This window comes from Prosopis cineraria, unplaced genomic scaffold (assembly GCF_029017545.1).
Source record: "Prosopis cineraria cultivar Desert tree isolate PC_DT_omini unplaced genomic scaffold, ASM2901754v1 PC1, whole genome shotgun sequence".
In the NCBI taxonomy this organism is placed as follows: Eukaryota; Viridiplantae; Streptophyta; class Magnoliopsida; order Fabales; family Fabaceae; genus Prosopis; species Prosopis cineraria.
Genome location: NW_026555332.1, coordinates 12,577,276 through 12,721,454, shown reverse-complemented (window position 1 = coordinate 12,721,454; position 144,179 = coordinate 12,577,276). Strand labels below are relative to the sequence as shown.

The window sequence follows — 144,179 nt, the reverse complement described above, 5'->3', positions numbered from 1 at the left end:
CCTAGGACTTGAACTTGAGATTATAATATAATTAAGCTAATTCAACTCGCCGTCAATAAAATACAGTAAAAATTTTCCCAAAAAAGAAAATGAACTTGGTCTCTCTATATAACTTTTTTATCTGAAAAGTAACAACACCACCATATATAATTGCATAATAAATGTAATATATTTTATATATTGTAACTACTAGCAGGGAAATGTCACCAACAATTGAAGAAAAAGGACATTTGAATCATTATAATTTTTCAGTGTAATTATAATTTGTGAGATCTTTTATATTACATATTTTTGCCTGGTTTTGGCCATTTTGTATATGTTTTTTTACTTCCTAAAATATATTTGAATTGTGTCGGTGTTTGGACTCGTGATCGCTTATGTAGTAGGTGGTGACTGTTTTAAAAAATAAAATAAAATAAAATAAACCGGTGATTGATTCGGTTGAAGCCCTATTTTAAGTATTTGTAAAAACAAAAAAAAAAACTGATTAAGGAAGAAGTGTTGATTTGCATGTAATCATTTTAAATCTGCATAATGAAAATTGAAGTTTTTAGGAAATTTCAAGGCAATTTGTCGACTCATGTTTTGCATAAATGCTCAAGATGAATCTTATACTATATTCATGACAATAAAAATAAAAAATATCAAAATTTAATTTCTGATAATGGGAAAAAAACATATAGAAGACTAGAAGAGAAAAAGAATTTAAACTCTTGATAAATTAGAGAGAGAGAGAGATCAGAGAAAGAGACTGAGCCGAATGTATATTGTATTCTTTATCATTTTATGAATATTGTTATTTTAAAGATGTTTTATAGATAAAATGAATACGTAGATGATTACGTTTATTTTGAAAAACTTTATGCAATAGTATTCTTCTAAAATATAATAGTTTCTGAAAACTTCAGACAATGTATATAGATATAATATGATAAATATTATTATTACTCTATTATTTATGTATATTTTCATACTTTTTAAATATAATAAACACTCAAATTAATATAATGGATAAAGTAGATTGATTATTTACCATACATATGTACCTAAATGAGAATAAATTAGCTCTTAAATCAATTTATTTTTTTTATCAATATAGTCTATTACACAGTATTTTGTCCTGCTTTTTAAATTTTCAAGTCTGTTTTTTCCAAATCTAAACAATTACACTTTTTTTATTAATTTATATAGATACCATTAATTTTTTATTATCCATGTTAATAAAATTTAACAGTGTTACATTATATTTAAATAATAAGAACTAAATTGATAACATAGATAAACATACATAAAGGACAAAATTAATAAAAAATAAACTTAAGGGACTAAATAAGTGAGATAAACTTGATGAGTCACTAATAATTTCATTATCCCTTTCAAAAACTACGTAAATTCCATGCATGCAACCTATACAATTTACATCACAAGAAAAGCTTCCCGTGAATTATCTTCTCAATTCATGCATATATATCCTTCACGTTGCATGCAACTAAAGTGAACATGTCACGTGCAACATTAAAAGGTGACATTATTTACACAACTGTCTAATAACAAAAATAGTACAATTATATTCAATGAGAAAGATGAAAAATTGAGTGAGATACTTAACATTTAAAGCAAAAGGCCATAAATAATTTATCATCAATCGATAAACTCTGTCATATATATTGAATGCTTTGAAAAGTTCAACTTTGTGCGACATGAATTAGGTAAATAACAGTTTGATATTTCTTCTTCATCGCATCGTCTCAAAGATAATTTTTGAATCTTGTTGCAGAGCTAAGTTAGGGTTACTACATATAGCCTCTCTGACCAATTACATGTTCTTTGGTTTTCAGTATCGTTGAAAAATGAGGGAAACTCTTTGGACAAGAGTTCGGTATTTCTTGGAGTCATATATGAGATATTTTTATTGGGTGACATCGATAAATCGTATGTATGAAGATATTTTTTGAATGTACTACGTATTATATTATATTTTTCATTTAAGATTATTGTGTACAGATTAAGAAATGCAATAAATATGACATATTTTTGTCAAATTTTCCCCTCATTACTTTAATATGACTCTAGAATTATGTAGGCAGTATTAGAATATTGCTCTAAGGATAGAACAGGAAAAATGTCATTAAGCATTATATTGCTTTCAAAGTTTTGAAATGATATGTAAATGTGAAACAATTTTTTCCAACAAATAGGATGAGAGGAAGGGAGTATAAGTCACCTTTTAGTATAAATTCACGGTCCTCTTTATAAGTCAATATTGTATGAAAAGATGGATTTATTAGTAATTTTCTTCAATTTTACCCTTTTACAATTTTGAGAAGGGTAAACAATTGAATATGAGGGAAAAAAAAGGTGCTTCTAAAGATTAAATATATTTAATAAGGATAAATTAAAAAATTCTCTTTTTTAGACAAATATCAATGATTTAATTACCGTACATTTCATCAATTCTGGTGAGTGAGTTAGAAATCTCATTTATATGCCATAATATTTGTATTTATATTGATGATGGGAGTGTTGGTGGGGTTACAGGGTAAGAGGAAAGGGAGGAGTTTGGATCATTCATCAAGAGTTTGAACTTGGCAAGAGAGAGATTAAGGGTAAAGATGCGGTAAAATGTGAGAAGAAATGAGGGAAGAACCCAATTCTTTTGGATCTACCCAAGAAATCCAATTCTATCAGATTTGAAGGAACCCAATTCCCTAAAGAACCTAGTTCATGCAAATCAAACACTTAAATTTATGGGTTTCACTTTCACTTTCACTTCTCTCCCTCCAATTCCTTGCTACCAAATAAATCATAAGTCACTATTAACTGTCTATTAATATGCTTATTCTCTTAATGTTGTTGAAAATATATATATATATATATAAGGGAATTTATAAAGGCATTCAGTTGATAAATTGTACTGTATAATTATGGAGTGATGATTGGTTCTGTATTAAACTAAGGAAAAAAAACGTGCATCGATAATATAGTCATACACCCACATGTGTTTTGAAGTTGTGTTAATTACTCCATTTGGTTGGGAAAGTCACACAGATCGGTGAGTTTAAGGAAAGGAAGCAGCACAGGACTTATATATCAATATTATTGCGAGTATTAACTAGAAATTGTGTGTAAAAAATTGTATATCTACGTACTTATCTTTTTAATATTTAAATCATAACAAAACATGTGCAAAAATATTATAATAACAACAAACTTTATCTTATTAGGTGGAATTGGTTACCTGTATTTATATCAAAGCATGTGTGTGCCTCTAATTAATGTACAGAAAGCCACGATCATACATCATTAATCATCATCTAGTAGGTGTGGCACAAATGAAAATAATTTGAAACTCTTTAGCGTTATTGTAGAGTTATATTTCTAGATGTGTGTATAGAAAACATTGTTTGAAAGAAGATAACTTCTTAAATAATGCTCAGATTTCTTGAAAGATTATCCATATAATACACAAGCCTCAAATCCATTATCCATTTACACCCCCCCACACACACACACATGATCCATGAACTCTTTAATACACATATGCAGATATTAATAAGTATACGTGTTACGAGCCTCGTAAAGGATATGAAAAACATGTGCACACTACCTCCCTAATAAAAGTAGCATCAATAAATTCACTGAAAAAATGACAACCAAGTAACATACTTAACATTTAAAGCAAAAGTTCTACTTCATGCAACAACAGTTAGGTATTAGCCTCATATGATCAAAGATATTTTTTAAATGTCTTGCTGCAACCCTAGCTTCACAACACACACGCACATTCACAAACATCGATTACATATATACTTTAGCTTTTGGTGGTGTTGCAAAATAAGGGAACTTTTGTGAGACAAGAGTTAGGCATGCACTTAAATTCAAGTTTGGTATTTCTTGGAACCATATGAAGAAGATATTTTTGAATCCTTGAAACAGCTTATAGCGTTGCTATAGTCTGTAATATTATCGAAAATCAAGCACGTGTATATACTTCGGTTTTTAGTGTTTTTTGCGAAACAAGGGAATTTTTGTGCGACACGAGTTTGGTAGTAACAGTAGTGCATGGTATCTCTTCTCATGATCATGAAGATATTTTTTCTTTTGAATCTAGAAATAAATAATATGTGGTTATTATTTACCTACGTGAGCTTCGTCTGTTAATGTTGTTGCAGATTGTTAGAGAATTTTGGGCGACATGAGTTAGGCACCAACAGTGTATATGTGTGTGTGGTATTTATTCTCATCGATCTCTCATATGTTAAGAGAGAGAGAGATATATATATATATATATATTTATAGCTTCACTATATGTTGACAAATACGTATAATATAGTATGATTTTGGAGAGTTAGGTTAGTATTAAACTAATGCTTTTCCATTTTAAGAAAAAAGTTTTCCTAGTCTAAAAGAGATATATCTATATTTGTACTTGTGTGTATGTGTTTTGTGTCATAAAAAATGTGCTTAAGGTTCATCCCATATTGTTTTCTGGTTGATTGGTTGGTAAAAGCCCCACGCAGGTGAGCAGATCATCAGTGAGAGAATTAGGGTGCATATTTAAAGTTTGGCAAAATTACTTACAAGTCCCAAACAACACTCTTAATTATTCCTTCAGTCTTAAATTATATGACAATTTAAAAGAAGATTGCGAATACTAATGAAGCTCAATAATAATACTTTACAAACTTATTATTCAAAATAAAAATATAAATTTTTAAAAATATCCTTCATTTAATATACTTTAAATCTACAATTATTTTAATTCCCTCTCTATTTGAAAGATAATATTAAAAAAATATCATTAATGAAGTCTTATTTTTGTCAAATTATCCTATATTTTGGCATAATGAAATATCTTCAAAATTTTCATATAATTTGAGATATATGTAGTACCATAGGTCCCTTGAAATCATAAAAATGCGGTGAAGTTTCATATTCTTTAATTGTAAATAAGTTTTGGTGCATATTTATCAAAATGCTTTTATAAAATTCCTGGAGACCATAGTAGGAGGGGTTTTTTTAATTTTTTTAAATTAAGGGTATTTTGATAAACATGAAAAAACTTATTTACAATTAAAGGTCATGGAACTTCACTGTATTCTTATATTGTCAATGGATTTTATGGTATTTTAGATTATTGTCTGGGATATTAGGCATTGATTTCGCACATTAGTAATTTGAATGTGAGCCACGTTATTCACATGGATTTTGTCATATGGAGATGACTTGCAATTCACACATGCATGCTTAAAAATAGCGCAACTCATTTTATAAACTGTTTCAGAACTGACATTGATTTTTTTTTTAAATAACATATATAATTAAAAATGTTTCATAAAAAAGTCAATATAATAAATAACGAATAAAGATTGATAAATGGTTGGCTTTTGTATTGACTTTATAAAAATAAATAGTATGTGAATAGTAATATATCACTTTAGTTTTACATATTTAGTCAGGGAGGATTCATAATTTTTCATTAAAATTATAGAAAAAAGAGTGTTTTTTCAATTTTTGTATAAAAATTTTGTTTCATTAATTTTTTGACACATATTTAGTTGATTAATTGAATAATAATTAATTTTTATCGTTTTTTTAATTTATCCTTTTGTATTTGTTTTCCTAGTTAATATTCTAACAAATTTTAAATTTATTTCACATTTCATGATTATCTTTTACACTAATAATTCTCGTTGGGTAAGAAAAAGCAATATATGCAAGTGTGTGTGTGTGTTTTTTTTTTTTTTTTGAAAATAAGCTTATGTATTATCATTGTCCTTCGTTTCACCATATTAATTTGCTTGTTAATTTATTAAAGATAATTTCAAATATAATTTAATACAGACAAGAGAATCGCTTTTCATCGAGTGGAATTTATGGTGGATGAACCTTTCAGACGTCCACTCATAATCAAAGAACGTGTCTGGTCTATTATTGACTTTAGTCACAAAAATAATATTAATTAATATTAGCGCATTTGACAAAATACAGAATATATATTAGAAAAAAGAGCACTTGCTAATTCAAAGGTAAAACATAAAGCAACCTATTATTGTAAGCCAGTTTTGGGAAAGCAAACTAAGTGACGTCGCTTCCACCATTAATTATTAATTGATTAGCAAATTTGGAAGCGTTCAATGTACTGACATAATTGACGTGCAAATCAACATATAATAATATCTTTTTGGTTGAAGGAACATTGATAATATTTACATATATCCTCCCTATACCTTAATTTTGGGCCAATACTTCTGTTGATTAATCTGATTTTTGACTTAGACTAAAAGATTATTCTTATGCGAATGAATCATTAACAATAATGTATTAATAGAATTTATTCTGAGTTACTCCTTTCTATTTGTATTATAGGACACTTTCAGCCATTTTACACATCTTAAAAAAAAGTTAGTTTTTTTTTGATATTAAAAAAAAGTAATATATACTTTATTTTAACTTTTGATTTTAAATAATAATATAACTATATTAAATATTTTTACACTACTCAAGAATAGATAAAATTTAAAAAATAATTTAATTATTATAAAGTTTTATATATTTTGAACTTTAAAAGATATCTTATAAATAAGATTGAGGGAGTATTTATTTATAGTATATTAAAAAAAGACCTAGATTTTTAAATTCATAGACTAATTCAAACCCATTGAGCCCTATATAGTACAAGTCGGTAGACGTCAATGGACTTGTTAATGTATATAGTACAACTCTCCCAAGGCACTTTAGTTTATTTTTTAAAAACAGTTTTTGGACGACTCCAATGTCAGTTTCGATTGAGTTATTTCTTAACTTACTTTTATAATTTGTTAATTCATGAGAAGAAAATTTACATTGTTCATAAATTACAAGCACAAAAAGAAAAACGTTTTTATCATGTATATTTCTCTTTTGGGTAGCTGTTCAATTGTTGATATAGATAAAAAAAGCATTATAAAAATAATGATTTCAAATTTCTTTTTTTACATATAATTAATTATTAAAAATACAATTGTGTCTAAAATTTTGAAAATATTTTTGGGTCATTATTGAATAATATATTTGTACAATTTGACCCTCAAAATAGTAAAATTATAAAAAAAATAAAATACTTAATATTCTATTTAAATCTTAAACTGATATTACCTGATTAGATATTCAAGCCTTTTAAACCTAATAAGAGATAGTTCTCATATCGTTATTTTTTTTCACTTACAATAATTTTTGAATTACAATAATTTTTGAATCAAATCATTTTTACTCTCAATTCAACCATTAATGTTAATAACAGTATCATCTCACTACTGCTCGCTGATACGAAACAACAGACAAACCTAATCCAAAGCAACAGGCTAGGTCTTTCCATCGATCTCTAAGTTGCTAGGGGACATCATGAACACATCCTTGACTTAGATATGCAAACAAGTAGTGTGCATATGATATGTCAACTAAAAAAGATATGTCAACTGAAAAAGAGATAACATTTTGAGAAAAAAAGGCCAATAATTTTGTGACACGAGTTAGTCAGAATATAACGGTTAGGTATTTCTTGGAATCATATGTAAGAGTAAGATATTTTTTAATCGTATTACATGCATGCCAGCTTTGCTACGCACGCACACGCTTCAACTTAAAATATTGTTGCAAAATATATAAGGGATAATAAGATATAGATGGATGTATACATATATACACGTTTACAATTTGCGTGTTGACAAATGTATGTGATAAATAACTTTGTAGAATGACTGGTTCGTATATTAGACTAATTAGTGGCAGAGCAAGGACCTGTGTCAAGGGATACAAATTAATTTTAAAAATAATTATTTAATATTAAATAATCATATATTTTATAACTATTCTCTACTAATTATTGTCAAATGCTATTAAAAATATTTCCTTCCGATCACTAATCTATGATATTGTTTATATATAAAAAAAATTATAAATATATAATCATTACGCAGAAACTTAAAAAATAAAATAAATAAGTATATTCTTTTCTAAAAATTATATTAGAGTTTTTTATTTAGTGGATTTAAAATTGGGTTTAAGTTAAAATATTCACAAAAAAGGTTTAGATTTTAAAGGGTGCAAAATTTTGGGGCTAAAGAGGATTAAATAGCAAACTCCATATACCATTTATTTGTAATTTCTTCTAAATTGAGGGGGTATATGTGGTTTCACCACTCAGACTAATTATGTTCCTCTTAATAAACAAGGTTTTTTTTTTCTTCAAAGAATTAAGATAATAATATATCTATATTTATACTTGTCTGCGTTTTGTGTCCCCAAACATTTGTTTAATTAATGATCATTACTTGTTTCATTTGGTTGGGAAAAGTCCCACATCCATCGGTTGGTTAAATGTGACAATTGGGATGGTGAAAGCTTTAGTCTCTCAAATTTGTTTCAGTTACCGATTTGACCTCTCTCAAGTTTAATTTTTATCGATATGATCTTTTAAATTTTTTCAGTTATCAATTTAGTCTTGTTGTTCAAAGAAGAGGTAATAATGTTAATCTCTTGTCACAGATAATGAAATATTGATAACAACCATATAGATTAATGAAAATAAGTGTAATTATTTATGTAGGAAAAAAAGACTCCAAAATTTTAAAAAATAAAAGAACAAAATGTAGCATAAGGAACTAGATTGAAAAAAAATTTAAATTAATTTGAGAGCTAATTTATTTTCATTTAGCTGCATATACATGACAAGTCATCAATATACTTATATATTATATTAATTTAAGAGTCGGTCTGCATTTTATTAAAACTTAAAGGACTAACATAATAAGGTTTGAAAATGTAAGAAACCAAATCAATAAAAATTAAAGTTGAAAGATTAAATCAATAACGTATACAAATTTAAAGGACTAAAAGTTTTTTTATTCTTATATATAATGCATAAATTGATCACAAAGTAACTTCCACTAAAAAAAGATAGTAGGGAGATGTTCTGTGTAGTTTAGGAGATAATGAAACTTTTCATCCTAAAATTAATCTCTATCAATTTAATTTTTTATATTTTTTAAAATTGTTATATATGTTATACTCCCCTCGGCTTTGAAACACGAATTTGCTATATATATAAATTAATTTGATGTATAGAACATATTGATGATTTGATACATGTAACTAAATGAGAACTAAGCTGGCCTTTTATATATATATATTCTTCTCTTTGTCTTTCCCACAAAAGTCAACATTTGATTTTCTCTCTTTCTAATCAATGACACGGCATGTTCATTTGTGTACATTCTTTTTTTGGATTGTCCAAATAATTAAATTTCTTTTCATTATTATGTATGACTACCAACTTAATATTCTATTATCCATGTCTTCAAATAATAAATATTTTTTATTTATTTTAATAAAATATAAGGGATTGAATTGATAAAAATTAAGCTTTAAAGATCAAATTGACAATTGAGACCAAAAGTTTCATTTTTCCTAATATTTTTTTAAAATAAAACTAATTGTCATGTGGTCAGGCAATGCAAAATAATAACCTAAAATTGTTTGAAATATATAGTTAAACCCTATCAAAAGATGTGAAAAAAAAAATTAAAGGAATGAAAGAAGTTTTGTGGAGTTTAATAAATATACAAAAATATTGAAAATAAAATAAACTTACATAAAGCTTTAAAAAATCACACTATTCATAATTTTTGAATAGTGCAATTTGTGATCATTTGTATAGGTTATATGGATATATAACTCAAATGGTGGTTCTTTTCAATCCAGTATAGTATTATGAATATGTATTAGGCGGTGTGCTTCCTATTCATAAAAAATATTGACATATAACTCCCAAAAAAAACCATGTTTTTGTATTTAAAAAAAATCAATTTAAAGAATAATAATACACAGTAGTGTTAAATGATTAATTTTATAATGACGTTATATTAATGAATAATGAATAAAATTAAAGTTGATAGATAATTCTAGTCTTGATTACGTTCAATGGGATAGGAGCAAGCATAGTTCTTACCATACATAATTAATTTATTAAAATTAAAATTAAAATTAACTTAATTAATATTTTTATAAGGAGCTATGCACAAGGCACTAGTAGTTTAGAGTGCAACTTCTCTCAAATTTCAACCAAATATACGATTACTCTATTCCCTATTAATATAATTTACTGCAGAATAATCCTCAACAAGAAACAATTAGAGAAACAATTTATTAGATATTTCAAAAGTATTACACTATTTATATTTTAACTAGACACACTTTCATATACATAAATAATAAATGAAATTTGAAGAATAAGGTGTATTTATTCATAACTTATGAACAAAGCATTTTAATTTGCTGAAGACTTTATTTTTGATATATGATAGATTGATAGAAGTAATTCGAACGGATAACTTTTACGTCTATGTATATATTATTTCTTTTTATCAACATATGTTTCTTTTCTTCCTTCCACAAATAGATTAGTGTTATTAAAAAGAGTAGTAATTTCTAAAATTTATAATGGATATTCCTTTATTTCGTCCAATATTTATTAAAAACTTTGTGAGATTTATAATAAATTAATCTGCAGCAGTCTCAACTTTAAACATGAAAATAATATTAATTAATATTCCTATATATGCTTGACATAAAGAGAATTAAAAAAAAAACCTGACCAGTTGTTCAAAGGTGGTATATATGCAAATGGTATCAAATCTGAAAATAAAATCACTCAACACAAAGAATCACATTAGCATTTGCTAATTAATTTTAATTTGGAAAAGCAAACAAGTGAACCATAATGAATGATGACGGACTTAACTTCTCTTCATTTCTCTCTCTCTTTATTTTCTCTTTACTTTTCATCTTAACCATTGAATCCATTTTTGAATAGTTAAGATTTAATGTTTTATAAAATTATTAGTTTAATTTTACAAAACATTAATTTTATGAAACATTAAATTTCAGCCACTTAAAAATGAATCTAATAGTTAAGATAGGAAGTGGAGAGGAAACAGAGAAAGGGAGAAATGGAGAGAAGCCAAATATCTATCACCATTAACAACTAATAACTAGTCAGCAAATTGGCCACATATACGATCAAGGGTAACTCGCAAAATTGGTCAAGTACTCATACTACCACAAGGTCCCAAGACACAATACCCAACAATCACATACTAACCCACAAATTAACCTTGAGCAGTGATTAGGATAAATGAGGCTAAATTATGAATGCAGAATAAATTAAGGTGGATAAGTAACTCAGGATTATCATTGTACTTATTGAACTCTTTGGTAGGTTTGAAATTAGATCAAGGAGTGAATTGGGTCACTTGAGCTGGAAAAGTGAAGACCATAATTGGATTTGAGTTATTTGTGTCATCAATGCATAGCACAATTTGCCATGATAAATAATGGTTAAAATCTGATACAATCAGATTTGCAATAACAATCAAAAAAGAAAAGAAAAAAAGGAAGAACATAAGAGACATGGCTGAGCTCTGCTAGGGCAAAATGAATTTGACATTTGGAGGCTATTTGGGGTTCAATATCATTAAGGTACGCTTTTTATCAAATTTTCCTACCCTTCTAGCTAGATTTTCTGTAGGTTTTCATAGATTTTGAAGTGGATTTCAAAATATGAGGAGTTTGGACTGATTAATCTGAGTTTAAATGAAATGTGTGAAGTTTAAAAGAGTTCACAATGGATTGGCTAGGGTTTACATGGATTGCTATGAGTGGCAATGATTTTCACACAAATCCTAAGTGGAAAATTTTAGTAAAATACTAATATGTATCTACTCAAGGACAATTTCAGGATTTATGGAAGTTTATTTAAACTAAGAGATAGTGAAAATAAGTTTAATTGTGAGAGAATTGGAAGAAAACGAGTTCAAAGAATTTTGGGTTGTTGCAATAATTAGAAATTTATAATAATGGGTTGTTCTTGATGAAGAAAATTCACTACTACAAAAAAAACTTTTCATGATGCTTTTTTAGGACATTTCACCTCCCTTTCATGAGAGACGTAGATCCAGACAAAATAAAAAATTAACTTATCCACGTCACTTTTATGAGGGATGTGGTTTCTCTAAAAATCACATCTCTTTTTACAAAAAAGTGACATGGTTTCTCTTGAGATAAATATTAAAATAATTAAAATTTAAATATCTATTATTCTCATTTCATCATTTCAGCTAGCTATGGATTTCACAAACCTAAAATAAAAAAAAAATAAAACCATACCAAAATTAATTAAGTAACTAAAGATAATGGAAAAGGTTCAAGCAAATGTCAGAAATATTTAAAAAGAAAAAGGATTTGTGGGTGAAAGTAACACTAACCAAATATTACTCACTCAGGGAAAAGAGGAGGAGAAATCATGGATCTTAACCATAGTGGGTCTTGAAACTGTTCGTCGAATAGGGGAAAGAGGAGGAGATGAGGATAAGAGAGAGTTGTTTGTCGAATGGTCGCCGTTAAATGCTAGCCTTATGTCTCTATTTAGTCTATCAACTATAGATCTCGATGCTGTGGGTCTCGATGTAGTGGGAATGAGAAGAGAGAATTATTATGTGGAGGTGAGGAGAAATCTGCAATGGGAAAGAAAAGAGAGACATGCTGCCCTTAAAGAGAACGAGAGAGAAAAGTTAGGTTTCAAAATACAAAATGATGGAGCAAGGGAGGAGTTCAATTTGATTTAAAAAAGTTGACTAAAATCCACGTCGTTTTTTTTAAATGACGTGAAAAATATCTAAAATTTAATAATTTAAAATAATTTATTTTCTACAATCCATGTCTCCTTTTTTTAAATAAAGCAATCTAGATAACTTACCACGTCGTGTGAAAAATGTCTAGAAATTAATAATTTAAAAATAATATATTTTTTACAATCCATATTTCTTTTTAAAAAAACGACGTGGTAAGTTATTCATGTCACTTTTTTTTTAAAAAAGCGACGTAAAAAATATCCAAATTTTAATAATTTAAAATGATTTATTTTTTTCAATTCACGTCGCTTTTTTTAAAAAAGCGATGTGGTTTATCAAAAAAGTAACATGAAAAATATCTAAAATTTAATAATTTAAAGTAATTTATTCTCTACAATCTATGTTGCTTTTTTTTTAAAAAAAAACAACATGGTAAGTTATCTACATTGCTTTTTTAAAAAAAGTGACGTAAATTATAAAAAATAAATTATTTTAAATTAATAATTTTTAAACATTTTCTGCATCGCATTTTTAAAAAAGTGACATTGATAGTCTTATATATTCCACACTTATTTACAAAATTGTTATTGCCTTTATTTTTTATGTCACTTTTACAAAAAGTAACATAAATTAAGGGATGTAAAATGTATATTTTATAGTAATGATTATATTAGATTGCAGAGTAACATTGTATTAGAAACTTTTGAGGGAGAGGAGGCTCAAGCTTAGCAGTTGTGAAAAAGTTTGGAAAGGGTTAAGATAATCAAAAGTAAATGCTTTTACATTTCTTGTTTGTTTAGTGTTCATGAGTTACTTTGAAAATGAGTATGATCGTTAAAATGGAAATAACATGTTTGTTATTTTGCATTCTCTCTGTTCCAAATTATAAAATAATTTGAGACAAGATTATGTATACCAATAAAATATATTAATGATGCTTTACAAATTTATTTATTTTAAAACAAAACTATAAACTTTTAAAAATGCTCCTACATACTTAATCATTAAGTTAGAATATCATTTTAACTCTCTCTTTACTTGAAGGGTAATGTTGAAAAAAGTATTACCAAGGGAAAAATAATCATCGGTCCTTATAGTTTTAATTTAGTTATAATTCAATTCCTAAACTTTGGCTCATTATAATTCAATTTATAAAATTTTGACTCAATTGTAACTCAATTTCTAAATTTTAACTCTTGCAATTCAGTCTCTATAGTTTTAACTACTTAAAAATTGGTCCCTATATCTAAAAAATAAAATTATAAATATTAAAATTATGTTAAAATTTATTACTAATATTTTACATTACTAAACTCTTTTAATCTTTATAAATATTAAAAGTTTAAAATATATTTAATCTTTATAATTTTTTTCACATATGGACTAATATTTAAGTAATTGAAAGTTTAAGAACTGAATTATAATAGTTTTAGAATGCTTTAGACCCTTTTATGCCATAATGTCTCTTGTGAGGGAGAGGGACCTCTCCCTTTTTTTAGCTCATTTTCCCTCAACTTCTCTCATCTCAATCATTCATATTATTTTATTAAATAAATTTTTTAAAATTATAAAATTAATAAATGATTGAGATGAGAAAAGTGAAGGAAAAAGAAGATAAAGAAATGGAGAGACCTTCCACCCGTCTTGTAAAATTCAAGAGACCAAATTGTAAGGTCTCCCTTACTAAATCAAGTTTAACTCTAAATTATAGCAATTTAGGGTTTAACTCTCAAAGGATTGTCAAATTGTAAAATTTTATAATTTCTCGAATTCTTTCAAAGGAATCTCAATTTTAACAATTCAAATCTCAAACATTATTTAATAAGTTCATACCAAAGTTTTGAAAGTAATGTGGAAGCTTGGAAATCAATTGGAACCCAAAACCATGAGTTTTAAAATTCAAAATAAATTTTGTGTAGAAATTGACACGTGCGCTGCGGCTTACGGCATATACGTTGCGGTTTGTTTTCTCTGTGCCATACGTCACGGTGTGAGGCGCCACCCACCGTGGCACATTGCACGAATTTGGCAATATCAGTGCTGTCATTTGACAGCAAGGGAGCGAACTTCTTAAGTGTCCCAAATCTCTATTCGATATTTGATTGAGATGGTTTCGGTATCTACATGAATTATTCTCCTAGTTATAGCTAATGGCACCGGTTTTTCACTCAAACTAATTTTCTATAAAAAGTTGGACACTAAAACCCATTTTGATTACTTTTTCACAAAATTTTACAAATGGGTATCCCAACTCATCTACTCATGCCAATAGCTCACACCAACCATCTGACTACTCTCAATAGACTCTCGCGGACCCGTCTAACGCACCATACACAATCAAAAACACTTATATCACAAAATTACTACTCAACCCCATTTTTCTTAAAAGCACAAAAGGGGAGAAAATGTTACACAAAATCATCAGTTTCATCTCAAATCTTTCAAAATACAAATGTTTCTATTTGCACAAGTATTTTGGCCTTATCCATGGGTTTACAACTAAAATTTACTAACATAGGACATAAAATATACTACTTATACACAAAATCATGCAAGTAATGCATAAATCATGTCAAATGATTCTAATTGAAAATTACATCAACAAATACACATGAAAGTAACAAAAAGAGGCATAAAGAGGATTACTCCACAATCCTAAGCCTCTATGTATTTTCCCCTATTCAGATCCGATGAGCTATGTCCTAAAAATATTGAGAATTGAGGGGTGAGTACAACCACTCAATAACCAAGTTTCACCTAACCCATACAGTTGCATATCAATTGTAAATAGATACAAATAGGCAAATAAGTATAGATATATCGAATAAACACTTGGCCATGGTTCACAAAACTAAAAACCATGTAATCGGGCTTACCACAACACACTTTATCATGATTTTCACAAAGAACAATATGGGATCGCAAAAATAACAACCATGTGCCCTTAACACATGTCGGACTACAAAACTAATAACTATGTAGCCAGACTTATGTACATGATCATATTCCAACCTTATATCCTCTTGTTACCTTCAATGTGAAATCGGTGGCTATCTTGTGGCTACGTCCTTCACAGACTATCCCAACTTTCCACTTGTGAGGAGCTATTGGACCAGGGTGAACTCATTCACTTATGTAATCTAGTTTTTCCTAATACTAACAACCATGGGGTGTTGTATCCCTAAAATCTAGCCTTCTCATGAACTGGTAGAGACTAGTTAGGTTTAATTTCCTTGTAGAACAAGTGAGACAATCCCAAATCAACCATGGGATAAGAGTTACCTCTTGATTTTAACGGTCGGTGCCAAGACTAGTTCTCGATTCCAACGGTCACTACCAGTACCATGTGGATTTAAACCAATCTACTCCTCTCCTTTGGCAAACTCTCATCAATGATTATATTATGAACATTTCTCACATATTACGCATTTCAAACAATAAATTCATGCCAAACAATCTCACACGCTCATATTTAATCACTCCACACATTCAACATATCACATATCACAATCTTCACTTTTGCAACCACATGCCACATGTAAATTTATAAATCACAAGTAGGTGGCATAATTTTTCACAATCAAATACATTGCCGATATGCATCATTGATTTAAATTATCAAATACATTTCACAAACACAATTAACATTTAACTATAAAAATTAAGTTTTTCCTGGTTACCTCAAACCTTTGAGAGGTCAAAGGCTTACCCCTTACTATGCCAACTTTCCAAAGCTTCAACAATCTCGAATGGTGACAAAATGAACCACACTACAATTATACCACAAAATATCATCATTGTCTTAATCTAAAAAATTTATCAACATATAACTCTACATACTCTATTATATCAACCCATAGTAACTATCCATTCATACTAATAAGCTCATTAGGTTCCATTAATATATATTATCATTAATAACACCTCAAACCATCATTAATGCACATAAACCTTTCCCAACTACCTCATAAATATCAATTTTCGGATATTAAATGCTCCCATGGACCAACCACTTTCAAAATCATCAATGTGGCGTTCCAATATCTTAAACAACTCCCATTATACTTATTTTAACCAATAGAATCGGATCTATAATCTTATGGATAAAAAATCTATCTTTTAACTCAAAATCTACCATAAATCATCATAAACGAGGGAGAGAAAGGAAGAAAAAAGGCTTAAATTACCTACTTTGAGTGTTTGGGAGATTCAAAACGTCAACAATCGAAGCTAATGTCGTGCCCTAGCAGAGCTTAAGTCGAGCTCTTTGTTTTCCTTTCTTCGTCTTCTTCTGTTTTCGCACACAAAACAAACAAGATATATTTAATTTTTGCTCGTGCGCCGTGGTACACGATGCCCTCCACCGCTGCGCATGGCACAGAGAAGCCCGTTGCATTCAAATCTATCTCTATGCACTACGACAGATTGAACACGCACCGCTGCATATGGCATTCTTCACTTTTCTTTCTCTTTCCTTGCTCTGGTGGCCCGCCATCGATTTGGATCCACTTCTAGGGCTAAAATCACAACAATTATGCCAAGTCAAGCCCCTCTAGCCACACACCTTATTAACTCACTAATTACCCTTATTAGGTTAATGTACTAGGATTAAATTTTTCCTGAATGTTACCCGTCTTGTGTAGAGCTAATAATAAGAGTTAACCCATAGTGAGTCATAAATTTGGTGCGGCAGGTTAGCACGGCACACATTCTGTGTGAGCCGAATTCTGCCAACTTGTAGTTGGTTGGTGAGTTAGCAAGCTAACTCACAAGTAAAAAAGTATTTTTTTTTATAATTTCTAAAATTTACAAAATTTTAAATTTACTTCTTTTTATTATTTTTTTCATGGTAAGAAAATCATATATTCCTCTAAAAATTAACTATCCAAATGAAAATAAAAGTCTTTTTAATTAAGACACGCTTATATCACTACTTAAATATAAACTAATTTAATTTTATGATCCTTTCGTTATCCATTTTTTTACATGACTGATTAATATTATACATATATATAAATTCATAGAAATGCTCTATCTATCCCCTTTTCTCTTCATCCTATTTTGGCATTTTTGCTCCAAAAATTGATGCCCCAATTTAAAATACCAATTCTTTTTTTTTACAAAGAAAATAATGATGATTTAAACTCTGACTATTCAATTATTACTCATGATACATACAGTTCATATCACTTAAACGTTCTAATATCTCTGTATTCATTTTTTTCCTTTTATGTTCAAATTAAGATGATAATATAATACTCCATCCGTTAAAAAATGTAAGGCATTTTTAACAGAATCTTACCCTTCAATAAAGTAATTACCTACTTTCAAACTAATTTTATCTTTTCATATTTACCTTTATTAAACATCCTAGAATAAATATAAAGTTATTATCAATAGGGGCACTTTAAAAAAAAAGGCACTAATTACACCTCAAAAGACTAAAAATGTCTTGCATTTTTTAATATCCAACTTCTTAAAAAATGCTCTATATTTTTTAATGGAGGGAGTATATGATTAACACTTCATAAATATGTTTAATTTTTTAAATAAAAGGGGCAACTAAACTTTTTTTTATTTGCTAGCTTGGGTAGCACTAATTTTACAAAAAAAAATAATTTAAATAAACTATTATATGAATGAAGCAGAGTATAATAAAATATTTTATTCAATTTTATCTTGATCACATTTAGATTATATTACATTACTATTTAAATATATGAGCAATGTGTTTTTATTTGTTTTTTTGTCATAATTTAAATTTGAAATAAATAAATGTATAAAAGTATTAATTATTTAGATCACAATTCCTTACATGTGTATTTTGAATGTTTTATTTTAAACTCAATCTCATTTATTTATTTATTTTTTTAAAAAATATAAATCAGTTAATTAATAAACCTTCAAGTTAGCTTGATGTGAGTTTAAGTTATATGAGGTGAGTCAAAAACACCACATATATAATTAAATTTATTTTAAAAATTTAACTCAACTCATAAAATTTTGTACAGGTTAACAGGTTGAGTCCTTGTATCAGCAGCTCTGGTCTGGTGGAGGCTGAGTGATGTGCTGCCAAAAAGCTAACCGTGCCTTTTTCTTTATAATATATAATCCCTGCGTCACTTCGAAGGAGTATTAATCAATATTTAATATAACTAAAAATATAATAATAGAAAGGTGGGCAAAGGCATCAAGTTATGGCAGAGCACGCACCGAGATCAGCACAACGTCGACGAAGTCGAACATATGCCATGGACTTATGGAGGGCCAGCTTGCCCATCGTGCCACTACCTGTCGACACGTGGCCTTCTTAGTGGCTCAGAAGGATCCGCCAGCTTCACTGTCAGCCTCACAAATATCTGGTGGAACACCCTCAAGATATTTTCTTTTACTTTTATCTTTTTTGTATATAACTTTATATTGCTGTCTCCTTTATAATTAGTTGTACAATCATCGGTATCTTTAATTTTATCAGTAAAATAAATAATTCATAAAAAAATAAAAAATCATTAATAATGTAATTTTTTTAGTTTAAAAACCCTGTATTCTCATATTATTATTATTATTATTATTATTATTATATAATTAATATATAAAGTTCAATACTTTTGGGTTAAGCAATGAGGACCGAGTCAACTCCGAATCGACCCGGTACGCGTGGCCCAATCATGTGAAAGCTTCTGATCCATTGAGATCCAAATCTGCCCGAAACGTTCTGACTCCGCTCGTCTGCTTACGTCATCATATGCGGGTCCTACGCGCTTATCATATTGCATGCCCATGCCATGCCCATGCATGCATGCAAGCAAGCCACATCATAGCCTTCTTTACTTGTTGCTTTGTGATTGGTCTAGTAAAAGAATTCAAGAGGCCAAGTTTGTTAAGCGCGACTAGATTGCGACCAAGTTTATTTGAGTTAATTCATATAAGAGAGAACTTCATTAAAGGACAGGGATGCAACATTATTATAAATGAGGTTAAAATAAATTTGAAATTTTATTGCAGAAATTTGAGGCTGAACTAAAATTAAGATGTAAAGCCAAATGGCCAAAATAACCTTTTTAAATTAAAATCTTTATTTTACATTTTACTTCCTTATAGTAATTTGTTAAAAATCTTTACTTTATGTGTTAATTCCTAAAGCTACTTGTTAAAAACTTTACTTCACATGTCAATTCCTTGACATTACTTGATAACTTATTAACTCAATTACCGCACATATTAAATGAGTAATATTACTTGTTAATTTTGTATACTTAGTTGTTAGAACATTTACTTTACATGTTAACTCTCTAACATTACTTGATAACTTATTAACATGTAAAGTAAATTAATAAATATCATCATACATTTAACAAGTATGATAATTGAGTTATTAACTAATGTCCAGAAATTAACATATAAGAATAAATATTTTAATAAGTAACTATGGGAAATTAACAGTAAAGTAATAATTTTAACAAGTAACTACAGGAAATTAACATGTAAAGATTTTAACTCAAGAAAGATGTTTTTGTCATTTTTCCTTACACTTAATTTCAGTTCATACCTAAATTTTTTCAATGAAATTTCATATTTATTTGGGTCTCTAGTAATAATATCACATCTTTGATCCTTTAATGAAATCCTTCCATAATATACTTCTGTACTTTTTAGGGTCATATTTATGATTTTTTAAACAAACATATCACACTTATACTCTTTTAGTTTTGAAAGATTGTCAAAAATATAAAACATCATCATTTAAACTTTAATATATCAAAATGATTTTTATTTTATATAAAAGCCAAAAAAAATGACATGGAAAAATTAAGACATTACAAATTAAAGGACATTAAAAAAAAGTACATTAAATGCTCCTAGCCCAAAATCTAGAAAGTGGGCTTGATTCTCAGTCTTGATTTGAAGCAGTTGAGGAGGTTTGGCAACAAGAATGGGAGATTGTAACAAAAAAAAGAAAAAAGAATGGGAGATGAAGGCAATTGTGTATTTGACGCATTTTTTTGTTTGATTTGAATTTGAATCTAACATTTCTTTTAATTATATGGCTTACCAAACGTCATTTTTAAAATGGGAGAACTGCACTGCAAGCTCCTCAAACTAAGATGTTTGCATTAAAAGCCCCATAAAATCTGAAATATTTGCAGTAAACCCCTTTTTGAATGGTTAGGATTTAACCCTTTATAAAATTATTTTTTATTTTTTAATTACAATTCTAAGTCTTGGCTTATAGTTTAGATCAAATTTGTTATATTTTAATTTTATTTATTTATTTTTCATAAATTTCACATTTTAATATTAATTTTATGAAGCATTAAGTTCTAACCATTCAAAAATTGATTAAAAAGTTGAGATGAGAGGGGGAGAGAAGTCAAATATGAACTTCCTATATTAGTTATAAAGGCAATTGATGTAGAAAAAATTTCTGAACCAATGTAAAAGTTAGGGTTTCTACATTGGCTTAGCAATCATTGTAGAAAGTATTTTAGATTTTTTAAAATTTAAAAAATTTAGTGCTTTCTTTATCAGTTTTAATGATAACTAATGTAGAAAGTACAACCTGGTTTTAATTTCTGAAACTTGCCTTCTTCCTCACATATACGCCTCTTCATAGATACTCCTTTTTCATTCCCCTCCTCTTCTCGATTAAACCCATCATCCATTTCTCCAACAATCCTCCTCCTCCTCCTCCTCCAACATTTTCTCTGTTTTTGTCTTGGCTATCAAGGGCTCGTGGGTTTGGTGTTCTTCAAGTACTTGTGGGTATTCAAGACCTTTTATATTGTTTGCCCTAGGTATTTTTCCTCACTTTTCTATTTTATTTTACTTTTAATTTTTAATTTATATGTGTGTGAGAGAGAGAGAGAGAATAGTTTTAGAAATTATTTATTTTCAATTATAATTTTTATCTTGTTTATTAGTTTCACGCACAGTTAAATTTTAGTTTAAATTTAGTTTAATTATTGATGTTATAATAATTTGCAAATAGTTTTTGTTATTTTATAATGTCTTTTAGGGTTAAGATGTAATTTTACTCTTAATGTATTCTTGGAGGAGCAATGTTCCTCTTAAATTATTCATCACAATAATGTTGCCCTTGAATTAATCAAATCGAAGCAATGTTACCCTCACCATTAAAACGTCATAAAATTAAATAAAAATAAAATTATAATGATATTAAATAAAATAATATTAAATGTATATATAAAAATAAAATTATAATAATATTAAATAAAAATAATATTAAATGTATATATAAAATAAATGTAAGAAAAAAATATAAATTATAATTTTATAACTTGTTAAATATAAGTGGATATTGATTAAATTAGATATGGATAGACTTAAAAGTATTTACATTTACTCCTATAACTATTAACTAAAGCTATCATTAATGACTCAATTTGGACAAATTTTTTTTTTCATAATTGAGCTAGATTGAACAAGAGTTAAGCTGTTATTAAGCAAGAAATCGAAGTTAAAGTGGGAACCAGAGTGGTTCTTAGAAAACCAGACAGTTTACTTTTGAGTTTACTCATATCTAATTTAATTAAAATCTACTTATATTTGACAAATTATAAAATTATAATTTATAATATTATTAATTTATGACATTTTATTAACATACTATAAATTTTTTTCTTATATTTATTTTATATATACATTTAATATTATTTTTATTTAATATTATTATAATTTTATTTTTATTTAATTTTATAATTTTTAAACTGTGAGGGCAACATTGCTCCTTTGAAAATAGTTTAAGGGCAAAATTACACCTTAACTCATAAAAAGTGGGCCCCACTAGCTACAATAAGGGACATTTTAATAGCAGAAGCAACATTGCTCCGATTTGATTAGTTTAGGGGCAATATTGTTACAATGAATAGTTTAGAGATAACATTGCTCCTCCGAAAATAGTTTAAGGGCAAAATTACATCTTAACCCTTTCTTTTAATTTATTATTATATAATTGCTTTCTAGGGAGTGATGATGGCTATCTAAGGCATTAGGTTATTATATGTGATCAAATTGTTGTTGTTGTTGTTATTGATTAGGTGTAAAATTGTGAATTTTCAATTGTATATTTCTTTGGAGGTCTGCCTTTTAGAAAAGACTACCAAAATTTTTTCAACTTCATTCTTTCCCCTAATTTGCTTCAAATCTTTGGTGCATTAGGCATTTAGATTTTTTAAATAGTTTCAAGGTGATAACCCATTAGCTCTATTCTTTTATAGATAGTGAAATATGGATTGTAGTTGGATAAATGTTATATGAATAAGCGATGAGTATGATAATGGGGTGAAGGAATTTCTAGAATTTTCTAAAAAAAAATGTAGTGAGAGGTTTTATTAATCTTGTGTAAATTGTTTGATGAGAGGTGACTAGATGTTGTCAAGATAAGAGAGCACTTGACTTGCGATAGGATTTGCAAGAATTATATAGTATGGATATGGCTTGGTGAATGAATGAGAAATCCTAATTTGTCTTAATATGTGGAAGTTAATAATATTGATGAAGCAAATATAGATAAAGATCAGTTAGAAGTCATGATCTGTGATGTTGGGTGTAACACTTACCCTGAGTGTTATTCAAAAATCACACAATTCAAATAAACTAAGTGTGGTTAAGGAGTTAATCCTAAAACTAACTTAGGAAATAAATCATTTGAATCACTAAGTAGATACACGATTGCAAAATAAACATTTAAAACCTTTTTTTTAAATAATTTATAGATTTTACCTATAGCGCACGCAAGCAAGCTAGGTGAAAGCGGGGTAAAAAGATGCTGTCATAATAGCAATATGTCATGGCAACCCTCCTAGGCCAACTTCTGGGAGGTGCCATTCTGTCATTCAGTCCCCAATCAAAATAATTTTAAAGCTCATACATCACATTCAAAGGGTACTATAAGTGTACTAAATTTCAAAAAGATCCAATGGTTGGATTAAAAATTGGACATGTTATAAGTTTAGTCATTTTTGCTGTCATGATAGCACCTCTAGACTAACTTCCGGAGTGCACCATTTCATTATCCAACCTCCGATCGGAGTGATTCTAAAGCTTACATGTCACTTTTAAAGAGTACTATTAGAATATCAAATTTTGAAAAGTCTAATGGATGGATTGAATTTCGTGCATGTTGCAACATCATTACTGTTGCTGTCATGATAGCACTTTTGCTATCATGACAGCTCCTCCGAACCAAATTTTAGAGTGCACCATTTTTTCATCCGATGTCTGATCGTCATGATTCCAAAGCCCACACAAAACTTATAAAAGGTTTTACTTGTGACCCAAATTTTAGAGAAATCAAACGATCGAATTAAGATTTAGACACTTTGTAGTTTTTTTGATAAAAACCATTTTCAAAATTGTTCAAATCTCATCTTAATGATTATAAACCTGTGAAAATACTTTGGACACATCAAATAGGCCTAAAAACACCTGATAGAACATTTAAATGATAGAAAAAACCTTTATTCCAAAATTTGACCACCCGGGTGTCATTTCCCAAAATGGACCATAAACCCCCAGAGTGCACAAATCACACAAAAGTGGCAAAAAATTATTCCAAATATCATATATACATATGAATATATATGCTAAATATTTTCACTTGGCTTAAAGATCTTTGTGGGGCCCACGCACCCACTCTCTTTATCCAAGGTGTATGTTTGCCTATAGCACACCATTTGCAATGCAACCACTTTGCATTTGCTTATGTAATTACATATATACCAAAATAAATATTTTCTTGTAGTGAAAACTTAGTCTAATAAATAAATCCATCAAAACTACACACCATAGCCAAGTTTCCTAGCCACAACTCTACAAGCAAACAAAAATTCATATACAAGCCATATAATCCACACATACTCATACGCATATACATAATCACATCCTACTGGCACCCTAATTCTAAATATATTACATTAGATTTGCTCAAAAGAAAGGGGTTGCAGTTCTTTACAATTCATAAACAACTCTTGGCTCTGCTCCTTTTCCCATCCTCCACTGGTTCCTTCACCTGGACCCGAAAATATTGAAAAGAAAGGTGAGACAACCATAGTCTTAGTAACAGAGAAATCTACATTGATTATTACAAAGTAAGCCATAATCGAATAAACGAATAATAAATTCAACATAGCATATAATATAGTCATTTAAAATGCATGAATGCATGACATAGTCGGTATAGCCTTTCATGACCAACAGAATGCCCCCTGGCACTCTTTAACTCGCAGGTAAATCATATACTCACTTATACCTCTATAGGCACAAAACATAATCTAAGGCATGATTTAATTCACCGAACAGCCTATGCCCCTTCGACGTGAATCCTGAGCAATCGAAGCTAACTCCTTCCCAAAGCTAGTCTAACTTACTCTCCATGTGAGGGCTACCTTGGCCTAGGCACTCAACCTTACACTTCATATGTCGAATTTCCTCCCCTATTGGTAGGTGTCGAACACTCAACACACTAACCATTTTAGTGCACTGAGCCCATAATACATAAGGTAACACTAAGTACTGATAGTGTGCCATAGAATATCCACCTTCTCATTGGTGAACTCCCACCAAGATCATGCCTTTTACTTGTGTCTACCTTTCTCGAGTATTGACCACTTCAACATTCTAAGGTAGTATAACATTTATAAATCTCCCTTAAACGGTTCCTTAGCCTATCTAAGGTACCTTACTTAGTTACATTTCCTTAAGTACAACTTCTATTTTTTATGATTACAATACATGCAAACAAATCTCGTTTCCATAAAAATATTGTTGTTAAACGATTAGAAAATATATTTATACTATAATCAAAGTAGTACCCCATAACCCCTTATAAAGCACATTTAATCTTTTAAAACATGTAATGCATGATAACTAGTAATATTTATTCAAAAATAACTAAAACAAACTAATAAGAAATGTAAATTCTCCTGTTACCTCAACCCTTTGATACTAAAAGGGTTCCTCTTGTACATAGGACTTAGCTTGTTCCTTAACTTCTCAATAAGTTCCACTAATAATTCCCTATAATATATAAGTGATCCACATCACTTATCATGAAAAATAGCATTAATGAAGACTATAGTTCATATCACATAACTTGGGTTAATGAGTCATAATCTATCCCAATGGTCCATATATTAAACCAACCATTCACATAATATCATTTAACCACCAAAACCATTTATTAGCCATCACTTGGCTAATTTTCAATTTATATAATTTTTAATCAATTAAAACTTTCACTTAGTGTCACCAACTTTTATCATTAGCCCTTAAATAAAAATTAAACCTTAATTTAAATCTTATTAGGCTCAAATATTATGATTATAACTAAATCAATAGACTTAAACCATTGAAGAGCAAAACTCAACCTTTTGGGGTTTGTCTTTTGCCTTAAAACTCTATTTTTCATCCAATTACTCTCTCAAAACATTAGGACATTATGTAGAAACTCAAAACAACCTCCCAAAAAACCAAGAAAACTAAAGCTTACAAGCATAAAGCCTTTTAGATCAAAATTAAGAAATTTCCTCTTCCAAAAATTGAAGAAAATCAAGAGGAAGGAAAGATGATTGAAGTAGGGAGTTTATCTATCGTGTAGCCGACCTCGCAATGGCCACATAGCCTTCTAAATCCAAGCTTTAACTCTCTCTCTTCCTTCCTCTCTCACTTTCTTATCCGTTCTCTCTCTCATGCACTTTGTTCTTTTCCTTGTTTCATTTCTACATTTCTGAGTTCAGTTTTCCCTTTAAAATACTAATCTAATACTTTAGAGAAAATTACAAGAAAGGGCCCAACATTTTTTATTATAGTACAAAAGCTCGGTCAACTTTGATAATTTTTCCATAGTCAAAAATAAAATAAAACTAAACTTTTGTAAAAAAAAATTCAAACTCTGGACCTTTATCAAATTATTCTTAATTTTAATTTAATTATAAATATTTTATTTTATTTTTAAAATAAATTCGAGTCTTAAAATTTTGAGATGTTACATTGGGGAAGAAGCCTTTAAGGGAGCATATGTATATGAGCTATACCCAAGATGAAACAATTACAAATTGTTGTCAGTAGTATTGAAATTGGTTACCTTAAAAGCAAGAGATAGGTAGAGTGACAAGAGTTTTACAAAGTTGTTAGAGTTACTCAAAGACATGCTTCCATAAGGTAATCAACTGTTAAATTGTTACCATGATGCCAAGAAGATCTTGTGTCCAATTGATATAAAATGTAAAAAGTACATGCATGCTCTTATGATTACGTGTTATACAAAAAAGAGTTTGAAGGGGAGGAGAAGTGTCCAAAGTATGAGGCACCATAATATAAAAGACGGGGGATCTTTTAAAGTTCATTAATATTTTTTCAATAAGTATAAGGAGCAGGTTCCACTAACAATAGAGAATATTCTCGTGAAGTACTGAAAGCAATGGGTGAAGTAAGGCAATGCAAAGTTAGGATTAGTATTTTGCACTAGACAAGTCTTAGTAAGTTTGGCAGAGTGTTAAGGATCCTTTAATTATGCGCTCGTTGCCTATTTATAGGAAAATAGAAACAAAGCACTCCTTTAAATTTGAATTTCGGTGGCAAAGGAACAAATAGTTAGAATATAGGTAACGATTACCCCCGCACATTCTTGAAGCCATTTCCCTAAGTGCTCTACTTGCTTAGGGTTCTAGAGCCACATTTAAACCTCTGGCTTCCCTTCTCTTTACCTTTACCCATCTCTTCAAATTTGTTATCTTCTGGTGATTTTCTCTTGAACCTTTTTAACCTTCCAAGTCACAATAACTTTATCTTCTTTCATTACTGCTAACAAGCCAAGAAAGCTAAGTTTGTCTTCCTTTTTATAGTCTTAAGGTTCAAGCCTCCTCTTTATTTTGAGCTTCTACTTAACTTTAGGTTGTTCTTGATGCCTTCTAGGGTTTGTGTACTCTATTCTTGTAATATCCAAAGTTTTTAATATGGATTTTTATTACTATTTAAATGATAAATTAGTTAAAAAATAATTAATTAAGTTAATTATATTTTTGAGTTGTTAATAGGCATTTTGAGTCATATATGACTCTAATTGGGCTAAGATGGAAGTTGGATTGGGGGAGCAAAAGTGAGTTTTTGCTCTCTGCACCGTATGCCACGACATGTATGTCTTGCGCTGTGGTGCACAACACAGCCATAATAGCTTAAGTTGCAAAAATCATTAGAAAAGGGCAGATTTGGTTGAGAAAAGCATAGAACTCGAAAGAGACAAATTTGACCTCTATTATGGCTTTAATTTGGGTGAATTTGGAAGCTAATTTGGACCTTCAAACTCTTGAGTAAGTTTTTCACTTCTCTCTTCTACCTCTACATCTCATTTTTCATGGAATTTGAAAGTGGGCAAATTTACTCTGAATTGATTAAGTTATGGGTATATGTTTTTAAAGAATTCAAGTGACTCTAAAGTTGATTTAAGTTTCCTAAATTTAGATAAGCGTTATCTTTGTTGTTGTTTGAAATGAGTTGGCTCAACCCTTAGTTAAATTATAGGGTTTTAAAGTGTGATAAGTTAAGATATCAAGTGATATATTGTGATAGAGTTAGAAGGAAGCTTGAGGGAATTGTGTAAACTAGTTGTAACTTGACTAGCTTCTTTGTTGACAATATGAGTGAGAAGAGGGAGAATTAGGGTGATATAGGTAGTTAATAGTGCTTGTGTTAATTAAATATTAAAATATAGTACTTATTATTATAGATTGAGGTATGGAAAACCTTACTATAACCCAAGAGGAGATTTAGTACCACAAGTAACCCTTTTAGTAACAAATGGGTTGAGATAATTGGATAATTTATAATATTTATTATCTTATAAAAGTTATTTGCAAGTTGATTTTGTATGATTAGTTATATATACATATATACATATATATACATATATATATATGTATGTATGTATGTATGTATGTATGTATGTATTGTAAAAGTTAAGTATTTTAAAAAATGTGTAGAGTATTGATTTGTGGACTTTCATATTTTTAAAATAAGTGGTAAGATCCATTATACTTGTTTAGAAAGTTTTTATGCATGGTTAAGTAAAGATATGTAGTAAAATGTGGCATATTAGTAGGTATGAGGTCACTTTAGTAGAGTTAGTAGAGATAAAGTCTATATAACACTGCTGGCACCTTAAAGACACTAAGTGCATCTTACATTTCTCCTTAATGCCCAAAAGGGTTTAGTGTTAGAGAGTTACTCTCCTTAGTACTCGAAAGGATGCGAAGTTGAAGACTATGCTCCTTAGCATTCATAGGATGTGGTGTTAGAGTAATGACACCTTAATTGCTTGTAATAGGGAGAACCTTTAATTCAAAAGTGGTTTAGGATGCCTTAGCTGGTTAGTCCTACCATGGATGGTAAGCTTGGGGACCAAACATGTGGTTTGGCTCTGCAGAATAGCCCACTGGTTTGATTAGGAGTATTGGAGGATCAGGTGATTAGTGATCATGCATTATATCATGGTGATAGTACATGTGTGTGTGTGTGTGTGTGTGTGTGTGTGTGTGTTTATTATGCATCATAAACATTGGCATGTTAATCAATAATGTAAATTATCTTAGTTATTGAAATTTTTATTTCACCTCATGGTTGCTATTTTTACAAGTTCTGTTGTCGAATTTGAGCAAGGGAAGGAATTGGAAAAGGATTAGTTGAGTAGCTACACTTAAATTTAAAGATAATGCCCAATTTTATTTTGAGTTGTATACTTAAATTTAAAGATATGATATTATATGTTACAAACTAGGAATGCATAACATTTTTTTGATTGCACTTGTAATCATATTATATTGTATTTTTTCCCTATGTTATATATGTGGTGAATGGCTAAAATACTGGTACAAGTATAAGGAATGTTGTATATATGAAGTGATGATATAAACTTAGTAGATTATATGGCAATAAAGAGGCCAAATGGTGTGTGTTTTTTATTTTGGCCATATTAGGTGAAATCGGCATTAAGTGACCGAATTTAATGTTTAATGTGTTATTGTCTATTGAAATGGTCAATCATGTGTATATTAGTTCATTAGACTTGGTTTAAGTCTCAAAATATATTAATGGTATAAGTTTTGAGGTTTTGGTACTAGGATGCTTAATTTGACTTTTTGTATCCAGGTGTTTAAAATTCTTATACGGTATCAGATTAGCATAAAACTTATACCATTAGTTAGCTTATCAGATAAGCTTTGTTGGATGCTTGAATTACTTCAATCTAACATTGGATGTAAAAATGGCGTGCGACTAAAGTTCATCTTGAAAAGTTATCATGATAGCATTTTACTATCATGATAGTGATGCGTGTGCCATAGCATATTGTACATAAGTTGTGACACACAATGTAAAGGCTGAATTGACCTCTCTATGCTACATGCCACAGCCTATGGACTACTTGCTGTGGCATACATGCTAGAATGCATTAAAATGACATTTTTGGCCTTATTTTTATGTGTTTTACTTCCTAAATCTTTCCATACTTCCCATAACTTTAAATATCAATAAGTTTGAGATCAAACTATATATTTGGAAGGGTTTTTGATATCCCAAATGTTTTCAAATGTTTTCAAATATTTTTCAACATTTTTCTTAATTTAACCTTTCTATGTTATGGTAAACTTAAGAGAGATTAATATTTCCTAATTACCATTTTATGTTGTGATAATGTGGTGATTATTGATAATGTCAAGATGGATATTATAGTCTTCTTTGAGATCCTATGTCTACTTTGAGTAATCCAAGACTATATCTTTGAGATTTTTGACTTATGGGTCACTATTTTTGGATTGGCATTTGAAAACTGTTATTTTACTACTATGTTTAGAGATGAACCTTATTCCTTCAGTCCCACCAATATGGGTAGGTTATTGTATTTATGCCCTCATTTGGGGCCAAAGGTACCAGCCTATCCCTTCCTTTTAACTCGACTTGTAGAATGCTTGCTCCTCAGAATCATGTAAAGACCCTATAGGGAAAAACCAAGTATTAGCCTAAGAACAATATTGATAACCAATGGGTTCCATAGGTGGAGTGCCTTTATCCTCATTTTGCTATACTCTAAGCACTGGGTATTTTGGACTTGATTGAGCTAAGCTGAATCTTAACCATTAAAGAAGCATTCTTGTTTCATCTTTCCTTTTAGTACCTTGACTATCACACTATGCGATGTGTTCTTTTTAATAAGTTTACCCATCACTTGCCCTTTTTTGCTATCAAATATTAATTGCATTGATAAGGCTTTCCCAAAAGCTCCCCAATTTTCAAAGTCAAATAATGGTTATAAGATGTTGTCCATCTCGACTTCAAACAATAGCGGAGCCCTTTCTATTGAAGAGTACATTTACTTTCTATGGGCTTTAGTGCATAAATATTTCTTTTTCCCTCTTAGCTAAAGGCTGATTATAAAGTTGTTCCTTGTGACCCAATCGTTGGCCAAAGGGTGCCCTTTTATAGGCCAAATTCTCTTAAGGACCCTGTACCACACCATGAAGATCACTATTGATGTAAAGAAGCCCTTCGTCAAACTACCTAGGGGCTTATGGTTTATACAACTTTAGGGCTTGGCTTAGTTTCCCTAGCTACTCCTAGCACTACTAATCTATTTGCATATCCTCACTGGGCATGCAAGGGAAGCTAGCAATGACCCTATGATCACATTTCTTTCTTTCAATAATATGTCCATATTTAATTTAGAAATTTTTTTTTAATTAGAACAAATATAAAATATCTTCTAATTTGAATTATAAGAATATAATATTATCTATAGTGAAATAATATTTACTTATTATTATTGAGAATAATAATATTAAGTTTAATTTAGGAATTAAAATCTTTAAAAGATTTATTTGGAAGGGTTCATAGTTCAAAATGAATATCCTAAATAAAAATACAAAATCCTATTAAAGATATTGGTATATGAAAATTAATGTACATATGATATACATAATTTTTTTAACGGATATCTTATGAGAGGATAATTATCATATCCCTCTTTCATTAGTGGAGGATAAATTTTACATATTTAATATATAAAATTTTATTTAATTTAAATATTTGATTTAAGTTAAATTAGGGCTTTTTAATAAGACTTAAGAGTGCACCTTTATATAAATGAGAAAGCTAGGGCTTTTTAGATGATAAAAACCTTGTAAAACCATCTACGAGAGAGAAAACTTAAGAGAAAAGCATAGGCCATTTTCCACAAAAGACACATAACGAAAATGCATATGGCCTTTTGGATAGTAAGGATTACTTGTAATTTAAGACAAGATGTTAGCACACTGTTCATGTTCTTGTTCCTATTTGTGTGGATACCAATAGAGGGTGTTCATTTAGGGAGCAACACTTGATCGAAGCTGCTAAATAGAGATTGGAATATTGGATCTCTCAATGAAATTGGTAAGTTCTATATCTCTAATTTGATTTAAGTAAACCCAAAAGCCCAATAGTAGTATTAGAGCCATATCATGCATTTGCTTAAATAGAATCTTGCTGTGAATTCTTGATAAATTGTTGTCTTGAATTTTACCTGCTTGTTCTATATTTGATATATTACATGATTCAATTATGAATGTTTTACATGGGATATACAGCATATTTTTTATATAAGAATTTTCATGTGTGTGTGTGTGTGTGTGTGTTATAAATCAATTATGGATTTTTAATATGATTAGAGAACCAAATTCAAAATTTTATTATTTATATATAAAACTTATCAATGAGTTGATAAATATTTGAAATAATTATCACTTTTATGTATTTGAGTACCATATCTATTTATTTTGAGCAAGTAATATCCTAGTTGAATATTAAAATCACAAAGTTTATCTTTTATTAATTTAATAATCATGGTTGATGATTCTTGTTGTGATTCAAATGCTTGATTGGATAGGTATGGTGTATGGTATACCTATAGGATGTTTTATTATTGGTTTGTATTTTTTAAATACGACTTATGTGTTGTTCCTTTCTTTATTTTCTTTTGATGTACATTTTCTTTTCACCTTATTCCCCTCAAATGTAACTCGAGATTTCTTCATCAAAATTAATATAATTTTTAAATGAGAACTCAATAGTGCAAGGCATGATAGAAGAAAAGAAATTATCAAATGGTGCCCACATGAGATGTGCAATCTAAGCATTTGAAGACTTTTTCCTTTTCTTTCTAGAAAATCCTTTCATTGGCTTGAAAAGATATAGGTTAGATGGGCTATACTATGACATATTTATTTTAGGGTAAAGTAACAAATTTGGCCATGAACTATTTTTCTAAAAGCACTAAGTAGCCTATACCATCAAGTGGTGTGAAATAAATCCTCAACTTTTAAAAATGGATCATTTAGTAGCCTACTATTAACTTTACCAATAAACATTATATGAGGCTTATAAATAACACATAATGGTATAAATTTAATCACAAACTATTTTTTAAGGAACATTGGGTAGCCTCTGCTATAAAAAACATACCATCGAACACATTCCTATCAATTTTAACTAAACACTGCTTATTTTCAGACTTATAAGACCTATAACACATGAATCTCTTCAATTTTCTTGTTTTTCTTAGTCTCAACTCAAGAAGAATAGGTTCAAAGAGTTTTTATTTGAAGATATTTACAAGGATGATGCCAATAAAGTAGAAGAAATAATTCATGACTAAATTAAGCTAGAATCAAGCTTCTCCCATACTTAATAAAATTAAGTTTTTAATTCATTGGCATTGTCCTCATGAATGTCTTTAGATAAAAGCTCTTTCAACCTCTTCTTCTGAAGTTAAGACCGAGCTGAAACTAAGAATGAAGGTAAGAAGATTGGAGATATTGATGCATTATGGGTCTCATAAGTCTAAAAATAAACAGTATTTAGTCAAAATTGATAGGAAGATGTTGAATGGTTCATTTTTTATAGTATAGGCTACCTAGTGTTCCTTGAAAATAGTTCATGCCTAAATTTACACCGCCACATGTCATTTGTGGGTCTCACATAACGCACGATAGGTGAAGTTAACGGCAAGTTATTGGATGCTCCATTTTTTTTTTAAAATTAAGGATTTATGCATTGTTATTCCCACGTGTGATGGATATATATGTGTTAAGATGCCATGTATGGTGACAATGCAAGATCATGTGTTGAATGTAAATAATTTAATAAATGAAATCCCTTAAATAATTAAAAGTCAAATTCTACCCATTGACGAATGCCTATCAAGGCTTTGAACATTACAATATAGGATTTGCCAAAATAGAATACAAATTATGTTATCTTAGTAAGGCAATTTGGGTAATAGTTCTACCTATATGTTTAAATGATTTGAATTAATTAAGATCATCAAAATAGTTTTAGGTCTTAAGACATTAGATGACATTAAACATGTCAAAACATATGATGTTAGAATCTCATAAAGATTGAATAATTTATGCGATGTAATTGGTAAATAAGTTACCTATCTAAATAATTGAATGTTAAGTGTCTTGCCAAATTGGATTTAGACTTAAGTGAAATATAGATCTCAACCTACTAATTGTTATATTTTAAGGGTTATTAATTTTAGTGAGAAACTATTAAATTAACTTTTCATATTTTCATTGTACAACTATGTCGATAAATAACTTTAGGACATTGATTTTGATCCGTCCTTGAGAAGGACAAACTTAATGGGACTAACTTTCTTGACTAGTTTAGGAACTTAAGAATTGTTTTCAAGCAGGACAGAAAATCATATGTCTTAGATGAACCCTTTCCTAATCAGCTTATGACCAATGCTCTAAGAGCCCAAAGGGATGCCTATACTAAGCATCTCAATGACTTTGTAGATGTAGGATGCCTAATGCTAGTCACCATGATGTCAAAACTTTAAAGAAATTTGGAACGCATGGAAGCTTACAAGATGATATGCATCTTAAGGAAATATTCTGGCAACATGTAAGGAAAGAAATGCGTGAGACCACAAAGGCCTTACATTCTTGTAAAATGGATGAGGTTACATCTGTTAGCACTCATATCTTGAAGATGAAAGGCTATATTGATCACCCTGAAAGGCTTAAATTTTTTATAAGTTGGGAGTTAGCTATAAATTTGATCTTAAACTCACTCCCAAAAAGTTATTACTAGTTTGTCATAAACTATAACATAGAGAAACCAATTTTTAAATTACATGCGATGCTTAAAACTCTTAAAAAAAATATGAAGGGAAAAAAAGTCAAGCACTATTTTAATGGTTTATAAAGGAAAAGGGATGAAAAAGAAAGGCAAGGGTAAAGAAAAAGGTAAAGGCTTAGGCCGTAAGTCCAAGGAGCTGAGCAAGCCCAAAGACAATAAGGAAAGACCTCTTAAGAAAGGTGTTTGTTTCTTTTGCAATGAGCCTAGTCATTGGAAGAGGAACTGCAAGATTTAGTTAGAAGATTTAAAGAAAAAGAAGGATAGCGGGGCTATTTTTTCATGTCTTCATGTTATAGAAATTAATTTTTCTACTTTTTCTACAAGGGTATTAGATGCTGCATGTAAAGCTCACATTTGTACACATATGCAAGGACTAAAAAGAAGTAGCAAGTTGGAAAAGGGTGAAGTAGACCTGCAAGTTGGAAACAGAGCAAAAGTTATTACTTTAGCTGTAGGCACTTATAAATTATTTTTGCACAGTGGTGTTTTGTTAGTTTTAAACAATTACTATTATGTTCATGTTTTAAATAGAAATATTAGTTCATTTTCTTATTTGGATAAGGAAGGTTTTATTTTCATTATTGAGAATGGTAAATGTTCTGTTTATCGTAGTGACATTTTTATATGGATGGTGATTTGCATATTGGTCTTTATCTTTTAAATCTTGAACCTCTCAATAAAGAAAATATCTATAACATAACTACCAAAAGGATCAAGTCAAACAATTTGAATCTGACCTACCTTTGGCATTACTGTCTAGGCTATATAAATGAGAAACACACTTCAAAGATCCTTAAAGATAGACTTCTTAACTCATTTGATACTAGTGAATCTTGTTTACTGGGAAAGATGACGAAGGCACTTTTCACCAGGCATATTGAGAGGGCTACTGACTTATTGGGCTTAATACATACAGATGTATATGGTTTACTAAATACTACTATCAGACGTAGTCACTTGTACTTCATTACTTTTATAGATGGCTATAATATATATGGATATATCTATCTAATGAAACACGAATCTAAATATTTTGAATTGTTCAAAATGTAACATTTTAAAATTTTAAAATGGAACTAATTAACTGTACATAAAGGTAATTTAGTAAATTAGTAAAATAAATGCATTTGTTAAGGTTTCAAGTTACTAATGGAACTATTAGATCAATTGGGCAGCTTCAAATTAGGCTAGGATGGTTATTGAGTTTATTGGACCCTAAGAGATGGCCAAAACTATGTTGGGTTGAATTGGAGCATTCGCCATAGCAAACATCCCTATTCATCGTGATGAACGGACAGATTCATTAAATCTATCACGAGTTGCTTGTGATAGAGAGAAGGAAAAAGAGAAAAGTGAGAAGGAAATAGAGGAGAGGATTTCTTTACTAGGGCATGAGTTCCACACCACTTGAAGAGTATTTGGAGCTTGATTTAAGTTAGATAATCCCCTTTTACATCTCATTTACCTCTTTCATGTGCTTTCAGCATGAGTTTGGATTGTGGGAGGTTTAATTTTGATATGAAGGTGTTTTTAGATAAACCCACTATCTTAGATGAAGGCATTGGGAGTTAATTTAAGTCTTCATACTTATAGTTGGGGAGTTTATGCTGTTTTGGAGCTGGGACCTAGGGTTTCAACAAACCTTGGGCTAAATTTAGGACTTTTGGAGTAATGTGAGTTCTAAATTAGTGTTAATTAGCTTATTGGAAGTTAAATAAAGTTAATAAAATATTGTTAAGATATTAGTTTACCAATGATAAAGATTAAGGGATGTAGGTAGCTTATTTAAGCTAAGAAATGTCAATGTTACAGCTAATAATTAATTATTAGTACTTAATTATCTAGATTATAATTGCCTAGTGTTTGCTGGAGCTTGTGGAAGCTTGAGAAGTATGGTAACTACACAAGTAACCCTTTTTGGTAACAAAAAGGTTGAAGTAACTGGATAACCCACTCAGCATGTGCCATTTTTGTTGTCATGACAACAAATTGTTGTCATAGCAACACTTCGAACTTCCAGAGAGTGCCATTTTTTCATTCGATATCTAATTTGAGCAATTTAAGTGTCCACACGAAGCTCTTTGAGCCCTCTTACTAGTGACATTAGTCTCACACACAAATGATCATCTATTAAAAAGATGGAGACCCAAACCCAAAATGATTTGTTTTCAACTCAAAACACACACAATGGTGTCCAACTCACAATGCCAAACGCCATTACCCTTAAAAACGCTTTGGCCACCTCAAATGGACCACACACAACATGACAAGCCAATCATATCACCCCAATATGCATTAATACTCAAAAATGATGACCTAACTGCTAATTCACAATAACACAAAGGGGTGGATAAAACTTAACACATATATCAATTTGGTCATTTTGACACACAAATCACCTCAAATATATCACTTGTAATTGTAACTTGGCCAAGCACATACACTTAACCCACAACATTAACCTTGGACCAAGATACACACACTTATCACAAATTCATATAAGTGATAACCAAAATAATGTCATGTTCTTAAGTTGGCATAGTATAATAATAATATTCATTACAATACCCAAAAAGAGGAAAGGGAAGAGCTATACAACAATGCTCTTTACTCTTCAATCACCCCTTCCTTTCTCTTGCCCTTACCAAAGTCCTTACTTGTAAAATAAAACCACAAGGTGAGATAAACATCTCAATAACAAAATAGTTCACTATTATTAATTAACATGTACAACCATAAGAGAGTAAAGCTATTAAACACCTATACTTTTAGCATATTATAACATACTCATTTTCATCGATACAAATCATTTACCATTAGCATGATCATTCTACCATCTGAGCCTCCATATCACCTCAACTAAAACCATAAGCTATTGGGCCAAGTGCACATCTACAATGGTCTTAGCTCACATTTGATAGTAGGATCACCCAACCAAAGGTATCCTATCCCACTTCTAGACTATGATTTTCCCCTATCATAGATAAATTAGGGTGTCGTTACTCTAATACTATATCACTGATGCTAAGGAGCATCATTCTCCAATGCCATATCCCACATGGATACTAAGGAGAAAATCTCCAACACCGTGCCTCACTAAACACTAAAGAGATACATGCTATATGAACTTTCACTACTCCTTTCTATGGGTGAACTCCTACTCTCTAATATGATCATGCTCACACTCATCATATATAACGCATATACATTTCAATTTCTCAACCAGTCCATATAAAACTTTCATCATTTTTATTGTTTGTAAATAGTTTTTCATGCACAAAATTACATTTCCCAATATGCAAGGTTATCAAATTCTAAGTAATAAATTTAACATATATACTCATAGACAGTTAAACAATATAATCAAATAGAGTAAATTATTTCATTACCCCAATCCTTTGCCACACAAAAAGGTTATCATGGCTCAACATTAGCTCCATAAATTCTACACGCACAAGGTAACTTGAGCAACACTCAATCTACACAATTAAGTGACAATTGTCAATTATCACTCTGGATAACCCCGAATTTATTAGGTTCTAAGTACCTATAATATCTAAATTCCTTATCTAACCATACCAACCATTTAAAAACACTCTAACTATCTTATTTAACATCCCATCACACCAAATTCATTATCTAATTCCCTACATTTTCTTAAAATCTTCAAATTATACCTAAGGTTCGTCCAAACCTTTAACAAAAATTTTAACTCATCATAAAACTCATAAACCTAGGGTTAGAGGCTTGATTTAACTCCCCAAGCCAATGGGTTCGGTCCAAATCCAAGAAAACCAAAATCAAAGCCCCTATTATCCTAAAAGTCAAAAAATTTTGCATAAGAGGGAGAAGAGGGAATGTGAAACTTACCCAATGATGATTCAAGCGTTAAATGCTTTTAATGTGGCCTAAGGATCGTGCTTTAGAAGCCATAAGCCTCTCTTTCCATTGCTCCTTCAATTTTCCTTCTTTCTTCCTTTTGCTTCTGGTCTATTTTTTGTGTCTAATAAATACTAATTTTTGACATGCCCACTGTGACGCATGGCATAGAAAATCCCACTAAAATTTTAAACTCCTTTCTATGCCATGACCTACTTAAACATCAACCTACACTTCTTCTAAGACTGTTTAAAGATCTAAAAACCATATTAGTCTTCCATAAACCTCATTAATCAGTAATTTATCTAAATTAACCAAATTACCCTTGAAAACACTGAAAATTCTTTATTCAAAAACCTAGGATGTTATAGCATGAGAAGGTCAATTGTATTATTAGTACATTAATACAACTAGTGCCCGTGAAAACAGAGGGAACAAGATGAATACAAACTATGTAACATCCTAAAAATTAACCTAAGATTAATTAAGTCAATCAAGGAAAAATGAACAATTTTAGAGAAATATTTAAAGATAAATAATTTTAGTTAGGGGATTATTATTAAATTTAATTTAGAATAAAATTCAAATCCTAAATTATGATTTTTTTAGAAATATAAATAATAATAATAACATTATTATTATATAAAAGAAAAGAAAAAAGGAAAAGGAATAAATAAAAAAATAAGAAGGGGGACAGATTGACATCTGTGTGTGTGTATGTGTGTGTTTGATATTAAAAAAAAGGGAAAGAGGGAGTGGGATTATGGGACCCACAACCAACTAAAAATAACATCCCTCTCTTTCCTTTTCTTTTCCTCACTTTTTCATTTCATTTCCTCTTCCTCAATGTGAACAAAGACAACGAGTGCGACGCCGATGACCAAAGCTAAAGTAAAAGATAAGGTTTTATAATAGTATACTTTAGATTAGAGTTTAAATATTCTAAGACTATGTAAGTATCCTAAATATTTTTCTTAGTCATATTTCCTCTTTAGTTTTATATTTTTAGATTATGAAAAATTTAGTGTTTGAAAGAGGGATGAGTTTTTAATGAATAAATCTAGTTATTGAGATTGTTGGTAGTATAATAATTTGAATTTAAGGCTTTTTGGTTAAACCTTATATCTCATTTTTGGTTAAATGTAAAAATATAAATTAACTTGTTGATGTTTAGATAATTATTTGAGATGAGAAATAAATTATTATGGCTATAGAATCATGATTCTAGGCTTGAGACTAATTTTACAATTTTGAGTATTTTTATGTATGAATTTTTAGAATAAAAAGAGAAATGTTGATATTAGAAAATTATTTGAATGATGATTTTTGCCAAACTTCAATGAAATTATAGTGAAGAAAGCTATTGAACCAAGTAGATAGGTTCAAATATATGAAATTAAATTTTAAGACTCAAAAGGCTAAGGCTAAAGTCTTAAAAAAAAATAAAATAAAATAAATATCTAAGTATTGGAATAGGGCTGCACAAAGGACTGACTCAATAAAACTTCGACCTAACCCGAAGTCTAGTCCTTTTTATGAAAAGGATTGAGTTAAGCAACCTGTGGTCTGGTCCGGTCTTAGAATAACCCGAAGCTAAATAGGATAGGACTGGTCCAGTAAGACTAAGAGACTGGTCCCGATCTTGTCCAACATCTCACTTTCTTTCTTTTTTCATCCATGAGAGTTAACAATTTATTTCAACATAATAAAATTATTTATAGTCATATAAAATTTAGCACAATAATAACAGTTATAAATTCACAACAATCTCCAACAAAAAAAAGTATTTCAATTACAACACAAATTATTCAAATTAAACAACCTTTAACAACATTAAACGACCTTCAACATGTCTAAAGTCCATTACACTAAGTGAACAATAAATTTCACTAATAAAAGGAGAAGACTGAGATTGGTCAATGCTATAATTTTTCTCAATATTCATGAATTCACAAGTATAAAACATAAAAAATACTAATTATAATTATAAATTAACTTATTGTAATAATAATTAATACATTAATTATAATTGTTCATGGTGAATAACAAATACTAGGCATGTCAAAGACGCTGAGCCTCAATTGATAATGAAAGGGTCTCGAGCTCCCATACCAAAGTTTACTCAAATGTAAAAGGATACAACACTTTGGTAGAACAAGTGTTTGATTTTATTGAAATGCAAAAATATTACGAGTCTAAACTGAAAGATTAACTATTAAATTAAAAGGCTAAAAAGTGTAAATGTGAGTCTTTGATTGAGTATTAATTAGTTTCTTTTGTGTCTTCGTCTTTTATTTATAGCGTTAGAGTGGTGGTCTCTTCCTTAAGACCTAGCATGTTTTTTCGAAAAATCAGGGATCTCACGAAACTCATGACATCATTTTTATCCCACGCTCTCTATTTTGGTAATCAGTCTGTTTTACCACGATACTTGGGCGTGAAGCCTGTAGATTTTAGCATTATTTAAGATTGTGTCTTTTATGCCAATGGTCTAATATTTGCAGTTGACGGGATTTTGATAGGTTTATTTATTGTGACCTTTATTGAGCATCAGGGTCAGCCCCTTTTGTTTATTTTAGGCCCGACGCTTTAGTTACTCAGCCTAACTAGTCCTGTGACCTATTTGAGTGACATTTCATGTTTTAGCCCAAACAATGCCCTCATCTACCAGTGGCTAATAATGTAAGCCATATGGCACATTTGAAAAAAGACTGAAACATCACTTCATTTTCGAGTGCCCTTTCTTAATATAAGCTTATTTATTTATTTTTTTTGGTCACTTATCTTACCCTTTCTGCCGTTTCTTGGCCTTCAAGCATTCACTCCCTTGCATCCCTCTTAGCTTCGCTCTTAAATGGCTTCCTCTACTTCTGCCACTGTCTCTATTGCCACTCTATGTTCTACATCTGCCCGGAGTTTGCTTGATTCTCTAGAGACTATCCGAAATCCCATTACCCTACTTGGTGGGTTTATGATAGGTGGTTTGAAAACCCTTATTTCCCCTTAGATTGGTCCCTCATTCTAATGGTCATTTATTTTCTTTATAGGAGGATTCTTCATTTCACAAATATGTGGCTTTCTGAGAAGGTTTTTTACTTCTCCTGTTTAGCCCTTCCGTTTTATTAGAGAAATATGCTAATTGTTCTTTATTTTTCTCCAGTACTTCTCCTTAGAGTTTTTGAAATATCTAATAAAAGCGATATCAGGTTTCTACCTATCCTAAGTCACAGGCCCTACTCAACCAAATCCATAGCCATTGACCTTTATACATAATTTGATCTTCGCCTGGATGACCTCGCCTTTCCCCAAGTCATCCTATAGAAAACTTAAGAACTGGCCCCAGTCTCCTCACGCTAGGGTCAACTGAGTGAGGCACTTGAAACAGGAGTATGCACCCCAGTGGAAGGAGATGGGTCTTTATGACCTGATTCAATTGTCCCTAGTTGATGTCGACATCCCAATTGAGCTTTTGATATCCCTTTTAAGTTTCTAGGCTTCGGGCTGCAATGCCTTCATATTTGAGCTCAACCTTATGTCCTTCATGTTATGGGACATTTTCATGTTCTTAGGGCTGCCCATCACTGGAGAGGAGAACTTCTATGCAATCCTTGAGAAGCATGACTCCTATACCACTCTCCTAGCTGACTTGGAGGGTAAGATTAGGAGTATGGGCTCCTACACAAAGATTATGAAGCTATTCTTTAAGAGGCCAATCAGCAAGCCCATCACCCTCATGGAGCACCTGGTCTTCATCTGGATCCTATTGAGCTAATAGATCCAGGCCTTAGGGGGAGGGAAGCTCGTGCAGCTATATTTAAGGATTGCCCAGTCCTTACTCTACGGAAATCAGATAGCCTTAGGGATGATGTTTTTGTGCCATTTCTATGATGGCATGAGGGAATTACTGACGAAGATGCCCTTCAACAACTTCCATAAGCCCGTCTAGTTTCTGAAGTTGTAAACGACGGCCTAATTCCCCCTTCTTTAGCAGGAGCCCTTTCCTGACGATTCTAGTGCCAACCACCCCTTTACTTGCCTTTTAGGTGGTCATTTGCTGACTGACTCAAAGAATTTCTTTGAGTTCTTTAGTCAGTAGAGCTGGTCCTTAGAGAGGATCTTGAAGGCTTTCAATATTCCAAACTGTTGTCTTCCCACCTGATACAAGTATATGGTGGACCAGAAGAACAAGCCTACCAAACTACTAAGGGATGAGGTTTTCCTCTTAAACACTACTCCTAGGAAGATGTGGCTACAGTATACTAGCTCCTTCTTCAAGTCTCTGAAGGTTTACTTAGAGTCTTATCATCCTCAACTAGCGACGGGCCAGTTTAGATTGAGTCAGTGCATCCTTCAAGGCCTATTCCCCTAAATCAGTGTGGAGCTACTGGATCGGGAGGCTATCGACCAAATAGCCGTCCCACACACCACCCAACAATAGTGCAACATAGAGCTTGTAAATAGAGACGCCTGCCTTCACTTCAATAAATGGTGGCCCTAGCACTTTAGATGCATAATAAAGAGCCATACCAGTAAGTATTACCTTTTATGTTTTAATTTCCTTCTGCCTTTTTTTCTTTTATTTTGACAAAGTCTAATCCTATTTGAATCCTTTTGTAAGCCATGATTGGACACAATCTCACGTGCTGATGATATTCTTGAGGGGAAACATCGACGCCCTTATAGCTTTTGAGACCCAAACGGCCCCTTCTCTGAGGTCTGTGGTCCAAGGCATAGACCAGGATGATGTATCCTCCCAAATATCAATCCCAAAGAAGCTTGGGGCTAAGAAGAACCCCTCCTTAAGTCGCCCAGATAAAGGAGACAGTCCTGACAAGAGGAAGCGGGCTTAGTCTTCTTTGCCTGATATTAAGAAGAGGAAGAAGATAGCGCCTCCTCCCCTCAATCAACCTTCCTCTAGTCCTCTCTTAGCCAGTTCTACTCCCTAAAAGGGAAAGAGCACGCACAAGCACCAACGGACAATGATCCTGTCAGTAGAATCTAACGACGATAGGGTGAGTCCCCTTCAACATGGAGAGACAGGGACCTAGTTCCCAAACCCTCAAGTAGTCACTTCCCCCGCCTCTATCACTACTGAGCCAATCCTTATGGATCCAACTAAAGTTGCTCAGGATGTGGCTCGAGAGGCGATAGAGCATGTTGAGGATCCGGGGGCTGCTATGTTTGTTATGGCCTTAAGTGGTGCTATCGGTCCAGAAGACCTCGGGGTTGCTATTGGTCAGGGAGAAGTTTTCACTATAACCCTGAGTGGTGAGTTGGAGCTTGAGGCCAATAAAGTTCAAGATCCACCTTCTACTGAGGCCCCATAGATGGTTCCTCCCATCAGTTTGATCCCACCCATTAGCTCGACAAGCACTCTAGAGGTGGGGGCCCTGAGAAGCCCTTGGAGGGATTTCAAGCAATGACTGTAGAGAATGCAATAGCACCTTGGCCTCCACCTAAGGTGTCTTAGTATAGGGTCAAACTAACTCTTTCACACTCACGGGTTGTGTAAAGAAGGCCCTACAATCAACAACACTCATAGACCTGATTTAAGTATTAGCTTATTTTGCCTTTTCCTTCTATTTCTAGTCACTTTCTTTGTCTCTCATCACTGACCTTATTTCATTTTCTTCAGATAGCTTTGTCAGAAGCAGTACCCACTGATGGCTTTTTGGGCCGCATCTGCATCCTTGAAATAGACATGGTTTTAGATTCTTGGAGGGTCATGCCGTTCCAACTCATGTGAGACCCACTTCTCATTCCTAAGAAAAACTATGAGGAGATGATTTGGGCTCTCAAGGCTGTGAAGAAGTCAATCTTCATGCTTGAGCTAGCCCTCCTTTGAGCTCAAGTCCCAACATGCTACAGCATCATCAGTTGTTGCCGTAAAGAGCTCCCCCTTCTGTCAGCCTATTCGAAAAATAATTGATTTGTGAGGGACGAGTATCTTGCCACCAAGATCCTAACGACTGCTGCCACTGATCAGGTCCAGGAGATTACCCCTTACGTGGATCACCTCCAGGCACTATGGGATAAGGTGGCAGACTTGAGGCGCCAGCTAGCAGCAATTGAAGAGGAACTAGCACAAGCTGAAGTTGAAGACGGTCCAGCTGAACCTGAATTGGAGATCATGACTAAGGCTCTGGATGAGGCACAGGCCATTTTAGATGAAAAGCTTTATTCCATACAGGAATTTAGGATGGCCCTTACTCACCATCTGACCTTATACGAAGAGCTAGACTTAGCTTTAGCGACGTGGGAGACTATGTGTACTATTTATAAATAATAGACATATGTATCTTGTTTTTCATTCTTTATTTTTTATTCTTTACTCTTTACTCTGTACTATATGCTCCTTGTAACACACTTTATATGTAATAAATAGTAAATTATTTTTTATTATTATGTGCCCCCCTGAGGCCATTCTAGGCCTTAAGTCCTTTATTGCTTTAGACTTTACTATAATGATGGCCAATACTTCTTTAAATATTTTTCATTTATAGCCCATTTGTGTGGAGTCCCGTTGATGCTAGCTAACACATGTGCGTTCCCTTTAAGTACTTAATTTATCCTGAGTAACCCTTCCCAATTAGGTGAAATTTTACCAAGCATTCGATCTTTAAAACTAGGTGGTAACATAAGTTTTCACACAAGCTCGTCTACACGAAAGTGCTTTTTTATTCATTTATTATATATCCTTAAAACTTCTTTCTTTTGGGCGATCATATGATCCAGTACTTATAACTAAATTTCATCTAACTGAATTAACTCATTCACCATTACCTTATTGTAGTCCTCAGACAGTCTTTCTAGATTGTTAACAACACGTAAAGAAGGGACTACTATTTCCATAAGCAAAACGGCTTCATGCCCCTATGTCAACACATACGGGCTCGTGTCCGTAGCCTCTCTCTTTAACGTCCAGTATGCACATAGTGTCTCAGGTAATCGTACGTGCCATTCTCTAAGGTTTTCTTCGATTATCTTCTTTAGAATTTTAAGGATTATCTTATTGAAAGCTTTAGCTTGTCCATTTGTCCGAGGGTAATATGGCGAGGATGTCAATAATTTAATCCAACTTTCCTCAGCAAAGGATTTGAAGTCACTTCTAATGGATATTGTTCCTTAGTCTATTGTAATCATTTAAGGAATGCCAAATCAAAATATAATTTGCTCACGTACGAAGTTAATGACATCGTCCTGTTCCACTTTCTTCATAGGGACGACCTCTACCTACTTCATGAAATAATTTGTGGCCACTAAGATGAATAAGTGGCCCTTGGATGAGTTTAGATAGATCTTCCCTATTACGTCCATAGCCCATCCTCAAAAAGGCTATGGTTTGATAATTGGATGCATGTCTGATACTGGTACCTGTTGTGTTGGCCCATAAGTCTAGTACTTTTTGCATCTTCTAGCATATTTAATGCAATCTTTCATCATTGATAGCCACTAATATCCATACCTACGCAACAACCATTGCATCTTTGGCCCTGACTGATGGGCCCCATATGCTCTTTCATAGACCTGTCTTAAGACCTCCATATAGTCAGTAAAGGCCAAACACCTGAGTAATAATCCATCAGGGCCTTTCCTGTATAATTCATCTCTTATTAGAATAAAGTATTGAGTGCGCATCCTCGTTCTATAAGGGTATCGTTGATTGGAATTTTTAGATAACTCTTAAAATCATCTTGCCAATCCCAGGCTAACCCTTGTGAGACCGTGCCGTATTGTACTATCAAACCACATTGAGTAATCGAGGGATGTTCTTATTATTCCACCACAATTATCTTTTTGGTGAGTTTGAGTGACAGCCTTAGCCCTGATGCTATTTGAGCCAGTTAATTGGCTTTCTAATTCTGAGCTTAGGGAACATGAGTTAACTTTTCCATTTTGAACTCTTCTAAGATCTGAGAAGCCCCAACATGATACATTACTAAAGTTGGGCTCGTACACTTATACTCGCTAGTCAATTGTTTGATGACTAACTGAGAATCGCCTTCTATGACCACATCACGGGCTTTCATTTCCTAAAGAATTTCAAGCTTTATGAGTAGTGCTTCGTACTCGGCTTAATTATTAGTACATTCAAAATCTAATTGAAGAGATGATATTATTTTTACCCTAATAGGAGAGGTTACTACTATCCCGACCCCATATGCTTGTTTAGTACTAGGCCCATCGAAATTAAGCACCCAGGGCCCTGGGTCTTCTGAGAACATAGGTAGTTCTTGCCCCTCTTCGGGGAGCCCAGTTGAAGGGTGATCAACCAAGAAATCTGCTAATGCTTGGCCCTTCACTGATTTTTGAGGTAAAAATATTAATGAGAATTCTGCCATGGCCAAGCTCTACTTTCCTATACGACCTATCATAATTAGCTGATTAAATATGTATTTAATTAAATAAGAATGGGAAACCACCTACACAATTGTATTTATTATATAATGCCTCAATTTAGTACAAGCATAGTACAGTGCCAAACAAGCTATCTCTACAGCTGAGTAGCTAGTCTCTGTAGGAGTTAAGACCGCCTGCTCACATCCTCAATTAAGATTTTGGGCTAACATTCAACCTATGGATGTAGTGGTGAAAGCTAAATATAATAAAAGTGAAGTGTTCTCCTTTAGGGCTACTAAGACCGGAGGCTTTGTCAAGTATTCTTTAATCTTGTCAAAGGCCACCTGATGATGTCCGGTCTAAGTGAATTCTTCAGCTTCTTTAAGTTTCAAGAGCTCAAAAAAATCTTCTGTCTTTCCTGCTACATTTAATTGACCTGTTTTAAGAACCTTTAAAGCTCTTTCTTGTTGCTTGGTGCCTTTACCTCCAAGATAGCTCGTGCTTTATTCCAGTCTACTTCAACCCCCTTTTGTGGACCAGGAATCCAAGGAAATTACCTACAATTAGCTTGAAAGCACACTTAAGTGGATTTAATTTAAGGCTGACTTCCCTCATTTGAAGAAAACTCATCCTCAAATACTCAATATGACCATGTGCCTTCTTAGATTTAATCATTATATCATCTATGTACACTTTCAGATGTTTTTTTATCATATCGTGGAAGATAGTATTCATAACCCGTTGATAGGTAGCCCCAGCATTTTTTAAACTGAATGGCATGACTACCCATTCGAATGTTTCAATAGAGCCCAGACACTTAAAAGTGGTTTTATAAATGTCTTCTTTCACGATAAATATTTAATTATATTTGGAGAAACAATCCATAAATGATAATAAAGTATTTCTAGCTCCAACATCTATTAACTTTTTGTAATAGGCTTTACATACACATCTTTAGGTGTGGCTATATTCACGTTTTGAAAATCTACACAAACTCAAAGATTTTTATTTTTCTTGATTACTGGGACTATATTTGAGAGATATTGGGCATAACTACAAGGCAGTATGAATATGGCTCTTAGAAGGCATTTGATCTCCTCCTTTACTCATAACTCTACCTCGACTGACATTCTTTTGGTAGGCTGTTGGTACGGTCTATAATTTAGCTTTATAGGAAGCCTGTGTTCGATCAATTGTCTCGCTAGCCATGGCATTTCATCGTAGTCCCATGCGAAGCAATCCTTGAATTCCTTCAGTACTTGCTTGAAGGCATTCTTTTTCTCTTTATTTAGTAGTGAGCTAATGATAGTGATCCTCGACTCTTCTGGGAATCCGAGGTTTACTGTGTAATGTCCATCTTGACATTACCAAAACAACACTCACACATCGTTGTGATAACCAGGATTTAATAAAACCCCTTACTAAAGCTACCACAACTCAAAGGTTTGAAAATAATTAGTTAAAATATTGGGATCCCAAGAAAACCTTTTTTAAAATATAGTTTGAGCTCAAACCATGGTTAAAAATAGATTAAAAGTAAATATAGAAAACAAACTACATCAAAATCTGGCTTAAATGCCACTTTTCAGCAAATACTGGTCTATCTGATACGGCATAAGCCATACTCGCTGCGATAGATGGCACAGAGGGACAAGTCCCTCGATAGCCCAATGCGACGTGGCGCGCACCTACTGTCATGACAGCAGATTGCTATCATGGCATCTCTCCAAACTTTCAGAGCGCGCCATTTTACCATCCGACATCTGATTTGAGCAGTTTAAGTGTCCACACGAAGCTCTTTGAGCCCTCTAGCTAACGACACCAGTCTCACACTCAAACAATCATCCATTTAAAATATAGACACACAAACCCTAAATGGTTTGTTTTCACAACAAAACACATATTATGGTGTCCAACTCACACTACACAATGCCATTAACCCCGAAGACAACTTGACCACCTCAAATGGACCACACACCACATAACAATCCATTCATATCACACAATTAAATAATCACGCTCAAAATGACCACAAAACCCCCATTGGACAATAACATAATGGGGTGGATAAAATTTAACACACCAATCAATTGGTCATTTTGACACTCGAAATACTTAATATGTATATAAATCACTTGAAGCAACTTGGCCAAGCACACGATTAATCCATATCATCATTCTTGGACCAAGATATACATACTTATCACAAATTCATACAAGTGATCTCTAAATAATGTCATGTTCTTAAGTTGACAATATTTAGTGACAATATTCATTATAATACACAAAAAGAGAAAAGGGAAGAGCCATACAATGACGCTCTTCACTCTTTAAATACTCCTTCCTTCCCTTTGCCCCTACCAGAGCCTTCACCTATAAAATATAACCATGGGGTGAGATAAACATCTCAGTAACTAATATAACTCATTAAATGTTTATTATCATAAATAACCATGAGAAAGTAACAAAACCATAGTATTATCAAGCATACCAAAAATTATAAGATATATGTATCTCTTCTCAACAAAACATATAGTTTTACACTAGCATGATCATCTAACTATTGAACCTTCAATGCTCCCCGACATGAAACCATAGGCTCTTTGGTTCAACTATTTACTGACCCAAGCACACTTTTAGTGGTAGAAATATCTGACCAAAGGTAATCTAACCTGCCTACGGATTATAGTTTTTTCCTCTTCACACACTTGTAATAGAGGCGTCGTTGACTCCTAATCACACCTTTACAGGTACTAAGGAGTTTCCAGACTACCCAAATGTCCCTTGGTAACAATCCCATATAAGGCTGCACCGGATGTCTCATGGTGTTAGCCCGACCATATAAATTTTTCACTCACATATCTCCACACACACATATTCTCACATATCTCGGGTCAAATCCTACCTCCTATAATCTTGCTCTTTCATAAATTCTATCACTTTTCATCACATTCCCACATCATAATCTTATATACATAGTATGTATATATATATCAACTAAAATCGATAACCTCTTGCAAATCAATTTTTCATACAAAAATCATTTACAATGTCACATTATGCACAAAACTCTTTAAAACCACAACTTTATCATTTAAAATTACTTCTACATAGTTAAAATAGTTAATAAACACAATAAACTATATAGTTACCTCAACCCTTTTGTCACAAAAAAGGGGTTACCGTGGCTCAACGTTAGCTCCACACGTTCTATATGCACGATATAGCTCAAGCAATGCTCAATCTACACCAATAAGTGACAATTGTCAATTATCACTCCAAATAACTCCAAATTCACTAGGTTCTAAATGCTTAAAATACACAAATTCCTTTTCTAACAACATCAACCATTCCCACACACTCTAACCATCCTATTACACATTCCAACACACTAAATTATACTTAAGGTTCATCCAAACCCTTACCAAAAATTCTCAATCACCACAAAACTCATAAACTTAAGGTTAAGAGCTTGATTTAACTCCCCAAGATCTTAAATAAACTAATGGGTTTGGTCTAAATCTAAGGGAACCAAAATCAAAGCTCCCATTAACCCAAATGTTCAGATTTTTGCATAAAAGAGGGGGAAGAAGGAATGTACAACTTACCCAATAGTGATTTAAGCTCCAAATGCCCTCAAAGTAACCTAGGGATCGTGCCCTAGCAAACTAAAAGCTTTTCTCTATCGCTCTCTCTCAGTATCTCTCTTTTATCTTCTATTTTCAATCTGTTTTTGGCATCTAATAAGTACAAATTTTGCACGTGCGCTGTGGCGCACAACTCTCCTACCACGGCGTATGGCATAGAAAGCCTCACAAAATTTTAAACTTCCTTCCATGCCATGGCACGCTTGAACCTCAACCTAGCCCTCTTCTAAAGTTGTCCAAGGATTTAAAAACTATATTAGTCTCCATAAACCTCACTAAATAACAATTTATTTAAATTGATCAAATTACCCTTGAAATACTGATAATTACTAATGAGGGAACTTAAGATGTTACATACTTCTTCCAATAGATCCTGAACCTCTAGGGCTATATCTTTAAATTTCAGAGGTGTAGGGCCTAGCTCGTGCAGTTGCATTATCCTTTAGGTTTCATCTTCATATACGACTTCGACCCTAAAGGTTTTGAGTCCATAGTCTTCTAGTCTCTCTTATATATTATGCAACTATAACCTCTGAATGGCCGTGGCTGTTATGCCTTTCTTTTGTCTGACTCAATTATCAACCAGTTCTATGACGGGCTCATGCCTCTATGATGTTAATGGCACTATAGCATTTGTTGTTGCTCTGCACAAAAGAATTCCATGTGCCTTTCAAAACATAAATAAGTCCACATCAGTGTCATAATACCTCACATATATAAAGTCAGTGACTATTGTGAATGGCTTATCTTTAGCCCAAACTACTTTTACTTCTTCCCTTTTTTCATATAAAAAGCATCTAATATAGTGAGGAAGGTACACACTCATTGGTATGGATCTAATCCTGACCTAAGAGGGCCTGATGCTATGCTGTGGTACTGATCACGAAAAAGGCCATCAGTGAGGACTTAGTCCCAATATCAACCTATAATGGTAGTATGCTGAGGACCTTAGAGGCAGTTCCAATGAATCCTACCATGAACACCTCAGTTGGCATCAGGTCATGCTCTTCACGCCCCATCTTAAGCATCATATGGGTTGGTAGTATGTTCACCACCGAGCTGTTATCCATAAGGACCTTAGTCATCGGCCTCCCATTGAAATATGTCTTAATGTACAAAGGCTTCAGGTGCTAGGTCATCTTAACACTTAGTTTTTCCAAAAAGGCCTGCTTTAGCTTTCCTTCTATTGCTTTCAAGGTGACTTGGAAAACGGGCTCCGTAGCCTTCTCTCTTTACTCTTGCATCCTCATTGGTTTATACTCCTTTTCATCCCTTAACTCCATCAGGAAATATTAATATGGGCTTATATATGTCGGCCTAAGGAGTTTTGCTCATGCTGGTCTTGAGTCCTATTGAAGGTAGACCAGAACTGAGAGAGGAGCATTAATGAAAGCACGCAATAGAGGTTAAGAGGTATTTCCCTAACATGAGTGGTCCCATCATACTGGTTTTCATTCTCACTCCCCTCATCCTGATCCTCAGTGGACTTCCTCCTGAACTTGTTAGTTTCTTACTACACATCAGGGCTTTCCTTTACCTTAGTTTTCCTCCCCTCATCATTTTTGAGTCCTGGTTAAGGTGGCTAGGAACTTCTTATGCCTCATGACTCTCCATTTTAAAAGGGGTACGTTGTCAAGTAGCGTAACAAACCTGCTTGAGCCTTTAATAACTTTTAGTTTTGAAGAAAGCTCTGTGTTGCTTTATGATGTCATTAATGGTTATCAAGGTAGGCCGTCAGGGCCTACATCCCAACCCTTCAATGTCCTGTGAATGGTTTACCTGTCCCTAGCGGTGCTGAGTACCTAACAAAGAAGTCAAATTTGCCAAACAACTACCCTAGACGGTCCTAACCACCTTAAATCCATCTGGCTCTATCATTATCAATCTTCTAGGACCAACATCCCATCCCTAGGGTCATTTGCTATTTTTCTCGTTCTGTGGTTGTCTATGTTCTGGGTTTCTCCCAGACAATCCCAAACTACCTTAGAATTGTCCAAGCTTTTGACATTCTGTCTTTCTAAGCCAATGTCCCATTTGGAAGACTTGTTCCTACTGGATCGCTCCTTAGGTTTCCGTAGGCAGTTTCACACTATCCTTAAGTTTTCCTGACTCTCTTCCTCCCTATTCCAAACGTTCCAGGGCCTCTTATCTCTTTGCTTACCATCATTTCTCCTAAGCCATCATTTGCCAAAGTTTATTTCCACCATATTAACTATGGCAAATGGTAGGAATGGGTCTTTGTCTACGACCATGGATTCTTCCTTAGGGAACTTCAGAAACCCCTTGTTGATCTAGTCCTAGATGACATTCTTGAAACCCCAACAAGCCTTACTATTGTGACTCCATGAGTGATGGTATTTACAGTATTCCTTCTCTCTCTATTTTTCCTTTGAAGGAATTTTATGATCAATAGATAGGGAGATAAATTTTTTCTTAAGGAGAAAATCAAAGATTTCCTCTATTTTGGTGGTGTCAAAGGTATATTGGATGGTGTTTGGCCTTTTAAGAATCTCTCCGGCCTTCCTCATTAGAGCTGAGCATATATAGTTGCCAGTATTTTTTAATTCTGCCATCACCATGTCAAGGTCTCTAAAATAGTTTCCTGCCACAGTCTGTCGGTAATAGTCCGTTTCCTTGAGTAGTTCCTTGTATCCCCATACTTTAGCTGCTAGTTCATAGAAATCTTGAAATTTCATCCCCTAAAATTTCTTTCAAAGCTTTATATCTAGTCCTGCTTGAGCTAACTTGATGAACTTAGTTTTTGGAAGTGACATATGGCACTTAGCTTTACAATCATTTAAACCTTACCAAGTATTGGTCTATCGTCTCTCTGGCCCATTGGGTGAGCTTACAGAGTTCTACTATGCTGAGCTCCAACTCTACCTTAGAGAACTAAATATGGAACTTTTGTTCCATTTTCACCTAACTGGTGATTGAGTTGTGAGGCAACGAAGTGTACCATGTGAATGTCGAGCCCATGAGAGTGTTCAGGAACAATCTTAGCTTTAAGTTTGTAAAGTTCTCATAGTTGGCAATCTTGCCACATTAGATTATGAACCTCCTAATATGCCATAGTGTCAATTGTGTTCTGTCCCTTAAGAATAGCGTGAAATCAGGGATCCTGTATCCTCAAAGGAACAAGTTGTCCCTATCTATGTACTTTAAGAAGGTGGGGCAGCTAATTAGCCTCAACCTTAGTCCATATATATCCTGGATAGCATCCCTCAGGGCCTCCATGTTCATCAGTTAGTTCGGAGGCTCGTTCTAATGCTTTGAGATCATTGCCATGCCCACCGGGCCACTCGTGCCAAGCTCCTGTAAATAATATAAATGATTACTTAAAGGATTAGTGTGAGAAAATATTTAAGGGTTAGGGATGTCTCTTATAAGTGGTTGGCCCTGATAGCCAATACCTATATTGATTCCTGCTTGTTGCCCTCCAAGTGACCCTAAACTTGAGCCTACTTTCAGAGGAGTGCTTCTCAATAATAAGGCTATGTTCTTCATGCTGTTATGCAAAGCCTACATCATGATCTACTGTCGTTCCTTCTCCTTGCGTTCTGACATTTTCAAGGATAGTGTAAAGAACCTTTAGTTCTCTTCCAGCTGCTTATCCATCCAGTCTTGAATCCCCCATAGCACTTCTGCCACAGGATCGTTGGATATGATCAATGGGTTAGCTTGTCCACTTCTTGGCTTTAAGCCAGGGCTTATGCTGCTGCTACCTATCAACATCGGCATTATGTGCTCACGACGTTCAGTCGCCTCAACATCCAATAATAAGTGTTCTAACCCTGTGTGCACAGAGGTTCCTTTTGCTTTGTGAGAACTAGCATCTATTTTATCAATCTTTTTATCTTTTTGAGTCCTTGCCATCTTTGTTACACAAGTCCCACCGAGCATGCCAAAAATTGTTCGTGGTGAATAACAAATACTAAGCATGCTAGAGACGCTGAGTCTCTATTAATAAGAAAAGGGTCACAAGCTCTCTTACCACAATTCACTCGAATGTAAAAAGATATAAGGCTTTGGTAGAACAAGTGTTTAATTTTATTGAAATGAGAAAAATTTATAAGTCTAAACTAAAAGATTAACTGTTAAACTAAAAGGTTAAAAAGTGTAAGTGTGAGTTTTTAATTGAGTGTTGACTAGTTTTTTCTATATCTTTATCTTCTAATTATAGTATCAGAGTTGTGATCTTTCTTAAGACCTAGCACGTTTTGCCAAAAAATTAGGAATCTCACAAAACTCATGACACGATCTTTATCCCACACTCTCCATTTTGGTAATCAGCCTATTTACCAAGATACTTGGGCATGAAGCCTGTAGATTTTAGTATTACTTGAGATCATCTTTCATGCCAACGGTCTAATGTTTGCAGATGATGGGATTTTAGTAGGTTTATTCATTGTGGCCTTTATCAAGTATTGAGGCTGGCCCCTTTTGTTTATATTGGGCTAGACACTTCAGTTACTCAGCATAACTAACCCTGTAATCTATTTGAATGACATTTTATGTTTTAGTCCAAACAATAATTATATTAAATAAGTTTATAAGACCGAACCTGACCAAGTGGTCTAGATGCTTAGTCTCTTGTCCAATCCAACCTAAAGAAAGAGTTTGATCTTTTTAATCTTTTTGGTCTTGAAAGATCAATTTTTTTTGTACCGAACATGACTGAGTTTGTCTCGGGTTAGATTAGACAGCAATGAAATGAAATGCTTTTGCACAACTATATGTTGGAATATGAGTGAAAATTGGATTAATAATATTATTAACACATTGTGATGTGATTTAAATGTAGATTAATTGTTAGTTAGCACCAATCAAACTTTCAAAATCTTTGAAAGTGTTGTAATTTGAGGGGTAACCTTTGACCTCTCAAAGGTTGAGGTAACTAAGGAAAAATCTATTTTATGCATTTGTGTGTCAATTAATTATTTATGTTTATAAAACAAATGAGTGTGTGTGTGTGTGTGTCCAAATCTTGAATTGTTATTTGTAATGCATATTATGGCTTTGTTGAGATCCTATAATTTGTGACCAAATTAATTGTGACATGATTTAAGTAATGAGATTGAAGGTTGATGATGATGTATGCACTCTTAATTATAAATTTTGGATTGTACATAGTGATGAATTATGTATGAGCATGTTGAGTTTTTATATGCTGCTAATGTGATTTATGTGATAACATGAAAAATTGATGCATGAGACATGATAAAGATATGATGATTCTTAATGTTTGTTGAGTTTGAAAATTGAGGAAACATTTTGGTAATTGTGAATTATACATATAAATTATTGAAATGCATTTCTTATGAACATGATCATATGGTGAGAGTTTGCCTTAGTGAAGGAGCTAGAGGTTGTGTAAAATCCATATGATACTTAGCTATTAACCAATAATCTTAAGGGTTATAGCCATTACTTATCTTGTAGGGTACTGTAGCATTATTTCTATTAAGGGACCTAACCCTACTAACCTATCTGAAGTTTTGGGTAAAGTTAATCTTGGGTATGATACCCCATAGTGTGTGATTTGAAGGAAATCATGTTTATAAGTAAATAAGATAACCCAAGCCCAGTAGCCCCTTACGATATGATTAAGGTTTTAGGTAGTCTCACCACATGGATAATCCCTTCCAGTTGTTGGCCTACGGATTTCATGTTAGAGGAAACAAGGGGGGATATAAGGAAGAAATTAATCATGCATATTATTATTATCATGTCATTTGAGTCATTAATGGCTATGTTTGAGACTATGATTGTAATTGTGAAAATGAGAATGTATGGTAAATTTGTGGATAATATATAAGTGGCCACTTATGCCAATTTTATATGAATATTTAGTACTTGTGGGCAATCGTGCCAGTTTTGTCCTTAATTTTATTCTTGAGATTATTCACATGAGTTAGATATTATTGTGATTAGTATGATCTTGATTTGATTATTTACATGGTCATCTTGATGAATTTTTTTAGCCACTTGCATTTATAATTAATTATCATGCATTCATATAACTTAGACGTACTTTGGTTACTGAATGGTTGTACTCACCCCTTATTTTAGGCTAAGTAATCATAATTACTTCTTTAGGCCTTTTTCTTTTTATTTTGATATGCATATTTAGTTTATGATATTGCCAACTAGGACAATATATTGTTAATCTACTTGCATTATGGGTTTTATGTTGGGTGGAAATGTATTTGAGGCCCTTGAAAATGTGGTTTGGTGTTTATATTTATATTAATAGGCTAAAATATTTGTGTAAGTGAAAATAGTTATTATATACATGATTTGAGAACTGAAATATTGTTTTAGTGTCCAAAGGTGAGTGGTTAATATTAAGTATATGTGAATAAAAAGGAAAATTTATGCATGTGATGAGCTATTGATGAATAGATGATATATAGAGTATAATGACTAGTTGATAATTATTGTGATAAATGTGATTGAGACTTTGACCTTCTGCTGCCAGTTATGGAAACGTTTGAATGGCTAAGGGTTATGTTGGTGAATATATATATTATGTCGAGTAGGACATAGAGAGAAAATAAAGGGGAGTTTTTCTCCTATCTTGAGATGTATTTCTTAATCATGTTTCTACATAGGTTTAATTGAATGATGTGAACTCTTAAAATATTTTAAAGACTTGAAATTTTTGTTTTAAATAGTTGTAAAAATATATGTTAAGAATTTGTTTAGGTTAATCTCTATAGGATAACCCTTTTGGATTAGTCCTTGATTAACCATGGTTAGTGTAATGATCTAAGTCCTAATTTAAGGCACTCTTTTACAAACCGGCCCAAGAAGAAGGTTTTCAAAGATGAAAAGGCTTGCGCTGGGTGAAGTACGACGATGCAAGGTCAAGATTAGTGTTTTGTGTTGCCAAGTCTTAGTAAGTTTGGCAGTGTTGAGAATCCTTTAATTATCCTCTTGTTGCCTACTTTTAAGAAAATGGCAACGCCATGATTCTTTAAATTTGAATTTAGGCTTTAAAGAAAAAAAAACTGTTTGCGCCATTTATTGACTAAGGATGTGCTTCACTGTGTGCGATGGCAAGAGTGAATGCACAGAGAAACTTGGGTAGTGGGTGGAGTGAATGAAACTAAACCACTGACTTCCTAAATGTGGCATTCTGCTTACATTCATGAGGTCAGTTTGCTGTTCGGCGTAGATTATTGATAAGGGCATATTTTCTATATAATTAGGTATTTATCTTATTTTATATTTGATTATATTTATTAATATTTTATACCTATTTAATTAATTTATATATATTTTTCTCTTGTCATTTAATTATAAGATAAAGAAGAATTTTTAATATAAAATCTATTCATATCTTCTTCTTTTTTATGCAAGAAAAAAGAGTAAACCACTTAGATAAAAGAAAGAAAAGGAGATAATCAGGAGAATTAAATATTATATATTAAAGAATAAGATAAGATTTAGACATGATCTAGATGGATTCTAAGCCCAAGAAAGATGAATTTATTATAAATAAACCTTTCAAAAGCCTCTTAACACATCTAATCCCATATTTGAAGGTTAGAAGGCACGTTGTGGAGTCTGGAGGAGCCTTCTAAGTTGGAAGATTTTCTCTCTTATCTTCTTCTTTAGATTTTTGTTTATACTTTATATCTAGGATTGTAGCTTTAAATTTACAAGTTCTTGCTCAATTTTCAGTCAAAGTAGAGAGTAGTATGGCTGGGATATTATTTTTCTTTATTTGGTTTCAATTATTTTTCTTGTTGAATAATAATTTTTGCCTATAAAATTTATATTTGTTTTTATATTTATCTATCTCATTTTAATTACTCTTTATATAGATGCCTATATAGATTGTCTGGTATTTTGATGAAGTGAAAGGTAAAGAAATTACCAAGACCTAGAGATAAACACAGATAACTAAATTAGAAATAATTTAAGACTTTGTGATGGCTTAGATTGTAACTTTATGACTTAATTAGAGAGTAGAATTTAATAAGAACTAGATTTAACTCTAATTAAATACATTCTAATATACTGAAAGGTAATTAGGACACCTTAAAAATAGTTGTCACTATAAAAGAAAGGAAGATAATTAATTGAATTAGGATAATCCATCTTGATAAGTGAATCCTAATTCGTATTGCTTGTTTGATTGATTGGTTCATTGCTTTTATCGATTTTCTTATTTATTTTCTTTATTTAATTATTAAATATTTTCCAAACAAAATTCTTATTTATTTTCTTAAATAACGAAGATCATTGTCTTCTTCTAAATTCGATCTGAAATACTTTGAATTTATTACTATATCGATCTTTGAACATACAAGGCTAATCAGTTATCTTAAAATTGGATTGGGGCCTTGACCAATTACTCTTCTTAGGCTTAACATGCTGATTTTGGTCCAAACACGTAAATTAATATATCTAGTGGCTCAATTATCAAGGCTTGATAAAAAAAATAAATTATAGAGACTTAATTCAAAATGGAAGAAAATTATGGTGCAAGGAAGGGAGTAGTTTTTTCCCTCATAAAATACGAAGCCTTTTTTTAAAAAAAAAAATATAATTTTAGATCCCTATACTTTACTCACATTTTATTATTAGTCTTTGTACTTTACTTTTAATATTTTTGATCCCTATACTTTTATTTTTTATTATTGTATGTTCCTTCAAAGTTCCTATACTTTATTCATTAAGGGACTTAAAATAATAAAAATAAAAAATATAAAAACCAAAACACTGAAAATAAAATATAGAGATGATAAACTAACTTTCACTTCATTGCTCCGACATCTCCCACAAACCAACTTGCGACGATAAGGAAGAAAAAGAACCCTTAGCTTTTTCAGCACGTTGGCCTCATACTTTTATATAATACACACACATCAGCCAAGGCGACTTGCATTTCTAACGGGGGATGGGTTATGTCCATATATATATATATATATATATATATAAGGATAAATTGACCCATTGAATAAAACAAATCTTATATTTAAAAAATATGAACTAAATTTTTAAAAAATTTAAAAGTATAACCAATTCATAGTAATATACAAAGAATTGTTGATATATAATGGATTTATCATTAATATATATAACAGTATATTATTGATAAATATAATAAATCAATTATAATGTAAAATATAATGAACATTAGGCTGTTTATTCAATTCGATTTTATAATATAGGCAATATTTACAAAACCTCCCACGTAAAAATGTCCCTCGGCATCTATGAGATTCTTCTTCCAAAATAGTCACCCATGTCCTCCCATTCATCCTTCTCACCATCTCATTGTCACTATCAGCATCAGCAATGTGTGCCCTCTTCTTCATTCTTCCAGACTCAACTTGTCTCGTTGTAATTAGTTGCGTCTCATTGTCGACCCTTCTTCATCAGGTTGGCTTCCCTTCATCGTCCCTTTCCTTTGTCATGTTTGTGTGCACAATTGATGAGTGAACACACTCCCACTGTCGCCCCTTATCTTGACCATATCCAAGAAGATTCAAGCAAATAATAGTAGTGAACCACCAAGGTCCGGGGAAGCAGATGATTGTTTAAAAATATTAAAATTAAATTGAGAATTAACAAATAAAATAATGCACCTCCATAATTTTTTAAAAAAAAAAGTTGGTACAATTGAAGTAATTATTATGAGGGGTTCAAGGTGTAAGATTATCTCAACTATTCAATTTGGATCAGGATGTAAAATTAATTTACATAAAGACTAATTTAAATATATAAATTTCACATGAAAGGATATAATAGTAAATCAGTTAGCCCCTCTAATTTCCTTCTTAACCAAACAATAGATTATTACAAATCCCTTCACTCTCCTTCTCTTTCCTCCCTTTTAACAAAACCAAATAAAGATAACATTAAAACTTTCCTCTTCTCTCCCCTTTTCTTGAACCAAATGCACCCTAAATATGTATCATAATTTTTTTATAAATAAGTTTATAATTTAAAAATGTCATATAATAAATTATACATGTATAAATATATAATATTTTAAAAAACAAAATATGAATCTATATATCTAATATATTAATTTAAAGAAAATTATAAAGAATATATATATATATATATATATATATTTGCATATCTTAATACACACATATGCGTATAATATAATTTTCTTATGTTAATCTCTGGGGACACTCAAAAGTTATAAAATCTCATTCTATAATTGATATCTCACTCGATAATTTATATTAAAAATAACAGAAATTAAAACTACTCCACATAGGTGTTTATGGCTCTGTGCTTTTCACAAATGGGTGTTTCATTACTGTCATAATGCGTTTGATTTTTACCCCATCCTATTGCAGCGTCACACTTTGAACTATATAGACTCCTACAACAAATATTTTCAAAATATAAATATTTTTTCTTAATTAATCTGGGTTCAAAATATTAACAACTTAGTATATATATAAAAACAATTCTCCACTTTATCCCTTATATTTATTAACTTAGATATCTAATGTATCTCTCACTTATTATATAATGCATTGGTAATTGGGATTAAAATAAAAAAAAACAACATATATTTTTTATAGAAATGAGTTCTTTAGTAGTAATTGGGATTAGGAGTAAAAGAAAATATTATATATATGTTTTTTGAAAATGAGTTCAAAAACTGCTTATATTTTTTAATCGGAGGGAGTACTTAGAATAGAAAAGGAGAGACGGAGGGGCATGGTCCTTGACATGAATGTAGTTCGGTCACTAATGGCTTTCAATAAGCCAATACTTATATATTGAAAAAAAAAAAACTAAAATTCCATTTACTTATTAAAAATGAATGATATAAAATTGATAGAAAAAATAAAAGTAAAAATAAGATAATTAAATGAAATAAGTGAATATATTCATGAAAAAATAATTTACTTCATTCGGAAAAAATTATTTAGTTTCTTTTAATTTTAATTTTTTCAATTAATTTCATTTTATTTTTTTTAATAACCAAATAAAATTTAAGGTTATGCGCTAAACTAACACAGTCGAGTTGTCCAATCCAATTTTTAAAAAAGTACGGAAAGGAACTTTCTTAGATTTGATTACTGAATTGGATTTCTGGGCCCAATAACAAACTTGGAATTTGGGCCAAAATAAAAATAACAAACTTGGAAAATAGAGAAAAGTCCAATATATAATGGGCTTATGAAATTGAAGTGCAAAAATTTTACTGGCCCATGTCATTATCAACAGAAACAGAAGTCACATAGAAGCTGCAGATGTAATACTTAAATTTCCAAAAAAAAAAAAAATAATTCAATAATAGTTAGTTTGGCCAAAAAATTGATAATAATTAAATTCCAAACAATTTTGACAAAAGACGGGTTAGAAATATAGATAAAAATAGTTGCAACTATGAAGTTTCAATTGTAATTCAAGCATTAAAAAGTCTTACGGATCAAGGAATCAAAGTCTCATTCAAATTAAGAAAAATATTGAAAAACATTAATCCTGTCTAAAAATGTAATAAATTTTTAATTTTATTATTGTTAAATATATATTTTAATGTATGAGGTGAAAAACGTATAATAAAATGTCAATAACATACTTTATGAATAGAACAAAAAAAAAATTCTTTATATCGTATAAATAGAACCGGAAAAAACAAATATATTTTAAAGAAGCTATTAAATTAAACTGTAGTTGGGATTTGGTTGAAATGGCATCTACCACACCGCCATTGACAAATTTTGCATTCAAATCAGCAACTTGCAAAGCTGGCAAGAAACGTGACGCTGGCATGTGGTTGACTTGGAGATCCGATTTCTATACACGTTAATCAAAACCTCGTTTGACTATACAATGGAGAATCATTTATTTTTTCAAAACTGGGAGATTATTAGAGAAGGATCTTATAGAAGGTATTTCACAGATATCAAGTTTAAATATGTAAAAAATGTTTTACCAAATATATACTTGCTCCATTCAAAAAAATCTTTTTAAAAAATTAAATATTAAAAAATATAAAGCATTTTTAGTCTTTTAAAATATAATTATTAATTTTTTATAAAAAATATCCCTATTGATAATGACTTTATATTTATTATAGGGTGTTTAATAAAGAGTAAATATGTAAAGATAAGGTTAGTTAAAAAGTAAGTAATTACTTTATTGAAGGATGAGATTCAATTACAAATATCTTATATTTTTTAACGAAAGAAATATATATATAAAGTATTATCAATGAATTCACATGGACACATTACTAAAATGACAAGTTATGATACTATTAATAAGTCCACTTCATATTATAACAAGTCAACAAAATTAAACATGTAAAAGGGAGTAACAACTTTTATTAGTGAATTAATAAGTATGCATTAATAAAATGATAAGTTAAGTTAGCGTTTTTAACAATTTCACTTCATATTTTAAAAAATAAAGGGTATTTTAATCATTTCCGCTGAATTTTTATTTTTAAATTTTTAATCCCTTAGTTTTGTGGTGTAATTTTAGGTTATATTGGTCTTGATTTAAAAGTAAACCCTTATGGGGTCTTTTGCTGAAACTTTCCCTTCGAAATTTTCATTAGATAATTCTCCATTTATGATTTTTATTATAACAATTTATCAAAACTTTAAATAAGGATACCACAATTATTAATCTAAAATTTGTTTTTATTTAATTTATTACGAGATGGTATATTCATGAAAAAAAATAAAATCCATCAAAAATTGTTTCTTTTTTTTATTAATATTTAAATGTAAATTTAAAATAAGTTTATTTGATAAAAAAACTATTAGATGTTTATTTAATTTGTTCCATGTATAAGGTTTTTCTAGATAACTTATTAATACTATAATTTCGTAATGATATTAATGAGTTATTAATAGTTAAAGAGTTTAAAATAAATATAGTATTTATTTAACTCTCATTTTGTAAATAAAAATATTATTTAAAAAATTTAAAATTAAAAAAAATTCACCTGAATAAAGATAAAAAAACTTTTAACTTTAAATTATTCAAAATTTTGGATAAAATTTCATTTAATTCTCATCCGAGGCCTGTGGGTCCTTGTTTGTCCCATTATATGGTTGATCGGTCTTTGGTCCCAAAGAAATAAAATCCGGACAAAAGTGCTTAACGGTTAAAAAGATGAATCGGAATGTGGGGCCCACCGGAGACAGAACCATGCCGCCCGCCACTTTGCTTTCAAATTTAATTCCAACTTGCGTCCGCGTGGCGTGTCCGCCGAGCTACTCTTACAGTCTTACTTTTCTTTTTTTAATTTAAAAAAATTATACTAAAAATATAAAAAGAACATATAAAAAGATCACAAGTAATTTTAAGGTCTGTTTGACAACCTCTTTTAAAAATAATTTTTTAATTATTTAGAATAAAAAAATAAAAAATTATATTTTATAATGTATTTTTAAAAAGTATTTTGAAGAATAAAAAAATAAAATATTATTTTAAAGAATAGAAAAATAAAAATAACTTTTAAGTATTTCAAGATTATTGTTCTGGAGAACAGGGAGAATGAAAAAATATCTATTTTACTATTTTTTATTTTCAAAACATGTTTTACAAAACATTAATTCTTAAAATAATAAAATAAAAATAATTTTAAACAGCCCCTAAAATTTCAAGTGAAGACATCTAGAATTAGGGTTCAAAGAAAGGGAAATACATAGAAGGGGAAAAACCTAAAGTAAAAGAAAATTTGTGGAAAAGAGAAGATACTGGAATCAATTATATTCCCTCTGTTTAAAAATGTAAGGTATTTTTAATCGAATCTCACTCTAATAAAGTAGTTACGTACTTTTCAACTAACCCTATATTTTCATATTTATCCTTATTAAACACCCTACAATAAATATAAAGTCATTATTAATAGGGGTACTTTTGAAAAAAAAGCAATGATTACATCTCAAAAACTAAAAATACTTTATATTTTTGAATATCAAACTCCTCAAAAAATGTCTTACATTTTTAAATGAAAAGAGTATAATATAACTAATTAACCATGATTTTCTATGATTGAAATCCAAAAATGCAGCTACGAGAAAAATTATTAAACTTACGAGTTGAAATAAACTTGTGATAAAAATGTAAACTTAAATTATAAATTTGAATTGTAAACTTATAAAAGTTTATCTCTATTAATAAAAATTTATCAAAAAATTATTATTAAATAAGTAAAATATAAAATATGACTGTAATTTAATTTAAATATATTAAAATATAAGTCATTAAAATTAAATCCATCTACGTTAATAAAATGTCATATAAGACATAGATATTTTAAAATAGGGAAATTTATTTTTGATATTTTTTGTTTTAAGTTTTTTATTAAGTCTTATAACTTTTATGAATTAAATTTTTCGTAGTACATAATTAACTTACTTAACTTGAAAAAGAAAAAATTTGATGAACTTAACAAGTCTAATCAAACTTGCATCTAGTTTAAATTTATGAATAATTGACATGATTTTATGAATTAAAAATATAAAAACGATAAATTTAGAGATAAACTAGTAAGTTTAATCAAGTTTGTATTTAATTTAAGTTTATAAGTGAATTGACATGATTTTATAAATTATAAATGTAAAAATGTTAACCTCGAAGAATCAATTATAGAGTTTGATAACTTTCTCTGTGAATAACTAACAAAATAAGTTTTTAAATAAATGTTTCAATTTATTTAAATAAAATCTTACATGACATTATTTTATAATAGAATATATATTTAATTTCTTACATTTTATTTTCCTACTATCACTAATGCCATAATTAATTTATATTTAATATCATTTTAATATCGTATTTTTATTAAACAGATTATAAATAAATGATGTGGCGTTGCTGAGCTTCTCAAAAATATCTCCTCTTTGTTGTTCACAACTAATGCAAATCTTCTCATATGATTGGTTTTTAATTGTACATTCTATAAAAATTTATTTAAAAAATGTAAGTATTTATTGAATTTGACATAAATACATTTTTTAAATGAAATATCAAAATTTGATATTCCGCGCTACCCTCTGCCCACTTCATCCAACTTCACCCTCTTCTTCCAACTTCTTGCATTGCTTTTTCATATTTTAAAATGAAAAAAAAATGAGATTTGAACATTTTAAAATGAAAATAAATTACTTTCGAGGATATTTAAAAGCTTTTAATGACACTTAAAGATCAAATATTTTATAAATTTTTGAAAAATAAAATCCTTTATTTTTTCACATTAAAGATAGTTTGAATTTTTTTAGATTTAATTTAAGAATGATAAAATGAAGGTTGATTTTTCAATAATAATCCTTAAAAAGGATAACATAGGGAAAATACTAATGATGGACACTAAAAAAAAAAAAATCAAATATAGGTTGGAAATATTTGGAGATTTAGTGGGAAAACATCAAAGATAGGTTAGCTTTTTTTTCAGGAACAATCGTTATAAAGAATGGGTATTGAAAAAATGAAGATATGTTATAGATTATCAGAAATTTTGTTGGAAGGGGGGAAAATCAAAGTTTTGTTGAAACTAAATATTAAAATTAAAATTTTTAGAAATTTACTAGTAAACTACTACTGCCCAATTCAGTTTCATCATCCTCACTTTTCTTTCTCTTTTTAACTTTTTTTTATTGCTTTTTCACATTTTTAAAATTAAAGTTTATTTTTTTCATGCAAAATGAAAAATTATAACATATTATTATTTATAATCATAAAGCTAAACAACAAAGAGAAATCCTCTCGAAAGTCGAAACCCACTTTGACTGACAAAGCAATGGAGATAAATAAAAAAAATATAAATGCCAATAATAGTAGAGAATAATAAAATTATTCTGAGGCCAATATAATATTGGTTTTCTATATTGAAACTGAAAAGACGCTTGATTGCTACGCTGCAAACAAGGCATGAGAACGAAATGAACTCCATAAATTAAAATAAGATGGAATCAAATTGTCATTTCTTATCATAATTCAATAAATATAATAAAATTAAATATTAATATTATATGTATGAAACTTGTCACACTCATTATAAATTTTATAAATTAAATTATCTTTTCTTTCTCATAAATATAATTGACTTATTTTTCTTCACATTTTGATTATTTTATTTTTTTATTTCTCTATTTCATTTTATTACGTTATTTAATTTTTTTGGGTAATTTTTATTACCTTCTTTTAGCAAGCAAATTAAGCCCTAGGATATCAATTTCGTCCATTCAAGCCCCTTCATCTTCTCCTTCCCCTCTCGATTCACCAAAAGGCACTTAAATAATATAAATATTTATTTTTCTGAGTTGGCATAAATTGAATTTATTTTAGAGGACGAATTAATTTATATATATATATATATATATATAACATTATTAGCAATTGAGACTGCCTGTCCTACACTCACCTTCACCTTCAGTGGCCTGGCGTGAATTTTAATAATAGATATGAGAAAAAAGAAAAAGAAGCTCTCAATTGCATGTGAGGAACCCTTGAAACAAGGGAAAGCAAATAAACTTTCATTATTATAATAATAAATCATTCATGTCATAAGATATTATTGTTGATTTCATAAGGTAATAAATTACAAATAAGAATTAATAATAAATTTTATTAAAAAATAAATAATATTTTTATTTTAATAACAAATTATTTTATATTAGTTTTTATTTATGATTGATATTTGTGAGAAGGACTGAATGTAATTCTCTTTAAAATTAATTATGAATTTAAAATCATGTTTTAAAAAAATACAAACACTCATTATACATATCAAAATTAATTATAAATTAAAAATTATGATTTTTTTAAAAATATCCAAACACCAATACATGTCAAAATTAATTATAAATCAAAAACCATGTTTATCTCATAAGTTTCTATTACTTGCTTTTCAATTCATTTTTTTAATTATACATTTCTACAAATTTATTCAAAAATCATATAAATTATTTTACAAATCATTTTTTTGTTCATAATTGATTTTGATATAATAAGATGTGTTTGGATATATTTTCATAAAATCATAGTTTTAGCTTTTAAAATTGATTGTTTTGGTTTTCCAAACATGCACTAAAAACTAGTTTCTTAATAAAAATATATTACATTTATGTACGTAAATTTATAAATTATAAATATAATATAATTTCTACTTTCTCACTGCTTGGTCAAAAACGCGATGTTTTTGACATTTTCCCATCCGGCGTCGTGAGAAGCCCCACCTCCTCCTACTTGGTTCTTACAGGAATTCGTTTCTTTTCTTTTCTTTTTTCTTTTTATGAGTTACTCTCTATGAATTTAGTAATAATTTAGCATTAACTTCAAATTTTTCATGAAGGGCTTTTCCGTTAGACACCGAATCACCAACTGCCAGCACCACCACCATGACGACTCTCCTCTCCTGAAATCACTGAAACTTCACCGTCTTTCGAATCCCTAAACATTTAATTTTCATGACCCATTCATAGTCTCTTCTTCTTCTTCTTTTTCGCTCTCTTTTTCTCTGCTCCTGATGCTATGAGTCTTCGCCAACGTCACCCTCCGGCTTCCACTCAAAGCCGGCCCCGTCAGCTGCCGGAAGATGAAGTTTACAACATCATCCCGGTGCACAATCTCCTCGCCGATCACCCTTCTCTCCGGTTCCCGGAGGTACGCGCCGCAGCGGCTGCTATTCGTGCCGTTGGTAACCTCCGGAAGCCCCCTTTCACTCAATGGCTGCCTAACATGGACCTCCTCGACTGGCTCGCCCTTTTCTTTGGCTTTCAGAAGGAAAATGTTCGGAACCAGCGGGAACACCTAGTGCTTCACCTTGCAAATGCCCAGATGCGCTTGACCCCTCCTCCTGATAACATCGACATTTTGGATGGTACTGTTCTGCGAAGATTCCGGAAGAAGCTCTTGAAGAACTACAGCAATTGGTGCTCTTATTTGGGAAAGAAATCTAACATTTGGATTTCCGATCGCCGAGGGGCCTCCTCTGACCAGCGACGAGAGCTGCTTTATGTTTCCCTCTATCTCCTGATCTGGGGTGAGGCTGCTAATCTTCGATTTGTCCCGGAATGCCTCTGCTATATTTTCCATCACATGGCCATGGAGCTGAACAAGATCTTGGAAGATTATATAGATGAGAATACTGGCCAGCCCGTGATCCCCTCAATTACCGGGGAGAATGGGTTCCTGAACGGTGTGGTTAAACCCATTTATGAAACGATGAAGGCTGAGGTAGATAATAGCAAGAATGGAACGGCTCCTCACAGTGCTTGGAGAAATTATGATGATATAAACGAATATTTTTGGAGTAAACGGTGTTTTGAGAAGCTGAAGTGGCCTATCAATGTTGGAAGCAACTTCTTTGTGACATCCAGTAGGGCAAAGCATGTGGGTAAGACAGGTTTTGTGGAGCAGAGGTCGTTTTGGAATTTATTCCGGAGTTTCGATAGGCTTTGGGTGATGCTGATACTGTTTCTCCAAGCGGCCATTATTGTTGCTTGGGAGCAGAAAGAATATCCTTGGCAAGCATTGGAGGATAGGACTGTACAGGTTCGAGTTTTAACAATTTTCTTCACTTGGAGTGGTTTGAGGTTTCTGCAGTCTTTGCTTGATGCAGGGATGCATTATAAGCTGGTTTCAAGGGAGACCATGGGCCTTGGAGTGAGAATGGTTCTCAAATGTGTCGTTGCTGCTGTCTGGATTGTTGTCTTTGGTGTATTTTATGGGAGGATATGGTCACAAAGACATCAAGATAGGAGGTGGTCAGCTGAAGCAAATAGGCGGGTGGTGAATTTTCTTGAGGTTGCACTTGCTTTTATCATTCCAGAGCTCCTTGCTCTAGCCCTCTTCATAATTCCTTGGGTTAGAAATTTTATTGAGAAAACAAATTGGAGAATCTTTTACATCCTATCCTGGTGGTTTCAGAGTAGATCTTTTGTTGGTCGTGGCTTGAGAGAAGGTCTTGTAGATAACATTAAATACACCTTGTTCTGGATTGTGGTGCTTGCCACTAAGTTTTGTTTCAGTTACTTCCTCCAGATTAAACCCATGATTGCTCCATCTAAGGCAGTGTTGGGTCTTAAGAATGTTGAGTATGAATGGCATGAGTTTCTTCGCAACAGCAACAGACTTGCTGTTGGACTTCTGTGGCTTCCTGTTGTTTTGGTCTATTTGATGGATATTCAGATTTGGTATTCGATATATTCATCTTTAGTTGGGGCAGCTGTGGGATTGTTTTCACACTTGGGTGAGATTCGAAATATGCAACATCTGCGATTGAGATTTCAATTTTTTGCTAGTGCAATCCAGTTTAATCTTATGCCAGAGGAACAGCTGTTAAATGCAAGAGGGACACTGAAGAACAGGCTTAAGGATGCTATCCATAGGTTGAAGCTCAGGTATGGGTTTGGCCAGCCCTACAGGAAGCTTGAGTCTAACCAGGTTGAGGCCACCAAATTTGCGTTGATATGGAATGAGATAATTTCATCTTTCAGGGAGGAGGATATCATCTCTGACCGAGAGGTTGAGCTGCTGGAGCTCCCACCAAACTCTTGGAATGTCAGGGTGATTCGCTGGCCATGTCTTCTTCTCTGCAATGAGTTGCTGCTGGCACTTAGTCAGGCCAAAGAATTAGTTGATAGTCCTGATAGGTGGCTTTGGAAGAAGATATGCAAGAATGAGTATAGGCGCTGTGCTGTCATTGAAGTATATGATTGTATCAAGCACTTGATCCTTGAGATTATCAAACCTATTAGTGAAGAGCATTCTATTGTGACAGTCTTGTTTCAAGAAATTGATCACTCACTTGCAATTGAGCGATTCACTAAAACATTTAAAACAACTGCGCTGCCCCAGATGCACAGCAAGCTGATTATACTTGTTGAGTTATTGAACAAGCCCCAGATAGACTCTATCAAGTTGGTAAATACCCTACAGGCCCTTTATGAGATTGCTATGCGAGATTTTTTTAAGGACAAAAGGAGTGCTGGCCAGCTAAGTGAGGATGGCTTGGCTCCATGCAATCCGGCTTCCTCAGGGGGTTTACTCTTTGCTAATGCTATTCGGCTGCCGGACACCAATGATGAGAACTTCTATCGGCAGGTTCGACGCTTACACACAATTCTTACCTCCAGGGATTCAATGCAAAACATTCCTGTAAATCTTGAAGCCAGGCGGCGGATTGCATTCTTCAGTAACTCACTTTTTATGAATATGCCCCATGCTCCTCAAGTTGAGAAAATGATGGCTTTCAGTGTTTTGACCCCTTACTACAGTGAAGACGTTTTATTTAGCAAAGAACAACTAAGAACTGAGAATGAAGATGGGATTTCAATCCTATACTATTTGCAGACTATATTTGATGATGAGTGGAAGAATTTTATGGAAAGGATGCGGCGGGAGGGGATGATGAAAGACAGTGATATATGGACCGACAAACTTAGAGATTTGAGGCTTTGGGCATCTTACAGAGGTCAAACACTGTCTCGGACTGTCAGAGGAATGATGTATTATTATCGGGCCCTTAAGATGTTGGCTTTTCTTGATTCTGCATCAGAAATGGACATTCGAGAAGGCTCACGTGAGCTGGGTTCAATGAGGGGAGACAGTTTGGATGGTATTAACTCTGAAAGGTTTCCTTCCTCTAGGAGTCTAAGTAGGGCCAGCAGTTCTGTTAGTTTGTTATTCAAAGGCCATGAAAATGGGACTGCTTTGATGAAATTCACGTATGTGGTTGCTTGCCAGATATATGGGACTCAAAAACAGAAAAAGGACCCCCATGCTGATGAAATACTGTATCTAATGAAAAATAATGAAGCTCTTCGAGTTGCCTATGTGGATGAGGTTACCACTGGAAGGGATGCAAAGGATTATTACTCTGTTCTTGTCAAATATGACCAACAATTGGATAAGGAGGTTGAAATATATCGTATAAAGCTGCCAGGTCCCTTGAAACTTGGAGAAGGAAAGCCAGAAAATCAAAATCATGCCATCATCTTCAGCCGGGGTGATGCTGTTCAGACTATTGACATGAACCAGGACAACTACTTTGAAGAGGCGCTTAAAATGCGGAATCTCTTAGAAGAATACAAGCATTATTATGGGATTCGGAAACCTACTATTTTAGGAGTTAGAGAACACATTTTTACTGGTTCTGTTTCCTCTCTTGCTTGGTTCATGTCAGCTCAGGAAACAAGTTTTGTAACCTTAGGGCAGAGGGTTTTGGCAAATCCTTTGAAAGTCCGAATGCATTATGGTCATCCAGATGTGTTTGACAGGTTTTGGTTCTTAACTCGAGGTGGCATCAGTAAAGCTTCCAGAGTGATCAACATAAGTGAAGACATTTTTGCTGGGTTTAATTGCACTCTCCGTGGAGGTAATGTCACACACCATGAATACATTCAGGTTGGAAAGGGAAGGGATGTTGGGTTGAATCAAATATCTATGTTTGAAGCCAAGGTTGCCAGTGGAAATGGGGAGCAAGTTTTAAGCAGAGATGTCTACAGGTTGGGTCATAGGCTTGATTTCTTCCGTATGCTCTCGTTCTTCTACACTACTGTGGGATTTTTTTTCAACACAATGATGATTGTTCTGACTGTGTACGCATTTTTATGGGGACGACTCTATCTTGCTCTTAGTGGTGTTGAAGCTTCTATGGAGAGTAACAGCAATAACAATAAAGCACTTGGTACCATTTTAAATCAGCAATTCATCATCCAGCTTGGTATTTTCACTGCCCTTCCCATGATTGTGGAGAATTCCCTGGAGCATGGGTTCCTTCAAGCTATCTGGGATTTCCTGACAATGCAGCTCCAGCTTTCATCAGTTTTCTACACATTCTCTATGGGTACTCGTAGCCATTTCTTTGGCCGGACAATCCTTCATGGTGGGGCAAAGTATCGGGCAACTGGTCGTGGATTTGTTGTAGAGCACAAGAGTTTTGCAGAAAACTATAGGCTATATGCTCGCAGCCATTTTGTGAAAGCAATTGAATTGGGGCTGATTCTTATAATTTATGCATCACACAGCCCTGTAGCAACTGACACTTTTGTTTATATAGCCCTGACCATCACTAGTTGGTTTCTAGTTGTATCATGGATTATGGCGCCATTTGTGTTCAATCCTTCAGGCTTTGATTGGTTAAAGACTGTTTATGATTTTGATGATTTTATGAGCTGGATTTGGTACCAGGGAAGTGTGTTTGCTAAAGCCGAACAGAGCTGGGAAAGATGGTGGTGTGAAGAGCAAGATCATTTAAGGGTAACTGGCCTTTGGGGAAAGTTATTGGAGATAATTTTGGACCTTCGGTTCTTCTTTTTCCAGTTTGGAATTGTTTATCAGCTAGGTATTGCTGCTGGAAGTACCAGTATTGCTGTATACTTGTTATCTTGGATCTATGTGTTTGTTGTCTTTGGGTTTTTTGTGGCAGTATCATATGCACGGAACAAATATGCAGCAAAAGAGCATATCTACTATCGGCTGGTTCAGTTCCTTGTCATTATCCTTGTGATACTTGTGATAAGTTTCTTGCTGGAATTTACTGAATTCAAGTTTGTGGATATTTTTACAAGCATGTTGGCGTTCATTCCCACAGGCTGGGGCCTTATATTGATTGCCCAGGTATTCCAGCCATTTCTGCAGTCATCCGTCATTTGGAATGGGGTTGTTTCTGTGGCTCGTCTATATGATATATTATTTGGAGTCATTGTTATGGCTCCTGTAGCATTGCTGTCATGGTTGCCAGGGTTTCAGTCTATGCAGACCAGAGTTCTTTTCAATGAAGCATTCAGCAGGGGCCTCCGGATATTCCAGATTATTACAGGAAAAAAGTCAGCAAGCTAACTTTTGACTTGAGGTAATGTTTTTTCATGCATTCTAGTGTAGATTTTTGTATAATTTATCGTAATTTTGGTGTGGCTTCTCTTGTTATTGGATCTTTTGTTAATAGAAAAGTTTGACCAGACAGATAAACCTTCTTCCTTTTAAGCCAGAACTATGTTCATTTCCTCGTGCAACTGATGGTCTAGATTCTGAATATGAGCGAACAGTTTATATTCTTTGTGTAAATGGTTAAGTGGGCAACACATACTATCACCACGTGTTAAGTATAGTGCTGGAACGATATGAGGTAGTTCTGTAGTTTTCTACAGCTCATTTTACCTTTAAATCCGTCATCAGTGAGCATTAATGTGATGCCAACCTACTAGTTCCTTTCTGACTGGTGAAAGCTTTTGTCATTTTCATCATTACTTTCATGCTTATTATAAGCTGGTGTATTCTTAGCCCACTTTGCATAGATATTTGAGTTGTTTTGAAAATAGGAGCATGAGTAGCTTAAAAATATCAGATCCTAACACCTCAATTCAATGGGAACATAACACCTTTTGAACTTCTACCAACCTTAAGAACGATATATCGATGAACCGGGGAGTGGGGATCATTGTATGTTTTCTGAATATAGCCCCATGTATAGTTAACTCATAAAACATAAATACATGTATCTGAATTAGTAATATTTTAGGCCTTCATCTGTATCAGATAGACATTTTCTTGCTAGAAAGTGTTTTTTTTTTGGGACGAGTTTGTATGAGTAATATTGAATATAAGACCCTTTTGTGCAATTTGCTTTGGTCCTTCATGTATGAACCCATCCATGTTGTCTCCTTCATTAAATACTGTTTTCACCAAAATATCCCTAATTAATGCTCAATTTTTTTTCGTAAAAAGATATTACTAGTTAAAACATCCCATTAAATGCTGGGATAAACGTGGAAGAGTGGTACAGATATTTTTCACATTAATAAACAATTTTCTTAATCATGGTGAATTAGTTAAAAAGAGTCCTATATTTAGGTCGGAGTGAGTAATAATATCCTATTATATACTCAGGAGCATTATGGTTTTATGCCTGTGTTGTCAAGCAAAGTCACTGGTGTGAAGTTGGCCCCCTGGTACCTTGTCACTAATGGAGAACCTCTTGATTCTATTCAAATATGTGTTATTGTGGGGTCCCTGATTCTCTCTTTTTTCTTTGGTACACCAAATGAAATTCAACACCCAAGTAAACAGAAGAAAACAACTGAAGAGAACCCTAGTTGCCTCTCATAAATATAATCCCTACACACTGTCATTGATAACTTTAACAGCAAGACTGCTTTTTAAATAATAAACACTCATATCATAACTAAGTATACTTCAGTTTAACTGAGATGGCCATGTTTTTTTTCTTTGGGTATGACTATATAGAGTCTTCTATTGTTGCCTTTTCCATTTCATTTAGACAAGGAGCTCTAATCCTTTGAACCTTTTCGCTGTTCTTGCATTTAATTTCTGTCCTCTTTGGCGCCCTTAGCTTATTTGTTAGTGTATCTGCAGGAAGTTCCGTCCCCCTTTTTAGGAGTTTTTAGGTGTTAAGTTACCAAGGCATAAAAATCATGGAATCTAAGATTCACATGTTTAGCATGGCAATTTTTGGTAGAGAAAAATGGCGTCGTAACGTCATTTAGGGGACAAGGCTGCTTCTTGTTGTTTAGTTTGGCAATTGAATGCTGTGACCAAAGTATTTTTTTAAGTCGATAAATTTCATGGAATGATGTAATCTTAAGTATTTTTTTGGATGGCAATAAGCATCTTGGTTACTGTACTAAAGAGGCTTTTATTAGATGCCTCTCCAAATATGTGTTCAGAACTTGCTTCTTTTGAACCTAAGGTTAGCATGTTGTTTGCAGGTTTGGATTTGGGATGAGACGAAGCTGTAGAAGACAAAGAACAGAAGGCATTGAGTTTATAGACTTTCTTCTTTAGACGTTCATTCATTTTATATTGGTGTTAGTTGCTGTGATTTTTTTTTTTTTTGGTGGCCAGAAATTAGTAGTTGTGATTATATTTTTGTTAATTAATATTCATTGAGAGGAGAATGCCTCTTCTTCCCCTCTTTCTTTGCTGTGGCTTTATTTGTTTTTGTAATTAGTCAATAGTCAACTCTGATTGCGATTTAACATCCCTAACAACTGGAAACCAGAGGAAGAGCCTTTTATCTTGTCCACTGGCTTGGATTTGGAGTATTTGCAATTTTGCATTGACTAAAGTTTTGGTAGAATAATGGCTTTTTATATTTGATATGTTTTTTTGGGGGTGCATTTTCATATTTCACTCTAATCTTTTACACACGGCCTGAATGAAATGGTTTAACGGGAATGGTGGTTTTAGAGATAGTTTTCTTGGGGCTTCTAAATTTCTAATGTTTAGTAAAAAAAAAAAAAAAAAAATTCCAATGGGACTTCATCTAAATAATTTCCCTTTGGAATATTTTGTCAAATTTCCATATAAAATGAGAGATATTGCAATATTGAAATGGTGTGTGTGTGTATTTTTTTTTAATGATTTTTCAAAGAAAAATACCATAAAGTTGTGTAATTTTGATATTTTTCTTTGAAAAATTGTTTTAAAAAAAAAAACACACAAGTACAAGAGTGTGTCGTTTTTTGAGTTGCAAGATGTCAAAATGCTCCAGTTTTTTGGGTAAACAAATACTTAACATTGTATATGGAAGTTAATGATCAAAAGAAGAAAGAAAAACAAAATTTGAAAGATGATGCATTACAAAGAACATTAGTGTATGTAAGGGGCTCTGAGCCCTCAATTATCATATCAATAATTATCATATCAATAATGAGTAATTTATTTTCCCGTCTTAACTAGTTAAATCTCTATTTATTTATTTTTTACCAACTAACTAGTTAAATTTATATGCTTATTTATCTCTTTCTCTTAAGCTGACTTCTTAATTTCGTTTCCTTATCAAACAGTCCCCGAATCAAACATGGATGCATGATATACAATTATACCTAGTTTTTATGATGTTTGACTCAATTCACCTTGTTTTTTAAATTAAAAAAAAGATAAAATTAATCATTTAATTTTTATATTTTTAATTCAATAATTGTAATTCAGCTTTTAACATAATATAACTCAATGAATTCAGTTATAATTTGATTCTTGAATTTTAACTCAATGCAACTTAATTTTTGTAATTTTGAGTTATTTAAAACATTAATATTTGAGCTATAATAATAACAATAATTTTATTTTTTTTATAATTTTATTCTTAAAAATGCAAGGGCCAACATTTTATATAGATAAAATCATTTCAAAGTTTAATTTTTTTTTTCTTGGATCTCATCCATTTGTCTTGTTCTACACTACCCATTTCGGGTTTTGGTTTTATTTTAGTTTTCAATTCAAATTCTAACTTTGAATGGTCTAATTCGAGTCAACCTTTGAAGTGGTTTGATGCTCTAAGGCATCTTGTTTTTTTTCACCAAGTGATGGTTAAACTAGTTTGGGATTTTAAACGTTGGTTAAAATATTTTTTTTAATAAATGTGTCTATTTTTTTGCTAAAAAAGTCTAATTTTTATTACTTAACAAGACACCAACATGAGACTCATTGAAAATAACATCCAAAATTAATATTATTGACTGATATACATTAATATCATATAGGTCCCAGGGAATTTGCAAAAAATTATCATATTTTGTAGGACCATATTATTATTTGCATTTTTTAAAGAAATTTGTTTTGTCATTTTTCCTAAATAAATCCTTTATGGCCTTATCTGAAACTAATACATGAGTTGCGTGGAGGTGGATCCCTACTCCACCCCAAAGTTTTGATATAGCTTAGCTTGATGGACTATTTCATCTAGGTTATATGAATAGGTATGAATAATAAGCTTATTTTGTGACTGTTATTTAGTTTGTTATTTGTATTTCTGACTTCAACTAATTAACTTAAAATGTTAGTGGATTTGTTATTGTGAAGGATCTGTCAGTTGACATTTGTGTGTGGAAAGAACAAAATTGAAATGCCTTAAAATTGAAAGTAATATTTAATATTATGAAAAATCTTAAAATAATAATTTTATGGCTGGGCTTGATATATTCGAGTTCATTCTAATAAATTCGGCCCTTCAGCCCACCCGCTTTTCTAACTCAAACTTGATTCGAATAAGAAAAAAGTTATATTTTCCCTTTTAAAAAAACAAAATGGTTGACCAAGAAAAAGGATTTGCTTGGCGACAAGGATTAAAAATAAAAATAATAAAAAAAAAGAACGTTGCGCGTACGCTCACGCGCGATCTCCTTGCGGGTGCACGTGAAGAGGCATCGCGGTTGCCGGAGATCAAGAAACTGATTCAAAGGACATTGAAGACGTTGACAACTTAACATACTTCAGATGTTTAAGCTTGCAATTCATTATCGTCGACGATTATGAAGCTGTTCTTCTCTCTTCTCCTTCTTTTGTCTACAATTATATCTCTTTCTCGTCATTGTATTGCCAGGGGAGGCTTATGGGGCTCTGTTCCTTCAGGTCTTTTTCTTCTTAGTTCCTTAGAATACTATATCTCAATATCTTCCATATGCTTCTTCCTGGTTTCCGGGAAGATTTTGAATTGAGAAAGAATTGTGAACTTGGAGCCCTGAATTTGTTGTTAAAAAGCACTGAACCGGGAAAACTTGATTCCTTGCTCAATGAAATCTGATACGATGAGTCAGTTCCACGAGGAAGTAAAGTTATATGTAGAAAATTGGCGGATTTCTTTATTTTTTCAAAACTTGTTGTGTTTCTAACTGTTAGTTTATCTTAATTTTGTAAGGCTTAAACACTAGTGGTGGTGCAAGTCATGCAAGGCACTTGTTTGAGGACCATCAAACTCAGAGTCAGACAAGGTATTGGCTGTGGAACTTTATCTAAGTAACTGTGACGCAGTTGTTGTTTTCCCGTTTTGTGCATTAACTTCAAATCTGTTCCCCTTTTTGCCGAAGTACTTTTGACTTGTCTGGCGGGTACATGACCAATTCCGACCTTGAAATGGCAATTAAGGATTTTGGACGAAGGTGCAGCAACATTTCTAGAATATACAGGTGATTCCTCAGACATGTGCTTGATTGATTATCCATCTCCAGATTACTCTTCTGCGAATGGCTTCCACAAGACATTTTAATAACAGCTTTCATGACTAACTGGACCTCAATATTTTATTTTAAAATTTTTTTGGCGATGGATAAACTGATTTGTGGTTTGTTTCTCTCTTCGAGGGATTTTTTATCAGTATTGGGAAGAGTGTGAATGGAGTTCCACTGGTAATTTTTTTTTCCTTTTCCTTCTTTCCTTCTTTTCTTTTTTCCCTTCTTCATGCAGTTTGTTCATGACTTAAATGTCTTTTAAGATGTGAGGGAAGCTTAAAAATCTTAGTAGTAAGTGATTGTTATGACATTCGTTGCATGAAGTGGGTGATAGAGATTTCTGACAAGCCTGGCGAAGAAGAGGCTGAACCTGCATTTAAGGTGAGTGATTGCACTACATTAGTGAAGCAGCCATTTCATTGTTTTTTGTATAGTTGAATTGATGGGGCACAATGGCGTCATATAACCATGTAGCTGACCCCACTTAGTGGGATAAGGCTTGTTGTTGTTGTTGAAATCAATATATATTGACATATTGTTCAAGAAAATCCAACAAGTAGCCGTGGGAAATTACTATAGTTGGGACATTACACATTGATGACAGGAAGACAGAGAATCTTGGAACAACTTTTCTAATCATTTTGTCTCATCAATCCTTATATAATCTATACAAGTGAGCAGAAAATAAAATGATTACATGTAATATATCCCATATGTAAATTACTGCAAGCATTTTTGTAAGTCTCCTATGTGTTATGGTTCCCTTTTCACGTTACTCGGAATTCAAAATTGTTACATTCTGAAGAAAATTTTAACATCTAATTGGAAGACCTTAGCAATACTCATCCATGAGTTTTCTGAACCTGGCAAGATTCATGGATAAAGGGTTTAAATTGTTCAAGTGAAAAAAACTCACGCAATTGCTTAGAACATTGATAATGCTTAATTTGTGTGGTAGCTGTGTGAATACTGCAGTTGTAATGAGCATGTTAGGCCATGCAAACCATTTGCATCCCTCAAATTGACCTAGGAGGCAAGGTGGAATTTTCTCAATCAAGAATGAATAGCTTTTGAAAATATTTCCTATTTTCTCATTTCCACCTAGTGGGATAAAGGCTTGTTGTTGTTGTTGTTGTAAGAATGAATAGCTTTTGAAAATATTTCCTATTTAAATAAGCGGCCTTATGTTGTAAGTAAGAATTGACAGGACTTGCTGTATGTATCAGTTGTTCCCATGACATTTGCTATTCAGAGAGCTGGTAGTTTGTCAAATAATCTCCGATTCCAAATGAACCTGCAAAATCTATAGTATAAATCAACTAATCATTTCTTTTTGAAGATGTAACCCTTATAAGATCCATCATAATTTTGAAGTAGACTTTTTCGTAGTTTAACATATATGGAATATTTACCTAAATTTATTCATACATGATGGAATCTAATTTGTATTAGTGAGGGAGTACAAGACAAGGAGCTGTTCTTTGAATTTTAACTGTTTTAGATGCTAGTTCTGGGTGGTTTTTCATTATTTAGGACTCTGACAATCTGTCGTGGTCTTTTGATAGAACATAGCAATCATGAAATAGTTATGAATGCTTGATGGGTACCCAAATAGAATGTGGAATGGAAAATTTCCATGAAAGCTAGTTACTGGGGTGGGAGAATTAACCCATTTAAAACCTGATGGAGCATCCCATACTATTCTAGTCAATTGTGCGATTTGGGCATCATATACTGCTTTAGTATTCCATCAATTGGATCTCTTTAGAGAGTTGATGTCTAGACAGTTACACTCTGCAACACTTCGCTTAGTGATGCTTTACTTAACTTCTTCACGGGTTAAAACCTTTCACTAGCTAGAACACCTTGGAGGCTGGCTTTTCCAAAACCATCAACCACTTAGCTTTGATACCAATTTATATGCACCCTAGTGGAATGTAGAACCCTCCCTATAGAGCATGGGATGCGCTGCTTGATGTTGGATTTAGGTATCCCTTATGACCTTACTCTATCAAAGTCACATGTGTAATGAGACGCTAGCATGCAAAGGTTGTTTTAGAAATGACTATTGAAGTGCGCATATCCAATTTTCAAGTTGCAATAGGCTATTCATCTATGCTAGTATTGCCATTGGTGTTTATCCTATATTTCACCACAGCAGCCTGTCACCTTATTTTTGATTTTGGTAGCTTTTGCACTTTTTCATAATAGAAATATTGTATTTGGAAAAAATGAAATATTTTATCTCCTTTTACCCATCAAAGAAAAATGTGATTTATTTATCTTCAGTTGCTGTTTCAGTGATATGTTCTACTCGTATGGGCAGGGCAATACAAATAGGAAATTAAGTAGCGTAGATGACTTTACACATCCAAGGGTGACACAACTCTAGCTTCCATTTTTGAAGTCTAAATGCGTCTGTTTGATGAAATGTTTATATATGTTTATTTAGTTTTATGTAATTTGCTGGGGAATTTCATGTTTGTGATTGATTTACTAATGGTGCAGTATATTGGAAATGTACATGGAGATGAGCCTGTGGGTCGTGAGCTTCTTATGTTTCTGGCAAATTGGTTATGTGATAACTATCTAAAAGATCCTCTGGTATTTAACTTATGCTTTCTTTATTTTTTTAAATAAAATGTTTGACCGTGATGTTCTTTTCCATCTCATTTGTTCTAGTATGTCAACTGTGCACCAAATCTCTCATTTGTTTCAGCAAGTTGGCTAAGATACTTATGACAATATATGGTGTATGTGGTGTGGTAACCAGCAACAATTTCCATCTGCATTGAGAGATAGATTGGAAGTCATGTAATATGACCTTTGCTGTTTTTATTAGCAATAGCTTTGCTAAAATACTTTGAAAGACTTTCATTCGATTGATAGTCACTGTTTTGGGAAGAGAAAGAAACATAGGCTTTACTATGCTCCATTATGGGGTATCAATATCATCCACTTGGTTAGGGCATTATGCTTGTGCTTTTAACTTATTTTTCCTACCTTTATTTTCTATGGGAAAGGTTTGTTATTTTGGCATCTTTGTGGACTTCACCAAATTTTCTGTTAGAGGGGGTTCTTTATATATGTATGATTTTCTGTCTTCTTTAAATGTTTGACACTGTAATGTCTCAGGCAACATTGATTGTGGAGAACATTCACCTTCACATACTTCCATCTTTGAATCCTGATGGCTTTAGTTTGAGAAGACGTAATAATGCGAATGATATTGATCTCAACAGGGATTTTCCTGACCAGGTAAATTTTATTTTGCTGTTAATACCTTTTTTCCCTTTTAAATAATTGTCTTGAGTTCTTTATTAGTGTTGATAATAATTATCAATTAGTATGAGTTCAGGTTTTTATTTTAAAATCATTGTCATCCTTTACATCATTCAATTCTATTTCAACCAATATTTGTTCATATTTAAATTGTGAGTAGTCATCCAAACTTAAAGATTAAGAGATTGGTTGATGAGAAAATTATATGAGAAAGGAGATTGGAAGAAAATCCTATGGCATTGAAGTAGTTGACATATATTTTATTTTTAAAAATTGGTAATCAATACACCTTTCAATAACTAAGAATTTTGGATAACTTAAACTTAGTTCATCCAAGTTGAACATGATGTATTAACATCATGGTAATGACTAAACCTGGTGGAAGTTTCACTAAATAAAATAGGTTCTTGGAAGGGAAAGGGTGTTGGGGGAGGGACAAGGTAGCTCAGTTGTTTTATAAATAATGTAAGTAGTTAACGAATGTCCTATGTGAGCATGATGTATTAAACATCTATTCATCATAAAAGGTTAAAAATCACATTGATAATGCCAATAAAACGCATAACATAAATTGCTTTAATAATGGCTTCCTAAATATAGTACTAAAACAGACAATCTTTTTATGTTTTTTTAAATATCATGTGGTTGATAGAATTTATGGTTAATTTGATGACCAGATTATTTGCTGGTTTTTATATTGTTTTCTGGTCAACTTCCTTCCTTCCTTTGTGTGCGCCTTTTTTTTTTTTTTTTTAAGTTTCAGTTTTGTCTTGTAATTCTAGTATCTGTTGCTGGTTAATGTTCCATGATTTTTAGGCATTTAGTGGGCAAATTCCTTGTAAGAACCCTGATGAATTTTTGAGGGTTAAAGGGTTGAAGTGATATGCTGGTTTTGTTTTGCTTGCAATTACTATATCCTGCATGAAACCATTTGTTTATTAATTGGAATGTCTTTTCGGCATGAAACAACAGTTCTTTCCTATCAATGAAAATGAAGATGCACGCCAACCTGAAACAAGAGCCATTATGAATTGGTTGAGAGAGATAAAATTCACAGCATCTGCCACTCTGCATGGGGTAGTATATTTTCAGTATGCAAATATTGTTTCTCTTCCATTTCTGATCATATTTGTGTTCTATTTCCATGAATTTTGTGCTTAACACGCTGGGCTAGTCTTTTTTCATCTATAATATGAAATACTGGCTTTCTTAAACTTCAGGAAGCTTTCATTCTATCTACCTTCTCCTTTAGAAGATACTTAATGCACAAATTGAATTATATGGGCTTGATTAAATTTTTTTGTTGCCTTGATTAATGATTATGACTTACTGCCAATTTTATCTTAAGGAACTAATGGTTTTTTTTTTTTTTTGTTTGTTTTTTGTTTTGGTTTTAAACACAGGGTGCACTGGTTGCAAACTACCCTTGGGATGGTACCCAAGATAAAAGGTGGTAAATCATGTTTTTTCAAAAAATTTTTTAACATATTTTATGATGCACTTATTCTGTTTGCTTTGAATTTTATGCACAAGTGTGTGCGTGCACATACACACACTTGTGCACACATGCACACTGCACTTCTTGGGGTGGGGGGGGGGGGAAGCATATGTATGAGTGCGTGCAGATGTGAACGGGCATGTGTGAATTTGAGATCAAAAGAAATAGTAGTAATATAATATTACCATACTATAATCAATAGATTGTGATTTTAAAGATTTGCTGTTGAATGAAAATGTGTGATGCGCTTAGCTTGACTTGTGGTCTGTTTAGTGCACAAAATAACTTTTCATGTTGGTTTAACTGCAAACCAGCATGAGTTAGTCAAGGATTGTTGGGCCATTTAAAAAATGGGCTTTCCTGGCCAGTCAAGGTCCAGGCAGGCCCTTTGACAGTGGTATGTATTTGTTTTGAAGACTCCTTAAAAGAAAACATTGGGGTAACAGCAAGAGAGGCTGTAAAAATAGTGGGGTCAGAGTTGTCAAACCGCAAAGAGGGGCCTTAAAAGCAATCATATCATGTAACAGGTCCAAAAGGAATATGTGTATTATTATATATTAAAATTTAAATTCATAACAAGCAACACTATTCACAAACCATGAAAATTTGATTCACTTCTTGTATTCCATGCGATGCATGTGAAAAACATGTCTAGTTGAGAAAATATCAAAGACAAGAGCAATTTGCTCCAGCCCATAATCTAGAGAATAACATAGGCAGCTCACTGTTAGAAATCCTTCCCCTTCTTAGTCCTACTGAAGTCCGTGATTTTTGTCAAAAGAAACTGAGTTGAGGGTACACAACCAACCAAGATTATATAAAATACCAATAGCCTGCTCAAAATCCAAGATTATATAAAATACCAATAGCCTGCTCAAAATTGGAAGTGGCTGTAGGACCATTCAAAAAACAAAAAGGGACTCTTTGCAGTATATGTTCAGGCAGCGAGGTTTGATGAGGCTCCTTTTAGTCTCCCTGTCTCATATCAAGTTTTACATTTGATACACATACAGGACAAATTATTATGGATGTCCAGATGATGATACATTTCGATTCATGGCAAGTATATATAGTCATTCTCACCATAACATGTCTGCAAGCACAGAATTTCTAGGGGGGATCACAAATGGGGCAGCTTGGTATGGACTCTGAAATAATGCTTTAAAGTTCATTATTGATTCATTTCATTGCTTTCCTACTTCATCAATTATTACCGAAGACACTAACTGCAGGTACCCCATATACGGAGGCATGCAAGACTGGAACTATATCCATGCTGGCTGTTTTGAATTGACCCTTGAAGTTAGTGACAACAAATGGCCTAAGGCAGCTGAGGTTAGTTCAGACTTTTTAGCACTCTTAAAATTTAAAAGCATAGGCTAATAGCTTCATAGTGTATAATGCCCTTCTCTTCTGGTGGCACCCTTGTATTTTCTGGGTACTTTGTTTTCAATTGAGCTGCTATGGGATTGGATGTTTTTGAAGAATTTCAATATGAAATTTCTTATTTTAAAAAAAGAAGCTTCAATATATAGAGGAAGTAGGCTAGTAGCCACAGAAAATCAGCCAATAAATCATCTGCATCTAAGAAGCACTGATACGAGGCTAGCCCAAAAAGGAAGTACTGATATGAGTACATGTATCATATAGGACACAATATGATACGTGTGACATGACAACAATTTTTAAATTTTTAGGATGCAAGTATGGGATTTCTATATGTATATACATATTCAACAATTGGCGCAAAAAATGAACATCATGAAAGAAAATTGAGTTTTAAGCAAGTATTTCAAACATAAAATAGATGTTAAGTTATCAATTAGCACAAAAATAGATGTTAATAACACATAAAAAAAAAGCGTAACAAATTAAAACTGTAATTTCCAATTCAAGCTAAATGTTAATCATCACTTTATTTCATATTATTTCATTTTCATGTTTCTTCTTGGCCAGAAGTAAGGTGACTTTCGATACTTGGTCAAAAAAGTAAAATCTACATGTTGGTGATTTCCCCCCATGTTCTGTTTCTTAGCATGAATTGTGATCTTGTGTTTTTTAATTTTCAGCTTCCTGTTCTTTGGAATTACAACAAAATGAGCATGCTTAATCTTGTTGCAAGCCTTGTGAAGGTTAGCTGTTTCTGTTGATATCTTTTTACACCAAAAATAGAAATTATGCTAGTTCTATGTCATTTTCATATGAAGCTTCAAAAGGCCCTTCAATAGTTTCTGGAAATTGAATTTTGATCTTGTATTAATGATCACTGTAATCAAATTTATTAAAGAGGAACTCACCTTCGCGCTTAGGGAGGATCCAGAATGATACCATGTAAATGTGCAAACCAGGAACAGAAAATTGCAATCTGAAACTGAAAACATCTAAAACTCAGAACCATCACTGAGCGAAAGAGGACTTGGCCCATGGAACGAAGCGATAATTGTAAGATGATTCTCCTCAAAGGAACTACAAATCTCCTTTTATAGTTAGAAATATGGCTATTTGAGCTATCCACTTCAAACACAAGGGCAAATGCAGCGAAGCCAATTACTCTTAGCTTAGTGCATATTCTGAGAAACTTTCCCAGAAAAAGATTCAATTCATTTATCAAAAACAGAGTACAACAGGCTTTTAGGGTACTGATAGTCACAGGTTGACTATTCTCCCTTAAATCATGCAACTAATCAAGTGAAATAATTCATAATTTTAATTATAATTAAAAAAATCTAATCTCTTTATTTGAGTAAATCAAAATTGAAAAGACTCAAAAAAAAAAAAAAACAAAAGAAGGACAATATAGCATGGGCCTAGGGCTCAGAGCATTCCAACATATTCCATATGATAATAAAAACAAGTCTTATCGTACTAAGTAAGGTTGGGTATATGGATATCATGACAGTATTATACTTTATTTGCAATCAACATTTTAGAAATGCCATTCACCAATAAATATTCCATTCCAATAAATTCTATGCCAACAAAAAATCCTGAAGATCAATTCAATTTAGCCTCACACATTCCATTGCGAGTTGGAAAGCCAATTATTCTTAGCCTTGAAGATATTCCGTATAGTAGAAAATCTAAAATAAGCATGCATGAGAAAAAATATCGTCGTGATATCCAAAACAAGCAATGTCTGATGAAGATTGAAATGGGAAATATCAATTTTTGTGAATTCATAGACATGTGGCAATAAAGTAACTATTGGTGTATTATTTTTAGGGGAAATGACAGTTAGGCCCAAAAGTTTAATTTAATTATAGTTGGGTCTCAAAATTTTATTGGAAGATTAGTTGCAAATATGGGAGTCTCAATTACAAATCACTAGGAGTGAGTTGTAAGACTTAAATGTATATGCAACTGAGACTTCTCTAATTTCAGCTATTTGAATTTGCATGTGCAACCTATCTTTCAATAAAATTTTTTGGGACTTAATTGTAATGATCTTTTGGAGCCCAAATGTCATTGTCCCCTATTTTTGATTCCCTTTACATGAACAATATTACAATTGACTGATTGACCTCTTTTGATGAGATCAATGAGATCAACAACAACAACAACAAGCCTTATCCCATTAGGTGGGTGGGTTATATGGATTACATGGTGTCATTGTGCTTTTTCATCAATCAAGCTCTTAGGAATATTATTAATTAAGAGGTCTCATTCAAATTTTTTTATAAGTATTCTTTTTGGTCTTTCTCTACCCCTCTTTATAAGGCTTAAGATTATTCGTTTTACTTTTCTCACTATTGCCTCCCGTCTTCTCTGCATATGCTTAAACCATCTCAAACTATTTTCTATCATTTTCCTCTCAATAAATTCCACACCTACTTTTTCTCATATATGCTTATTTTGGATTTTATCTTTTTGTGCATGACCACACATTTCTCTTGACATTTTTATCTCAACTACTCCAACTTTATGCTCTTATTGTCCCTTTAAAGGCTGATATTCACTATTATATAATATAGCGGGTATAGCAGTTCAATACAACTTTCCTTTAAGTTTATTTGGTACCTTTAGATCACAAATCACTCCTTTAGTCTTTTTCCATTTAAACCACCCAGCTTGTATCTTACATGCAATATCCCCATCAGTTTCCCCATCATTTTGAATAATTGCTCCCAACTATTTAAACTTTTCTAATTGGGGTATGATCTGATATCTTAATCTCACTTCCAAACTATTACTAACTGCCCTCCTATCAAAGTGTAATGCAAATATTTCGTCTTCCTTCTACTTAGGTGGAAACCCCTTGATTCTAAAGTCTTCCTCCATAGCTTAAGTTTGTAGTTAATCTCTTCTCTTGACTTCTAAGAACTATATCATCTGCCAAAAAAAAAAAAAGTAATTAAGGTTTTCTTCTTGAATACATCTAGAACCTGGTCAAATAGATGGGGGCTCAAAGATAATCTTTGATGTAGTCCAATCCTGATAGAAAAGTCCTTTGTCTTAATGCTAAATGTTCTTATACGGGTGGCCCCTCATACATTTCTTGTATAGTTCTAATATAGGCTACCCAAACTTCTTTTTTTTTTTTTTTTTTGGTTTAAGGCTTTCCATAGTACTTCTACCTCTGCTTTTTCCAACTAAATAAAAACCATGTGTAAATTTCTACCTTTGCTTTGATAATTTTCTATTAATCTCCTTAGTAGATAAGTTGCTATTGTAGTCGCCCTTCCTGGCATGAACTCAAATTAATTCTCAAAAATACTAGTCTTCAACCTCAACCTTTGTTTGATCATTCTTTTTCATAGTTTCATTGTATAACTCATAAGCTTAATCTCTTTTTAGTTTGCACAACTCTAAATATTGCCTTTATTTTTGTCAATAGGAACTAAGGTGCTTTTCCTCCATTCATTAGGTATTTTCTTGGACCATGAGATTTTATTAGATAACTTAGTTTGCCATAGTACTCTCTTTCCACCTAAACATTTTCACACTTCAATAGGGTCTAGGGATGTAGTCAGGTCCAATGACTTTACCATTTGTCATATTCTTAAGAGCTTCCTTTACCTCTACAGTGCATATCTTTTGATAGAATGATAGATTTTGTTCTCTTTCACGGGTTACTAAATCCTCTAACTTATTAGATGAGCCCCTTCTATCATTGAAAAGCTTGTAAAAGTAGATCTTATATCTATTTTTAATATCACCATTTACAACCAAAACTTTTCCCTTTTTATCCTATATACACCTTATCTATTCCATATCTCTTGATTTTATTTCCCTATTCTTTACAATCTTTTAAATTTTTCATTCTCCATCCTTTGTGCCAAGACCCTTGTAAAACTTCTCAAATATTTTAGAATGTGCCTCACTTATAGCTTTTTTAATTTCCTTCTTAGTCAAATGATATCTTTCCCAGTTTTCAGCATTAGTGCACAAATGTATGGCTTTAAGACACTCTTTTATACGTTCTTATTTTGCCACCAAGAGTCCTTGTCTCTTAAACCAAAATCTTTTGATTCTCAACTTTTTTGGCAACCTTTCTTATTTTCTTAACCATATTCTCTCACAAGATGCTAGCACTTCTTTGAGACTCCTAAATTCCTTCATCTAATAGGTTCTTCTTGAAAAATTCCTGCTTCTCATCCTTTAATTGCCATAACTAGAGCCGGTAATTCGGGCGGGCTGGGCTTATTTGGGTCAGACTCAATTCGGCTTGGGCTTATTTGGATTGGGCTTAACGAATCCTACTCTTTCTAAAAAGCCCATTTAGCCAAGCCCGACTCTAATTCCTTTGGGTTTCGGACTTATTTGGGCCAGCCCAAATACCCGAAACTTTTTTTAAAAATATTTTTTATTTTTTAATCAATTTTAATTTTTAAATAATTTTATTAAGCATAAAATATTATTTTAACTTGAAAGGAATTAAAAAAATAATAACTTATTAACTTTGTAGTTAAGTACTTAAGTAGCTCTGTTATCGTTTTGTTGTATCACGTGCAATTTATTCATGAATGTTTCCTTTACTTGTAAATTAATGTCTTATTTATTTAAATATTGCCCTCATTATGGTTATATAAAAATAATTATATATTTTAATTGAATTATATTATTTTAATTTTGATCAAGTTAATTTCAATTTAACTACGGTTAGACCACTAATTTAAAATCATTGCCCTGATTAGTTCAAAGTTTTTAATAACTATTGGATAAACTGTACTTTTCATTTTTAAGAATATGAAAAAAAATAGTATATTATATAAAACAAAATCATTTAATTATGGGTAAAATAGTATTTTTTTGAATTTTTTTAACCTTTTATATTGTTTAAGTCCTATTTACAAAGAGTATTTACTTTAGTTTATTCTTAATTTTTAACTAAGTCTGGCGTGGATGATAATCAAATAATTATTTAAAAATATTATTTTATTTATTATGTTTGTTTAGTAGTAAAACCGGGAATTTGTACATTCCCAAATTTTATTTTTAAAATTATTTTTAATTTAAAATTAATTATCTTATTTTATAAAAAATATAAAATATAATTTTTTGGACAAGAAAATGGTTTACATGACTCAACTTTTTTTTTGAAAAAAATTGAGTCTTAGAATATAAAAATCAATATTAAAATATATTTTAATTATTATTTGATTAAAAATAATAAAAATAGGAAAATATAAATATTTTTATTTTTTTTAAAATAACTATAGTAATGCACTCAAATATATGGTATTTTAGAATAAAATGATATAAAACTTAAAAAATAATTAATATTTATTATATTATATATATTTTTTAAAACTTATTTTTTTCTATTCAGGTATTCGGGCCAAGCCTGAACCCGATCTGGCTTTGCCTGAATTTTCTTGGGCCTATTCGGCTGCCCGAATAGGCACGAACAATAAAAAATTATTTGGGGCTTGGGCTTAAATTTTTGAGGCGGGTTCGGGTTGGCCCATTAGGCTTGGCCCAAATTACTGCCTCTAGCCATAACCTAATCTTGGGGTTTAACACTTGTCAGCGCTTTTGATTTTTATTCTTAATATGCACATCAAGGACAAGAACCTTGTGTTGTTACGCCATCCCCAACAATCACCTTACAATTGTGGCAAAGTTTTTTATCCATGTTCCTTACCCAAAAAAAAAAAGTCAATTTGTGACCTAGAGGCTTCAGTTTTATAAGTGATAAGATGTTCCTCAGTCTTCTTGAAACAAGTGTTAGCAATCTTAAAATCATATGCTAGAGAGAAATCAAGACTAGATTGTCCATCATTATTTAGCTCCCCTAAACCAAAACCACCGTGTGCCCTTGCATAATTACCTATTTCTCAATTCAATAAAATTGAGGGATTATGTAATTAAGAGATAGGAAAGTTTAGAAGGGACCTTAGTTCACCAAACTACTGTCCAAGTAATTTCTCCTGAATGCATGCTAATTACTTAACAGACTTTAACCATGTCCTGCTTATGTCTGCTTCCAACTTTTCACTCTTTCACCTACAATTTGCGCAAACGTAGAAGAAATCCTGGGAAACAAGCTGGTTGCAAATAAGTCACAGTATACTTATGTTTGAAACTATATGTGGCAACAAATCGGGAATGGAGAAATTTTTTCAGTCTTTTTATTGTGCCATAGATCGTTAAGGATCCCTTTATCTAAAAGTTGAATTTATGAGGTGAAGGCAGTAAGTGGAATTTTATTTATATTTATGGTGCACCTCTTCATGTCAAAATCCCTTGGACTGGAAGCAGGAAAAGCTCTGGATTTTAGAAACTATGTTTAGAAAGGTGTAATACTAGGAATTGGATTTTAAATAACTTGTTGAAAGAGCCTCTAGTACTATTTTAAAGAATCGCAAACTCCAATAGTTTAAACTATTAGGTGAAGGCTGGCCTTATAATTTCTTGACCTGTTGATTGTTGGAGAATCTTATATTTGTGTATTTTATATGGTTTTGGTCTCATGTGATTCATTCGATTGGTTAATTATCTTCTGTTCTTTAGACAGGGGTGCATGGAAGAATTTTTTCTTCTGTTGATGGAAGGCCATTGCCTGGGTCTATAACTATCAAGAGAATCAATTACACAGTATGTTTGAACTTTTAGTTATTATTATTATTTTTTTTAACTCATGGATGAATGCTTTCCCTTTAAATTATGACAGTCAGCCTCGTGTTTGGAAGTGAATTTCTTGCACTTGTTTGTCTGATTATCTAGTGATTTCAGACATCCTCTACTTGGATAAACACTTGCAAGATACAGTCAGTGACAACCATTTTTACATGACTTCACGAACCTCGCTTGATTTCATTTTTAATCATAAAATACAACAAACCTACAGCAGATTATTGCTACTAATGACTTGGTTGTTCTGATCTTGGAATGTCTGTGTCCTTCTTTGTAAAAAATGGTAGACATTTTATGTCTTCGTATCTTAACTTTTCTTTACTAATGACATTCTTTTGTTAAACAATTTTTTTTTTTTTGGTGAAATGGGAACTAGTGTAATTTTTTATCTTGTTCCTGTCCGTGACTGCTTGCTTAGTCTGCAATTATTTATTGCTTAGCTTGATAGGAGTCATAACTTATATCAATTTAGATAAGAGATCTTGTTATCAAAGGAGACTTTACTGTATACTAAATGATGTTGGTGTATGTAGGTCAGAATTGAAAGGGGCACTTATGATGGTAGTGCATGAGTTTAGTTCCCAGAGTTACTATAACACAACGAACCATATATGCTGACTTGTGTTGACCTTGATAGTTTAGATTAATTGAATACATTCTTAGATGCAAAATCCTCTAGTATATTGACAAAGAAGAAAAGGGAAAAGAACAACGAAATATAAAACCTAAATAGACTGGTGAATGCAAGAAAGTGTTTCAAATTTTTTTTTTTAAATTGTTTTTTTACCTTCAATTTTTTATGGGCCATTATTACAAAGTTGTTTTTTCTAAGATAAAATGATAATTGTAATTAGAAAGAGAGGTAGGGGAGTTCAGTATGCAAAGGAAAATCAATCATTGCATAAGAATGAGAGCGTAGAGAAGTCAATCTAAAAAAGACATGGTGACACAGCAATCAACTAGCTAATCTTAGCACTCTCTGTTTATACGTCTGAGGCCATCTTAAACTAATTAACAAACTGTTGGCTGAGCAGCTGACAAGTCACTATCCTGTGAAAGATGAAGAGGTAGGGAATGTCCTTAAAACTTCTAGCTTTTCAGTCTTCAACTGTAGGCAAATAAATGCATACATCACTCTATGGGTTTACCCAGTTTACTTCTTCCAAAATAACTGAAATTGCATAAAACGAGTTCTGAAATTTCTGGACAGGTCTAATTTTTCCCATGATTGCCAGAGTCATGTAGCAGATGTCTTACAGATAGAAAGTGTAGGAATTCATGACTGCTGGTCTGAATCAAAATAGTATGTATGACAAGCATTAGGAGAGACAGCTTTGTATGGACTTCTAATTTTCGACAAATTACTGTGCTTGTCACCCTATTTAGCACTGCAGTCTAAATTTTCACTTTTGTGGAGACGTTGGATTTCCCAAGGTTGTAGAAAGAAATCCACATTTCAGGATTGAGTATGAAATTGAGAAATATAACTATCAAGAGCAGTGGCAGATCTATAGCAACACATTTGTTTTTTCTTTGTTTTTTTTTTTTTTTGGGGTTGGGGGGAGGGGTTCAATGAAAGTTACAAATATAAAGGAGCATTGGAAGTGTTGGGGCTGGAGGAGCACCCCTGCTTGCCCTCTTGTGGATCCATCAACGATGAAAAACCTTTTAGCATTCTTCAGTTTGCAATAGATATTGTTGGCTGAAAAGCAAAGGAAAAAAAAAACAGAGAGAGAGAGAGAGAGAAAGAAAAGTTTGCAACAGATGTTAGAGAGCAGTGAGACTTTCACCCAACATAGCCAGTCATATTTAGTTTTTATATCTGCTGATTAGCTAGATGAATGTGGAATTGAGAATAAAAGCCTCTAAAACCAGTAGTAATGATTGCTTTTTATGATCTTGTATTCTCTTTCCACGTCACACCCATAGTTTTGCTATATGTTAGAGTGATTATCAACAACAACAACAACAACAAGCCTTGTCCTATTTAATGAGGTTGGCTAAATAATTTCATAGGGCTAAATACCATTTGTTCAACGCTCATTACTAGCACTTCTAATGGCTTTCTATGCACACGTCCAAACCAGGGTTGCGCACCATAGCGTTGAACCCAGTACTCCTTGGTCATGACTGAGAAAAATCATTGTCATTTGTGGACAGGTTAGACTCAACAGGGTTGCAGGCTAACCTTCCAGACCAATACAACTAGCGTAGGCTGCATAGCTTGTGTGCCTCTTTTTTATTTTTTTTTATTTTCTTAAATATTAGTGTTAAACTTTGTGACTTAACCTCCTGTATTGATCCTCTTGCTCTCATCTTAGAGTCACGGTGGAGTCTCTCTCATCTCCTCCTTTGCATTTGTGAATTGAATGTTCATTCAACAGCTCTTCTCCTCCATCTCTGTGGTCAACCTTGTTGACCCATTGCTGCTTCCATGTTCTTTCTCCGCTTAGAGTCTTGCTCTCCCTCTGCTTACCCATTTTTCCACCTGTCTTTGGACCTTATGGCTTTCCTTGTCAGCGTGGTCTTAGATTTTGCATAGTGTGATTTTATTCATGTGCTTCTCCCTCCCTTCTCCATCGGTGTTCAGATGTGAGCTTCTTATCGTTCTTGGCATTCTTCTTTCTGGTTTCAATGCCCATTGTCATGTTTCTGCTCAGAGTGCTTCTGATGAATTTGCCACTGATAAATTTCCTTAATGAATCGATCATTTTTTTTGGCTGTTTACACACAGAGTGTTTGTTTTTATTCCTCAAAGAAACTTGAATTACTTGTTTAGAGGTGTGGGTTTGTGATGTTGTATGCTAGAATCATGTTCTTGACAGGAAGCCCTATGAGTTGGTTGTTTGTTTTGTCCCTCTTTGTTTTTCTTTTTGTCTTTCTAAATGATCTGAACCCGGTACAACCTGGGGTGACCATCCCATTTTGGTCTTGTGTAGGATTGTTCTCAGTTAGACTGGGCCTCAGGTCAAAAACTGAATCTGAGGCACCTCCAGCCCAGGCTTTGGGTTATTAGTTAGCCTATTTGGGCTCAGTCATTGTCCAGCCCTAGTCAAAACTGCCATAATTTTTTTTTGTTTTTCTTGATAGATGCCATGCCAACTTTTTCTCATAGACAATCAATATGAATCTTTTGTTTTTTGTTTTTCGGCATGGCTACATATCTATTTTAACATTCTCATCTTTACTACCTTATCGTGTTGTTTCAATGCTCAACATTCACTACTATGTAGTGTTGCTTCTTAACAGTAATCACCCTTTTGCATACTTTCATGGCATGGCTAATAAATTCTCTCTCTCTGTTGTTTGCATTGTTCTCGATATCCCCCTTATTCTTGTATGTAGGCAATACAATATTCCTCCTCCATTCTTTTGGCATTCTCTTGGACCTTAGAATCTCATTAAATAGCTTAGTGAGCCAAATAATTGACCTTCTCTCCTAAAAACTTCCAAACTTCAATTGGAGTACCATCAGGACCGATGATTTTGCCACGTTCAGTCTTCCAAGAACTTCTTTTACCTCCCCAACCCAAATCCTGTGATAAAAATCCAAATTGCGTTCACCTTCTTGGGTTGTTAATTCTTCCATATCACTAGTCATTATCAATCTATTGTCGTAATGCTTGTAAAATTAGTCCTCGCATTTGTATTTGATAACTTCATCTGTAAAAATAGCCCTCCCATCATTGAAATGCCTTGGGCTTGAATATTCGTTCGAAGTTTATGTTTCTTGTTTAAACTGTTGATTCAATGAATTATACTTTGCTGTAGTTCTCAACAAAGCTTGATTGCTTGTTTCACTCTTAGCATCTCTTTCTGACATGTTTTGGGTCTGCTGATTTGTGACCAACAGGTCAGAGCTGGAAAACATTTAGGCAACTACCATCGGTTACTTGTTCCTAGAGAAAGATATGAAGGTATTTTATTGAATTTTAGTATATTTTGGTTACAATAATGCTTGACATTTCCTAAGGATATTATTAAATAGGTAAATATATAATTATTTACATTTTTTAGATATGATGTATTTAGCGTGTTTGAAGCTGTGGAGGTGGGCTCATAAGTTGTTTGAACCATGAATTTCAGTCTATCGTGAAACTTAAATAAAAAAGACAATTGTCCTTTCTCTTGGCTGAATATTATATTGAATACAATATAATAAATTGATATTTTAGTATGTAGTCTTGAACTTATTCTCTTACAGCCAAATCAGCTGCAAATAAGAAGTAAATCTTCTGTACTCGAGAGGCTCCACTATATTTCAATTTTCAAAACTGAGTTATTTATGTCAATTCAAAATACATGATTAACAAGTAAGAAAATGATTACATTTCTGGATGGAGATTAGAAATAGTCAAATTGCAATTTTACAGTGTTTAAAAATATGGAAGTGCAATGGTTGAGAAAAGTAGAAGAATGCAATTGCATTTGTTGAAAAAGCTCTCCAAATGGTATACTTCATAAAATGATCCTGAGCGCCTACTTATGGTATAATTTACATTTGGTACCCTTATATTTGGGGGCACCGAAATAAGTACCCTTTTATTAGGGTCATGGAAAAAGTTGAAACTACTTTATTAGTCCAAGAGTTGTCTCAATATATGTCCTCTTGGGTACATAGAATGTGAATGTCAGTACTTTTTGCCATTTTTAGGGGGTTCTTTTTGCTTTGTTTGTGGGTTTATTTAATTACTAGTGTTTATGTTACATTTGTTGTCCTGTTAATTGAATTCTTTCTTTGCCATCCAAACTACAACCTATTATCTCCTTTAGTATCCTCCTAGTAAGAACGCAATAATTGAATATATGGAGAGGTTTAAGAAATTCAGTAGTTTTAAATGAACAAACAGATCAAATGATAAGAAAGTAGTAACCGTGTGCATGAGTCAATCCAGGCCATGCTATGGCCTGACCTGAAAATCATTTTGATTGCTTAGAGCACGAATATTTCCTAATGATTTGAATCTAATCATTCGAACACAATTCATGCTAACTGAGTATTCCCAAGCACCTCCATCTGATCGTTTTGATGCAAGTGACGATGTTAGGGTCAGTCTGAACTAGACTCATTTTGACCCAGGAGAGAATTGTGATGTGTTCGGATTGGGTGTCACAAGTTGAGCCTGGGCTGAATTTACCACAAGTTCTAAACCGGAGGTTATTTACTGGCACATCAAGGCAGAAGTCAATCATCCTGGAAAGTGGAAACACAAATTACTAGTAAAGATAAAGACAAACTTCAACAGCTTCCTCGGGTTTGGATTGGAAAACTAACATTCCGGCAGCTTTATTGGTGTTGGTTATGTAGGAGAGCCAGCACGCCAACTTTGCTGGTGTAACTTTGGGTATGGGGAATGGAAAATCTCAAAACAGGCGAACGTTGATAGAGAAGTTTCAAGCTTCGACAGGGACGTATCTAGTGGGTAAATGAGAGGGAGGGATGAGCAAAACAACAAGAGGGACAGGCAAACAACCATGGACACAGACGAAGAGGGTTCTCTGATGATACAAAGGAAAATCTTGAAGGAAGAGCGAGGAAAGGGGATTGTGCCCTTGGTCTAGTGAGCTATGGGTCAGTCGAAGCTGTGTCAGGTTAATTGACCTGTAACTTCGACTAACTCAAACCAATTACTAAATTTTCAACTGTCTCTTAATCTCCTTAATGTTCTGTTGGGCCTAACTTGGACCAATATATTGACAGGGTTTGGTTGGATTTTTCGAGTCTTCCATCTTGGTGCATGACCCTAGAAACGACTAGTTAATTAGTATTAGTGAAATGATCTTGTAGGAATAGAACTTGATGGAGGATCATAGATACATTGATTTCATATGAAATCGAGGGCTTTTGCGTTCAACTCAAAGGGAATATAAATTACACGAGGGCTCAATTTAAGTGTGTTATTCATGCATAAAATCTAGATTTCGTCAAATATTTGAGCAGCAATTTTCCATTCTATTCTAGTAAAGTTTTATTCAAGTTATTGCTTTCTAATCTCTTGATCTTAACTGCAGTTATAGCCACCATGCCTGGATACAAATCAAAGAATACCTCTATTTGGTTAGACAAAGGACCTATGACTGTGGATTTCATTCTTGATCCAGAAGTCTCAGTCAAAGGGGCTGTTCTACAAAACATCTACGATTGCAACTGCAGTACTAAATGCAAGCTTGGTTTTGTTGAGTTTCCTTGGGGTGCTCACTTGGAGGTCTGTTTTGTGTTGATTCTTATTTTAGGATTTATTTGTTTTTACCAAAGGAGAATTAGAGTTAACTCAGTGGGGCCCAAGCGAACTGCTGTTTGATTTGTGAGGCGCGTCATTCATTTGTAGCAATTTTGTTTTATACTAAGAGGGGAAGAAACGAAACTACTTTTTCATCTATAGCATCTGATGGGTAATGTTAGTTAAAACTACTGCATTCTTGAGTGTAATGATTCTTTTGTAATTGAATCCAAATAAGCAATTTGGCATTTCCGAGTTGTCCAAAAATATTGACCTTCCTTGTAGATTATTGGGAGATGAATCCTGAGATATAGGACCTTGAAAGAAATACTCTTCAATTTCTTTCTCTCTCCATTGGGATTAAGACTTCTGTAATAATGTCAAACGTTTTTGGAAAACGTGACACTAGAATAACATTGTATGGGAAATTTATTTTTTCCTCTCACTCTATTTTCTTTTTATCTTTTTCTGCTTTAGTTATATCAGGAGGATCTGAACTTCTAACTTCTTCTCACACTATATTCCATCCCACCTTTGATATCAGAGTTGCCTCAAATTTATGTAGCCATCTTTTTCTAAGTCAGCCTGTTTTACTAGCTCACAAAAGCAGGCTAGGCTGTTGTTTTTTAATAAAAAAATTGTGTCTAAAATCATGTGTATTTATTTCTCCCTCCATTGGTATGGAATTTGGATTTTTCATGTATATTTTGGTCAAGCTTCGTGACTAAGGTTGATGGATATTTTATGTAAATTTAGCTAGTATAAAGGGTTGCTCCCTGAATAATTTTAATATTAATTCAGAATAATGTTACCAACAAGGCAACAATAATACACTCCTATGTTTTTTTTATTGAAAACAAAAATAAAAACTAAAAGAAAAATTTTGCAGGCTGGCAAGAAGTTTAGGAGTAGGATAATTTGGTGATAATTTGAATCTTACTTTATATATATATATATATATATATTAAATTTTATTAAGGGAAAAAAGATTATAAATAGAAGCTCGAGTAAACTAGATAATTTGTGTCACATGGGGTAAGGAAAATAAGCAAATCTAACTCACAAAGTAGACATGAAAGTAAGAAAGCAGACAACACAGGACTTGAAGCGAGCACCACGGCTGAAGGACAATCGCATTTTTAGCAGTAAAAGAAGCTGATATGATCCCTCCATTAGAGGATATTGCATAGAGAACTGCCATCCCAAGCAACAAAATGTGTCTCCAAGGACACATGCCACTATATATGGACATTGACTAGAAAGCAACCCACGCTAGCACTCCCATCATTTCTTGGTTACCTTCAAGTGAAGAAGCCACTTCTGTGACTATATCAATGGCGGAGCTAGGCATAAGAAAAACTCTTGTCTTCCTCAAATCCACCATTTTTCTTTCATTCATTCTTTTTATTTATTTTTTAGTTCAACCTTGCAAGTGCAACAAGCCAGCGAAAGATATTCAACAAGATTACTTTTAAATCTTAAATATTCTTTCTTCACTGTCTTATTTTGACTAGTCCTTGACTAGTATTTGGAAGAGGATGATGCAAGTTTAGTTTAGTCAAATTATATTTTTTTTTCTATTTTTTAAAATATTAATAAATAATATTAGTATTTAAGTATAGTAAAACTATCGGTTAATATTCATTGGGCTTTGAGTTAAAAAATGAATTTTAGATATAGGCTGAAAAGTAAGATTAAAATAAGTTTGAAGTTTAAAATGTTAAAATAAAGGGTGCAAAGAATAAGAAGAAAAAGATAGAAATTACAAAACATGAAAACTCATATTTCATATGTATGTCATTTTTCCCAAGTACATGCCCCCTTTCTAGCTGCTACATGTAGCTCCGCCCGTGATCATACTTGAACATATTATTGTGCTTGAATGTAGGCTCTGTAACATGCAAAAAGAAAAAAGAAATGCAAAAAAGAAGTATGGGTGAATTCTCAATCTTGGGGATTACCATAATATGTTCACCCCAACTATATATAGTGGAACCTCTTCAGCTTCATGGAATCATCAAAACCAAAGACCTGGCCTGTACGTTTCACTCCATCCACTTCAACCCAGCCAAAGACACCATCACCCCTCACCACCAAGCATTTTGTGCCCCTCCTGTGTATCCAAAAGACCATCAACATCACCATCCTTGCTAATTAATTAGCACAAACACCTTCATTATCCTTAATCTTAGACCTTTTGTTTATTCTATTGTCCAAATCAAGTGATTGATCAACTCTTTGCTTGCATATGGGCCTGACAAAATTTGGTTTATTCACATGGAAGCTTTCGCATCCATGTCCATGCGTTGTGACCAACTTTGACGCAAAACAACCTCTTCTGACAAAACTTTGTCAAAACAATGAGCAGCAAAGACATATTTACTAGAGTAGCCATCATATTTAACACCAGCCAACAAGTTCCTACAACATAAACCAAAACTTGATGTTAAACGTTGGAAGCTTTTTTACAATTTTGTAGTAATATGTTCAATGCTCATATACAAGGACACACTCGTTTCACACTTGTTCCGAAACTAGCAGAACTCCCATATTTTGAAAGAAATTCTTGCATGAATCTGATGCATTACGTAATCTATCCTCCATCCAATAAAATTAAACCAATTAAACAAAATAAAATTTTTTGCGTCATTATTTTTAATCACTTTATTTTTACAATGAAATGTCTATTTAATTTCTTGCATTTTTTTCTTTTTATATTTAATGTTAGAATCAATTTATATTTAATGTCATTTGGATGCCATGTTTTTATTGGATGGAGTATGGATAACATGGTACACTGTGTCCATGCAAGACTTTCTCCATAATTTGACCATTAAGTAATTGAAAACTATTAAAATTGACAGAACTTAAACTAAATTCTAATTAAAAGGAGAATTTGAAAGCACAAACCATGCATGACAATTTGAATGACTCTTATCATCATAACATAAAAAATTTTCCAATACTCTCTCCAATCAGTGCAAGGTCTTGAATCCACACAGGGAAATGATTTATATACAAAAGAGACAAATTCCTTGGCTCTTCCATATCCGCAACATTCCATGGCCGCAGCTTCCTCACCTTCTTGTGCTCCAATGAATTCAAGAGACACGCAAATTTCAGGTGGTTGCTGCTAAGTTATAAAGTATTAATCACATTTCCATGACAAAACACGGGAATATATTACAAAAATGTCATTATTATTCTTGTGGGAATTAAAATTGAATATTTCAAAAAGATTATAATATATATATATATATTTGTAAAATCAAGAGTAGAAGCCTATCTTTAATTAGTCATATCGTTTGGATTTCAATGTCAACATTGGTTTCCATTACATTATTCGGTGGTTACATTTCAATAAATGATAATTTTACTATTATATACCATATTATATTGGTGACACACATAGGTTTTGTAAGGAGCTTTTGTAAGTTGTAACCTCCATAGGTTTTCAATTTTCCAACAGGATATTTCATTTAAATATCAATTTTATTTTGCTGACCAAAATTTTCTATATTATTAACCAAAGTTTTGCTAAGTTAATCCTCCAATTCATGGGTTTTAAATATATTTTAGCTTCTATTATTCATATTCTTATATTTCTATTCTCTTAACAATTCATGGGTTGCAAATGCCTTATTTCCTGCAATTTTTGTGTCCTTGAGTCTATCAAAGGAAGAGTCTGTTTTGTTTTAGGATACATCCACACTTGCAAGCAAAATAATTCTTAAGGATAATGTCATTTGACTTGAATCTGACTATTTTATCTTATAATAAGAGTTATATGTACTTAGTTTTATATACTTAATATATTTCTATCCAATTAAATTATGACAAATGAATTTTAATATATTAATAATATTAATAACAAAAATTTGTTATCAAATAAATAATCTATATAACATCTATATGTCATAATTTGATTGAAAATAAGTACTTTAAGTATATAAGGTGTTGACCTTGGTGAATCAAGCCCAAAATAAGCATATGAAGCTTTATCAAAATAAGGAGAGAGTATAGGTCTTTTATATTTAATAAAGACTGGGACCTTATTTGCAATATTCACGTCTGAAACCCTGGGTGTGTGTGCATGGTTGAAAGCTATAAGGTTCATTCCATTCATTCTCTCAGTTGTGTGAGGACAGAACGAAACTCTCTGCATTTCCCAAAACCAGACTTCCCTGCTCTGCTCTCTTCTCTCTAAATGTGTGTGCATTTGCTGTGAACCCGAACCGAGACTTGGTAGTTTTTCTCTTTATCTTATTCTACGTACAATCTTAAAAACTATTATCTATTGATAATTTATCATCTATCCACCTGAAGTCAGATGGATTGACCAACGTGCTTTATGATGAAGTGTTCTCAAATTCGTATCTCTGACCATTTCAGACTCATAAAGCATATGATTAATTTTGCTGTCATCACGATCAAGTGATGCATTAGGAAAAAACAAAAAATTAACATGGACATATGATCATGTCTTATGAATTGTGTCATGCTTTAATTTTCACACTTTTGCTAAACAATGGGTAGGAAAATTCCAAATCCACACTCGTCATAGTTATATATCGATGAAAAGTTAATTTTAGCCATTTAATTTATTCAAATGACTAAACAAAATAATGGTAAATTACGATTCATGCACTTAACCAATAAAGGTTAGCCTAATAAGCAAGGATACAACTTTACCTCAAGAAAACATGTAAGGAATTTATATTTACTATTTATAAGACATCTTTTTGACTATCATGTTGACATGTTCAACAATATAAAAAATTTTGGGTTTTTTAATGTGTAATTAATGAGAATTTTTAAAAAATGATCTTAATTAAGGGAATAATTAATAAGGTTATCTAATTCAAATATTTCATTAAATAAGAATAAACATGAAAAGAATTTGTAATTTTAAAGATAGTCAACGAATTTATTATTGCAGATGCAATGTAATTAAAAATATTTTATAATACTGAAAAGATGTAGTATGTTTCAATATTTTTATTGATGCGAAACTTAACAATAGATAATTTAAGAATATATACACATAAGAAGATTTTTTTTTTTGGGAACGATATTATATCAGTCAAGGGATTTCAAAATTATAAATTATAATTAATTCATGTATATTGGAGAAGGAGAAGGCATGAGCGAGACATCATCACGTTCTTCAGAAACTACTTTTTTTAGTTGTTGCAATAATCAATCGAAGTCATGTGGGCTCTTCACTATGCTTAAACGGACATGACGGGTTTCCGCGCCAAACAGGTTACCGGCACGTCCGGTAACATTAAATGTCTTGAGAACTTGAAAGCAATCATTACCTTCTTCCCTGTGACACTTCACCCACGCAAAAGCTGTACGGATCAGCAATTAATTAGTTTGGCTGGCTCGAATTGTCAATGCAATTTAGTTATAAAATTCAGGCAAAAAATGGACTATTATGAAATTAAAATCATCTTCAACTTTTCATTGTATTTTTTTAATTAATGTGGTATCAAGAATAGATTTTTTTTTTACAACAAAAGAGATATATAATATTTATTTATATTATAATTGATTATTTGAAACTATCTTTTTTATTATATTTATTATCAATCAAATAATAAATTATAAAATCTATATTCTTGTTGCATTAATTATAATATGCTAATGTAACTTAGTTTTCAAACTTCATGCCATGATAATACAAAGAATGAAAGAATATTTTCAAACTACCAATTTTCTTATCCTTTTTTATTCTATTCTAAATTCAAATTAAAGCATCCCTAATAAATAAAAATAAACAAAAAATGGATCATCTCAATACTTCATCCTCTCTCCATATGCAATATCATCCATATTTAATTGTTCATATAACTTATATTAACCGTGAAAAATCACTTACTCTTGCTTTGAACCAAATATATTTATCTATTTAGTCACCATCAATTAAAAAAAATTAAAAGGTAATTTAGTTCCTAAATTATAAGTTCAAGAACATTTCAGACTGTAAATTTATTTTCTGTGCAATGTTTTTTATCAATTTTTAAAATGGTACATTATAGCTCAAACCATTAATAAAAGTTAACTTTAATCATTAATTAATTAAAAAATAATAGAAAAGAACTAAGAAAATTACAGAAAATGATTCAAAATTACAAACAAGGACCTAAAAAATTATAGAACATTTTCTATAATTTAAGAGTCATACTACTATTTAACCCTTGAAGAAACATTGTGTGTGTGTGTGTGTGTGTGTGAGATCTTGTTTTCAAGAAGATCCAATAAAATTAAGCAAACAAGTAATAATAAATATACAGAAATTATATCAATCAAATGGATAATGAAGAATGTAGATATATTGGGATAGGTATGCAACGGGATCATTTAAAAAAAAAACTCAAAACATCGAAATATGACATTTCTGTTTAACTAGCTAATTAATTAACAAGAGAATTAAAATTACGCACCTGGAGATTGAAGTCTGACTTGCTGGAAAAATGAACAATATTGAGATTCAAGTTGCTGAATGGAAAATCGTTTTGATTGAGACAAAGTTTGACTAATTTTCATCCATCTGCTTCTCATGATGTTGTGTCCAAATTCAATCATTTCTCTTCCATTTACATTATTAAGAACAACTTTTAAAAGCTTTAGAACTCTTAACTGAGTCTCTCTTGCTACGCCAAATATAGTCAAGTTCATGTATGTCAGCATTTTTCTGTAAACAGCCTCATCCTTCACTATCGCCCACCTGATCATCATATATCACAGAGAAATATTAATTAATTTGAATAACAGATGCACAACTTTTCTTTGAATTTGTTTGTTTTGGTATTAAAATAATATTAAAATGGACGTTTAAGATGTTAAACAAAAAAAACGCAGGATGGAAGAGGCACAATGCTCCATAAAAATTTGGTTTTATTGGGAACACCAACATGCACGCATGCAATATACGTACATATTATATGTCTAGTCATTATTTATGATGAATCAATCCATGAAACAATTCCAATTAATCAATAAGATATACATGCGCGCATGTGCGCGCACACACCTATAGACACAGACACACACAACCTTTGAAACTCTTTGAATAAATTTGCAAGTTCATAATTTGAAGCTTACCCAAATCTACTTCCCGCATGACCGGTGAGCTTAGACAAAGTGAAAATCATAACATCCTCATATGCAGGATGTGGGATTGGTGTGAAGTGGGGCCAATAGTGAGAAAGATCATGAACTTTCTTCACTTAAGGTCCTTTGAGAACAGCCTTTCTCAATCTTCCATCTGGATTGTTTGGCAATGTCACAAGTTCTATTAATAAGCATTTACATTTGTAATGTCTTAGTTACTTGTCTGTTTCGTTCAAAGTCCTAACACTATAAATAGGACTAGCTTTGCTGTAAAAGGTAGTTTAGACTTGAAATAAAAATTAGAATTTTTTCTTTTCATTCAGTTTTTATGCCATTTTGATATCAAAGGAGGTCCAAAGAATAAGAGAGTGAGTTACAATTGAGAAAGTACGTTAGAGAAGAGAGAGATTCAATAGAGGAGTCCTTAATGTCTTCGTGTTTTGCAATCTAGTCGTTTGCTCAGGAGGTCTAAAAACGTGGAACAGGAGGTTTTCCGTCATTGGGAAACCATACATGCACCTTCATGCGCCACCGTCGAAAGTCCACACGCCGTCACATGCCAATTGAAGGTAGAAGACGATGACATCATCTGCCACATCATCACTCTGACCAGCCAACGACAGGTTAACCCAATCATTCGTAGCCATGTGTCACTGTCGCCACGTCACTATACCCAGTCAGCCATATTTTCAAAAATTACATTTTTGCCCTAAATATTTTCATAATTCCATATTGACCCCTTAAGTTTTTGAAATTCCATTTTGACCCTTAAGCTTTCCTGAAATTACACTTTGCCCCTTAATTTTACCTAAATTCCATTTTAACCCTTATATTTTCATAAATTGCAGTTTGACCCCTATTCTTCTAGAATCTCTATTTTACCCCTAGACTATCCATAATTCCCATTTTGCCCCTATCCTTTCCAAAAATCCCATTCTACCCCTATATCCTTTCAACGTTTCCATTTGCACCCTAATCTTTTCAATATCCCTAGCCTTAACACCTATCCAAAATGCCTCCAAGACGTAGGCATGTGCACGAGATTGAGATGGAAGAGATGAGACGTAAAATACGAGAGTTGGAAGCCACTGTGGAATTACAGCAAACTCTGTTAAACAATAACAGGGAAAACTTAGAGGGAGATTCGGAAAGCAGTAGTTCATCATCCACTGACAACCACTGCCGTCCACGACAACAACAATTCTGCCCTAATGACATCAAGGTAGACATTCTTGAATTCAAGGAAAGACTCCAGCCAGACGAGTTTGTAGATTGGTTGTAAACTATTGAACCAGTATTTAAATATAAGGAGATTTCAGATGCGCAAAAAGTCAAAATTATTGCCCTCAAACTCAAGAAACATGCTTCTATTTGGTCAAAAAACCTTAGACGGAAGCAAGAACGTGAGGGAAAGCACAAGATTGAGACTTGGGAGAAAATGAAACGCCAACTCACTAGGAAATTTTTGCCGCATCATTACCACTAGGATAATTTTATCCAGCTGTAAAATCTTCAATTGAGATCTTTATTTGTAGAAGAATATGCTAGGAATTTGAAAAACTCATGATGAAGTGTGACATTCAAGAGAAGGAGGAGCAAACAATAGCCCGATACCTTGCAGGCTTAAACACAGATATCAGTTGTCCAGTCCAGCTTCAGCAATATTAGATCTTGAATGATGTCATCCATCTAGCCATGCATGTTGAGAAGCAGAGGCCCAAGAGGTCTACTTTCCAGCCTAAGCATTAGTGCTTAGATGAAGTCTATATACAACTGTAGTCAAAGAAGAACCTTGGCTGCGACGCAACATTTTTCACACTCATTGCATAGCCCAAGGAAAAGTTTGTAATATCATCATTGATAGTGGAAGCTGTGAAAATGTAGTATCTGACTACATGGTGGAGAAATTAAAGTTACCAAGATAAGATCATCTGCAACCTTACAATCTTCACTTGCTCAATAAAGGGAATGAGGTAAAAGTTTTTAAACAATGCCTTTTGACCTTTTCCATTAAGAATCAATATTGTGATGAAGTTTTATGTGATATTATTTCCATGGATGCATGCCACCTTCTCTTAGGGAGGTCATGGCAATATGACTGACATGTTGTGCACAACGGGTGAGCAAACACCTATTCTTTTACAAAAGATGGTGTCAAGTTCACCCTAGCACCTCTACCGCTTAGTGAGATTAGCCAATCTTCAAGGGAATCTAGCGCCTCTAAGCCATTAGTGTCTTTGATGACTAAGTAGGAATTCAAGGTGTTGAAGTTTAAAGCCCAAATGATGAGCTTTATTTTGGTGCTTGAGGTGAACGACGAGTTGGCCAATCTACCAAGAGTTACTTCGTTATTGTTAGAATTTTTAGATATAACATCTAATGAGATATTATCAGGGTTGCCTCCCATACGAGACATACAGCATGCCATTGACTTCATTCTAGGAGCAGTCATTCCTAATAAGCTTGCTTACAGGATGAGTCTCTAGGAACATGCCGAAGTTTAATGACAAGTTGAAGAGTTGTTCAAGAAAGGGTTGGTTCAAGAAAGTATTAGCCCTTGTATTGTATTTGTTCTTCTAGTACCTAAGAAGGATGGGAGCTATGTGTAGTGACTGTCGAGTCGTCGACAAGATTACTATTAAGTATTGGTTTTCGATACCTTGACTCGATGATATGCTAGACCAGTTGCATGGTGCCACTACTTTCTTCAAAATTAAACTTCATAATGGGTATCACTAAATCAAAATTCGGCCAGGAGATGAGTGGAAGACCGCTTTCAAGACCATGGATGGCTTATATGAGTGGAATGTGATGCCTTTTGGATTAACAAATGTCCCTAGCACATTTATACACCTGATGAATCAGGCATTGAGACCTTTCATTAGCAAATTTTTTGTTGTGTACTTGGACAATATTCTTATTTACAGCAAGAATCAAGAAGAACATTTAGATCACTTGTGGCAAGTTTTTGCAAGCCTTACGTGAATAGAAGCTTTATACAAATCTCAAGAAGTGTACCTCTCACCAGTGAAGTTGTGTTCTTGTATTACATTATTACCGCAAAGGGTGTTTGTGTTGATCCAAGCAAAGTTGTAGCCATTGACAGCTTGCCAATTCTAAAATCTATCCAAGAAGTTCGAAACTTCCACAGATTAACTTCATTCTATAAGAGATTCATTCATAATTTTAGCTTTATTGCTACACCACTTACAGATTGCATCAAAGGAGAGAAGTTTCATTGGATAGAGCAAGCTCAGAAAAGCTTTAAGGAGCTTAAGAAGAAGTTGACTGAAGCTCCAATCGTAGCTCTTCCTAATTTTGACCAAGTGTTTGAAGTTAGCTGTGATACTTTTAAGATCAGCATTGGTGCTGTCTTAAGCCAGGAGAACTATCCTATTGCCTTTTTTAGTGTGAAGCTCAATGATGCATGCTTAGATATTCTACCTATGACAAGGAATTTTATGCCATTGTTCGAGCTCTCCAATATTGGAATCATTATCTCTTGAATAAAGAGTTCATACTTTTTTTTGATCATGAGACTTTTAAGTATTTGAATTCCTAGCAGAAGATCAGTCGTAGACATGCTCGTTGGAGTAAAATCTTACAGTCTTATCCATTCCTTATCAAACATAAGGTTGGAACTTTGAACTCTGTACCTGATGCCTTTAGCTGTCGCCATGTGCTGCTTATAACACTGCAAACCAAGGTTATTGGGTTTGACTTTATCAAAGAGTTGTACTAAGATGATCTTGATTTTCGTAGAGTGTAGGAAGCAACTGTAAATCAACCTTTCTACTAGTTCTACAGACACGAGGATTTCTATTTCAAGGTAAAAGCTTATGCATTCCACAGGGTTCTTTGAGAGAAGCCATAATTTAGGAAGTACATGATGGGCGATTAACTGGACATTTTAGACGAGATAAAATAGCTGACTTAGTGAAGGAGAACTTTTACTGGCCTTGACTTGAATGGGATGTCAACAGGCATATACAGAGATGTAGAATTTGTCACTTGGCTAAATCTAAGGGTTAGAATACTGGACTATACATGCCTCTGCCAATTCCAGAAGCACCTTGGGAAGATATAATATAGATTTTGTTCTGAGTTTACCATGGACTCAGAGGCAAAAAGATGTTGTCATGGTAGTTGTGGATCGTTTCTAGAAAATGGCCTATTTCATTTCATGCTAGAAGACCATGATGCTATTCAAGTAGCAGACTTATACTTTAAGGAGATTATGCATCTACATGGCATTCCTAAAACTATTACTTTTGACCGTGATGTGAACTTTCTCAACCACTTTTGGCGGATGCTATAGAACAAGATGGGAACTAAGCTTTAGTTTAGCAGCGCTAGTCATCCAAAGACAGGTGGTCAAACTGAAGCTATAAATAGGATTCTTGGTAATCTTCTTTGTAATTTCGTAGGGAAGAATATAAAGCAGTGGGATCTCATTCTTGCTCAAGTTGAATTTGCTTACAATAATTCTATCAACCAAGCAACTGGGAAGTGTCCATTTGAAGTTATTTATGGCACTCGTCCCCTTAGTCCACTAGACTCAATCCCTTCACTTGATAAGCAGCATTATAGCTCTGATGCTGACTAAAGAGCAAAGGAAATTAAGAAGTTGTATGAGCAAGTCCGTGAGCAAATCCAAAAATAGAATTTGAGATACAAGGCTTAATGTGACAAGCATTGAAGACAGCAAGCTTTTAAGGTAGGAGACTTGGTTTGGACATATCTATGAAAGAAATGATTTCCTAAACAGCCAAATGCCAAGTTGTCCCTAAGAGCTAATAATCCGTTCAAGATAGTGCAAAAGATCAACAATAATGCTTACAAGGTGGAATTACCTGGTTTTTATAGTGCATCTGCCATCTTCAATATTGCTGATCTATCTCCTTACATTGATCATGATGTCAAATTTGACTCGAGGGAGAGTTCTACTGAACTCGAGGAGGATGAAACGGACTGAAACGGATAAAAAAACTGATATATGAGAGTTACAGAAATGAAGCAAAACATTGTTCCGTTTACACATTCATTAAGCCAGCAAAATGTCTAGCATTTACATTTGTAATGTCTTGGTTGCTTGCCTATTTCGTTCATAGTCCTAACACTATAAATAGGACTAGCGTTGCTATAAGAGGTAGTTCAGACTTGAAATAAAAATAAAAATTTTCTCTTTTCATTCGATTTCTGTGCCAAAGATGTGTTCAAACCATCATCTTCTTCCTTCCTCTTTGTACTGTCCCCAGTGAATTTATAACCCTTAGATTTGAAGAACTTAACCTGCTCTTTATAAACCTGATGGAAAAAAAAAATCAATTTGCCTTAACCATTGATGGAAAATAGAATTTGTTTTCTTAAATATATGTATGCCTGTATGCTTATTTACCATTAGCTAGTTTAAAATTTTCTTGTTCTTACATGCTAGGGTTTGTTTTTCTTCATTAAATGTAAGAACAGGCAAGTAGTCTTGGGTTTGGATCTTTCTTTGAAGTGATGAGCATCAATTTGAATCATTCAAATCAAATATGACAGGTCACAACTACAAAAAGACTCTTGTAGTACTCATTTTTCAATTTCATAGCATTTACTAAACGCTACAAGTTCCAGTACTATCTAAAATTATATCAAGAGGCATTACTTCTTGTATTATTTACTAATTTATTTTTAGATTTTTAATAAATTTGCATTTTAATAGAAGATGAATCAAAAATTAAGATAATCCCTTAACTGTCATTCTTTTTAAAAAAATGAATTTATTATTTATAAATTGTAAGTTAAAATTTTAAATGTAAAGAGTCTAAAATGGATTTAAACAGTCCAGATCTCACAAATGTGATGAGCATTGAAGTTAGGCCCTCTAGGTTTTCGTGTTTACCTGGTAATATGGGATGGAAGCAACAACATTTGCAGGCGAGGCCGAAGCCGAATCTTGGCTGGAAAGTGAATGTATTGCTGCATGAAGAAGATGTGTAGCTCCAGCCCCAAATATAATGTACTTTCCTTGTGTTATAGCATTCCCAGTTATGGAATGCACTCTTTCTATGTGTTTCTTTAACTCTTCTGAGATCAGAGACCTATCACTGAACTCGTAGCTCATGCGATGCCACCCTGATATCACTACGGCACTATTTGCTGCATTCTTCACCCAAAACGGCTCTAAAAATGTTGGATCACCACTGTCAAAAAGCAAAAAATTAAAGAACAAAAATGCGAATTATAATTATCAACAAAATTATTAAGACTAAAGTGTAAGTGTGTGTGAGTTGCATATCATGTACAATATAATCTGATATGTGTGTGTGTAAGATAGAATATACTCTGATGATATTCAAATCCAATATAGCCCGCCCCTATGGGTACCTAAGAAATGTGTTGAATTGATCCAATCCCATCGCAACTTTGAATATAGAATTCAAAGGTAAGAAATAGGAAATGGTGAAGACAATTCTTATTTAATATATCTATGTGTGAAAGTGTTATATATGATTAAGAAGCGACTGCGTCTTGCACATATTATACATAAACCTACTATAACTATAGTATACCTTTTTTTGATTCTCATGAATTACCGAATTTGTTGGACTAATTCATAAACGATGAACTAGGGGCATGGAGCCTCTAGTGCTCTATCGTTCTAATGATCCTTATAATGTCCTAAACTCTTAATAGTTTTTTTTTATCTTTTAATAAATAAAAATTAAAAATGCACAATTTTTTTTGAAATCATTAAAAAAATACAAAACTACACCCTTTCATCACTGTAAAATGGCAAAATGTCTTCCATTTTTTTTTTTAAGAATCTAAGGATCAAAATTAATATAGAAAAGGGGGGAAGAAACCCAATTAGAAGGTTAGGCACATAAAGGCCCCAACCTCTATATACAGTACCTCTAAGCAATTATCTACCATTATCAAATAGCTAGCTAGTAAGCCCTTTACACACACACACACACATATTTTCTCTGATCATTATTATAAGACATTTTTAACCGTTTTATGCATCTTAAGAAAGTTAGTTTTTTTTTTCTTGATATCATAAACAAATGATATGTATGTTTATTTTTAGCCTTTGATTTTAAATAATAATACAACTACATTAAATACTTTTATGCTGATCAAGAAATGTAAAATTAAAAAAAGCAGTTTAATTCTTCTTATAAAGTATCCTATATATTGGACTAAAATTATTTTTAAAAGATGTCCTAAAAATAGGATAGAAGGGAGTATATATATAGAGTAGAGAGGGAGGGAGGGAGAGAGGGGGAGAGAGAGAGAGTGTGTGTGTGTGTTCTTGTGAATAAATTGTCCAATTATATATAGTTTGGTACCTATCTGCATCAACAAGGCAATCAGGCAAGAGTTGAGAGCAATCAGATCCACCATAACAAGCGTTGCATTCACAGACAGGCTTGCCATCATCATCATCATGAGCAGGAAGACATCGTCGCTACTGCTTCAGCTTCCTCCATTGCATTTCTTGCTCAGCAGCTCTGTTTCTCCCAGCAGAAGCATGATCGGCTTATTCCCAGAGACGACGACAGATTTAATAACAGTACGAGATTAATTAGAATGAGTGAAGAACAAGTTAATAAACAGCACAATATAATTATGTGCTTGAAGCAGCAGCCGCTGATTTCCACTTTAGCCATCATCATCATCATTGTCTTCAAGTAGATTGTTCTCTCTCACCTTTGATTTAGAGAGTCCAACGTTAATATTTATATTACAACCTTAAAATTAGATAAGGTCGAATGAATGCAGGTTCCAACAAGAAAAGTGGACGTACGTATAGTGGCAATTTGTTTAATATAATATTCCTGCATTTAGTTCAACGCGGTTTGGTAACAAAAGGAGAGGATCGTCCTGAAGTCTTTTTAAAGTGTATAGAGAGAGAGATTGGAGGTATGTGTATGGGAAATTTTCAATAAGCTCCCATGACCCAAATATATTTTCAGTCATGCCCCCAAATTTCTGAAATTTTACTCACATTTAGAAATTGAAATGAAATTAAAGAGATGATTCAAATGACTTTATTATCCTTGAAATGCATGAACAATTCATGTAGGAAAAATAAACAATTAGTATATGAAAAGTGAACAACTAACATATATGAAATGAGAGTTGCAATTTCATAATTGTATACGCTCTTATTGAGAGTTGCAAATTTCACCTACATTATTTATTTATTTTTTATATATTAATTGTTTATTTTTCTTATATGAGTTGTTTATGCACCTAATTTCACTCAGAATAATAAGATCATTTGAACTATCTCTTCAATTTCATTTCAATTTCTTAAATGTGCAGTAAAATTTCAAAGTTTTGAGAGGTGATTGAAATTATGATGGGTCGTCAATGGCGGCTGGCTGATATTTTCTCTATGTGTAATTATTTCCTTATTTTTCTCAAACTGTACAAGTACGTACTTGACAATTAAGAATTCCAGGGAATCTAAACTTGAACTCAAACTTGTCGATCGTTGAATATATTGATTAAGGTAGTAGAAGAGAGATAAAGGAGAGTGATCCGTGAGTCTGTTAACCTTAAAATTTTTAAAATTTACTCGATTTGAAGTGACATGAAGAGACAAACAGTTTGTTTAATTAATCACAATCTGGTTGAGATTTTTTAATATAGAAATTATTAATAAAAAATCCACCAAAAAGAAATTATTAATAATAAATAAATAAAATTCGATTTTAAAATGCACATGAGCACGAAAAATTTGGTCGATCTATATTTAATATACATATATATATATATATATATATATCTGTGTCCAGCCAATTTAAACTAGCACTAGGTTTATGGTACATTGGCATATGCACTGCATGCTATGGTGGTATTTAAGATCACAATTTTTTCTAACTTTTCTGTTCTTTAATTTGAATACTTAGTTAAGGTATTAATGAAGCAGAATGATCTGAAGGTTAGTAATTTTGACATATTCATGAAGCATTTTAGGCAAAGAAATATCAATTGTTCTTAAAATTTCATAAAATGTCTTTCATATCGAAAAAAAAATTCAAAAAAAATCCTATATTTGAAATAATGGAAGGAGTGTTTATTATGAGAAACCAGACAAAGTAATAAAGCAACCAGAAATTAAAATCCTATGGTAAAAATACCATGTGCGTGTGTGTAAGTTTGAGTGTGTGTGTTATAAACCTCAGAAACAATTGACTGTCTCGTAGTCCATAATCCTATATTAGTTACGAACCTCATAAAGTCATTTCCTTAGTTAATTCATTAACCAAGACCATGAGTATATATTTATGGTCATATTCATTAAAGTCAGAAAATGAGTAGTCAATTATCAATATGGTGATGTATAAATGCAAAAATCTATACATTAACTAATGCATACTACATATGTGTGTGTGTGCTAATTGTTAACATAGGGATATGGGACTGTTTGGATGGTTCTATGAACCCACATCCCTATTTTTTTGATGTTACTTCTAGTTTTTTGGACTTTCACGTTAGTGGTAGCATTTTTTGATTCTAGTTCTATTCTAAGGCTTAAGATGGTCTAAGTGATGTCGTTTCTTTTCTTTCTTTGCGCTATTTTGTATTGGGTTTAGGTTTTTGTTATCATGTTGTTTCTCTTATTTGTATTTTGTTCATTGTAGCTTGTTTGACTCTGTAAACCCTACTATTGCCAATGATATTTCATGTTTCTAGCCAATATATATATATATATATATATTCATCAGCACATTTAGTTATATAAAGTATGGATTTGTTGTGGAAAGCATAATTCAAGAAGGTTTTGGCAGAAGAGATCAATGTGAAGTGTTAAAAATGAACAACAAATTATATTATTCTATTGCTCACATTTTGCACAATGCGAGCATCCCTAAATAAATTAATTAGCAAAAAGGAAAAATTTAAAATATTTTTTTTTACAAAGAAAAATGTTTAGTCTAAAGATTCCTTGGAAAGGTTATATACTACTACTACTACTATTATTATTATTCCATATTGATGTAAATTCTAAAATATTAGGAGGTCATTGCTTGTTACACGTCAGATCGATTCGTGGTTAAATTTAAAAAGGCTGTCGTGCGTGTTTCATTTATCTGAAAATTGTCTTCTATCACAAGTTGCTATATAAATTTAAAATATCTACTTAGTCAAAACCAGCTCAAAATTAATTCATAACAAATTTTATGTTATTTTATTTATTGATTTACGCGGATGGACATGTACAATCTGAAATAGAAACAACAGGAATAGTTAAATTAGGGTTACTGGTAGAGGGACCACTTCAATTACCCATTGGGATTGGCAAAACCCATTTGGAATATTTTTTTTTTCTTTACCGTAATTGTTTAATAAAAATAAATTATAAAAATACACAATAATTAACAATTGAAATATTTCTTCTAATTGATTTCAATTTTCCAATTTTATATTATCTGCAGATTGATCAACTTATGGTTGGGTCAACTTATTCTGATTGCAAGTGGAAACAAGGTAGGAAAGAAATAAGAACCATGGCAGGGTAATTTTGTCTGTTTATCTAAACCATATAAAAAACTGTATTAGTCATAAAACCTTAAACAATGCAGCTTACCTAATTAACAATCCATTCAAAACATATATCACACAATTAAGTATAGGTAGCACTTGGATTGATGGATCTTGATTTGAATTTTAGATTTGAAATCTTGTCTTTCAAATATCACATTTAAAATTTGTGTATTTAAAATCTTTTGTTTGGGTAATTGAAAATATTTCAAGTGAAGAGAAGAAGTAAACTGAGATTCAAAATGAAAAAAAAATAGAAATGATGAGTTTAATTTCTATTTTAATGGACAAAAGATGATAAAAGATACAAGAGTTATCAAGGTATATTGATAGTAAAAATGCAAAGAAAACAAAATGTTTGAAATGATTAGAATTTCAAATAATTAGGATATAGAGGGAATTTAAAATATAAATGAATTATAATTTGAAATGAATTTGAATTTAAAATGAATCCAAATTTATAATTTTTTGTGTATCTAGATGAGGTCTAAATCCAAATCCACAATAAGCACACCACAAATCAAGTCTTCACTATTAACAAAAATATGATTATACAAAAAGGGGTTTTAGTGAATGCAACACCATATTTGTCTTTATAATTTGATAATATAATTGTTTCTTATTAAATTAAATTAAATTCTTAAATATTATCAATGTGTGTGTGCTTAACATATCTTACCGAGAGGCATTTGGTTCAATTATTCAAAAATATTGAATCAATTTATTTTGAGATACAGTCCTGTGTTTGACTCAGGATATACATCTTTATTAAATAAAAATGTCAAAGACATCCTCTTGGTACTCTCCAGGTTTCCTATCAGGTGATTGAATTAAAAAAAATATGTCTCAATTTAACATATCATTCTATTTGTAGATCATAAATAATATGTCTCAATTTAAACTCCATATGAAAATGTGTCTTTATATTCTTATCATGTAGCTGCTTCTTTGGCTACCTGATTTGTTACCAGGTTTTACATAATCTATAATATGTCTTTATATGATACCATGAATGTTCTGAAGAGTTAATATATCAATTAATTATTGTTGATATCAACATAAAATATATGGAAAGTAACTTTTGTTTTTTTTGTTTTAACTTTAAGCGGTACCAAGCCCTGAGATATTGTTTGGGAGATTTGTTTTTTAAGGGATGGAATGGAGTAGAATGACTGAAAATTTTATACCATTGTTTGGAAGAGTTTTTTAAAAGAGACTGGAATGATTTGGAATGGCCTATTCAAACATCCTAAGCTTTTTTTTTTTTTTTACTGATGGAATTGCCTAATGTAAATAATATTATTATAAAATTATTCTCATCTTTCTTACCCTAATACTGAAAAAAAATAATTATATCTAATTTAAATATATTAATTTTATAAAAAAATTTAAATAATTATTAAATAAAATTGTTCATTCCTTCATAAAACTTTCAAATGATGGAATGTTTCATCTCACTCCATCCCATCCCACTCCTCCCCCATTCCATTTCATTAATGACCACTCATTTCTATTCAATCATATACTCTTTAACATATCCTAGCTAATCTATTTATATATATAGATAAATACATTGATCTTTGAGAGTAAAAGAGGGTGTGTGCGCATCAAGACATTTATAACTTTTTTCTAGATGGTCTTGTTGTACGATATTCTTTTTTAAGTTACAAAATTTTTTTGGCCAAAAGTTATAAAAAGTTTAATTTAAAAGTTTAACACGGATTCTTATATAATTGTAGATGTATTTTTAATAAAAAATATTTTTCAAAATTTACTGCCTCCATTCTTTTTATTAATCACATTCTAGAAGTTTTTTTGTTTTTGGTATTTTACATATGTCACTTTGCCTTGTTTCCTTAACTTTTGATGTACAATTTCAAAACTACCCTTCAGCAAATTCTAAAAAAAAAAGTGTACTATTTTAATTCCCAAAAAAACTCTTTCTGCATTTCAGATAACTCTTTTTTATTTATTTTTAATATAATTTTTTTTAAAAATATTTATAAAAAAGACCAAAGGGAATAGTTGTTGTGTATTTGTGTGTGAGCAAGTGTGCCAAAGATATAAGATACTCTCTCTGTTCTAAATTATAAGATAATTTTAGAAGTATTTTTTTGTCACAAAATATAAGATAATTTGATAAAAATAAAATTTTATTAATAATATTTTTACAATATTACCTTCTAATGAGATAATTGAAATGATTGTTTTGTAATGATTAAGTTAGTCTAAAGATATATTTAATGAAAGACATTTTTTAAAATTTATATTTTTATTTTGAAAAAATAAATTTATAAAGTATTATTATTGAGGTTTTCGATGTGCATAATTTTATTTTAAATTATTTTATAATTTGGGATGCATGAAGTATTTTATACTGACTCCAAATTTTGTTGATGTAAATTACATAGTCAACTTAAAAATAGAAGGGAATCCCTTACTGTTGGAAGTATATAATGATGATAATATAATCTATTGATCGATAAAGCAATTTAAAAATTATTATTCTCGTTTTAATTAATCATATAAAAATAATTTCCTATCATCACATGTTGCAATGTAAAAACCGCATTCTTATCGACCTTCTGAACATGTATAGTCATGTACTGAAGAATTTAAATCTAAATTAGTTGAAAGGGACTGAAAATTAATTTAAGGGGTCATATAATTTTTTTTTTCTTCATTTTTGATACCATGTGCCTACGACTGAGTCTCTCGTAAAACCTGACGTCATATTGAAATCTTTTATATATAATCATGTCAAGCCATTTAGGGGGGAGGAGTGGGGAATTTCAACTAATTAAAGAACACATGATATTTTTTATATATATAAAAAAGATAAATCAACTTTTAATCCCTCATGTTTTGAGGTTCTATTATTAATTTGGTCCCTTAACTTTAGTTTCTATCATTTGAATCATTAATGTTTACTTTAGTTATCAAGTTACTTTAAGTTTTGCTAGACAAAATAATCTTTAAAAAGCTGATGTGAAAATTAGATTTCTAATGTGAAATATACATATGAATTAAATAAAACACATCAGTTAAATTTGGTAAGTGCTAATTACTTATCTGGTATTTATTTAATTATATTATTTTTATTATATTCTTATTGCTATTGTGGATTTCTAATAAGTAATTAGAACTTGACAGATTTGGTTAATCTATTTTATTTAATTCACATATATATTTCATGTTAGCGATCTAATTTTCACATCAGCTTTTTTTAGGGCCATTTTGTTTGGTGGAGGGTATCTTCATTTCTTTCTTTCCATTTTCCTCTACTTCCCCCATCTCAACCATTCATTAATTTTATAATTTAAAAAAATTATTTAATAAAATAATATGAATGGTTGAGAAGGGAAACTGAAGAAAATAGAGAGAGAAAAATGGATAGGCTCCTCTCCCCATTTTGTCTTACAAAATGTAAAGGAGTGACTTGATAACTTAAACAAATATTAAATATTCAAATGATAGAAATTAAAGTTAAGGGATTGATTTGATAGAACTTTTGAATATAGTGACTAAAAGTTGGTTTGTCCAAAAAAAAATTCGATACGTATATACTTCCTCCATTTTTATTTGTTAGAGGACAATAACTAAATCATACAATTTAAAAAAATTAGTTAACTATATTAATTGTGATTGAAAATAAAATAATTAGACTACAATACCCTTCATTAATTGTGTTAATCAAGCCTTCATTAATTATCTCTTATAACTATGAATGATAAAATTATGAAGGATAATTTAAAAAGTTTACAATAAATGCTTAGTAAAAAATGTAATTTTCTTATATAAAAACTAAGTTGAAAATAATAGTTTCTTTTACATATAGAAATGGAGGGAGTAGCTTTTTTCCAAGCTTCGTAGAATGTGGTTGAGAGTCCGACTTGATAAGATGCTTCCATTGCAATGAGAGAGACAAACATGAAAAAAAATTCAAATAATTAATAATGGCAATATATTAATGAATTGATTAATGTTGCTTTACATTATTGATTAATTTAAGTTGACCTTGATTAAGTATTTCTTAAACCTGTTATTGAAATGCAACATGGGCATTATAGTTGGCGTCGATGCATGCACCATATGGAACATAACCATTCTTAAAAAGAGGCTTTTTAACTTATACAAAATTATATTTGAGAAATAAACCGCATTATAAAAAGCGTGATAATTCTCTTAAAGTCAGATTTTTTTTCCCTCAAGGAAACATTATTAAAAAGGGCCTCGTAACTACAATATTATTGTTATATGTAATTAAGCACAAAATTGATGCAGAATGGGAGAAGGAAAAGGGACAAAGAAGAGAGCGTAGAACTCCGAGAGAGATCAGATGAGGCATAAATTCACTAACAATCTTATTCAATATCAAAAGTTAACAAAGCAAATGTATTAAAAAGTATTTATAGACATTAAGCCTAACTCTATTAGTTAATGTGAGAATATTTTAAAAACAAGAAAATACAAGTTATTATCTAGTGCTGAAAAGTATTGGTTTATGGAGTGTTCAAAATGCACAGTCATGTCACAGAATATTCATAGTTAAAAGAACGTGAATATGGTTTTTATGTGTTTCCTGGAGTTAATAACTAGTAAAAAATAAGTTATGTAGATATTTACATGTGCACTGGATTAAGACATTTTTTTTGTAACTGTTTATTAATTTTTTACTTAATTCTATTTAATCTAGGTACAAAAATATTCTAAAATCCTTCATATCTTATTTTATTTTCTCAAACATGACTGAAGAAGAAACCTTCCTATTTATCTCTTCTCTTTTATTATTAATTCATGCACGAGTGGCCTCTGTATATTTTATAATATTTATGCTAGAGTGGTCCCTTTTGTTTTGGGGAGGGAAAAAAATTAAATTAAAGTAGTAATTAAGCATATAGATCTGGCGTGGAATATTTCTCATTTTTTTGGACTGTATATTTGCATTTTTTAAGTTGAAATATTACTTAGTTTTTAAATTGATAGTTGTAAAATTAATATTATTTGTTAAACAGTGATTAAATCAATTAGAAGGGATTCAATTTCTTCAAATTAAGGTCACATGTTTTTGGACCTTACGAAATTGAAGAGAAAATATATAAAAAGAATTTAGCCCAACAATATAATCCCAGATAACTTAAAAAGTAACCAAATTAATCTTAAATCTTCATCAATACAATTCTTCCACATATGTACATATTAAACCATTGGATTTTTTTTTTTTATACACTCGACAAAAGCAAAGACCTAACAAACAAGTACAACCCATCCTAACAAGGCTTAAGATTTCAAAACAAAAGAAAACAACAGAAACAAAAGTAAAAGTCATCTCCTTGCAAACCAAAAGCACGCAAAGATGCAACAGTCAGTCCTGCAAGTGCTATTATGCAAAACCACGGTAATGGTTGGAAGGAGTGGTAGCATAAAGACTTGCTCAAATAATGAGCCCATACCCTTGTATGCCAAGGCTACAAAAATAATAGCAACTCCAACAACCCCTCTTTAATCAATAAGGAAAACAAAACACTGGAAAGCAAAATCAACTCTCGGGTCAACCAAGATCACCATAGGATTGAGCCAAGAGCACTCATAAAGTACCAAATGATTCACAAGAACAGGCCACAAGTAACGTCAACCAAACCATACAAACCATTAGGTTAAAAGGAAAAAAAATCCATAAACTTTTCCTTCAAGATATCCATTATCCTTAAGTGAAGGAAGATGCAAAAATACTCATAAAGTTGTTTGAATGGGTGAATCCATTCCAAAAACATTAAAAAGATTACCATTGATCATTTAAGTGACATGTAAACATATAGCTGACTAATTTTGTTGATGTGGACATGTGAACTCTAAAATTCGGTGTTTGCTCAACACCAAGTCTTGCAATGTTAGTTTTTTTTCTTTTCTGTTTTTTTTTTAAACCACAAGCTTATCATTATAATAATAAATAAACATTATAAAATTAATATTTTAATAGTTAATAAATAAATATTAATCTGTTAAAATTTGAGCTGTTCAAATAAAAATTTTAGTTGCACAATTTAAAATTGTATTGAAAAAAATTAAAAAAAACTTGAAAAGTTTAAAATAGAGGTTGAATTTAGCAAAATGAGCTAGTTTTTTATAACGTAATGAATTAACATGTGAATTCCCATTAAAAGAAGTGCCTATATTTTATATTTAACCATACCTTGAATGATATTATCTCTCATAGATGAACAACTATGCAATAAAATATTTTTTATTACAATTTTAATTTTTTCAATACAATTCAGAACTTTATAAGCCAAAATTTATATATGAATTATAAAAGTCAAATTTTAATGAGGTAAGCTCATTTATTTATTAAATATTAAAAAATAATTTTATAATATTTATTTATTATTATAATAATAAGCTTGTAGTTTGGAAAAAAGGAAAGAAAAAAACTAATACTGGAAAATGGCATTGTTTTGGTGCTGAGCACGGTGCTCATGAAACCAAATCCGTAAACTCTCAATCTCTCTTTCACACATGGTCATATCATTATCTTCTTCCTTTCTTAACTCTATCATTCGTGACTTCTAGTAGCTTCGACATCATCTTTCTTCTTGTCCTTTGATATTTCCAGGTCCAAAGCACTAGCCATTTCTTCAGAACCCAACACGAACTATACGCATTCACCTGCAAAGTTCCATTTATACAGTATCAACAAAACTTCAGCGCAAATTCATTGGGACAAAAAAATAACGGGAAATGCAAAGAAGAACAAAAATGACAAATACAGAGAGAGAGATATGAAAACTCCCAATTCTAAAGTAAACCAGGGGAGAAATCAAAATCCAGAAAAGCCCTTGATCATGAAACATGAATAGAGACTCAGATCATAAAAGAGACATGAAAAACCCAGATCTTTAAATCTTCCTCTCAGTCGTCATGGGTTCCGCCGGCAAGACCCATATCACCCCAACCCACGTTAATATCGATCGATCTTTAAATCTTCCTCTGTCTCCGTCGATCGATCCCTCTCTGCCTTACCATTTCACTCCAAACTCTGTCTCTGCTTTTCTCGATCAATGTTAAGTTACGTGAACACAAACTACCCAAGGGATGTAGAAAACTAACTTCCCCTTAATTTCATCACACATGTTCTCCGGCGAATTGAACTGTCAGAACCCCGAAATTAAAATGCAACATAACATACTTACACCATAAAATGAAAACGCTGCGAGAGTGGACGGATTCCATCAAAACCTGACCAAAATCATCTTATACCGGGGCGTGAGTTCTCGATTTCGTTTCACCTACTTCTGATTTGTAGTCATCTTCAAGAAGCCTGGAAAAACGAAGAGGAGAAAGCTAGAAGCCACCCATGAAGTTCTCAATATAGATCCGACGCAACCCACTCAGTTGGCATTCAGATCTAATGGCGAAAACGAAAGTGGTAGAGAATGATGAGTTTTTGACAACAGCTACTATAGTGTTGAGGTAGAAGGCATGACCTGTTTGTTGCTCGGTGCAGCCGTTGGTGAGTCGGAGAAGGCCGTCAGAGTCGAGGGGCATAGTTGAGTGAAAGAGAATGAGCAGAATGCAGGAGATTAAGGGACACCAAGTTGATTCTGTGACACCTGGAAGTAGAAGAAAAGTCAATGCTGATTGGGTGACACCTGGCGAATTGTGGTGTTGACGTTTAGCTTCTTTCAACATTTTTGGAATGGTTGCAATGAATATTTTTAGATATTTCTTCGTTTAAGAATATTGGATGTCTTTAAAAAAAATTATTAATATTTTTATCCTTTAATTCTAAACCATTCAACAAGGAATAGTAGTTTTTTTCACATTATGAGCCAAATATGCTTTGATCGAGATAATGGAAGAATCTACTTCTCAAATGCTGAGGCTGCTGGATTATCTTATTAGATTGTTTCTATGTTGTCCCATTTATATAACGATGGGATTGTTCTTCAGCTAGAAGGTATTATCATATACTCCTTAATTTGATATTGCAAAAAATTAAAATAAGAATATTATCCATCAACCTGGTCAAGTATTATTGGAGTTTCACAATCAATGCATCTTTTTAATGTTTGTCACTGGTATGATACAAGCACAGCAGTAGTTCATCATCTGTCTCCAACCTATCTAATTGTGTTTGGAACCATCATAAAAAACTTTGAAACTAGAATATTAGGGTGGTCAAATTTAAAAGGGACAATAGCATTTACAGTACTATTATCTTATATATCAATTTAGATCTTCTCATGAGTTTCATTTGACAACACTTCTTATCTGTTAAGCTTAACTCTTTCATTAATTTGCTTTGCATTAGAACCTTGAGGGTTTGGATCAAGAATTTAGACAATTCAAAGAGTTAATAATCATTGTAGTTTTTTTTTTTTACCCTGCTACAAAAATAAAGTTTTAGGACTGTCTTTTGTAGAAATATCATTCTGTCTAGCCTTTAGTGATGATCTAATGACATTGGTTTGTTGATTGAGTCTTTTGGTGTTGTCTTTTTTTTTTTTTTAATGTTTCCCAAGATAGATATTTTTTTCTTTCCCCTTTCCTGTTTAAGGTTCCTTATGCTTTTTAAGTTGTTTTCATTTTAACTGATTGATCTTTTTATTTGAAAATAATAGGAAAATGGAAGAAAACCAAACAGCCCTTGAAAAATTACAATGTAGAAATAAATTGTGCTTGGACCAAAACTGAGCGGCCCCAGAAAACAATATGGGCCTTCACTATCTCGATGAACAAAAAAACAAAATCCAACCCAATCAAGCGCCCCTATGTCGAAGCTTGTATTTGGACAAGCAATGGTTTAAGTGAAATAGTGAACTTTAACATCTGTTACTCCAGCACCCAGTATCACTAACCCACTTATCCCAGCAAAGTTGAGCAAAATGTGGATTGTGGAAGGAGTTTTGTTCGACTTTAGTAGAAGGGACTGATTTCTCATAATATAATGAATCAAGATTTAAAGAAAAGTGTTCATATTTAGTACTTGATTATACCTCAAATAAAATTTGATTTAAATCTTTTAAATTTGGAATTGGTGAATTTTTATGAAGTTTTTTTTTTAAGAAAGGGAGAGAAAATTTTATATTTTATAAAAAATGATAAAATAAGTAAAAATACTAAGACAAGAAAACTTCACATAAATTCACCATTTTCAACTTTAGAGGATTTAAATCTAATAAAATTACCTCCAATAGAAGGATGTCAATAGGAAAAAAAAAAGATACTCCCTCTGAATTGCAATATAAGTCATTATTAATTAAATTATGATTTTTTTAAAATTACTTAAACTCTTAATTTTTTTTAAAATTTCACATCTTTCTAATTATATACTTGAATGTAATAAATATAACATTTAATTTATTCAAAATATCCTTGTTAATTACTCAATAAAGTAAGGGTCTAATTGAAAAATATATATAACACCTGCCCAATTCCTTATACTTGATTAAAAATTGAAAATATCTATAGCACAAACATTACTATTTTCTTCGCGACAGTACAAGCATTACTAAAGAATTATAATATTGTTTAATAGTATAAAATAAACAAGAATTGAGGCTATGAAAGCTACCCTTCTTAAACAATTTTAAGAAAATATATATAACCTAACAAAACAACAAAAGCTTCACGCCTTCATGATAGATGCATGAATTAAAGCTATGGGAAATCTAGAATTGGATTGGAGAATGACAAGATGCTAAAAGACAAGTTGGCAATGGAAGAACTGTGTTTCCACTGTAAACAATGGAATAAATTTCTTGCTTCCCTCTCCTGTAGTCTATTTTCTCAAGTAGAACTATTTAATCGAAGTTTTCTCCCCATTTTTGCACTCTTTCGACAAGGCCCCTCTATTTTTTTCGTGCAAGCAATTAGTCTCTCTTTCTCTCATATTTTTTTTTGGTAAAAAAAAAATATATAAGTGAGTTGGATCTTGGGGGCTTACAGATATACATACATATTACCCACTAACAAGATTTTCATATTAATAGCAAAATTTAATTTCATGACCTTATGGGTTATGGGTCATCTCGCTTTAAGTCTTCAAATTTCTTTATTATTAGGGTTATTTATTATTTAGTTTTATTTCAGTTTTGTTAAATAATATTAGAAAAGAGAAATTAAAATGATATTTTTATAAAAATAATCTAAATCCAAATATTATGAATTCAAAATCTATCAGTTTTAAGTCAAATATTAAAGACCCAAAATTTTTTTGTAACACACAAATATGTTTTATTTTAGATCTAGTGAGTCAATAACTATTGGGATGATGGAGGCAAATTTTTATAAGTTACGTCTACTGCTTGTAAATTTTTTCAAAGTTAAGGGGTCATTTGGCAATACCCAACTATAGTCAAAGTAAAGGCATCCGAGTCTTGCTTTCCTTTAAAATAGACAAAAGTTGACGAACCCCATTCCTTATAGCAAAGTATCTTTACAATAACTTTCTTAGTGGCCAAGACGGCCCTCTCGGGATGGCATCGATCTTGCAAATGTTGATTACAGCTCCGAGCCATGGGCCGAACTTGTGAAGACAATCAATGGTTATTCAACTCAAGACAAAAAGATTTACATATCAGGAGCTTCACTGGCAATATCATTGACTTCGAGAGCACACTTGCTACTGGTCTTGTAGATTGTCTCAGGGTTTCATACTACGGCCAATATGCTTCATGTGAAAATTTAGGAAACGACGACTTCATAGGACTTTTTGACTCTTGGTCGAAATGGACGACCAAGAAAGGTTTAGCCAATGCCTCTGTGTTCTCGGGCTTAGTAGCGTCAAATAATCCAGCTACAGCATCTAATGGCTACACATCACCAGAAGATCTCAAGTTTGAGGTTCTTCTGATCGTGAAGGAATCTTCCAACTTTGGTGGAGTGATGTTTGGTTTATAGTTTGTTAAAAATTTATTTATTGAAATTTCATTTGACAAAAGTTAATTTAGTAAAAATCAATTGTTATAATAAAATTTATATTTAAATATATTTTTTCAAAAGTCAATTTATTAAACTAAATCTTGTTTGGATTAATAATGATTTATCCTTTTAAAATGTGCTTTTGAATATACAAGGACTAAAAATAACATTAATTTATGATGATTTGTAATTTTTGTCATACAAATATAATATATTAGAAATATTTAAAAATATAAAAACTGTAAATAATGTAAAATGTAATATGTTAAATAATAAGACTTAAAATATAAAGTTTAATATATTGGAATAAATTATGTAATAAATAATTCAACATTCATTAATATTGAATTTTAATATGATTAGCAGTTCAATTTATAGTCACTATCACAAAAAATACCCATATTTGACGCTTATTTTTCACAATACTTGATGGTTTTTAACCGTCAAATAAGGGTGCGACATATATTAAAAAAATAATACTTGATGGTTAAAAGCCGTCAAGTATTAATCTTATACTTGATGGTTATTTGAAAAAAATCGTCAAGTATATGAACTAAATATATACTTTCCTAAATAAATACTTGACGCTTGTTTCAAAACAGGCGTCAAGTATTTGCAAATACTTAACGATTATAAAGAAATAAACATCAAGTATTTACAAATACTTGACGCTTGTTTTGAAACAAGTGTCAACTATATTGATACTTGACGGTTATTTTAAAATAACCGTCAAGTATTTATGGCATAATTTTTTAAAATATGGTGGCTGCTTTTAAAGCAGCCCCCTGCATAAAGATACAGATAAAGATAAAAAACAGCCAACCAGTAACGAAAATAATGCAATAAAATAAATGTTTGTAATAGTATCTCCTATCTAATTAACATAAAAATTCCTATACATTTAACCTTAAAATCTAAAAATTATATGCTTAACTTATTTGCAAACTAATGTTCCAAAACTAAGTGGCCTATCCCATAAAAATTGGCCCAAAAAATATGTATATAAATGTAACTAACTATTATACTAGCCTAACTACTATTGCTACCCACATATTGAAAACACATTAGACCACCTCTTCAAGGACCTCTTCCACATGTGCAGCCGTATAACGAACGCAATAGACGTCCTTGAAATACTGTAAGCAAATAGTCACAACAATTTCAAGTTAATAGGTAGCTAATTAAAATTGTTTAAAATTTATAATTGAAATGTAATTAAATTTTATATATATACCTTGTCAGATAATGTGGTAGGGGTATGAGTGATAATGTCCTTCATGAACTTCATCAAGCAATAATCACAGTCATTGCTCTGATTTGGCTGGAATGGACACTATAAAAAAAACACATATCAATAAAATTGTAAAATATAATGAGACAGTTTGTTGATTAAAAAGTTGACCAATTAAATGAATACCTTAACAGTGACCCATTTCTATGAAGATTCTAATGCCCTCATCTTAAGGGACATAGTCATGTCGGTCGCAGTGCGATACAACACCATAGCTCTAAGAAGGAATTATGGAATAAATGTGAAAAATATATATGAATGAAAACTAAAAATAAAAAAAATAACAAGTAAAAAAATCTAACTTACTCATTAAAAAGTACCACCATATCTTCCCTGTTACTTGGCTCTCCATTAAGGGGATCGAGATACCATATTTTTTGAGCAACTAGATTAACTACAATAAGTATCCAGTGTCCCCTAACGAGAAACAGCACACGTTACCAAACAAATAAATATAAAAAAGTATTTACTCATAACAACTATTAACAACTTACCCTTGGCAGTAAAGAGCGAGAAATAAAGTATCCTTCACTGCTCCCCTTTCTCAAAATTGATCCAAAAGCATTTTTGCTTGATTTTCAAGGGCTTCCTTTGTAATATTATTGTGGGGAGAGACATCATGAGGATTAACCAACTTAATCTTCGACTCGAGGCCACCAGGAACCACAAATGAGGTATAAAGGTGACTTGGGTGAAAAAAATATATAAGTTAATATGCTTGCATACTCACACACATAAATAATTCAAGAAATTAATTGATAAATATTGAAGAATTATCTTATGTAGAAAGTCATCGAACTAGAGCTCGCCATATCATGCTTGAGAATTTCATTCAAAATTTCATCCCGAACGACTTCAAATGATGCTCTACCAAATAGCCCATCCTCAAAATTAATGATATCCCCAATCGGCACTTGATGAATCATCCTCGTAGCCGAAGCATAAGTCTCAAGAGAGTCACGGAATTTGTTTTCTACAACAAGCTTCTTCTAAAACAACCGTCAAGTATACGGCAGACAAACTTGACGGTTATTTCAAAACAAGCGTCAAGTATGTGAAAAAATTTAATTTTTTTTTCTACTATTAATTTGACGTTTGTTTATCGAAGACCGATGTGTAAATTTTAGCTTTATCTTATGGTTATTTATAAAAAAACATCAAATATATATACTTGACGATTATCTTTAAATAACCGTCAAGTATCTGCCTGAATATTTGACGCTTGTTTTGTAAAAACCATCAAATATTCTCCACCTTTTTTATTTGTCACTTTTTTCAAATAAACGTCAATTATAAGGCATCAATTATACACTTTTCTGTAGTAGTGAGTGTACTATCTAGCCTCATCTCTCTATCTAAAGTCATATTTGAAACTACACGTAAAATTGATGATAAAAATGCATGCTCATTACTATTATCATGAGGGCTAATCATATTTTCATCCTCAAAATACTTAAAGTTAGAATCAGTTGCACATGTATGTGCCCTGTGCTACAACAAGTCAAAACAACTCTGCCAATTCATGTGCATATGGAAGACATTTATGTTCGAATTTTTTGTACTCTGGATTCTCCTACATATTTTCAAGAACTTAATGCAATATATTTAAAGAATAAAACATCAAACAAAACCTAGTACAATATACATAAAGAATAAAACATCAAACATATAACATCATATTTATTTATATCTTAATCTTCTAATCTCACCACTCATCTAGTGCTAATATAGTGTTCTTGTCCCTATCCCATCCTAGACTTGTCTCTTTGTTCAACAATTTGTCCCATAAATTTTAGTCCTTCCTCAAATTATTCCACTTGTCTTTTAGTTGCTTCTTATCAAATTTTCTTGAATTTAATGTATTGAATTGTTGCACTAGAGCTTCTCACCCCTCCTTTGACAGGGTTGAGCCTTTATGCTCATTTTTTCTCACTTGTTGAATTTTTGGAACCATCACACTTATTAACCATGATGAGACGAAGGAATTTTTGGTATGCCAATACTAAACTTCTTGTGATTTGGACTCCTCTGGAATCTTCGATAGACCATCAATATTGTCACACCCTAAAATTCTAAGGTGTGACCGACACAAAATATGTGTGTAAAACCCATATTCTTTAAGCCTTGAACAAATATATTTTCATCCATGCAAAACTATAAACATGTTTTTGCTATAAAATATATTGTCTTTAATTGATTCCAGATAAACAAAACAATAAATTTCTTATAAAAAATTTTAATAGAACTTTCATGTAAATAAGACTTCCTGAAATATATGACAAAGAATAATAATAATCAAATAAAGGGATCTTTGTTTCCTACCAACAGATATACAATCTTGAAAGAAAGATGGGAATCTTACCTACATTACACGTGGAGCACCTAGGACCAGACCATGAAATTAATACAAGATTCAAATTTACATCAAGCAAAAACTTGTCTAAAATAATTCTTCCACTCCATTTCAATGATCAAATGCCTCAAGTAACACCTTGATATACAAGTTTGCCTTATATCATTTGAGGCCAAAAATATATTTTTTAATGAATAATGTCCCAATTTTAATATTAAAGGAAATAAAAGAAAGAAACATAACTGGAATAAACATGAGTTTAACTAAAAATAGTCATTCAGTATGGCAAAAGTGCATAACTCAAATAAAATAATTTCATTTAAATGGTTGACTTGAAAGCATGTTCATAAGATGATAACACAAAAATAAAGTTCCACTTTTCAACTATCAAGCTCACATCAAGCAGTTAAAAGTAACATAATTTATTATAAGGAAATCCATTCATAAAACCAGCTTGTTTAATAAAATTCATTTAAAATCAAAAATTTCAAAATATTTTTCTTTTTAGTAGGACTTTATTAGAACGAATAATAAGCATGGACACACAGTCCACGAGAGTAAATAACCAACAAGTGCAGCTTGAAGTTATGAAAACAAGCGTGAGCACTATGCTTACGAATAATCGTCCTTCCATTCCACGTGCGTTGGCCATCGCATGAGGCTAGTACCTCCTAAACACTCTACTAGCTAGGTGTATTATGGTATGCCAAAGACTAACAAAATTGCCATTAGCAACCAGCGTTTTAATTCAGTCCCACATTTTAAATCAAGTCTGCAAAGCTTTATAGAATCAACATTTTATCACTTCTCGATATAAAACAATATCATCTATATTCTCCCACGCATGCATTAAAATAATAAATCATTTCTCAACACGTAAATAAAACATTATCAATATGTTAAATATTTGAAAATAATCATTCGAAGAATAATTCTATTTTTCTTTAAAGACATATCATTAACATGTATTTCCATTAATAATAATCAACACAAGGTGAAAGTTATAACAATATAATTGTGCCAATATATTCAACAATAATTTAAAAATCAAGACTTGCTATTATTTATTTTGAAATGTTATCCACTTACTTGAGATATTTTTAAACATATAATTTACTCTTTGTTAACCACTTTTGTGATATGGCCCGTGCCTTAATTCCATAGTCCCCAAAGGAACATTCTTATTATCTCTTTTATGCACTTTATAAATCCAAAATCTTCAATCCAAAACAAATTTAAAGAATTGAAAAGGAGAATCTCAATATCAACTTTTCATAAATAAGAAGCCATGTTGAATTTAATAATAAATCTTCAACAAACACATATATAAATAATATTCAAAGTTTCCAAGTATACCTATAGAAAATAAACTTATATGATTTAATCAGTATTATCACTCAATTAAATCCAATTTCATAAACTTTCCTCTTCTAACATTTCATCTAACACTTTATATGTGCCAAAAAACTAACATAAGAACAACAAACTTGGACATATAATTATTAACCAATTACCTATTTCCAATCTTTCACTATAGAGAATAATTTAGTTCACAATAACACATTTCTCATATTTATTTGCTGTCCTAGACTAAAATTCTTCTATCAAATAATTTATCAAATACCTCATGTGCATTCAAATCAAACCATACAATCACCATCCTACTCTTTAAATGCATCTCAAATTTTTCCAATCCTCATCATTTAGATTTATTATGCTTATCAAATTCAATTCCTTGTTAAGAATCAATTTCAGCTAAAAGAACTAATCTAAACCTCCTCTTTTTTTTTTTTTTTTCAAAAGAGGAAAATATCATTCCTTAAAAGAAGAATACAAACGCAGCAACTAGCACTATTTTATAGAATAAGCTAATAGGCAATATGATAAGAAGAACAAAAGCACTTAGCACAATTAAATAAGAAAAAAGGCATGCGAGAAGCTTTTGCTACAACTTCTTTCATTCACTAACAGGTGTACGAATCCAAACTCTGTTTTTTTAAAAAAAAAAAAAAAACCCAAGAAAGCAATTAAAGTGGAACCCACCCACCAAATGTAAACTCCTCAAGTTTCAATTTCAGCATTAGGAGAGGAAAAAAAAAAAAAAAAACTCCCTCTGCTTTTCCCACTCACGATTACAAACTAAAACAAAGGAAAGATATCAAATTCAAAATTTCCGCCACCCAATCACACACTCACATGCAGATCAGATACGAGGAAAAGAAAAGGAGGTGGAATTTAGCTCACCGATGAAGCAAAGAGGAACGCGGAGAAAGGTTCGAAGTCCCTTCATCAGAAGGGAAGTGTGGTGCAGGGGAACTAAATGGAACAAAGGAACTGAGCGACAAGCGGCAGCGTGAACAGAGGACGACGATAAAAAGAATGGAGGCTTTGAGTGCAGGTGCTCGCACCCACAGAACGACATCAAAAGATGACAGGGAGGAAAAGAAGGTTCTGGCGACGCAAAACAGAGCTGAGAAGAAAAATCTGGTGACAATGAACCCACAGCATTGAAGGAAGCACAGACGAGCTGCTGCACTGGTCAACGGTGGCTGAATGGCGGAGGAGTAAAAAAAAAAAAATGGAGGGTATGAACGAAAATTGATCTCTCTCTCCCTCTTCTAGTTTGTTCTGGAGCTTATGAAAATGATTGGCCAGAGCAAAAAGAAATGGCTGAACTGTATTTTTTTTTTTCCCAAAAAGGGCATTTCATGTAACTTGGCAACATAAGCTATACCGCCTAGACAAATGATAAATTTTCCTTGAAATTTATAACAATACTCTTAAAATACTTTATCCTAAATCTTAATTTTCTTAACTAGTTTTTTTTTTATATTAGATTATTGCCTAACTATTTTTATTATTATTATTTTTTTTACTTTTTCACTATTGTTGGACCCCCTTCATTTTTCTTTCCTTTATAATTATTGATTTTTTTGATTAATTATTTAGTGCATTTTTAAAAAAAATTGTAAATATTCAGGTCATTACAAATATAGCCCATCTTCCCTCTTCCTACAATCGCAGGTTTCATTGCTTGAGCCCACATCCAATAGTTTTCTCCACTGAGCTTAACTGTGATGATGTACACTGACAATCCTTTATTGTTGGTAGTCGACCCAAGGGATCCACCTGCCCTACTCGGATCAATTTTTGATGACCCATCGTTCTTCAACATTGAGGAAGAGGGATCAGGGTTCGACTTAGTCTCGGTGTTTTCTGAATTAGTGTGATCGAAAGTTCCAGGTGATAAGCCGTGCTTTGATACCATGTAGCAATTGGGCTTATTGAACTCCTATGTATTGACCGAGAAGGAGTACAAGCACAAATACAAGAAAAAGGTGATCTGATCTCTGAGAATTAAGGAGATTGAATGAAAAACAAATATCCTATAATAATATCTAATCAACTAATGTAGATATTCTCCTAAACTATTTACAGCAATATATATAATAAATATTAGGTCTAACCACAAATATAAATTACACGAGGGCTCAATTTAAGTGTGGTATTCATGCATAAAGATCTAGATTTCATCAAATATTTGAGCAGCAATTTTCCATTCTATTCTAGCAAAGTTTAATTCAAGTTAATTGCTTTCTAATCTCTTGATCTTAACTGCAGTTATAGCCACCATGCCTGGATACAAATCAAAGAATACCTCTATTTGGTTAGACGAAGGACCTGTGACTGTGGATTTCATTCTTGATTCAGAAGTCTCAGTCAAAGGCGCTGTTCTACAAAGCATCTTCGATTGCAAGTGCAGCAGTAAATGCAAGCTTGGTTTTGTTGATTTTCTTTGGGGTGCTCACTTGGAGGTCTGTTTTGTGTTGATTCTTATTCTAGGATTTATTTGTTTTTACCAAAGGAGAATTAGAGTTAACTCAGTGGGGCCCAAACGAACTGCTGTTTGATTTGTGAGGCTATATAGTTCATTCATTTGTAGCAATTTTGTTGTATACTAAGAGGGGAAGAAGTGAAATTACTTTTTCATCTATAGCATCTGATGGGTAATGTTGGTTAAAACTACTGCATTCTTGGGTGTAATGATTCTTTTGTAATTGAATTCAAATAAGCAATTTGGCATCTCCGAGTTGTCCAAAAATATTGACCTTCCTTGTAGATTATTGAGAGATAAATCCTGAGATAAAGGACCCCGAAAGAAAAACTCTTCAATTTCTCTCTCTCCACTGGGATTGAGACTTCTGTAATAATGTCAAACGTTTTGGAAAAAGTGACACTAGAATAACATTGTGTGGGAAATTTATTTTTTCCTCTCACTCTATTTTCTTTTTATCTTTTTCTGCTTTAGTTATATCAGGAGGGTCTGAACTTTTAACTTCTAGTCACACTGTATTCCATCCCACCTTTGATATCAGAGTTGGTCTCAAATTTATCTAGCCATCTTTTTCTAGGTACACTTGATACAATTGCTAAATATAGAGAATGTAATTGTGGATTGTCCTACGATAATTATGTATTTCTATAGATGTTTAACTGACATTGCCCTTCAAACAACTTGATTTCTTATAATTACAGTAATAAATAGACTACTTATAACAATTCAAAACATTAAATTAAGAAATCACTTTCAGTTTACGCGTTTTGATTGGCCTGTCCCTGGATCTACATTCTTGAGCAACTAGGTTGGAAAGATATGCTAGCAAAAGCTGAAAAATTTTGACGGCTTCTTATGAGACTTGGGGCTCATTTGGTTGCTAGGATGAATATGAATGAAATGGATTAAAAAAATAAAAACAAAAATGAATGAAATTATTCTCTCTCTCATAGTAAGCAATAATAAAACTCAATATCATAGATTATAAATGTAAGAATCAGTTCACTACACTTTTTACAAATCTTATGAATAATTATTTTCAACTTCATGAATTAAATTACCATTCCCCTTAATGAACATGGTTCACCTATCTCTCCTCCACATATTAATCATTTTATTTTTGTTTTTATTTTTTCCTTTACATTCCATTCCCTTGTTTTCCAGCAACCAAACAAGCCCTTGGTCTAACAAAATGATCTTCAGAGCTGAAGGCCATCCTGGGATAAGCCACTAATTTTTGCTGTTTTTAGCACTCCAAAGCAGCCCCCGTCTTCTTCTCTTTCACACTTAAACTATGCATACACTTTCAAGAAAAGGAGCAAGTTAATTTTATTAGAAATCGTAATGATAAATATATACTTAAAAACAATATTATAAATCAGTCACAAATACACACACACAATACCTGATGCAGGCTCTCTGATGACCCTCTGAGAAAAGGAGCACCACCTTTCTGTAGAGAATAGACATTGTGACCTTCCCAAGATCTGTCTCACCCTGGTACATCAATGTCTTATTGTTGAATATTTCTCTTCTATCTCCTTCAATAGCAACACCTAGAAACTTCTTAAATATTATATATTGGGTAATCAGTTGAAACGAAATCATTTTGAATAAATTACTTTTGAGTAAATTCAACTGTTCAATTAATCAATATTAGTTCCCTTGGTAAATAGTGGATCTATATCTAATGAAGATATGGGTTCAAACTAAAATTGGGAATGTGAGTTTAGTATGTCGGTGTAGCCCACAAAAATAGGTGGGTTGGACTAAATGAAGTAGTCGATTTTTTAAGCGGGCCTAAATGGGCCAGTATGCTTAACTAGCCTGCTAACCCGTTGTTTTTTTTTAATAATAAACTTGTGTCTAAAATTATGTGTATTTATTACTTTGCTCCACTTGCCAACATAGTAAATTAAATGATTTTTCATGCTTCACCTCTGTATAGCATACTTCAAAATTCACCTGTGTCCATATAATCACTCTTTAATCTTGTCCATATTCTTTTATCTCTTCCTTCATATATAAAGACGAGAATTAAGTTGTTCCTCTTCGCTATGCCTTCCTGTCAATTTGCTTTTGTCTGTGAGATGTGCATTAACTCTTCTTTTCATAGTATCTTGTTCAATAACGAGAACAAGGAACTCAATTTTAGTTACTTTATATTGCATTTTGTGGTTTTGACTTCATGTCATATTTGAGTAGAATTTTGGACATCTTGGGAAGATTATGATATTGATTTGTGCTATCATAGTTTCATGTGCATGCTTTATGACGGTCATTTAATTTTTGACAACCTCAATTGGTCCTATTCTATGGAATTTGGATTTTTTTATACAATTACTTATTATTTATGGGCCAAGCTAGATAGGATCACGTTGGATGAAAAGCTCGTCCATCAAGTATTTAACACAGCTTTATATTTATAATTCAAACTTGAGAATATTAATTAAATTAGTATAACTCCATATTAGTTGAGCTATGTGCTCGTTGGTATGGAATTTGGATTTCATGTATATTTTGGTCAAGCTTCGTGACTAAGGTTGATGGATCTTTTATCTAAATGTAGCTAATATAAATGGTTGCTCCCTGAATAATTTTAATATTAATTCAGAATAATATCACCAGCAAGACAACAATAACACACTCATGTTTTTTTTTTTCCAATTCAAAACAGAAATAAAAATATGAAAAAAAAATTGCAGCGCCAGCCTGCAAATGTATGGCTAGGGATGGGAAATCCTAGTGCAGCCCATATTTCTAGTGATAACTCAAACTCGAACCTTACTTCTAATAATCAAGAAGTTTAGGAGTAGGATAATTTGGTGATGATTTGAATCTTACTTATATATATAAAGATCAAATGTCATTAAGAATAAAAAAATTACAAACAGAAGCTCAAGGTAACTAGATAATTAATTAGTGTCGCATGGGGTAAGGAAAATAAACAAACCTAATTCACGAAGTAGACATAAAAGAAGAAAGCAGACAACATAAGACTTGAAGCCAACACCATGGCTGAAGGACAATCGCATTTTTTGTGGTAAAAGAAGCTGATATGATCTCTCCATCAGAGGATATTGCATAGAGAACTGCCATCCCAAGCAACAAAATATGTCTCCAAGGACCCGTGCCACTATATATGGGCATTGACTAGAAAGCAACCCATGCGAACACTCCAATGATTTCTTGGTTACCTTCAAGTGAAGAAGCCACTTTTGCACAATATGAGAAGATTTGAACAGCATAGGTCTATATCAATGGTGAAGCTAGGATCTTCAATATAAGGAAAACTTTTGTCTCTCTCAAATTCATTATTTTTATTTCCTTCTTTCCTTCTATTTGTTTCTTAATTCAACCTTGCAACCTTAACGAGCCAACAAAAGACATTCAACGAGTTTACTTTTGACTAGTGTTTGGAATGAGGATAACCCAGGTCTAGTTTAGTCAAATTAAATTTTTTTCTTTATTTTTTAAAAGATTAATAAATACTATTGATATTTAGGTATAATGAAATTATGGGCTAATAATTCACTAGCCTTTGAGCTAAAAAAAATTGAATTTTAGATATGGGGTAAAAGTAAGATTAAAGTGAGTTTACAGTTTAAAGGGTGTAAAGTATAAGAAGAAGAAGAAGGTGGAAATTGTAAAATATGAAAACTCATACTCCACACACACACATTATCATTTTTCCCAAGTATATGCCCCCTCTACTACGTGTAGCTTGGCCCATGACTATACTTGAACATATTATTGTGCAAAAACAGAAAAAAAAAAAGAAATGCAAAAAAGAAGCATGGATGAACTCTCAATCTTCGGGACTATCATAATATGATCACCCCAATTACGGTGGCTCAATTTTAGACCTTTTGTTTATCCTATTGTCCAAATCGACGTGACTGATCAACTCTGCTTGCATATAGGCCTGATAAAATTTGGAGTATTCACATGGAATTGCTTTTGCATCCATGTCCATGTGTTGTGACCAACATTGATGCAAAACAACCTCTTCTGACAAAATTCATCAAAACAAGCGGCACTGAGCATTCTATGGAGGCTCTTTCCCTCATCGATAGTAACTTTGCTCAAAGCTACTCTCTGGCAGCCATTTTAAGGAATCATTCAAAATCTCATCATAAAGAATTGGGAAATCACTTTTGATCACATCTTCAAAGAAGTCAATCGTTGTGCTGACTTTTTAACACACAGCTTCGAGAGATCACTTTGATATTACCTTATTTGATAGATTAACTGTTTACATGACCTGATTTTGATTTTGGTTTCCTTACACAGTTTTACCATGGCCATATATTCCAAAAAAAAAAAAAAAGGCAGCACCAAAGACGTATCTACTAGAGTAGCCATCCAACCAACCGAGACCTACAACAGAAACGAAAACTTGAGGTTAAAAGTTGGTTGCTTTTTTGCAGTTTCTATTAATATGTTCAATGCTCATATACAAGGACCCACACTTTTTACACTCGTTCCAAGACTTAGCAGCAACTTCATAATTTGAGGGCAATTCTTGCAGGGACCGATGCAATTACACTAATTAAATCAAATAAAATATTATGTGTTATTTTTTTAATAACTTTACTTTTATAATGTAATGCCTATTTAATTTCTTATATTTTCTCTCTCTACCATCATTAATGTTAGAATCAATTTATGCTTAATATTATTTGGATGTCATGTTTTTATTGGATGGAACATGGATGACACAGTGTACCATGTACATGCAAGAATTTCTCCATAATTTGACTATTAAGTAATTGAAAACTATTAAAGATTGACAGAACTTAAACTAAATTCTAATCAAGAGGAGAACTTGAAAGCACAAACCATGCATAACTATCTGAATGATTCTTATCACCATAACAAATAAATTTTCCAATACTCTCTCCAATTAGTGCAAGGTCTTGAATCCGCACAGGGAAATGATTTATATACAAAAGAGACAAATTCCTTGTCTCTTCCATGTCCTCAACATTCCATGGCCGCAACTTCCTCACCTCCTTCTGCTCCAATGAATTAAAGAGACACGCAAATTTCAGGTGGTTGCTGCTAAATTATAAAGTATTAATCACATTTCCATGACAGAACACGGGAATATATTACAAAAATGTCATTATTATTCGTGTGGGAATTAAAATTGAATATTTCAAATGGATTACACACACACACACACACATTTGTAAAATCAAGAGTAGAAGGATGGGTCCGTTTGGATTTCAGTTGGGTATAATAGATTATGAAAATAATTGATTAAGTGGTAGATTTTAATCATAATTGATTATGTTATAACGCAATCTGTTTGGATACTCATGTTAGTAATTTTTTTAAAGATTCAAATTTTATTAAGAAAAAAAAAGAAGAGAAAAAATTTTGTTTTAGTTTTATTAAATTTTGTGCTTTTTTTGTGATTTTTTTCTTGGACTTTTTATGTAATTTGTTCATATAACTTTGTAACAAAAAAATGCAAAAGCGGAAAAGCTGAGATTTGGAGCGTTGGGAAAAAATCAATTTTTTGGGAAAAAATTGATTTTGAAAAATAGTGAATGTTTGGATAAATTATGACTTAATCGATTTTTTTGCCCCTAAAATCGATTAAATCCTCAATCCAAACGGACAGGATATCTTTAATGAGTCATACCTTTTGGATTTCAATGTCAAAATTGGTTTACGTTATATTATTCGCTGGTTACATTTCAATAAATTATAATTTTAGTATTATGCACCATATTATATTGGTGACACACACAAAAAAGGAGCTTTTGTAAGATGTAACCCCCATAGGTTTTCAATTTTCCAACAGGATCTTTTATTTAAATATCAATTTTATTTTGTTGACCAAAATTTTCTATATATATTGTTAACCAAGTTTTGCTAATTTAATCCTCCAACGTTCGGCTTCTTAGCACTATATATTCATTTTCAAGATACCCTTTTGGTTGTCTTAAATATATTTTAGCTTCTATTATTCATATTCTCATACTTCTATTCTCTTAACAATTCACGGGTTGCAAATGCCTTATTTCCTGCAATTTTTGTGACCTTGAGTCCATCAAAGAAAGAGTTTGTTTAATTCTAGAATACATCGATACTTGCAAGCAAAATAATCCTTAAGGATAATGTCATTCGATATGAGTTTAACAATTTTATCTTAGGGTAAGAGTTATATGTACTTAGTTTTATACACTTAATATACTATTATCCATTTAAATCAAGACAAATAAAATTTAATATATTAATAATATTAGTAACAAAAATTTGTTATAGAATAAATAATCTATATAAGATCTATATGTCATGATTTAATTGAAAATAAATACTTTAAGTATATAAGGTGTTAAGCTTGGTGAATCAAGTCCAAAATAAGCATATGAGGCTTTATCAAAATAAGGAGAGAATATGGTTCTTTATATTTAATAAAGACTAGGCCCTTATTTGCAATATTCACATTTGAATTTCTCGAGGGGACAATTAATGAAACTGCTCAATGCACGTTAGGGCTATACAAAAGACTAGATGAGATTGGACTTCAGTTTAACCTGAAGTCTGGTCTCTTTCATGAAAAGGACAAGGTTAAACAATTCATAGTCTTGTTTGGTCCAGTGATAATCCAAAAATTAATAGGATCAAACTTGGTCTATGAGACTTAAAGACTGATCCTATTAGTTCAGTACCCACTTAGTTTTTTTTTTCCTTTATGAGAGGCGATAATTCATTTCAATCTAATAAACTTAATTAAGATAATAAAAATACTTATAATCATAATCAACTCATAATAATTTCCAGCAAGAAGAAAAAAATTTCAATTACAATCTAAGTAGTCTAGATTAATAAATTATTAGTATGAGCATGCAACCGTGCGAGTAATTAGATTTTTTAAATTATTAATAGTCTCAATGTGTTATTATAAATAATTAGTTAATTAATTATAATCATATTAAATAAATTAATTGGACCAGACTGGACCAAGTGGTCCAGATGCCTAATCTTTTATTTAGTCCAACCTAAAGAAATAGTCTGGTCTTTTTAATCTTTTTAGTTTTAAAGAATTAATTTTTAATAGCACCAGACAAGAACGGACCTTCTCGAGTCAAACTGGATTGAACAGAACTGAAGGACTTCTACATAGCCCTAATGCACGTCTGAAACCCAGGGTGTGTGCATGGAAGTTGAAAGCTATAAGGTTCATTCTATTCATTCTTTCAATTGTGTGTGGACAGAACGAAACTCTTTCTGCATTTCCCAAAACCAGACTTCCCTTCTCTGCTCTCTTCTCTCTAAATGTGTGTGCATTTGCTATGAACCCAAACCGAGTTCCTCTCATGAGTCGATTCTCGCGTAGTTGTAACTCATCAAGTGCAACTCACAAGGCACGTTTTTCTCCTCCAAAATTCTCACATAAGGCTTAGTATGCAAGTTTTTCTCTTTATCTCATTCCACGTACAATCTTAAAAAATATTACCTATTGATAATTTATCATCTATACAACTGAATTCAGATGGATTGACCAACGTGCTTTATGATGAAGTGTTCTCAAATTCGTATCTCTGACCATTTCAGACTCATAAATCCTATGCTTAATTTTGCTGTCATCACGATCGAGTGATGCATTCAAAAAGAAAAAAAAAAAAAAAGAACATGGACATATGATCATGTCTTATGAATTGTATCATGCTTTAATTTTCGCACTTTTGCTAAACAATGGGTAGGACAGTTCCAAATCCACACTCGTTATAGTCATATATCGATCTTACACCTACAATAAGGATGAAAAAATAATTTTAACCATTTACTTTATTCAAATGAGTAAACAAAATAATGGTAAATTTCAATTCATGCACTTAGCCAATAAATGTTACCCTAGTTAGTAAGGATACAGCTGCATGTACTCTCAAAAAGCATATAAGAAATTTATATTTATTATTTATATTATATATTTTTAAGTATCATGTTGATATGTTGAACAATACGAAGAATTTTGGGTTTTTTAATATGTAATTAATAGGATTTTTTCAAAAATACCCTTAATTAAGGGAGTAATTAATAAGGTTATCTAATTGAAATAACCCATTAAATAAAGATAAACATGAAAATAATGTGTAATTTTAAAGATGGTTAACTAATTTATTGGAAATACAATTTAATTAAAATTATTTTATAGTACTGAAAAGATGTAATATGTTTCAATATTTTTATTGATGCAAAACTTAACAATAGATAATTTAGGAATATATACAAATAAGAAAATTTTTTTGGGAACAATATTATACCAGTAAATGGATTCTAAAATTCTAAATTAGAATTAATTCACATATATTGGAGAAGGTGAAGTCATGAGTGAGACATCATCACGTTCTTCAGAAACCACTTTTTTAAGTTGTTGCAATAATAAATCGAAGTCATGTTGGCTCTTCACTAAGCTTAAACGAACATAACGGTTTTCCGCGCCAAACAGGCTACCGGCACGTCCGGTAACATTAAATGTCTTGAGAACTTGATCCCAGTCTTTCTCTTCCTCCCTTTCACACTTCACCCACGCAAAAGCTGTGCGGATCACCAATTAATTAGTTGACTCGAATTGTCAATGCAATTTAGTTATAAAATTCAGGCAAAACATGGATTATATGACATTAAAATCATCTTGAACTTTTCATTGTAGTTTGTTAATTAATGTGGTATTAACAATAGATTTTCTTTTTGCAACAAACGAGATAATATAATATTTATATTATAATTGATTAAATGAAACTATCTTTTTTATTATATTTATTATCAATCAAATAATAAATTATAAAATCTATATTCTTGTTGCATTAATTATAATATAATAATGTAACTTATTTTTCAAACTTCACGCCATGACAATACAAAGAATGAAAGAATATTTTCAAACTAACAATTTTCTTATCCTTTTTTATTCTATTCTACATTCAAATTAAAACATCCCCTAATAAATAAAAATAACCAAAAAATGGATCATCTCAATACTTCGTCCTCTCTCCATATGCAATATCATCGATTTATTTAATTGTTCATATAACTTATATTAACCGTGAACAATCACTTACTGTTGCTTTAAACCAAATATATTTATCTGTTTAGTCATCATCAATTAAAAAAAATTAAAAGATAATTTGGTTTCTAAATTATAAGTTTAGGAACATTTCAGACTGTAAATTTATTTTTTGTGTAATGTTTTTTGTCAATTTTTGAAATAGTATATTATAGTTCAAACCATTAATAAAAGTTAACTTTAATCGTTAGTTAATAAAAAAATAATAATAAAAAACTACGAAAATTACAGAAAATGATTCAAAAATTATAAACAAGGAACTAGAAAATTATAGAAAATGATATATAATTTAAGAGTCATACTGCTATTTAACCCGCGAAGAAACATTGCGTGTGTGTGATCTTGTTTTCAAGAAGATCCAATAATTAAAGTAATAAAGCAAAAAAGTAATAATAAATATAAAGAAATTATATAAATCAAATGGATAATGAAGAATGTAGTTATATTGGGATAGGCATGCAACGGGATCATTAAAAAAAAAAAACTCAAAACATCGATATATGACATTTCTGTTTAATTAGCTAACTAATTAACAAGAGAATTAAAATTACGCACCTGGAGATGGAAGTCTGACTTGCTGGAAAAATGAACAATATTGAGATTCAAGTTGCTGAATGGAAAATCGTTTTGATTGAGACAAAGTTTGACTAATTTTCATCCATCTGCTTCTCATGATGTTATGTCCAAATTCAATCATTTCTCTTCCATTTCCATTATTAAGAACAACTTTTAAAAGCTTTAGAACTCTTAACTGAGTCTCTCTTGCTACGCCAAATATAGTCAAGTCCATGTATGTCAACATTTTTCTGTAAACAGCCTCATCCTTCACTATCGCCCACCTGATCATCATCACAGAGAAATATTAATTGACTTGAATAACAGATGTACAACTTTTCCTTGAATTTGTTTGTTTTGGTATTAAAATAATATTAAAATGGATGTTTAACATGTGAAAAAAAAAAAACGCAGGATGGAAGACTAACCATGCACTCATGCAACATACCTATATTTTATATTTCTAGTTATTATTTATGATGAATCAATCCATGAAGCAATTCAAATCAATCAATAAGATATACGCGCGCGCGCGCACACGTGTAGACACAGAGACACACGCAACCTTTGAAACTCTTTGAGTAAATTTGCAAGTTCATAATTTGAAGCTTACCCAAATCTACTTCCGGCATGACCGGTGAGCTTAGACAAAGTGAAAATCATAACATCCTCATCTGCGGGATGTGGGATTGGTGTGAAGTGGGGCCAATAGTAAGCAAGATCATGAACTTTCTTCACTGAAGGT

General features: G+C 31.9%; 3 protein-coding genes, 1 non-coding gene and 1 pseudogene across 6 annotated transcripts in view; 3 read left to right on the top strand and 2 right to left on the bottom strand.

Annotated features, from left to right (window-relative positions):
* Positions 1-68,054: 68,054 nt before the first annotated feature.
* Positions 68,055-75,747, top strand: LOC129311732 (callose synthase 12-like). The gene is made up of 2 exons (XM_054954162.1): positions 68,055-73,538; positions 75,412-75,747. Exon 1 carries the CDS (start codon positions 68,213-68,215, stop codon positions 73,523-73,525), a length of 5,313 nt encoding a protein of 1,770 aa, XP_054810137.1. The 5' UTR covers positions 68,055-68,212; the 3' UTR covers positions 73,526-73,538; positions 75,412-75,747.
* Positions 71,175-71,255, top strand: LOC129297002 (small nucleolar RNA J33). The gene has a single exon (XR_008590086.1). It is a non-coding gene; the product is annotated as a small nucleolar RNA J33 (small nucleolar RNA).
* A 2,059-nt stretch (positions 75,748-77,806) lies between the features above and the next one.
* On the top strand, positions 77,807-98,173 carry LOC129311462 (carboxypeptidase SOL1). Of its 3 annotated transcripts, XM_054953792.1 has the most exons (15): positions 77,809-78,055; positions 78,342-78,414; positions 78,511-78,609; positions 78,798-78,828; positions 78,976-79,032; positions 81,160-81,255; positions 81,787-81,909; positions 82,906-83,010; positions 83,337-83,383; positions 84,445-84,570; positions 84,664-84,766; positions 85,501-85,563; positions 91,385-91,468; positions 95,361-95,424; positions 97,520-98,173. In XM_054953792.1, exons 1-15 carry the CDS (start codon positions 77,956-77,958, stop codon positions 97,807-97,809), a joined length of 1,461 nt encoding a protein of 486 aa, XP_054809767.1. In that variant the 5' UTR covers positions 77,809-77,955; the 3' UTR covers positions 97,810-98,173. The 3 variants fall into 3 exon arrangements, with proteins under 3 accessions (XP_054809771.1, XP_054809767.1, XP_054809779.1); XM_054953796.1 differs by lacking the exon at positions 82,906-83,010 and having other exon boundaries at positions 77,807-78,055; XM_054953804.1 differs by lacking the exons at positions 78,976-79,032; positions 81,160-81,255.
* Positions 98,174-99,597: 1,424 nt separating this feature from the next.
* Positions 99,598-117,995, bottom strand: LOC129316100 (tryptophan aminotransferase-related protein 4-like; annotated as a pseudogene).
* Positions 117,996-142,108: 24,113 nt separating this feature from the next.
* LOC129316024 (tryptophan aminotransferase-related protein 4-like) overlaps positions 142,109-144,179 on the bottom strand; it is a 4,631-nt gene continuing 2,560 nt past the window's right edge. The window contains exons 3-5 of the mRNA XM_054960294.1: positions 144,048-144,179; positions 143,435-143,718; positions 142,109-142,350 (exon numbers count right to left, since the gene is read on the bottom strand). The exon at positions 144,048-144,179 is cut by the window's right edge and continues 176 nt beyond it. Coding sequence (XP_054816269.1) covers positions 142,109-142,350; positions 143,435-143,718; positions 144,048-144,179 — 658 coding nt within the window. The remainder of the gene's footprint in view (positions 142,351-143,434; positions 143,719-144,047) is intronic.

Bases quoted from the DNA above. Each gene is read 5' to 3' on its own strand.
- LOC129311462 (XM_054953792.1), top strand. From the start codon at position 77,956: ATGAAGCTGTTCTTCTCTCTTCTCCTTCTTTTGTCTACAATTATATCT. The intron at 78,056-78,341 runs GTCTTTTTCTTC...TAATTTTGTAAG, and splicing joins ATGGGGCTCTGTTCCTTCAG to GCTTAAACACTAGTGGTGGT. The intron at 79,033-81,159 runs GTGAGTGATTGC...CTAATGGTGCAG, and splicing joins AGGCTGAACCTGCATTTAAG to TATATTGGAAATGTACATGG.
- LOC129311732 (XM_054954162.1), top strand. From the start codon at position 68,213: ATGAGTCTTCGCCAACGTCACCCTCCGGCTTCCACTCAAAGCCGGCCC.